This window comes from Centruroides sculpturatus, unplaced genomic scaffold (genome assembly GCF_000671375.1).
Source record: "Centruroides sculpturatus isolate CEXI.00-Female unplaced genomic scaffold, Cexi_2.0 scaffold1324, whole genome shotgun sequence".
Classification (NCBI taxonomy): Eukaryota; Metazoa; Arthropoda; class Arachnida; order Scorpiones; family Buthidae; genus Centruroides; species Centruroides sculpturatus.
In genome coordinates this window covers 78,236-222,414 of record NW_019385467.1, presented here as the reverse complement: position 1 = coordinate 222,414, position 144,179 = coordinate 78,236, and the positions used below count along the sequence as shown (strand labels likewise).

Below are 144,179 nucleotides of genomic sequence, written 5' to 3'. Positions count from 1 at the left end.
CCCCAGATATTTGGCCTCATTGGCTATTTGCAATAAAGTATTTTCATGATAAATTTTCGAGTCTTTTTCAGATAATTTTTTATTTTTACAGAAAATGACAATATTAGTTTTCTTAGGGTTTATTTCAAGGTAAATTGTTTTAAGATAGTGATTGAGTTGATTAATTTTATGTTGTAAAGATATTTTATTTGGGGCTATAATGACAAGATCGTCAACAAAAAGGATGTAGTGGAAAGAGCTATTATTAATTTCAATGCCATCAGAAAGATTGTTAAATAATTGGTCGATACACAGTAGATAGAAATTAAATAAATACAGTGACAGTGGGTCTCCCTGGAGTATTCAACGTGAAAGGCTTAAAGGAGTAAGGGTATTACCTTGCTTAATTTTGACAGTATAATTTATATATAGCTGGTTTATTGTAGACATAAATCTGTGACTAGCCCCATTAACTTTTAATTTGTTTATTAGTAAAGGAGTATAAACTGAATCGAAAGCCTTTTTAATATCAATAAATGTGGCGTAAACTTTCCTTTGTTTTCATTCCATTATCATTAATAAAATAAAAATGACAGTTTCTGTTCCTTTATTTTTTGTGAAGGCATATTGAAATTTAGCTTCTAAGTCATTGATTTTAGTGCATTGCTGGAATTTGCCATCATAGAAGTAAAGCATTTTCTTAATGTTGATAACAGAGCAATAGGTCTATAGTTATGTAGAGAGGACTTGTCGCCCTTTTTGTACAGCATTGTTAGAATAACTGTGTTCCAGCAGTCGGGAAAAGAGGTTATTTTATACATAATATTGAAGATATTGAGTAATTTTAATTTAGAGCTATTAGACAACATTTTTAAGAATTTTGTAGGTATGTTATCATGACTTGGGGTTGAATTGCTTTTTGTTTTTTGGATAACTTTGTTTAATTCATCAATTGTGAAGTCAGCATCCAGGTATTCATCGTAGACTATTGCATTATTTATTATTGAAGGATTTAANGGAAGAATACAATTTCACAATAACAATTATTATTTTGGTTTACATGATTATTATACATATTGCATATAAGTGTATTAATTATAAAGTAACATGGTATAGCAAGACTACTTAAATAACAATAACATTATTTGGTGAATTTAGACAATACAAACATAAAGTAACTTAATGATACATTATTAAGGATTTAAAACAATGATGTAAATCAAACAATTAAATATTACAGAGTATTTTTTCAGTGTATTTAACAAAAAAATTATAAATTCTATAAGCATCTTTTCTATTGATATTATTTAAGTTATTTTTGAAGTCTAGAGATGAACTACCGTTACATATATTTACTAAATTGTATTGTTTACACAGATTATTTAGAGATTGGCAATTTTGGAGAAGATGGAGTACAGAAAAATCTTCAGATTGACATAATTGGCAACGAGTGTTTCAGAGATTTATGTAAGTTTTATTAACGAACAGCAAATATTTATTGAGTCGTAACTGAATAATTAATCATTTAACATTTAGATCTATTGGTAACCACATATAAGGTTTGAAAAGAGGGAATGTTAAGAATATTAAAATATACCAGGTATGACAGTTGCTTTGATTTAGAGAAAACTGATCTTTGTTAATTGATTGCGATATTGCAGAGCTTATTAAAAAAGAATATCCGCATTTCCAGTCTTGAATTGAGTTTATAAAAAATAGTTCTGATACTCTGAATGTATTTAATAGTCTAGAAATTTTATATTGCCATAATTGCTTATTATTGTCATTTTTGCTGTGCTTTATCATTTCTTGATGTAAAAATCTAATATTATCATCACTTTTATATTTGAGTCTGTAATAGAATTTTATAATTCGTTTAAGTAAATGAGGAAAGATCCAAGTACGGCTTGTTTCGTGTCTGATGGCGTATCCAGGAATTGTATTTTCTAACTGAAATAATTTACAAAGTAGATATGGAGAGTTTCAAGCTTGTATAAATAATCCAAGCCCCAAATTGGGCTTGCATAATAGATGATAGGGTTTACTATAGTATTATAGAGTTAAATTTGAAGTTTTCATAGTTAAACATTGAAATATGAAATTATCAATTGCCTTTTTAACTTTGATATTTCATTTTGTCATATGAGTTTTGAAAGTTAAATTCCAATCGAATTAGATCCCCAGATATTTGACCTCATTGGCTATTTGCAATAAAGTATTTTCATGATAAATTTTTGAGTCTTTTTTAGATACATTTTTATTTTTACAGAAAATGACAATATTAGTTTTCTCAGGGTTTGTTTCAAGGTAAATTGTTTTAAGATAGTGGTTGAGTTGATTAATTTTATGTTGTAAAGATATTTTATTTCGGGCTATAATGACAAGATCGTCAGCAAAAATGATGTAGTGGAAAGAGCTATTATTAATTTCAATGCCATCAGAAGGATTGTTAAATAATTGGTCGATACCCAGTAGATAGAAATTAAATAAATACAATGACAGTGGGTCTCCCTGGAGTATTCAACGTGAAAGGCTTAAAGAAGGAGTAAGGGTGTAATAAATTATACTGTCAAAATTAAGCAAGGGTAACCTTGCTTAATTTTGACAGTATAATTTATATATAGCTGGTTTATTGTAGACATAAATCTGTGAATAGCCCCATTAACTTTTAATTTGTTTATTAGTAAAGGAGTATAAATTGAATCGAAAGCCTTTTTAATATCAATAAATGTGGCGTAAACTTTCTTTTGTTTTCATTCCATTATCATTAATAAAATAAAAATGGCAGTTTCTGTTCCTTTATTTTTTGTGAAGGTATATTGAAATTTAGCTTCTAAGTCATTGATTTTAGTCCATTGCTGGAATCTGTTTGCCATCATAGAAGTAAAGCATTTTCTTAATGTTCATAACAGAGCAATAGGTCTATAGTTATGTGGAGAGGACTTGTTGCCCTTTTTGTACAGCATTGTTAGAATAACTGTGTTCCAGGAGTCGGGAAAAAAGTTGACTTGTACATGTTATTGAAGATATTAAGTAATTTTAATTTAGAGCAATTAGACAACATTTTTAAGAATTTTGTAGGTATGTTATCATGACTTGGGGTTGAATTGCTTTTTGTTTTTTGGATAACTTTGTTTAATTCATCGATGGTGAAGTCAGCATCCAGGTATTCATTGTAGACTATTGCATTATTTATTATTGAAGGATTTAAATAAATTCTTGAGTAACTTTAGTAGGTTTCCAGATATCAAAGTTAATAAGTGGTGAGTTTTCATTACTGCAATATGTAGGTCAATATCTTCTAACGGTAGACCAAAATAGTTTGTTGCTGTTGTTATAATTAATTAGATTTAATTCAAGCTTAATAAAGAAAAAAAAATTACTTTAGAAAGTTATTGCAGACTCTTTTAGCTACTTTGTTTTAGCTACAGGCATTGAAATTGGTATCATTAGAATTTGATCTGAATATTTTTAGTTTAGCTTGTTTTTCTCTTTTCATTTTATAGCAATCAAAGTCAAACCATCTTTGTCCAGGATCATTGTGAAGCCTCCTTCTGCCGTTATTCATGTATATGTAATCGTTCATTAAATTTATCATTAAATTTTATATTTCTTCACTATTGTTTTCTATAACTTCTGGAATGTCGTCGAATCAATTTCCAAATTCATTAGCATATCTATTTATTTTGTATTGTATTCTTTGTTTTTTATATGATGAGTTATCAGAATTTTTTTCCAAAAAGAGTAAAAAAGTTGTCTTTGTGGGAAAATGATCAGAGGTATCAAAATTAATAACGGTAAAATCCAGGCAGTAATCTAATAATAATTCTGAGCATATCGTAAAGTCAATAGATGATTTTCCAGTATGAATTAAGCAAGTAAATTCTGCGGGTATATCAGATTTAATTCGACCATTGATTATATACATTTTGAAATTAATTATTGCATCGATTAATTTTTGTCCAAGTCTGTTTAAATGCTTATTCTTCGGGAGATGGTTGTTTTGTATTAGAAAATTAGTACCTTTATATTTAGTGTCTATATTATCTGCAATTCTTGCATTAAAATTGCCCAATATTATGGAGTAAGGAGTCATATTTTGCCAAATCTCCATTTGTTTAGTTATTTCATTCAAAGTTATTATGTCGTCAGGTGGAATATAAGTAAGTGTTAAAGTTCTTAGATTATTCGTAATACTGTATTAGCAAGAGTAGGTTTAATGATTTGAATGAGGAGCAGAATGAAATTATTAGATTTTTTTATTTGTAAAATTTTACAAAGACCTTTTTTCATTAATATGCAAAGGCCTTCACTTGGGTGGCCTGGACCTATTGGTTTTTTTCCAAAGCTGACTCTATTGTAAATTTTTCAAAGAAGGTAGAATTATAGACTATTTCAGAAGCTATCCAGGTTTCAGTGATGGCAATAATATATGGATCATGTTTAGAAATAAAGGCATCTATTTGAGGTATTTTGTATTTAAGTCCTTGACTGTTCCAATTTATAATTGAGAGGCATTGATTATTAGAGTAGAGTTTGCGGAATCAAGTTTTATCTTGCTTGTTAATATGTCATTTAGTTAAATTTGCTATTCTTGATGATGGAAGAAAAGGAGTAACAAAAATCTTCTATCTACATGCACCAGTTTCCCCATGCTTAAACTATAAGTTAGCTTTTCACAATCAATTATTAAGATGTCATTTCACAATTTAACCTGAGGATTTTGTTTATGTAATTCATAAAAATTTGGTAATAAATGTTGTCTTCTATTTCTTAAGTTGTTAGTCAAATCCGGAGAATTTGTATGTTTTGCCATTCCTCTAGTAGATTTTGTTGTTTTTTTCGTATGAGGGCAGAAAAAAATAAGATTTCTGGTTTTTTATGAAATGTGATTCTTATTGTTAAATTTGGCATTTTCAATAGTTGAACTATCTCTAGTATATTGGGTATTATAGTTGAACTATATCTAGTATATCTTGTCTTGAGTTATATTATTTATATTTAATACAGTGGGTGATCAGTTAACGAACAGATTAGATAACGAACACTTCACTGAACAAACATGAAAAGAAGCAACGGAAATAGCAAATACCGATTGATTTTCCTTTGTCTTCAGATAAGTTTTTGGAGCGCGGGAGATGTCAACATCGACTCTCAACTTGATATATATACTGATCAGATAGTATTCCTCGAACTTTGAAATACTACCTTGTAATTCCAGCCTTTTATTTTTCTGACAAATGATTCTTTTATAGTATTCGTGAGACTGTCAGCCAGGCACTCGTTAAGTTTTGCATTGGTTTTTATTTTCGAAAGGTGAGAGTATAATAGCAAAGGTAGAGAGTGGGCAGAAGATGTCTGATGTTGCTGGGCAGTATGGCTTGAACAAATCTACAGTAGGGCACAGTTCAATCTTATCTAAGAAAGATACAGTATAATCAAGAAGACTCAAGCAGCTAAAGGAGTAACAAAAATTACATTGAAGAGCTCATAGCAGAATGCCTGACATCTGAAATGGATCTGATGACAGAAGAATGCCAAGAACTCTTGAATGAAGAACATCAAGAAACTCAGTGAGATATGTTTTATTATGAAAAAGAGAATTAATGCCGATATCTGCTATTAATTAAAGATCTTTTGAATAAGTGGGGGATGTCAGATCAACGGTCTTAGAACGGCATACATAGGTTGAGGTTAATAGGCTTGGGGATCTCTACAATTACAATGCTATTAATTCTGAAAATCCTGAAGAGAGAAAAGCAATCAACATTTAGACAGATTCTTTAACCCCACAAACAAAAAAACATGAGTAATAAAAATGCAAGTCTGTGTATATATGTATTTTTATTATTACATATAAATAAACGTAGTAAGAAAGTATATATTTGTTTATTTTTGTGGGTCTCCAGAACGAATTAATCAAATTCCCATACAAACCTATGGTAAATTGATAATCGATTAACGAACAATTCAGATAGCGAACAGAGTCTTGAAACGGATTATGTTCGTTAACTGATCACCCACTGTACAGTACATTAGTAATAAGTTTTAGTATTTCTGCTCTTGAAGTGGTTTTGTAGTTTTGGGTAATTGTACATTATTATATTGTTATAGCAATGTTCGTTTATTAGCATGTCCATTTTAAATTGGACGGAATCTTTGTCCGTTTGTAATTTCTCTACTTGATGTTTCAAACTATCAATCTGCTCTTCCATTTTTTTCTGATTTTTCCTTTGTTTCTCGAATATTTTCCTGAATAATATCAAGTTCTTGTTTAATAACAACCATTTGATTAAAAAGTTTGTCATAAGTGGTGTTAATCAAGTCCGATATTTTATTCCAAAGCACTGAAGTATAAGTGTCTGGGAGTTTATCCATTATATTAATCGAGATTTGGTCAGAAAGTCATCGAGATTTTAATCTGACCAAATCGAGATTTGGTCAGATTAGGTCAAACTCACCAGGGGTGTCGTTTGACCTAATCTGCAATGAATTTAAATTGTAATTCTTATTGTTAATGGATTCTTCAAGGAGATTTTTTTGGAAGTGAAGTTAAAGTCCATTATCATCCTAGGATTTGATGATGATGATTGATTCTTCTTAGTATCCGGTTTGGCACGATTCAATGGAGATCTTCCCCGCTTGGTTGGAGAACGTTGCATGATTATTATTATTGTTATTACTGATATAAATTGTATTAATTAATGACATAATTAGGCTTCTTGTAGCAGTAAATAATCAAAAAATAATTAATTCTTATTCTTAGTATGAGTAGCCAGATGCAAAGGAANTTATAATTGAGAGGCATTGATTATTAGAGTGGAGTTTGCGGAATCAAGTTTTATCTTGCTTGTTAATGTCATTTAGTTAAATTTGCTATTCTTGATGATGGAAGAAAAGTATCTACATGCACCAGTTTCCCCATACTTAAACTATGAGTTAGCTTTTCACAATCAATTATTAAGATGTCATTTCACAATTTAACCTGAGGATTTTGTTTATGTAATTCATAAAAATTTGGTAATAAATGATTCCTTCTATTTCTTAAGTTGTTAGTCAAATCTGGAGAATTTGTATGTTTTGCTCTAGTAGATTTTGTTGTTTTTTTTGTATGAGGACAGAAAAAATAAGATTTCTGGTTTATTATGAAATGTGATTATTATTGTTAAATTTGGCATTTTCGATAGTTGAACTATCTCTAGTATATTGTCTTGAGTTATATTATTTATATTTAATACAGTGGGTGATCAGTTAACAAACAGATTAGATAACGAACACTTCACTGAACAAACATGAAAAGAAGCAAAGGAAATAGCAAATACCAATTGATTTTCCTATGTCTTCAGATAACTTTTTGGAGCGCAGGAGACGTCAACGTCAACACTCAACTTGATATATATACTGATCAGATAGTATTCCTCGAACTTTGAAATACTACCTTGTAATTCCAGCCTTTTATTTTTCTGACAAATGATTCTTTTATAGTATTCGTGAGACTGTCGGGCAGGCACGCATTAAGTTTTGCATTGGTTTTTATTTTCAAAAGGTGAGAGTATAATAGCAAAGGTAGAGAGTGGGCAGAAGATGTCTGATGTTGCTGGGCAGTATGGCTTGAACAAATCTACAGTAGGGCACAGTTCACTCTTATCTAAGAAAGATACAGTATAATCAAGAAAACTCAAGCAGCTAAAGGAGTAACAAAAATTACATTTGAGAAATAAAGAACATTGAAGAGCTCATAATGGAACCTGAAACGGATCTGACGACAGAAGAACGCTAAGAACTCTTGAATGAAGAACATCAAGAAACTCGGCGAGATATGTTTTATTATGAAAAAGAGGATTAATGCCGATATCTGCTAATAATTAAAGATCTTTTGAAGAAGTGGGGGATGTCAGATCGACTGTCTTAGAACGGCATACAAACCAGGTTGAGGTTTGTATGCCGTTTTGTTTGTTTAGGCTTGGGGATCTCCACAATTACATTGCTATTAATTCTGAAAATCCTGAAGAGAGAAAAGCAATCAACATTTACTTTAACCCCACAAACAAAAAAACATGAGTAATAAAAATGCAAGTCTGTGTATATATGTATTTTTATTATTACATATAAATAAATGTAGTAAGAAAGTATATATTTTTTATTTTTGTGGGTCTCCAGAACGAATTAATCAAATTCCCATACAAACCTATAGTAAATTGATAATCGGTTAACGAACAATTCGGATAGCAAACAAAGTCTTGGAATGGATTATGTTCGTTAACTGATCACACACTGTACAGTACATTAGTAATAAGTTTTAGTATTTCTGCTCTTGAAGTAGTTTTGTAGTTTGGGTAATTGTACATTATTATATTGTTATAGCAATGTTCGTTTATTAGCATGTCCATTTTAAATTGGATGGAATCTTTGTCCGTTTGTAATGTCTCTACTTGATGTTTTAAACTATCAATCTGCTCTTCCATTTTTTTCTGATTTTCCTTTGTTTCTCAAATATTTTTGTGAATAATATCAAGTTCTTGTTTAATAACAACCATTTGATTAAAAAGTTTGTCATTAGTGGTGTTAATCAAGTCTGATATTTTATTCCAAAGCACTGAAGTATAAGTGTCTGGGAGTTTATTCATTATATTAATCGAGATTTGGTCAGAAATGGTTGACTCACCTGGGGTGTCATTTGACCTAATCTGCAATGAATTTAAATTGTAATTCTTATTGCTAATGGATTCTTCAAGGAGATTTTTTTCGGAAGTGAAGTTAAAGTCCATTATCATCCTAGGATTTGATGAAGATGATTGATTCTTCTTAGTATCCGGTTGGCACGATTCAATGGAGATCTTCCCCGCTTGGTTGGAGAATGTTGCATGATTATTATTGTTATTACTGATATAAATTGTATTAATTAATGACATAATTAGGCTTCTTGTAGTAGTAAATAATCAAAAAACAATTAATTCTTATTCTTAGTATGAGTAGCCAGATGCAAAGGAACAGACACCAGCAGCCTCGACGGTTGAACACGCCCCCGTCATGATAAACAATTACTTGTTTAAATTAATGTTTGCTACATATTATTATATTGTTTTTTAGTGATGGAGTGGCATTAAGCTGTCATCTTTTCTAGAGCAGTAGTCATATAGCAATGGTGTGAATTTAATGATTGATCAACTTTGAAGACTTGTTTTCACCATAAAATCGATATGAATCAACTATCTTGTTAATATAATATCTACCATTTCTAGAAAATATCATATAGACTGTATTTATTTCAGAAAAATTCACAAAAAATAATTAGTATTAGAAACATTTAATTCAGAATTATGTACATTAAAAATTACATAATTTATTTTATTTACACATTCAAATGGAATGTTTACATTATTTAATTTTCAGTACATATTCATAAATATAAACTAGCAATAAAGTCCTGTTAAAAAGTTACTCAATGTTCTGTGTAAGTTATCATTTCAAACCATTGACGTAGAGCTTCACCTAAAACCACTGGCATTGAATTGATTTCTTTTAAAATTATATAAAATGGAAAAGGAAACATTTCCATGTATGAGAGTATTTCAATCTGAAATGAGAATGATAAGATTATTTAGAAAATTAATTCAAAATATTAATATAAGATATTTAATGAAGATGATGATTACCTTTTCTGCTTTAAAAATAGGAACTTTAATGTCAAGAATAGAATTCTGAAATTAAAAATTATTATATTCAATTAATTTTCTTCTAAGAAAAGATTATTAAAAACATAATAATTACTATATCTTACTTTATTTGCTGGATTATCTAATATAATAAATACTAAAAATATATTGTTGTTTCTTGCAAAACGCACAGCTTGCCTGACACATCCTTCTCCCTCACTAAAAATACCCCGACCATCAGAAAGAATTATAAGAAGCTAAGCAATTTCTTTTGACATTAATCTGGAGACAGGTCCATGTCGTGAATCTATCATCAAAGTAGTTGCATAATTCAAAAGTTCTGCTATTCTTGTTTTTTTCTGTTCAAAAGTAAACCTCTGAAATACTTTAATTCCTGCCTGATCTGTAAAAGGTTCTCCAAATGGATGTAGGAGTTGAACATCTTCACCAAACTTTACTACAGATAACTGACCAACTTCAAGTAAAGAGAGTGATTTTCCTAATAAAGTAACAGATTCCATAGCTAGTTGTCTTGATTTATTATCATCCATACTTGAAGAATCATCTACTGTGAGCATTATCTGATATTCCCTTATGCTAGGCTTAGTTCGTCTTAACCATATTTTATCTTTCCTAAATTGACTTGCAATATATGGTATTATCTGCAATAAAATATTTATAACAAAAACGTTATAAAGTAAATATAAATAAACAATTACAAAATTCGACTGTATATGTGCAAAATGTTAAAATAAAATAAAATAGTACCAGTATCCCTTGGTTAATATGGTTAATTCCTAAATGCTACCATGTATATCAAAATCGCATTAATCAAATATGGTATCTATGTTAAGTAAAGACAGCTGGTAAAGCTGCATTAACTAAAAGGATTGCCACAATTAATTTCACACATTAATCAAGGGATATCTGTAATATGATATAATATATATCATGTTATGAAATTCTAAGCTATAGTTATACTTTTCCTAAGTCATCAATCATTTAATCTGCAGAGCTTGAAAAAAAATCAGAGTTACGAAATCATTGACTAATGAATTATATGATAATTTCATCTAATTAGATCATTATTCCACATAAACTAAAGGTTGGTTTCATCAACCTTCATAAAAATAGCATTTAATGCGTTTAATTTTTGAATAACTTGTTAGAATTAATCTTTAATTAGTATATTCCATTTCATAAACATTCTTTAACTCAATTTAATGAGCTGCTTCTTAAAAAGTTTCACAGCTTTCTTTAACTTCAAATATTTTGTGTGAGTAGTTTAACATGTGCAGTGTGACAACTGAAATGTATAATTTAAAGTTCTTAATTTTAAATTGTAGAGAAGAATGCTTTAATTGATTTAACTCAAAATATAATTATATTTTGATTTGAATCAATTAAATGAATCAATTAATATATGAAATGAGTATTGCAATCAAATATATATACAGAATATTAAATTTTTGGATAAAGCAATCATCATCCAAAAATTTAAAGCCACCTTGTCTGAATGCCTAATAGTTTTTATATGATCCTTATTTTTCCAGTCTACTTAATATACAACAGCTCTACATTAAACTTATTATAATCTGTCAGAAACTTTTACATTCTAAAATCCTTATTTTAAAGATCCAAAAAGTTTAATGTTTATTAGCACTAACAAAAGTGTTAAACAAGTATAATGCAGGTTGATGAAACTGGTCACAAATCTAGTTCAAATTGCTTTTCTTTGAGTGAATTTTTAAAAAAGGATTTGTAAAAGTTTTATTGAGAAAACCACTTTAAACTAAATACATAATTAAGAACTAGTATTATTTATTTTTCATTTACTTTAATTCATGATGTAAGTTATATTAAAAAAAGTCATTAACATGTAACTAGTTACTAATCCTAACTTAATAGCTAATTGGATGTTTTTATTAACATCATATCATTCTACTAAAAACAGAAACTAGATATAAACACCATTAAATAAAGTTTATATAATAAAAAATAGACTTTTAATATTCTGTAAAACTTAAAATTAATTTCTAAAATAACATTTTTATAATAATTTTTCATATTTTAAAACAAAAGTGTCTTAAAACCTAATGTTTAAGCATAGGATACAATTATAATTGCATTAAACTATAAACCTATTAATTGTTAAATATTAATAATATGTTACCTTTCTCATATTTAATCTTTTACCAGTTCTATAATCACCCTTTAACTTTGAAACTTTAGTTGGTTCTAGAACAAGTCTTAATTGTTCACAAATTTCTTGCACAAAAGGTGAAATAACTTTTATATTTTGCTGCCATAGTTCTTTTGATAAATTATTTTTCTGAATTTCACTATCGGGTACTTCAATCCAAGAACCTATTTTATGTTCTAACTGTAATCTTAATTCTTCTAATTTTCTTTTTTCAGATAAAGAAATCCATAAATCGTACTGTGTGTGAAGAGATGAATTTGGACCTCTTGCTACACTACTAGTTGCAATAATGTCTGTTGATTTCTCTACAGGTAATTCATCCACTTCCATATCATTATCACTTTTTTGACTCATAATGTTTTGTTTTTCAGAAGTAGAAGAAATATTTTTTCCATATATATTTTCTTCTGCATCAATTTTAGTTTCATTTTCATTCTCTTCTAAATTAGTTTCTATTTCTTCTGATGTGTTTATGTCATCATTATTAATTAGATTTTCTTTATTAATTTGTTGTTCTGAAGCAGTATCAATAACATCAATATTATAGCCAGAATTGGGATCTTGAATATGCTCATACAGATCTGACTTATAACATTCTTCTGAATCTTTAGCTTCTTGTGATTGAGAACATTCTATTGTTTCAACTTCTAAAAGATTTTCTTTTAGTTGACCCAAAGTACGTGGATTTTGACTTGGTTTTTTCTTTCTTTTTGAAGACGATTGAATATCTTTTTCCATATTGCTATCTGATGTAATGTTTTTGGTTTCATGACCTAAAGCTAATAAAAATCAGAATAAATAAATAAACCCTTAAGACAAAAAATTTATGATATATAAAGAAGGAATACAAAGTGCAAAAAATATCACCCTCTTCAATACAAAAATATATTTTTTTATATATACAAGGATTGTCAACTAAATCATGGTAACAGAATTTTTTCAGAAAATAGAATTTTATTATACAAATTAGTCATGTATGAATTCCTTCCGTCTATTATTTAAACTTTTTGCCAAACCTTGGAAATTACCCTAGCCTAATGGCAGAATTATTTTTCTACACATATTGTTCTGACTGCTTCATCTCTCTGTCTGTAAAAGCAATTCCAAAAGAACAATTTATGACTTTACTCCATTGGTCTCCAGTGGTCGTCAATCTTTCTGACCTCAAGGACCCCTAAACTCACAATTTTGAATCCTGCAGACTACTATCATAAATTCTTTTAAATGATATGAACATCTATAGAATAATGATTACAAAAGTTCCATTTTACTTTATTAATATGAAATTCACTTGTTTAATTATAACAAATTACAGCAATGTTTGCTGCTGCTTGTTTGAAATAAGTTTATGGATTCTTGGCTCTTTCCCACAAAGGACAACAATCACACTCGCAGTATTTATTGCTAATTTTTTATTGATTTATTGAAATTATTATTTATTGATAACAGCCATTTTGAGTTTGGTTTTAGTTTCGAATAAAAAATCCCCAATGAGTGAGGAAAAGCAACCTAGCATTTTGTATTTCTTTTGTTATATTTCATNTATACAAGGATTGTCAACTAAATCATGGTAACAGAATTTTTTCAGAAAATAGAATTTTATTATAAAAATTAGTCATGTATGAATTCCTTCCAAGTAGTGTATTACTTAAACTTTTTGCCAAACCTTGGAAATTTCCCTAGCCTAATGGCAAAATTATTTTTCTAGATATATTGTTCTGATTGCTTCATCTCTCTGTATGTAAAAGCAATTCCAAAAGAACAATTTATGACTTTACTCCATTGGTCTTCTAAATCAGTGGTCGCCAATCTTTCTGACCTCAAAGACCCCTAAACTCACAATTTTGAATCCTGCAGACTACTATCATAAATTCTTTTAAATGATATAAACATCTATAGAATAATGATTATGGATAATGGATTCTTGGCTCTTTCCCACAAAGGACAACAATCACACTCGCAGTATTTATTGCTAATTTTTTATTGATTTATTGATAACAGCCATTTTCAGTTTGGTTTTAAATTTGAATAAAAAAACCCAATGAGTGAGGAAAAGCAACCTAGCATTTTGTATTTCTTTTGTTATATTTTGTGTAACCTTGAGTTGATCAATGTCCAAATTTCTCCATAAACCACCAGTTGGTGACCATTGTTCCAGATCACAGTCAATCAGATATGTTATCATGGGCATTTTGACACTGTTCCACCTATCTTGCAACAGTTCTGTAAGGCAGTGTCTGGTTTCTACATACCTCCAGCAGTTCCTCAAAACAACTATTAGCATATTTACTATGGGAAACCTGTGCTGTTCTTAGTCTTCTTTGTAAGCATTTTCTTACAGTAAAGAAAAGTCAAGTTTGTTTTCATTGTTTGGAAATAGAAGAATGATGTCTATTAATTTTTAGAATAACTACAGTTACAAATAGTTTATTATTTTTTTGAGAATTACAATGTTGCTATGGCTTAATTGACAGTTCTTGTATTTATATATGCTGCTTCTAATATAACATTATCATTATATTTGGAGGAACAGTTTTATCTGTTTTGCTCTATATCTAGAAGTATTTTTAAAGAGCTACTGAAAACGATTATTTTGACAACTTTTTACAATTATTATTTTAATCATTAAATTAATTTAAAAAATGAGTACTAATTATTGGTTTAAGTTTTAATAAAAGTAAAAAAACTATCATAGATTCTAGTCCCAATATTGATTTAAACGTAAGAAATGTGGACAAAATTCCAAATATCATTGGTTCTAATATCATATTTTGAAATTTAATAATAGCTTCAAAATTAAAACATGCTTAAAATATTTTAACAAAAATTGAGATTCTAGCATGAAACTCTCTATTCATGATTCCTTATTAGATTAAGAGATACAGTATTTGATTTTTTTAAATATCAAATATCTGTATATTTTAAAATATAGAAAGAATGAGAGACTATGAATTTAGTCAATGGAAATTAAAACACATGCCAGAAATTTTAACAAAATCTATTCTGTAATTATCTTTGTGTAAATAGATGAAGAAAATGGTAGTAGATATTTTTAGCTTACACCTTAAAGTGTATTAAATTGGTTTAAAAATCTAATATTTAGTTTAAATTATATTTTGGCAAATTAATTTACTTCATGAGAACTACCAATAAATAAAATATTCCTAACCTTTACTATATTTATCAATATCTGCAAATCCTGCACCATGTTGTTCTTGTTCAGATACATTTTGATTTCCTTCATTATAGTCACCTCTTGATTCTGGAACTGTTGTAACATTATCACACAAAGTACTGTTATTATTTTCAGATGGCAAAGCAGTTTCTGTTGTTGGGTCAGTTTTTGATGGTAATGATTTTTCTTTTTTAAAAAAAAATGTATTAAATTTAAATTCTATATCTCATTCATTATAAAGAAAATTTATAAAATTACCAGTCTCTTCATTTTCTTTATCTGGACATTCTTGATCATATTCTATATTTTCTTTATTATCTTCTACAGTTTCAGATTCCATATTTTCTGTTTCACTTCCATCTACTTTATCTTCATTTTCATTTGTGTTATCATCATCCTCTTCTTCATTAGAATTTTCTTCAACGTTATCTATATTATCTATAAGTATTGAAAAGTCACAAGTAATTTTTAAAATATAATATTCTATAATCTTTATTATTATTTTTTGGATTAAAAATTGGTTTTAATATTACTATAGGATTCTGATGTATAGGTCTATTATTCAAATAATAGTAAAACAAATAATTTATGGTTTAAACATATTTAATATTTAAAATGTCATAGTACTATATAAATAATACATTCAAAAATTCAACAGGTTGACATTGACATTCAAAAATCTGGTAACCTCCGGACCTGAGGAGTGCTGGATTTTTTATGGTTATATGTGCTGTATATATTTAACAGAAAATGACTACCTGTAAAATCCTTCAAAGAAAGAAAATTGAACACTAAATGAAAATCAAATAAAATTTTAATGTTTATCAATTGATTAAATAAAAAAAAAAAACAGCTCTACAGAATTTTAGTTAGGTGCCTCCAGAAAACAGTGGCATGCCAATGTGGTAAATTTAAAAATGAACTCCAAAATCCATGCCGGAAATCTGAAGGAATCGGATTATCAATGGCCGGATTTTTGAATGTCAACCAGTAATGCTAAATAAAAAGTGTAATTTAATTTAAAAATATAACCCATATTGTCATGGGGATCCACAGAAAATTTTCTGGGAAGCAAAGCATGGAGATAAATAATTAAATCAATAAATTTTTATATACTTTTCTGGGATTTTTCACTTGGCCGCTAGTAGGCAATAAGTGCCAACCAGTAGCTGAATAGATACAACTACTGAACACTGATAGTTGGTCATGAATTTGTACCTTGCCAACATGCTGGTTACAAGGAGTTATCTCAATTACTTTTACAATTATAATTTGGAGAATTTTTTACTCAATCCCAGAGAGGGGCAAATGCAGTGTCAGCCCTTCCCTGGGATTTTGGTCCCAAAAAATCTTAACCATCTAGCTCCAAGTAACTTGCATTCTTTTAAAGTCCCACAAATAAACACATTTTGCATTTTTGTGAAAATCTCTCACTTTTTAAATTCTCAAAACTGCTTGAGTTAATTAAATTGAAATTATTGTAAATGATATATTTATTAATTTAATAATGTCAAATTAAAAATTTTTCAAAATCTGTGTAAATATAACGTTTAATTAAATATGAAAGAAATAATTTCTTGTTATTACAGTAGCCAAACTTCTATTTATGAAGCATATGCAAAAAAGATTTTAGTATATCAAGTTTGGTTTAATCAATAATATCGATGAAACAACAGAAACTAATGTTGAATTTCTAAAAAAGTATGTACAGAATCCTAGACATTTAAAACATGAAAAAATTCTTTATTGTAATGTATGCCACAAATTGTTTCAACTGTTGAAACATCCTTAAACCAGTGCAATATGAAGTGTCAAGATGAACCAAAACAGCAGAGCAGCTTTAGTAGAGTTTATGATATCAGTTGGGAATGAAACCTATCACATCACTAGATATATACTTAATTAATAACTTGATAAAAAATGAGTAAATGCTCTTATTATTTGTACAGAGCTATAAACAAAAATATACAACCACTTTAGACCAGTGACAAAATGCAGGATGAGAGAAACATCTTGTAAACAATTGTGTATATNGGAGTTGTTCGGAAGATCGATGTTTCGGATAACCGATTATGTACGAAAAAATATATTAATTTATCCCATGTTGACATTTTTCTCCGTTGCGTGTCGCTTTGCGTTGAATTTTCATCGATGTTAAGCCTAATGAAGACTATTATGTCGTTAAAAATTATTTTTTTATTTTTTACGAACAAAATAAATATATTGAAAAATATAAAAACAACAAAAAATTATACTTCAGAAGTTAATTTAGTATCAAAACGTAAAATATTTGAGTAGCCCAAGACATGGCCAAAGATTACAGCGCCACTGCACTGGTGAAAATTTAAATTTGCCGACTGGAATTCTTTCAGATGATTGACGTTTCGGATGATTGACTTTCAGATAATCGAAGCTCTACTGTATTTATTAATTTAATAATGTCAAATTAAAAATTTTTCAAAATCTGTGTAAATATAACGTTTAATTAAATATAAAAGAAATAATTTCTTGTTATTACAGTAGCCAAACTTCTATTTATGAAGCATATGCAAAAAAGATTTTAGTATATCAAGTTTGGTTTAATCAATAATATCGATGAAACAACAGAAACTAATGTTGAATTTCTAAAAAAGTATGTACAGAATCCTAGACATTTAAAACATGAAAAAATTCTTTATTGTAATGTATGCCACAAATTGTTTCAACTGTTGAAACATCCTTACACCAGTGCAATATAAAGTGTCAAGATGAACCAAAACAGCAGCTTTAGAGTTCATGATATCAGTTGGAAATGAAACCTATCACATCAACACTAGATATACACTTAATTAATAACTTGATAAGAAATGAGTAAATGCACATTATTATTTGTACAGAGCTATAAACAAAAATATACAACCACTTTAGACCAGTGACAAAATGCAGGTTGAGAGAAACATCTTGTAAACAATTGTGTATATATATAATAAATTCAATAATAATTGATTAAATAGAATAGAAAGTTATCAAATTTTATTCAGCATGTAACCTATATATATATAAAAATGATGATGATTGACTGTTTGTTCACTATACACTGTTAATTGTTCAACCAATTGCTACAAAACTCTGCAGTTATGTTCAAACCAGTAGATGAGCCTAACATTGCACAGGCAAAAAAACAACAACAAAGATTAAGATTATTTTGTACTTCTAATCATTCTATTCTAGTAGCCCAGGAGCCCCTAGTGGGTGTTCTAGCAGCAGCAATGTCATTCCACAATGATAATAATAATAATAATATAATGAATTTCTCATGGCATACCCTACTAAAATGCAGCCAAAAATGCAAAAAACCTCATGAAATAATAATATACTAAATTTATTGTTAATTTAAATAATAGCTAGGTCTTCCTTACTGGCCATTTTTGGCACACAGTGACAGAAAGAAAGAATCCAGTTTTTCAGCTTTATATAGTAGATACTTTTAACTTAGATAATGTTGTACATCCCACCCCATATTATCAATTAATTTCTGTCTATGTTTGATTGCTGGCTTTAGATTTAGTGCTAGTTATTGGAAAAAAATTAGCAAAATAATTAACTAAATATAATTTTTTTAAAAATATATTACAGTATATTCACTGAACTACTCGACAGTGATATAGTGAGAAATAGACACACCATTATCTGGTTACTACAAGAAGTAGCACACAGCACTTGCCTGCGTAGAGTGTAGTAGTGTTTTGCCCCTGTACATCATACCTGTTAGCAATAGGGTTGTGCCAGTTATGATATCTAACTATTCAGTGAAAAATTTTTGAATTGAAATAACATGACTTATGATACAAATTTGAAGTTCATGTATAGTTAATCTGGTCCTCTTTCTCTTACGATTTCCATATCTGGTCTCAATTTTCATCTATCTAATTCCATTCTCAAGAGTAAGGAAGGAAGAGACAGACAGACAAACAACAATGAAAATTTATAGGTTTACAATTTTTTCAGTTATGGGTTTGCGCATGGCCAATGGACTGGTCACATGGAGTTTTCTGGGNTCATGGCATACCCTACTAAAATGCAGCCAAAAATGCAAAAAACCTCATGAAATAATAATATACTAAATTTATTGTTAATTTAAATAATAGCTAGGTCTTCCTTACTGGCCATTTTTGGCACACAGTGACAGAAAGAAAGAATCCAGTTTTTCAGCTTTATATAGTAGATACTTTTAACTTAGATAATGTTGTACATCCCACCCCATATTATCAATTAATTTCTGTCTATGTTTGATTGCTGGCTTTAGATTTAGTGCTAGTTATTGGAAAAAAATTAGCAAAATAATTAACTAAATATACTTCTAACTTAGATAATGTCGTACATCCCATCCCAAATTATCAATTAATTTCTGTCTATGTTTGATTGCTGGCTTTACATGTAGTGGTAGTTATTGGAAAAAATTAGCAAAATATAATTTTTAAAAATATATATTATATTCACTGAATTACTCGACAATGATATAGTGAGAAATAGACACACCATTATCTGGTTACTACAAGAAGTAGCACACAGCACTTACCTGCATAGAGTATAGTAGTATTTTGCCCCTGTACATCATACCTGTTAGCAATAGGGTTGTGCCAGTTATGGTATCTAACTGTTCAGGGAAATATTTTTGAATTGAAATAACATGACTTATGATACGAATTGAAAGTACATATATTGTTAATCTGGTCTCAAATTTCATCTATCTAATTCCGCTCTCAAGATTAAGGAAGGAACAGACGGACAGACAAACAACAATGAAAATTTATAGGTTTACAATTTTTTCAGTTATGGGTTTGCGCATGGCCAATGGACTGGTCACATGGAGTTTTCTGGGTTTTCTTCATGTTAGTAACACCTAAATAGGGTCCAGCTTTGCATAAAAGTCTTCCTGGGATGCATCCCCTCAGCAGATAGTAAGGGGAGATGAGATCAGGAAAGCGAACAAACTCATAAATCCATTGCCCCAAATGTCTTTCCCTGATACTGCTTAAGATGTTCTAATGTTCAGCCAAATTAATGTGCAGTATGTGCAGTGATATTAAGGCACAAAGTAGAGCTCAGTCATTTTCTGTGCCAATGTTTATTTTTCCCATTTATTATCATGGCAAAATTGCTTCATTCAAAATTTCCTGTAGTTGTAGTCTATGTAATGTGCACTTTATTCATATGTTGAGTCTTTCTGTCAAATCTACTTCCAGTATGCTTATGCCACAAGTTTCAAGTTTTCTTTACTCAGATGCTTTTGTTAAGCTTTACTTTCTCAACCTGGATTCACCAGTTTTTTACAGGATCACATAAATCAATTATTCTCACATTTTTACAAGATTTTTTTATGTAAACAAATCTTTTGGACATTAAAGTTAGTAACTTTGATCATGTGTGGGATCATCACAACCTATCCAACACTGGATAGGTTGTGATGGTCAAATTAACTTCAACCTCCATCTGCAATAGCCCCTTCTTCCTATTAGACCCACTGGTATGATGGTGTTCAAATAGTAAAATTACATAATACAAGGTTACCAGTCTGCACAAAATACGATTTAAGTGGTTTTTCAAGGGTGCCAAATTTAAATATTTGGTCCATTTTTTGAGAAATTTGATTCATTGGCAGATTACCGTTTGATACTTGGCTGTGAATGGTCCAGTTTCCTAGAGTTAACATTAGGAAAAAATATGATATCGTAAATTTTTTATAAGATATTATATTTTCAATTGGTGTCTACTTGACTGATGAAATTGTGCCATTCTGTACCACCCAAGTATTGCGATAAACATAACAATGATAGGCTGAAATAACCAAACTGCTTATATGATTTTCATTTTAATATTTGATTTATGTAACTACAAAGGTTATCTTAAGTAAAGGTTTATCACTCCCAGTGACCAATCTAACAAATTATAAAAATTCTTTAAACTGTGTATAGTAGAAGAATAAAAAGTTTTTTTAAAAGGTGTTATAAACCCGTACTTAAGATTACTTTTTTAGTTATATAAATCAAATAATCTAATAATCTTAATGTTTGTACTTATATTTTTTGCCCAGGTAACACTGAGCTTACCTGCTAGCTTATTCATATTTAACTTGATTGCACACTTACATAAAATGATATTCTNTATATAGCAGGGGTGGCCAACCTGCGGCTCACGAGCCACATGTGGCTCTTTGAACGATTATTTGTGGCTCTCGATAAATGTACCTGAGTTCCCTTTTCATTTTTGTGTTGTTATATTTTAAAACATTATCATCATTCCGTATGTGTTTCAAAATGTCTTTTAAATTATTAACAACAAATATAAAAGACTAAGTGCAACGTTGTAACAAATTTCATTTCCGTCCAAGTTAAGAATGATATGACTCATCGAAAACTGTGCGAACGAACATAAACAGTGGCGTAATCGTCCGTTATCGACCGACTCCAGACCGATTTTGCATTTGTAAACTGTCATTGCAATGGACAGTTGACATTGTGCTCTGGAGGAAACAATTTGTATTACTCTTGCTACGGATATAATTTGTAATCTGGAATTTTTTGCATACCTTTTTAATACGTATTTAATTGCGGCTCGCGAAAAATTTCAAATTTTGAAAAATGGCTCGGACTATCAAGGAGCTTGGCCACCCTGGGTATATAGTCACAACTAAACATATTGCTACTTTGGAAGAAAACCAGCACAACTCAAAATTACTAGTTTTGAGAAAATCCCATGCAAAGATTTAACCAAAGTTTAACTGAATATCACTTATCTTCCACATAACTGCTCCCTAGTGGCCGAATATGCAAGTTACTTTTGTGACACTCTTCCACATAAAAATTTACTACATTTTTGTTTTGATTATGACATAATCAAAAAATCACACTTTTTTGAGTTATGCCGGTTTTTTTCCAAAGTAGCGATATGTAGTTTTTGAACCTGCTAGATGTTCCATTTAGTGGACTTCCTTTTGTTTTTCTTAGGATATATCAGTGCTTTTTCTTGGGTTTTTTCCAAGAAGTTCCAAAATGATATTAAGTGAAGAATTGCTGTATCATTTAAAATTATTGATGAACTATTTTTGAAGCTAACACAAACATGTAGTATATTTTTAAACAATCTTTCTGAATGAAAATGGCTATATATTGGATTGTGTTTTTGAAACTTTATATAGATTGTATCAGGTGAGAAGATGGGAGATGATTTCTTACAACAAGAAGAGTAAAAACGTTTATGAGGACTGGTGTCCAGAAGTGAACAGTTTCTGAGAGAAATGCACAAATGTCAGTAGACATATTGAGATCTTTTCACAGATCCTGCTCTCCACAGAATACATCAAGCTGTGTATGGAGCTGGCAGAAGTGGCAAGAGTGTCTGATCTGCAGCTGTCAGTTTCTTCCATCTCTGTTTTATACTCTTTAATAGAGGATCAGAATCAATAGAAATTATAATGAGATGGTAAGAATTGCCTTAGCAGCTCACTCTGTCAATACCAATGACACATTCAAAGACATGAGAGAAGCAGGATCAACAAAGTCCTCTGAAAGAGATGGAAATCTCGTCCATCATAAGTCTATACTGCTGTCCTAAGCAAAAAGGCGTTATCTCATTAATAATCTCATTAATTGTTTGGAATTGAGGATTTTATAATATTTGGCAATCACAGACAAGTGTCAAACATCCAAAGAAAAATAAACATAATTTTTCTTTGGATGTTTAACACTTGCTATGGTTATGATATCAGGTGGATGCATGAGTTAAAAATATATATATGTTTTTAAGATGACATATTGTCCATTTTGCTGAGATATATTTAATTTTATGTGTATGATGATATGAGACAATAATTTTTCTTATGAACTGTTAAGTCATATGAAGTCAAAGGGAATAAAATCTTTAAATGTGAAACAATTTAGTTATAGGTATTTTGCTTAGGATAGTAATATATTACAGTAATAGAATTCAAGCACAAATATGGACTCAGAAGAAAAATTGTTGAAGATTTATGATATCTGTTGAATTGTCTGTCTACCTTTCATCTTGGCATGCTAGTCACTGTTGGAAGGTGTTCCTCTCAGCCCAGATATAGTCATCTTGAATGAGGAAAACGTCTGCTGAGATACTGCAGCACAGATTAATCATTTCCATTATGAGCAGGGATACTGCAGGAGTAGCATGCTTTAATTATCAAATTTAATACCTTTGATGCTGTTAAACTTTTTAAAAATTTGTCATCTTCTTCACTTTTGTGTTTTCCAACATTTTATTGATTATTATTGATTACTTTTATCATTAATCTGTAATCTTTTAGTTATGTTTTTCTTCATATTCTGTACTATGTTTCCTTTTTTTCTGTATAGTGCATCTTCATTGTATATCTTACATTGGAATAAGTGTATACAAAGATACATAAATAAAAAAACTTGATTATATTGATAGAGTCAAAAGGAAACAATGACGAAATTCATCGACACTACAAANTAAGATATTATATTTTCAATTGGTGTCTACTTGACTGATGAAATTGTGCCATTCTGTACCACCCAAGTATTGCGATAAACATAACAATGATAGGCTGAAATAACCAAACTGCTTATATGATTTTCATTTTAATATTTGATTTATGTAACTACAAAGGTTATCTTAAGTAAAGGTTTATCACTCCCAGTGACCAATCTAACAAATTATAAAAATTCTTTAAACTGTGTATAGTAGAAGAATAAAAAGTTTTTTTAAAAGGTGTTATAAACCCGTACTTAAGATTACTTTTTTAGTTATATAAATCAAATAATCTAATAATCTTAATGTTTGTACTTATATTTTTTGCCCAGGTAACACTGAGCTTACCTGCTAGCTTATTCATATTTAACTTGATTGCACACTTACATAAAATGATATTCTAATAAATCATACTATATTTTTGCAGAATGACCAGGAAATCAGATATGGTAAAAACTGGCATGCTGGTTTAAGTGAGATTATACATCCCTCAAAAGAAGGGATGGCCAACACGTAGACCGTGGTCGACCGCAAATGTTTTGAAAGTAGCCTGCGAAGCTAAAGTTGAACAATTTGCTTTCACTTAAATTAATGTTTAAAAATGTTAATTCAATAATTTATTCTTACAATAATAGACTGTCTGTGCAACATACCCATACTGTTTGTATTTATCCTGATGAAAAATGCAAATGAATGTTAATGCATGTAGATATAAAATCCTAAAATTGTTTGCCCATATTCATAGTTGCCCGCAGACTATATTTTACCAAAAAAGTAGCCCCTAAGGGATAAAAGTTTGGCCACACCTGCTCTAGAGATGCATTAAAAAACAAACAACTTTTTATTTTATAACTATGAAACTGTCAGCATTACATCAAAAACTATATTATATGTTTAATTTCTTCATTTTGTCTTCTTTCAAATGATGTAAAATACTCCTGAATTCTGAAAGTTCTTTTTTGTTTTTATGGTAATTCCATTCAAAAATGCAAAAATAAACATATTAAATTTAACAAACTCACTGTAAATTATCTCAACTTACATGGACTAACATGGGCTTTGTGTGAAATTTGAGAGGGTGTTATTTTTAAGGTTGGGGTGGGATGGTCAGTGTAGCTACACTATTACTACTATTAATGTCAATAGGTTGCTAATTGTTTTATTGTCTTGTAAACAAAAACTTTCTTCCTGATGTTGTCAATCAAATTACAATGATATACCATGTATTATTGTACTGGAAAAAATGATTTTTTTAAAATGTTTGTTAACAACTAGTTTTGTTATATCTGATTAATTTTATATTTTAGTGGTAGTTTAACTGGCATGCTGGTCTCTCCTGTTTATAAGTGGCATGCTGGTCAATCTGCAGAAATACAGTAAATTCCAAATCCATTGTGTCATCTATTGTTGCATGTTTATCCTCTCTCACTTTAAACGAGTATTGTAATAGACATTACTTCTGTCTTTGTGCAAATCTTACTAATGTATGCATACATGCACGCACTTCAACCTGCAGATTTTATTGTGTATTAATGGTGCTTTTAACATAGATAACATATATTTCAGACATTTTAAACATGCATATAGCAGTGTATATAAATCTGGCCCTTAGTTATAAGTGAAAAATGTTAATACAAAGTGATAATTTTTTCAAGACAATTTCTATTTATGTATTTTATTTTATGACAGTTTGTTTCATGACGATTCTCTGTAATGATGCTTTCTTTCTTCATATATGAACAAGATATTGTAAACTTTAATCTGATGAACAAATATTTGTCTTTTTTTCTGTAGGATTTAAAAGTGGAACCAACATTGATTTTTAAATCTCAAGAAAATGATCCTGAGAATTAATCAGAGAAAATCATATTTTATCTTATAAATCAATAATGAAATTGTATCGTTAATAGGTTCCAGAACTACCCATATTTATGCATGAACCCGATACTGATGAATATATCGAAGAGAAAGAGCTGAGAAATGTGGAAGTAATCTATTTTCATACATTCTTTATCTTAACAACAAGCAAGATGTATGGCGGCTCCTTGTTATATTGCTCATTTAGATATATATATATATATATATTGCTTTATTTTTTTGTTTACCAAATATAAAAGCACTTTAGTCAGTAACTGGATAGCTACATTGGTTATATTGCACATCTGATACGTCATTCATTTTGGTTTGTGTAACTAAATGAGCAATATAATGAGGAACCACTGTATAATTCTTATGTCTGATAATTGCAAACATATTACATATTGAAATTTTTATTTTAACGTTCCTCTGGTGACAATTATATTTAAAACTTCATACATGTGGTTATCGTGTGTTCAAAATCTTCAAATGTAGACAGTTTATTGAAATTATCACTGGTCATAATAATGTGCCGATTTTAATTGTATGATCAAGCATTACATTTCTAGATATTTTAATTGAATGTAGTGCAAGTAAGAATGATTAGTGGATGGCAAAAAGGGCTGGCAAGCCACTCACTAATGATTCTTACTTGCATATGGGGATGCAAGTTAGTCAGGCTTCTATTATAGGAAAGTGTATTGTAGCTATAGTAATATGTGCATTATTTCCCATTAAAAATTTGATTCCTTACTATGAATATAGATTCAATATTTTTATCTTTATATAATTTAAGTACAATGTATTGCCAGAGTTATGTAGAATCTGTCAAATAATTAAAAAATTTTAAACTATAAATGGTATTTTCAGAGAGATTTTTATGCCATTAGTGTATAAATTTCTAATATTTTATTATTCAATACTTTCAATAGGTTCCTGTTGTAATGAAAAGTGATTCATGCAAGTACTTAAAACAAAGTTAAACCAATTTTCAATGTATTTATGCTTAATAGAAATATTCTGATACATCAGATTCTATTAAGGAATGCTTTAGATCTAAGTGTAGATTCAGATTACTTTCATTTCAATAATATCTTTTAAATTATAACAAAAAAAAAATGTGCATATTGGAATATAAGAGAAAATGAATGAGATGTCAAAGTTGTGGAGGATAAATAGGAAAATAGGTTTGCATTAAAAGTATAGGAAATTTTGACTTATCGAGACTGTATTGTTTTATGGAAAACTGTATATACTGTACCAAGGGCCTGTAGACAGTGAGTTAATGCAGTTTTCTTGGTGAGGCATTTTATCGTATATTGAAAATTTTAATTGACATTACTTATCTTTGCACTCTTTTATTATATGTTTGTCCCTAAGCAGTTAGTATATCTTTTAATAATGTTTACTATAGTAAAGATGGCTGAAGCAGTTAAGGCAAAGCAGTTAAATTTAATCCCAGATCTCCCAGACTACCTGTTCTTGGAGATCTGGGATTGAATTTGGGTATATAAACCATCCAGGAATTTTTTCATGTATCAGGCTTGCTCCCTTACCATCTGGGTGTGCCATGGTGGGCCTGGCCAAATTCACTATAACTATTTGAAGAACTGGCTGTTTTAGTACCCACACGATGGAAGAGTTTTTAAAAAAAAATTAAAAGTTTAAATTATTTTTTATTAGTTTATTTATTATAAAAATATGAACTTTTGTTTTTTTATATTGACATTTATAATAATTCTAATTGTTGTTGTGCATTAATTAAATTAAAAAGATTATAAAGATTGTAATGTGTATAATCGTTTAATTATATTTCTTAGGATGAAAGTGAAATGACGTCCATTTCATTTGCAAGATTAAGAAAAGATTCTTACATTAAAGCAATTTTAAGTGATCTTCGTGCTGGTTTACAGAATACACTTCAAGTTTTTATCATTAATGCTGCAAATGTGTTTTTGTTAGAGATATCACCGGAAAAAGATTTACTTTTAGATGAACAGGTACTTATTACAAATAATTTTTATTAATGTAGTTATAAATTAGTTGTCAATTTTAATATGTTTTTGTTTCTTTTCAAATATATAGACTAGTTTTTTGTACATATTTAATTGAAAGGCTAAGTCTAACAGTGGTCTAACCTCCCTTTATTTAAAGTTGAGATATTTTACTTTAAAGCAAAATATCTCAACTTTCTGTCAGTACTTAATCGGAACCCTAGGAATCTTTTGTTCTGTTTAGTAACAGTTTATTTTATACATGAAAGTATGGCACCGTTAACTCAGTTTTAATATCCAGGGTTAGACCATTTAATTGTTAACTAATATTAATTGAGATTGGGAAAATATAACATTTAGAAGTTATTTTTAATAATTAAATAACTATTGAATTAAAATAAAGCAGTCTATTCTCATTAACAAATGTAAGTTTTTATTTTAGGTTGATATGTGTAAAAGAGTTTTGAATATCTATCGCTTTATGGTAATGAATGTTCAAATGGAGAAAAAGACATGGTAAGTTTTTTGAATGTCAATATTTGTTAATGCTATGATAACTTTTTTATTAAAAAAATGAAAAATAATTATAGTAATGACATATTTTAATTTATTGATAACTATTGTTTTGGTATTATATTTATTTGTTATTTTCCTCATATTCAGCCAAATTTGTGTTTTGTGTAGTATCTAAAATTGTTGATCTGTTGTTAAATGGCATGAAATAATTTCTATCAAGTGAAATTTTTACAAGTTATTTTATTTTCTATAAAAATACATGTAAAAATTTTGTTTAAGAACATGATTTATTGTTAATATCCTTTTTCTTCTTACAGGGAACAATTACTATTAGTTTTGTTGCAGATAACTTCTCTCGTTTTGAAAGAAAGACCTCCTATTAGAAAAGACAGTTTGGGTGGAAGACTGGCTCCAGCACTTTTTCAAGTATGTAATAAACATGAACCATATTACTTTCAACATGTATATAAACACACGCAGAGTGTTTACTTTAACATTTATTTAGGAACACGAGATTTTTCCAGCATTGCACAGTTATACGTGATACTTGTACAGTTGTGACACTGTAATCATTTCATAATAGTGCTTTTGAGTATAAGACATTGTCATATTATTTTATTGATTAGCAGATTGCATGAGGATGGCTCTTTTATAAGGACATTGGCGTTATGTGTTGCCACATTATCAAGATTACATTTTTAATTGTCATGTTCTTACATTTGGAATATATATGCATATATTTCTGTGGAAATACTGTGTAGTTTAATATATCCCTTTTTGAACGATTACTATAATTTATTTTATTGTAAGCATTGCACTGGAACTAATGCATGATATTCATATATTTATGCAACCCTGGAAACTTCTCTTTTATATCTGGATAAATGTTAAAGTGAACACCTTGTATATATGTATACGTATACAAACACATGGTTTGTATATGTATGTATGTAGAGTATGTATACAATGTTTATTTATTTATTATTATATAAATTTCTCTAATATGTGATTTAGAATTTATGAAGTATTAAGTTGTTGCAAATAAATGGCCAATTTTTATTTATGACTTTAAACATTTATTTAATTTAAAACTAACATATTCAATCAGAATATGTTAGTTTTCATAGTGAAGTGAATAATCTCCACCAATGTTTATTCACTTCTCCTAATGCAATAGAAATCACGAGATCAAGATTCCAAAAATCATTAAAGTCACTTTTTATTGCATTCTCATCTTTGAAGACTTTCCCTACCAAAAACTACCCAAATGCTAAAAAATTAATTTGTTGTCAAAAGGGTTTAGAGAATAAGGTGGACAAGGAAGAATTTCATTTGAATACTTTCATTTTTGTGACAAATAATTAAAGAACTGCAGACCCCAAACAATGCTCTTTGCCTCTCTCACCGAGTTTGTGTGTTATCTATTTGCTGAGCTTGACTTTCACTAATGCATCTGGATGTCAAGAAATGGTTGAATAATATACATTTAACCTTTCTGCAATTTCCTGAACAGTTGGGTGAAGTTCTGATTCAACAGTGTTCTTCAAAATGTTGATGATAGATATACATATCTTTGAGGCAAATTTTCGATATTTGTATTCCTGGAATAAAATTTTTTGAGCCAATGCTGGGTGATATGCTTACAGAACATTCACCATAAGCTTTATTAGCATTTCAGATTGCCTTGGCTGCATTTTGTTCTATCTTATACTTGTACAAAGAAAATTATTCTATTTTATTTTGTTTCCATGCCATTAGAAAAACTACTATTAAACATGTGGAACTCATAATATAAATGAGATGATATTGGTAAATTCACATATGATATATGTATGATTCCAATTGCACACCTATGGTGCTGTTCATGTGGAAACAAGTTGAACTACAAGGATGGGAAGTTTAAATTTTAAGAAACAGCCATTTCATTTGCATTTAAATTTATATTCAAACTTACTTCAATTTAGACATGTGGTAAATTTTTTCAATATAGTGACAAATTTTTATTTTACAGACATTGATTGTTACTTGGATAAAAGCTAATCTTAATGTTATCATTTCGTCGGATCTTTGGGATCAGTTTCTATCTGTTTTGTCGTCATTAACACAGTGGGAAGAATTAATTAAAGAGTGGGCAGTAAGTTGATATTGAATTAATTATATTAATCAAATAATTTATGTATTTTTTTTTGGATTATTGATGAATATAAAATTCTGTACTATGTACTTTACATAACAGTTTGACTAAATTANAGGTCTCAAATACACATTACTACTATTCAACTCCCTTCAATCAAAATTTAAATCAGATATAATCAGTATAACTGAAATGTGGATAACATCTGACCTGTTTTATAAATCAAATTTTTTCAATGAATTTATACCAGAAACCCTATTGGCAAGCAAGTCACTGGGTCTAGGACATCCAAGTGGTGGTCTATGTATTTTAATTAAAAAGGATCCCGGTAAAATAATCCAAGTTAAAAAATCTGATAACTTCATACTACTATTAATCTCTACTAATAATACTCATACTTGGAAATATAAACAACAAATTAATCACAGTGATGAATACCTACATTCCCCCCAAATGCTTAGCAAAATTACACGAAACTTTTAAAATAATAGAATCATGGCAACATATCACTCCATATATCCTATTAACCTATTCTATGTTGAAATTTTTATTTTTAGCCTGTGACACCATGTTGAATTTTTGTGGATGTTAAACCTAAAATTTTTTTTTTAAATAATAATCGTATTTACTGTATCGTAAAAAATTATTTTTTTATGTTTCACAAACAAAATAAATATATTGAATAATATAGAAACAAAAAAATTATATTTTAAAAGTTCGTTTTAATATAAAAATTGTGACACATAGCGACATCTAGTATCAAAAATGCTCCGATGTAAACACGAAAATATTCAGGATCGCCCACATAGGTCAATGAGGTAAACACAAATATTTTTGGGACAACGTAGGACAGGTTAATGATTAAATACTTTTAATTTCAGAAAACCATGGAAACTCTAACTCGTGTGCTAGCTAGACATGTGTATAACCTTGATTTAAATGATCTTCCTCTGCAAAGATTAAGCGAACAAAAGCAAAAGAAGAGAAGAGGAATTAAAAATGTACCAACTTCAGCAAGTGGGAAGAGATCTACTTTCAATAAATTGGAATCAAGTAAAGCTTCGAATAACGTTGTCACTAAAAAAGAAGAAAAGCTGACTACTCCATTACCTTCTACTGCACTTGATGATGCTTCCAGCTCCGATATTCAGGGTAAATTCTTTTTAATAAATGTTCATTATACTGAATTTATGACAATTGTTATTATTCAAAATTGAATAAAATCATGAAGTTTTATTTTTAGAAAATTTTAGTTCATCTGGAGTAACAAGAACAAGATCTGGAAGTGGAGACATCAGAAAATGTAGTACTTCACCTTCTGATCGAACAACAATTTCTAGGAGTGCAAGTGATAGTCATTTAGCATATAGAAAAAGTGTGTTATATAATCCTTATATTTTTTAAAATTTAGTTAATGTAATTGTGTACATTGTGTTATAATTAAATTACGAAAAGTTTCTAATCTAGTATTATGATGAAGGATAAAAATTATTACTTAAGTGGACTGAAAACCATTTATGTCATTAAAAATTTGTTAAATTTCACAAAAATAGTATCTAAAAATATTTTAAAAAATTAGTTAAATTAAAAGAAGGGTTATTATTTTTTTTCTTATAGAAAAACGTCATTATTCATCTCATGATTCTTCATCAGCTTCACAAAATCAACTTCGTACATATTTTGTTCCATGTAAGTGGATTTTCTGTTTTTAATCATTAGATTCATGTATGCATTTTGTATAAATGATTATTTTTATATAAAAAATAATAAGAATTATCTTCGTTAATGTTAAATTATAAGAATTTAATTTTAAATTGAAATTTCTGTATAATAGCAATAACAGGAATTCCAGCTGGTATGGAAGATGAAGTTTTTAGAATACTTGCTTCGGCAGAAGATTATATTCAAGAACATTGCTCACCAAAGGGTATTTACCATTGTACAAAAAGCAAGTCGCTTGATTATTTATCGCAGAGAGGTAAATAAAATTTGCTATTAAATATTTTATATGCAGTTAAACATGTAACAAAACAAATTGTTTTATAGCCGAATCACCATGTCTGTCCGAATCATCAGAATTTAGAAGTAGATCTCCATCTCCGACTCCGTCCAGCGGATTAGAAAATACAAGCATTAAAGATTCCCCAATGCAAATTGAAGTGATGGTTAACAGTTCAGAGAATTCCTGTAATACTTCTGGTAATGCTGCAAAATGATATACTACATTTTTAATTTAAAATTTGAAAATTACAAATTTCCTAAATTTCTAATGTGTGTTTGTGACTTTAATTTTAATTAATATTGTAATTCATTGTCACATTGTAGATAGGATTAGAATAAAATAATATGTTTTCATTAGGTCTATCTGAAAAGAGGAAGAAAGGTAGGTTAACATACTTTTAGGTTTAATATTTTGTGACATTTTTCAAATTCAAAAACATTTAAAATAATTATATACCATATTTACTTGCATATAAGACGAGGTGGGACTTTAAAGATCAAAATACAGAAAATTAGATTTATTAACACAATTCTAATTTTATTTTGTTTAATCACAAGTAAAATATCATATGAATGTAAATTCACATATTGTCTTGCAAAAATTACTGGCATTTTAAACTTTAAGGAAAAATCTGGTAAAATTGACAACTTTATTTGTTAATGTGAAGCTGGACAATCTGGAACCTTCTTTTGCCAATTCTTAACAGTCAAATCCACTCTCCATTGATCAGGCTCATGAGTTTCTCCAAATAATCATCTGTTTTCATGTGGGAATGGATAAAACTTATATTGTGCTCTTATGTGATTTTGAAATTTCAATCTGGAATTCAATTCAAAAGCTTTGCTTTTCCTATTGCTATTCATCTTTACTCCTGACAGTATACAAGAACGATTCAAATGACTCAGATAAAATACTTATGTTTTTAAACACCAGAGGGTGGGCATCCGGTAAAAAATGTGAATACACGGTTCACAAAAATTATTTGCAAAAAATGCAAAGAATCTTTTGCTTGCGCATATAGGACAATCTAGGAATTTGAAGCTGTGATAAATGAATAAAAACTTCGCCTTATATGCGAGTAAATATTATACCATATTATATGTGTATATATGCGAGTAAATATTATACCATATTTACTCGCATATAAGACGAAGTTTTTATTTTTATCATTTATAAAAATTTACGCAAAATGAATATGTAACACTAAATTAATTTCATTCTCTGTAGTGAGTATACTACAACTATTAAGTTACTGTATTTGCTGATGTATATGATGCACCAGTGTATAAGACACTTTATTTTCCAAAGGCATTTTTGAAAAAAATATTATATATATTATATAGTGTCCAAAGAGTAGCAGGAGAAAATGTAGTTTGTCATAAACATTTTTTGAAAGTGTTATCAATATTTCAAATAATCTAAATTTTCAAATGGGTCTGTTTAATTTGTTGAGATAGTGCAGATAGTTTTTATGTACATTTGATATATTATAAAAGGTGCATGAGATCTCAACTTGAATGAATGGAATAATAATTTTTCTTGTTTTCATGTATTTTAGTAAATCTTTTCTGGTATTTAGTTTTTATATTGGTTAATGTTGAGAAACTGAGCTCATACAAATACGATGTTGAAAACTGTAACAAAATTTTCAATGCTCTTGTGGAGAGAGATGAATATTTGACCTGGACAAACATCTAGAATTCCTCAAGAGTTATTTCAGAGATTTTCCATTTTAAAGTACTATTGACAAAATAACGAATTGTTCTTCTTGTATAATTCACAATTTGGTGTACTAACTGCAAATTTTGTATCCAGTTGTGATTTTCTAAACTTTAGGTAAGGAAGTAACTTGTAAGCCTTTTTTCTAATAATATTAAATGTTCTATTATAATGGTATTATTCCTATTTAATATGCCGTTTCCTGATATATTAAATTTTTCAAAATATGACATAGTAGTTGAAAATATCTTATTCTGCCATACATTTGGTAAGTTCTCTGTGGCATAGAAATTAATTCCTACTTTGTTTTCACTAATGAAATGAATGAATCCAAGTATATTAACTTTACTGCTAATGTCAATGGACTAGTCAATTTGTAAAGCAAAATGTTTGGAAAGTTAACTGTTTTCACAATATAATTTGACACACTTTTTTATTATATTGTTTGAATAAAGAATTTTCATAATTTTTTATTTTGCTTCATTGCCAAATATAATTCTTACTATTTCACAACATACAGGTAAAATAAGAGATCCTGTGCTAGAACTGTACATGGTTTTAACTTTATAGTAATTAATTCAGTTACTTTATATAATTTGAGTTGATTGCCTTATTGAAAATTTTAACAGTTTTTTAAAATATTTTACTTGTTTAGCTTGCATGTCCAACAATCTTTTGAAATAATCTTTAGTTTTGAAGCAAAATTGGAATTGCAGTAAGATGAAGTTTCAACTTAGCAAGAACTGTTGCATTACTGGACAGTTTTTCTCCACATACAAGACATTGTGGAATGCGACATTCTTCCTCATTGGTTCATGTAAAATTGAAACTTAAATATTAATAAAATAAGAAAAATTAATAGACAATATTTGCAGAAGTATAATTTTGTCTTCTGTATGAGACGTATTTGCTGCGATTTCATTGTACTGCTTCCACTTATACTTGCTCTATTTATATTTTGCCTAGAATCATATTCTCGTTTACTAATAAGTTTATCCATTGTGTGCTTTTATGGTTTTAATTTTTTTTCTAAAATAATTTTAACTAAAAAATGAACATTATAATTATTAAAGTTAACTATTAATAAAAAAAATGTATTACCTTATGTTATATGTAAGAGATTGAGTTAGAGATGTTAGCTATAATATTTATACACAACACAAACTAAATACACATGAAAAATGGACTCTGTCAAACAAAACATAATGAATGAATAAATGAAAATGAATGTAAATTTTATATTTTAATGTTTTAAATTAATAAATAAATCGATAATTGTTAGAAAAATTTGTATAATTTGTAAATGTGTTGATTTGTAACTACATCAGAAATAATTGTCAAAATTTTAAAACAGTAAAATCTATTTTAGAGGTTGGAAACATTTTGGAACCGAAGAGCGTGATGGCCGGAGGAACGGGACGCGGTTGGTTACCAGACGTTGCCGTCGTACTGTGGAGGCGCATGCTCGGTGCCTTAGGAGATATAAATAAAATTATTGATCCTGTTATCCATGCTCAAGTTATGGAATATCTTGTTGAATTATCTGATTTGTTAATAAAGGTATATAATTAATTTCAGACAGTTTTTAGTTTATTTTTCTAATTTAAATAGCAAAATGTTTATATTATTTTAGATAAGAAATAATCTCGGAGTGACTGTTGATAATCAGAGTAGCCCTCCGCCGTCTGAATTTGTTCCTCCTCTACATATTATTACATCCTGGTTGTTTCAGGTAAAGTAAGATCTGTTACTTTTATTATATTAGGTGATTGATTGTACTCGTTTACAATTATGATTAAATTTTTTTTATTTAAATTAGCAAATCTACATAAATAAATCTTAATGCAAATGTATTCCAGATGCTATTTCTTTTTTATTTAACTGAAAATATTTCATTTATTTATAATTCATTGGGTTTACCAATACATACATTAAATCTTATTGCATTTTATAGTTAATAAATACAATAATTAAATCCAGATGGTAAAGAAAATTACATTTATTACAGGCAATTAATTTACCGGATGAATATCATCAAGGTAAAATTCTTGCTTACAAATTGTTGTGCATTTTAACTTTACAACGACAAGATATACCCTTCTCCAGAGATTACCTCATTCAGTTCTATAAGACACTTCACTATGGCTTGGTTGGAACTAATCAGGTAAATTAATGACACGTTTATAATATATATAAAATAAAATATAATTTTAGTTATTTAAATAATAAATTAAGTTTTAAAATATGCATATCTCTTTATTCTTTATAATTATATATTTTGTAAAGATTCTTATTGCTAAAACATTAAAAGAAAAGAGAAACTTTTCCATATTTATATCTAATTAATCATTTTCTACCTCAGGTTTTGTTTAATTTGGTCTTTAAGTATTTTAAGTATAAGTAAAATATACACTCATTTTGCTAATTCAGAATTATTCAATTATGTTACATATTACAGAAAATTTTCCTTAGTTTAATTTTATTGGCATACTGAACAATATAATCATAAATAAATAGTTAAGCTTAATTAAAGCCTTTTGATCACATTGAGTCGGTGCTTCTTAGATTCATTAGATGCAGTAAATAAATATAAAAGAATCATTTTAAAAATATATTACCTACATAGTTTATATTACAGACTGATAGTTATTAATATTCAAAAAAAGTATAAATATATTGGCATATCACAAATGTCTTAAGGTGTTAATGTTATTACAGTAGAGCATCAATTATCCGAAACAATTCAGGACGGGTTGTTCAGATAACTGATCATGTACGAAAAAATATATTAACCTATCCCATGTTGAAAGTTTTCTTCGTTGCGTGTTGCTTTGCGTTGAGTTTTCATTTATGTTAAGCCTAATAAAAATTTTAAAAAATAATAATTGTGGCTATTGTATCATTAAACTATTTCTTTATTTTGCACAAACAAAATAAATATATTGAAAAATATAAAAACAAAAAAAATTATATTTCAGAAGTTAATCTAGTATCAAAAACGTTCCAATTCGGCACTACATACAATCCTCAGAAAAACACCACACAAAACAAGCAAAACTCACCAATTACAATGGGGGGAGAAAAAGCCTTGTTCAAATACTGGCACATCCTTAAGTACTGTACCCTCTCATGGTCATGCCATTGCTGCCAGCTAAAACATGCACACTAACAAAAATAATATTGGAGTAGCCCAAGACATAGCCAAATATTGCAGTGCCACAACACTAGCGGAAATTTGAATTTGCCAACTGGAACGTATTCAGTTAACTGATGTTTCAGTTGATCAGTATTCGGATAATTGGTGCTCTACTGTACTGTACGTAACACTGCATTCAGCACGTTTAAGATTGCAATGTATTTGCATAATTGTGATTGTTACCGTTAGATTTTCTCATAATTGGAGACTTGACTAGTTAAAAATGATTGGAAAAATATGCAATAGTGATAAATTAGACAAGTATTTAACAAACAAAACAATAGTTGTTGATAAAACTTGAATTTTTAACTTGTTTTCCAGAAGTTTGAATAATTACATTATGTGTAAAATGGGAAGTGTTTGGTTTCCCATTATGTGTAACAAGAAGTGTTAACTAATTTTGCATTGATTAAAGTTGCCTGTATATTAATAATAATAATCTTTAATAATATTTCACTACACTTCAATATTCCATTATTATTAACATAATATGACAATAATTATAAAACGTATGATAAATATGAAAGTAAAAAGAAATTAATTTGTTGTACAAATGCAATATGAGAAATTATTCTATTATTAAACTTAATATTCTAGAAAAATGATTAATTAACATCAATCTTTTGAAAGTATTGTAATTAAAATATTATTTTAAAATGTTTTGTTTCAGGAAATTATAAACACTATTGTAAAATATTGCGGTCCAAAAATATTTGCAGTAGGATTGCCGGGATGTACGTTACTATTATTAGATTTAATATTTGCGGCTAATACGATTGCATCTTCTAACGAAGTGAAAGGAGTGAGTATAATTTTTTTAAGTTGTTCTTGTTTTGTTTTGCATTAATCTGAATAATTTCCTTACTTGTTTAGGTTCCACGTACTGAAGCTTTATCAATTTTAGGTTCACTCTTGTGTTTTCCTAATGCATTCGGTGATATGCCCGTTCTTCAGCCTTCTCCGACAGATCTAGTTTGCATGAATTGTACAGATGTAAAAGTAAGTTTTAAATAAACAAACAGAATTAATTTTGAATGGAATTTATAGTTTTAATAATAATACTGAATGTTATCTTCATATTTATATATTAAGTATATATGAACATTAAATCGGCCCAATTTATAGTTAAAGCTAAATAAATTGCCAAATTATTAGACTATAATATATGATATTTGAGTATATTTGTTAAAAATAAGTAACTAAGGAATATACTTTTGCAATTGGAATTTTTATATTAATTTAACTGTAAATATTCTTAAATTAAGTTCTTAAGATGTGTGTTTATAAGTATAAATATTAATCTGATATAATTTTATTTCTTAGGAACATGTTATAAGTATTTTGCTTAGATCAGGAAAACGAGAACCGGCAGGTCTCGCAAGGTAATTCTTACATAGTATATATGCATTTAATTTATATAAAAAAATAATTGGCATTATGACTTACCTTTATAAAACTCAATACTTTAATTTTAGAAAACATTTATTAATAAAACGTATTCTGTTATTTTAGATGCATAGCTATTAGTTCATTAGGTATTTTCATATATGAAGAACTGTTGCACAAGACTTCCCATCCACGCATCAAAGAAGCTATAAATATACTTTTAACTGCCATTAGGGTGAGTAATTTCATCATTTTTATAGAGAAAAATTGTAAATGTTTGAACGAATTAATTTGTTTCTAGTAAATGCAGTTTATTTTTTATTATATTTTAAATTATCTTTCAATACTTATATATTTTGGAGTTTGGTTTTTATTTTTCTTTTTTTTTTATTTACTCTCACTATTATTAATTTATTTATTTTCATCTTTTTTTTTACCTTGCTTGTTGCTTCTTTATTTGCATGGTTTATTTCTGCTGACTATGCATGGGTACATTTTTTTCTTACACTAACCACATTGAAGCTTCCAGTGACCAATGGTTTTAGAAAAGGATTAAATAAATCACTCAAGGTATAGAGTTATTTAGTAAAATATTTTAAAAATCTTTTATTTAATATTATTAAAACATGTTTCTTATTTAACATAATGTAACATAGTTGATTAATATACTCATAATTTTAACTAAATAATGATTTAATTTGACTAATCTTTGTAGTTACATTTATTTAAATTCGGAAATGAAAATCTCACATAAATAAAGGTTAAATTAAATAAAAATATTAACAATTATTTGTGCTTTTTTTATCAAGAGAGGAGGTTTTTTTATGAATAAATCAAGCTATCATGTGCACTTGCAATTATTAAAAATTATCTGATTAACATAGCTTAACATGCAATAAAAATAATACAATTAAATAATAAATTTTCTCAACATTAATACAGCAGAAAAAAAAAAGAAATTATTGATTTGATGGCTGTGTGGCAAGATACTGTCCCATTATTGTGAAGAATTTGAATCCAAATCTAATCTAGATTCTTATGATTTGTTTTTATGGGTAATTTTATTAACATCTTTCACGCATATTAGTTAGATTGATTGTCATATCTACCACAATGGTGCAAAATTAAAACTGGGCAACCCTTAGGATGTCAGTGCCATACATTGACATATCAAATCAAGCAAAGAATTTATGAAAAACAGTGTATTATTTTAACTATTATATGAAGAAAGTAATTTAAAATCAACTCCAGAAGGAATAAAAATAAATGAATTCGATTTAGTTCTACAATGAAATNAATCAATTCATATTTATTATAACAAGATTAGTTTTGTTTTCTAAACTGTTTGATAGAAGTAATTGTCAAGCAATTTTTATTTTAGATACTAAAACTCGAATATAAGATAACAATTTATTATTTAAATCGTTTGTTTTTATTAATAAATTCTTTAATCAAGTTTATAGGAATATTGTATAATATATTCGAAAATTTATCATTCATTCGTGTTAAAGATTGGTATTAAATGAACGAAAACATGGCATAAGGCTGTCTACAAAATTTGCAACACTACTACCTTTGCATATATAATATATTAAAATAACTCCATGAAATTTTTATGTTCGTATTGCATGAATTTTAATGTCTTCGGAGAATTTACGATTTACATTAATTGTAAATTTTTCCATTTTCATATTTGCAGCGTGTCATATCCAATGTGTTTCTAAAATATTATATTATATTAGAAACTCATTTATATTGTTGTATTGTTGTTTGTATTTGTGCCTGAATTGTATGCATGGTATATGGTTTCATCCCTGTGTTGAGCCTCGCTTGCAAAAACTAGATGCAAAAAAGCCTAAGAAAAAAAAACTGGTCATCAATAAATATGAATGCGTTCTATTCCTTTATGCAGATTGAGATGATGTATGTTGGTAATTTATTTGGGTGTGCTCCGTTTAGCGATGATATGTCCCATTGAATTCAGTTTCGCAGCGTTGAGCTTCTATTATACTTGTTATAGCAACATAGTGTCGTGAAATCAGTCTGCTGTATTAAATAATATGCCTGGCTTCAACTTTCGTGCTTGAATTGTAGAGTTTACATCTTGCTTTGGTTCGATTATAGCATGCCCTTTTTTTTTGCTCACTTTTTTTTGTACTGTACATTCTAGGAGTACATTTACAGAGTAATTATCGTTAACACACGATGATTATTAAAGTAATCTTAATTAAAATATTATTTTAAAATGTTTTGTTTCAGGAAATTATAAACACTATTGTAAAATATTGCGGTCCAAAAATATTTGCAGTAGGATTGCCGGGATGTACGTTACTATTATTAGATTTAATATTTGCGGCTAATACGATTGCATCTTCTAACGAAGTGAAAGGAGTGAGTATAATTTTTTTAAGTTGTTCTTGTTTTGTTTTGCATTAATCTGAATAATTTCCTTACTTGTTTAGGTTCCACGTACTGAAGCTTTATCAATTTTAGGTTCACTCTTGTGTTTTCCTAATGCATTCGGTGATATGCCCGTTCTTCAGCCTTCTCCGACAGATCTAGTTTGCATGAATTGTACAGATGTAAAAGTAAGTTTTAAATAAACAAACAGAATTAATTTTGAATGGAATTTATAGTTTTAATAATAATACTGAATGTTATCTTCATATTTATATATTAAGTATATATGAACATTAAATCGGCCCAATTTATAGTTAAAGCTAAATAAATTGCCAAATTATTAGACTATAATATATGATATTTGAGTATATTTGTTAAAAATAAGTAACTAAGGAATATACTTTTGCAATTGGAATTTTTATATTAATTTAACTGTAAATATTCTTAAATTAAGTTCTTAAGATGTGTGTTTATAAGTATAAATATTAATCTGATATAATTTTATTTCTTAGGAACATGTTATAAGTATTTTGCTTAGATCAGGAAAACGAGAACCGGCAGGTCTCGCAAGGTAATTCTTACATAGTATATATGCATTTAATTTATATAAAAAAATAATTGGCATTATGACTTACCTTTATAAAACTCAATACTTTAATTTTAGAAAACATTTATTAATAAAACGTATTCTGTTATTTTAGATGCATAGCTATTAGTTCATTAGGTATTTTCATATATGAAGAACTGTTGCACAAGACTTCCCATCCACGCATCAAAGAAGCTATAAATATACTTTTAACTGCCATTAGGGTGAGTAATTTCATCATTTTTATAGAGAAAAATTGTAAATGTTTGAACGAATTAATTTGTTTCTAGTAAATGCAGTTTATTTTTTATTATATTTTAAATTATCTTTCAATACTTATATATTTTGGAGTTTGGTTTTTATTTTTCTTTTTTTTTTATTTACTCTCACTATTATTAATTTATTTATTTTCATCTTTTTTTTTACCTTGCTTGTTGCTTCTTTATTTGCATGGTTTATTTCTGCTGACTATGCATGGGTACATTTTTTTCTTACACTAACCACATTGAAGCTTNAGTATTTTCTTCGAAAAAAAAATAAGATTTCTTGAAACTAATACCTCAAGAAATTACTTCTATTTCTATTTATATAACTGCTTATTATTTACTTTACATTTTATTAAATAAATGCAAAATCCTTAGTTTAGAGAAAAATAAATAAATAAATATCTTTGAATTATTTCAATGAAGTGTTCTCAAAACTTGCTTATTCATATTTATTTTTTTTTTAATTTACCTGAAAATCAATTCTGTTATAAAATTTTCAAAAGTAATTTGATATTCTGAAGTTATTCTGAGGAGAGACTTACAAAACCAAGTTTCATTGTACATTTGAATTTTTTCTCAATTATAGATGAGTGTGTTCTTTTGAATATAACGGCATTAGAAGATATTTTGAATGAAATATTTTGAAAATTCTATTCATTAATTCTATTTTGCATATTTGTTATGACTATAAAATGCTTTTTTTTGGTATAAATTCTTACATCTTCCTTTAAGTAGGGTTCCTACTTTGCAATTTTTTATNTTTTTTTTTTATTTACTCTCACTATTATTAATTTATTTATTTTCATCTTTTTTTTTACCTTGCTTGTTGCTTCTTTATTTGCATGGTTTATTTCTGCTGACTATGCATGGGTACATTTTTTTCTTACACTAACCACATTGAAGCTTCCAGTGACCAATGGTTTTAGAAAAGGATTAAATAAATCACTCAAGGTATAGAGTTATTTAGTAAAATATTTTAAAAATCTTTTATTTAATATTATTAAAACATGTTTCTTATTTAACATAATGTAACATAGTTGATTAATATACTCATAATTTTAACTAAATAATGATTTAATTTGACTAATCTTTGTAGTTACATTTATTTAAATTCGGAAATGAAAATCTCACATAAATAAAGGTTAAATTAAATAAAAATATTAACAATTATTTGTGCTTTTTTTATCAAGAGAGGAGGTTTTTTTATGAATAAATCAAGCTATCATGTGCACTTGCAATTATTAAAAATTATCTGATTAACATAGCTTAACATGCAATAAAAATAATACAATTAAATAATAAATTTTCTCAACATTAATACAGCAGAAAAAAAAAAGAAATTATTGATTTGATGGCTGTGTGGCAAGATACTGTCCCATTATTGTGAAGAATTTGAATCCAAATCTAATCTAGATTCTTATGATTTGTTTTTATGGGTAATTTTATTAACATCTTTCACGCATATTAGTTAGATTGATTGTCATATCTACCACAATGGTGCAAAATTAAAACTGGGCAACCCTTAGGATGTCAGTGCCATACATTGACATATCAAATCAAGCAAAGAATTTATGAAAAACAGTGTATTATTTTAACTATTATATGAAGAAAGTAATTTAAAATCAACTCCAGAAGGAATAAAAATAAATGAATTCGATTTAGTTCTACAATGAAATAATAAATAAACTATAAGAAAGATACTTTGTCATAGACTGAAAATTAGTGTATTAATATGATACTATTAATTTAAATAAAAATTTAAGATTAAAATTATAATAAATTAAACTAATTTGTTTGATTCAGAATAGAAGAATACTAAATGCAGATAAATTAAACTCTGTAAAATAACTGAAAAGTGAAATAATTCATAATATATAAATACAAAATATAATTGAAACTTAAATTACTTTATTTGTAATTCTTTTATTTCCAATTTTTAAATATGTAAGCTACTTTATTAAAACATGCAAAAATACTTATGAAAGATTCAAGTGCCAGATTTCTGTTGTTTCCATGTACTTGTCATAAAAATTCTACTAAATCTAGTTTAAATTCTTAATTGAAGGATTAAAATCAGAATTTTTGGAGAGAGCATTATAAAACATCAAAAATAATACAAATTAAATTAATAAAATTTAGTTAAAATCAAAGTAGAATAATACACTGAAACTAAACATTTATTAATTTTCAGTCATAGTTATAAATATGTAAATAAAATATCCTAATGGCTTAAAATATAAAATAAACAAAGTAATATAATAACTAAACTAATTAGAGAAATTGAGAAATTTTCTAACACTAATCTTTCTCTTCTGAGCTAAACGTTTAATGAAGTGACGAGGTGATCTGAATTTATTGTTATTTTTGTTCTGAGGGTTTGCTAGAAGCTTTAGTGACCTTTCCCTGTTTTCTAGTGGTTTTGGTGGCAAAACCTACTCTAGCAATTTTGCTTTTTTTCTATACATCATCTCTCAAAGATTTTTTTTTTTCAATTATGGAAAATATATTTCATCCTGACTTATGTATGCAAGTGTTCCAGGAAAACGACTTTCTTTGTTGACAATTCTTTAAAGAAGTAAAGAATACTCGATATTTAGTATTGTTCTCAAAATCTCGAAAATTTCGATGGTGGACCTTTCTGAAGGATTGCGCAATTTGTATACATCAACAACTCTAAACCAAACAATCTCTCAAGTTGTTGGGCTATTATATGGTTGATTTAGTGATTAGAAAGTAATTTGGCAGATTGTTTGTTTGGAAACTTACTAGCAACCTTCCATTTATTTGCTTTTGTATCTAGAAGATTGCAGTTCAGTAGAATAATTTATTAAATTCTTCAATTAGTGTATGTCTTGACAAATTACTTGATGTCTTATTGGGCTGCAGTTTTCAAATTGCAGACCTATATGTTTCCACTATCATCTCTCTGTCCTTTGTTAATCTCGAGAATGGGATTAGATAGATGAAAATTGAGACCACTTATGAAAAGCTTAGAGGTTGGAGACTCCGATTAACTATATTCAAACTTGGATTTGTTTCTACTGATTTGCCATCAGAAATTTGAATTTAAATAACATTGTGCAAATTCTTCTAAATATATGCTTAGCTATAATATCCTTGTTTCTTTGGTTGTTTTGATATGCATAATTTTTCATGCATATAATGGCTTTGTAAGAAAACGGTATCAATTAGAAATTGGCTTTGCTTACAAAATGGTTGTTGCAGCCGACTGCATACACTCAATCTAATATTGAAAGCTTTGGTACTATGCTGTTCAGTCTAATGTAAATCAATGCTGTTATTTATGCTTTCTTTTTTCACTCAATGTATCAAAGATTTTTTAATATTTCTGACAGAAAACGATAGTATACATATGTATGCATATTTTCAAATTTTTTTGTGGTCAATGTCCAAAATAAACAGTTTTGGAATTTGTATTTTATACTCTGTATTTAATTTAAAAACATAATAAAATTGAACAACAATCGATTGCTTTTAAATCTGTTATACCACTCATAAATCTTTGAATGTGTTACAACATATTCTTTAAAGTTTTCTCAACCATTTCAACAGTCTCTGTGCCTGTTATCCCCAATTTAAAAGCAAAATTTCATGCGTTTATGATGCTGCTTGAAATTGTCCATTTTGTGCAATCACAGTACAGTACACTGATTATGACTCTTAATTAAGAATTCTGTAATAGGCTGCAACACCTAATAGAAGAAACAAAATTTGGCTGTCAGGAGAAGGTTTGTTTTTAGTTCCTTGTAGTTTTTAAGTCTGTTGTTCAAATACATGACAGTCTATAAGATAAGTCCCCATATACAATTTGTAATTTATAAAGACAGTTATCAATTTTCTTTATAATTGATGATACATCCAAGCATCTGTTAGAAGCCTATCCAAGGAAGAATTTTTGGCTTCAATCTTGCTTCAGCAAATGCTAGAACATTAGAAATTATTAAACAACGCATCTTACATCTTGGATGTGTTGAAAAGTTTGCAATTTCTAGAGCAAATCTACTAATAAAAATTATACATTTCAGTTTGTCGATTAATAAGGTGATTTGACAAAATGTGTTTCGTGAATACCGATTTCTGCGAGATTGAGAAAGAATTCTGCAGAAAGTTTTATATAAAAATAGTTTTTTCTTATTTTTAATTGCCAAGACTGTGTGTATTACTCTATAAATAGTAAAGATGATTTACCAGCCACTGTAATAACTTTGCCCAACTAATTACTGCACTTTTAACAGTAGGATTTTTAAAGAACGTACCATTTGTTAGCATTCTTTTAAAAATTCCATTGTTAAAGGTACACTGATTAGTCCATTTAAAAATAGCTACAGTATATTTACTACTAGTTTCATATTTTTTGAATCTTTTGTATAGATGTTACATTATCTTTGGCCATTGATTCTTTTATGCTTTGAAACGGTACAACATACTGATACATACATACATAAATACATATATATGTCAGTCAGCCATACATATATAATTACATATAAAATGGATAAAAATTTTCATTAAGTTTAGTACATATTGAAAAATTAATTACCGTAGCATTTTTAACAACCAGTATGAAAAATATAAGTATAAAACAAACATGAAAAATTATAGTCTCTAGTTTTTTAATGCAACAATAATAAGCATTTTGCCCAAGAGACAACATGAATCAAAGACATTCACTGAATTGTCTGTGTGTGTTATATGATGATAAATGATGTGGAAGACATTATAATCATGTTAATTATTATCCGAGAAATATCTAACATACACCAATTGATAGAATAACTGTCAAAGTTTTGTCTATTGTCTGTGTACAAACATCATCTTTGTCTGTTTCCTGTAGGAAGTGCCTTGAACTAAAATGGTGACTCTGCAACAGATAAAGCATTTTGTGTTCCACAGTTCACAAAGTTGAAACCATTCATTATTGTTTAACATGATTCTCAATGATTTTTTTTAGCTTCGCAGACAATATGAAAGTGATCCAGTGATTGTGCAACAGGAATGTTTCACCTTATGTAAGGCAAAACATTCCTGTTACACAATGACAACCTTTGTGGACTTCAGAATGCAAAATGCTTCAGAGTCACCTTTTTTGTTTAAGGTGTTCTATACTAGGATGCAACTCCCCGAAATAACCTGCTACTTTGTTTTTAAAAGAGAAAATGCCTGACTTTCCTGGGTTCCCTAAGATAGTTGCCAATGAGACGTTTGAATGCAGACAGGAGACGAAACTTGGATGGTTACTCTATCAATGCATAATTCTTGGATAATAATTAACATAGTTATGATAATTTAAAATGGTAACTTTCTTTTTGAAAGATCCCATGTAATTCATTATAAAATTTATCTAATAGTTCATCTGCTAAACTATGAAAAAAATGATGAATACAGAGATAAATAACAAAATGTGTCATATAAGAAGAATTTTTGCATTTCCATTTGTTAGAGGAGTGCATAAAATTGTAGAAACTCTTGTCGAACCTTATACAGAATGCATTGTTAGATGAATGTATGATCAGTTTGTAGGATACTTGAAGCAATATTCTCATCAAATAGATAAAATTATGCATTATATTTGAGATTGAGATGTTGATACATAAAGGATGGAATAGAACATTGATTTACTTTATTTTAGTTTACTTTATTGCTTCCTTTAATTTTAGTTTTGGGATATTTTGTTTAGTTAGGGAGAAAGTCTAAACTTTTTTCAAAAATAAGTTAAAATTTAACTATCATAACATAATAGAATTTGCCATTGTTTGGAGAGTAATGACCAATTGAGAGAGTTTTCATAGTGCATACAGGCTTTGTGTTCTCTAATCAAAGTTTCTCTGAACGGGACAAATGAACAATGGAAGAATGAAAGTGAATTTAGAAGTGGATTCTCATTGAAGGTCGTTCTTTTGTATCAAACCGAGGAAGCTATTTAGAATTTAATTGAATTTAAAGCTATTGAATTTAATAATTAGTAATAATTTTCATCATCGTTAAAATTATAATAAATATATTTACCAAATAAGTACATTTATTAAATAAATTAATGCTAATTAAAAATTAAAATTTTATGTCTTAATTTAGTTTAATAATAAATCTGTGGCTCAAGTTTCTTCGGACATGTTGTTGTTATTGACCGATCATGCGGATTATTTCGTGAAGCAGTATCCTGATATTCCTCCAAAAATAATAGAGGTAGGTTTTTAGATAAATGTTAAGCAGTGATTATTTAAAATCTGTTTAATTAATTAGAAAAGTTAATAGTATGAGGGCAGGCTGAAAAATAATGCACACATACTTGTAGAACACGAACAAAAACAAATAGCAAGATCGGGCAAAAAGTACATTAAAGTACAATTCTTAAGCTTCAAAATAATATATTTATTTTTCAACATAGCCTTAATGATGACTAACACATTTCTCCCAACGTGTAACAAGTTTTTTGATTCTGTCACTGAAAAATTCTTCAAACATTGCTAAACCCAATATATAATATATAGCTAAACACCAATCGTATGCCGAAAATCTATTGGGCTAGTTTAAGTCTAATTACTAAATGAATTACGTAACCAATTTGGCTCTAGAGGTAAGCGTTAGGCGCCATCTCTTATTAACATTAATAATTATAAATAAATTAATTAATTTAAATAATTTAGAACCGCTGGGAGAAAAAATCGGCCCAGAGCGGGACTTGAACCCACAACTCCTGCTTACTGTGCAGATGCCAGTTACACTAAAAATTCTTCCACGTTTTCTCAAATCCAGGACTTGAAATCTGCCTTCACCTCATCGTTTGAGGTGTAATGATTACCCTTGAGGTTTCTCTTAAGTAGAGGAAACAAATAAAAATCACAAGGCGCAAGATCGGGGGAATAAGGAGGGTGTGGAATCAGTTCAAACTTCAGGTTTCACAGAGCCTCTCCAGTTGCGCGCGAGGTGTGTGGACGAGCATTGTCATGTTGCAAGATTATTGGTGTCAGGCTGCCTCTAACATGTCAAACTCAACGTCAGAGGTGTTTTAGAGTCTGTATATACTGAGAAGAATTAAACATTGCAACAAGGTGTAACGGTAATTGTATGTGGCAGTGATTGGTCTTCCACTGCATGTTTCATCAATAATTATGGATTTTCCAGGCTCGCAACCACGAAATTTTATTATCCATCAATTTACAATAGACCTATCAACAGCGTCGTCACCATAAACAGCCTTTAAACGTAATTTTTTCAGCAGTTAAAAATTCGATAACAGCATGCTGTTTAACTTGCATTGACATAGCACCAGAACATGTCTCCATATTTCCGCTTCTCAAAATATACTGAATGACCGCAACAAGCCCACCAGTGGCCGAGTGGTCTTCGTACCCTAAACACTGGGAGTTCGGTCGTGGGTTCGCGCCGCGATCGGACAGGCTGGCTGCTTGGAGTTTTCCGGGTTTTCTCCTTGCCAATAACGACTAAATAGGAGGCCAGTTCCCCATAAAAGTCCTCCCGGAAGGCATTAGTTCCCCTCGCGTAACATCGCGCCCCAGAGAAGGCAACGGGAAACCACTCTGGGTAGTAACTTTCCCTAGTATACACCTTGGCGGATTACAAACCTACCCCAGGTGTCGCCGACGTCAGGAATCTGATATGGCACCAAGAAGAAGAAGACCGCAACAACCTCAAACTGTGCATGCACATAGAGGGGGAATGTTACTTCCATATGCCATCTGACACGCTTCTGAAAATCATTTCATTTGTGCTCTACAAGCACAAACAAAATGATTTGTTTGTCTGCCCTCGTATAATCCATGGNAAAATATACTGAAAGACCGCAACAACCTCAAACTGTGCATGCACATAGAGGGGGAATGTTACTTCCATATGCCATCTGACACGCTTCTGAAAATCATTTCATTTGTGCTCTACAAGCACAAACAAAATGATTTGTTTGTCTGCCCTCGTATAATCCATGGCGGCAAAACTGTGTCTGTGAGCTGCACATGGCTGTTCTAGACTCTTGTGGTGACTACCATATAATTATACAATTTCTTTTTATAAACTTGAGACATACTACTTATGAATATGTTATATTTTATGACCATGGGAGCCACAATAAGGGTGTAGAAGAGTCGCATGTGGCTCACAAGCCACACTTTCGCCACTGAAGATATATAGAGAAAGGAACAATAATTTTCTACTTCTGTAAGAAATAGTTGATAATATTCTAAGTTATAAATTATTTAAAACTACTTACATAATTTGTTTCACTTTATTTTTTTTTACCATAGATTATAGCATCGACTCTTGCATCTTTATTACCGTGTTTGGAAAACTCGCCTTCGGATGACGACAAAAAGGTAACCATGTCAAATTTAGTTAATCATTGGTTTACAATGATATTTTAATTTACTGGTAATGCATTTGTGCATTAAAATTGAATAATTGTTAAAGGTATATATTGTGTAGTTTATACGTAATGATGAATGATATGTGTTTTATATGTATATATTATTGGATAATTAAAAAACAAAACTTAAGATTGGGGGAGCAAAAATGTTCAAATCTTAACCAGCAAGTTTGTTTAATCCGTCAAACATTTCAGTCAGTCAGATCGATTCTTACAATTAGCAGATACATTAGGAACAGATCTCCCACAAAAATTCTTGGAGTTTTCTGCCCAGATTTGATCCCCAGTTTCCAGAGTGGCGGGCCGATGTCTGTACCACCTCAGCCATCTAGATTATTAAATTGAACTACATTAAATAATTTCTCGGCTTTATCTTTTGTAATGTAAAAATTGAATTTCTAGTAACTGACAATAGTATAATAAAGAACCAAGGATTTTGTTTATTTTTCTTTTGATATTAGATTAAATAATGTGAAATCCCTTCAGTTGCATCAGAAATTACATAAAAAATCCCAAAATTATATATAAATGCTTATAATTTGTGTATGGTAGACTCTACTTTTATGAACCTGGAAGAGTTGCTAAAAAATGAAACATCATAAAGTAAGTCATTGTATTTTTCATAAGCTCAACATTAAATATTAAGATTATGTTTCTCAGAATACTCTTAACTACACAAAAAAAGACAATCAATGTAGAAATATGACATTCTGTACAGTCGTAATAGAAAATTTATAATAGTTATGAAAGTTGAGAATGTAAAGTTGTTAATTGTAAAATGGGAGATTTTTTATGAATATCTTATTTAAATTGTTAGATATTTTATATATTCATAAACATTTTTGAGATATACTATGAAACATTCTGTTATTTAATATTTAAGTAACAGAATGTTGGTCGGATGTCTATGCAATAAGTTATTGCAAGTGATCCGCGTTTGAACCTCATCGATTGACATTTGTTTTCTTATATACTGCTGCATCATTTCCTGTTGTGTATTGGTCGAGTCTATAAAATTCCAACAGAAGCTGGAACAAAATTAAAGCACTAGAGCAAAATTATGCTTATAACACCATTTTCATTGAATACATTTGAATATATCGGATAAAGGAAGTTTGGTTGACTAATACATCTTTTTTGTTCTAATACCGAATTGGGCCTCCAAAGAGACAGAAAATGTTTTTATTTTTGAGAAATGAAGGTACCATAAATACAAGTTTTGCTCTTAGTCGAGTCCTTCAAATGTCTTGTAATAGAATTGAAGCTGATTGTGTTAGCCTATAATGGGTGGGAACCTTTGTTATGCAAATGAATTTATTCTGGTATGAAACCCAAGACTTGCCTTAAAAAGTAAATATCCAACATCTTCATCAAGCTATATGTTTTGACTTGTATTGATAGAAAACATCAATAACAAATTAATGAAAACATTCGGCGTTTTCGTTATTTTGTTACTGGTAATTAATGGTTTTGTTTCATGTGATTACCTCCAGTAATTCAGAAAGTTTTAATATAAATACAATTTTATCAAGCATAGCAACACTAAATAAAAATGCAATGAAGAAACAAACACTATTAATTGTTTTAGTAGTAGTAATTAATAAGAAAATGAAAGAAACAACCTATTTCCAAGACATTTATCTCTGCAATATACCAACTTCAAGTTTTGCCTTATTTGATTGTTGCATCGTTTGCCTGATAGCCAGACGTGGAACAATTTCTTCGCCATTGTCTTGTTTTATATATTTTTTTCACATTTTGTCAAATTTATTGGATTTCTAAAGTATGTATATATATCAAAAGTAAAAATCTGCATATATGTATGCAGACTTTTGATTATCTGAAAATGCTCTCTTGATTCTTAAAAGGGACCAAATAATAATATACTCTCAAAAATTTTGGTTGACGTGTAAGAAAATTTTGCATCGGATTTGACAATTTTGGGATGCGCACTTAAAGAGGTTGCCCACCCCTGCTCCAAAATATGCCAATATTATGTTAATTTCCTTTCTAAATAAATAGTATTATTAAATTTGAAAATACAGTAATGAACAATCATCAAACATTAAATTATATGAAAAGTAATTCTGTGTTGACATATAACTTTAAACAAATTAATTTTTTAAAAATTTTGATCTATTGTAATGTATAAACATATATATTGTATGATATATTATTTAGTGAATAGATAAATATATAAAATTTATGCAAATTAACCATGCATTTTATACTTTTATTCTTATAAAATAAGAATAAAATAAAATATAAAATAAAAACATTTTATTTTTCAGTTACTGTTATCGTTGATATTCTGTTTAGGAGAATGGTGCTTGCATTTACCACAAAATATTTTAACCCAACTGGGAAAAAATAATAATTCACTTTTGTTATCAGTCTTCAAAGTATGTATTTTATAATTTATCATCATAAATTCTTTACTTACTAGTAAATAATTATATATTCAATAACAGTAATTTAATATTTCAAGCAGGTAACTCTACATTTACTTTCTATGTTTAACAATCCAATTTAATGCTAGATTGGGACTTCTTAAAGTGTGGAACTGAATGTAGTGGTAGCAAAAAATTTGACAACCGTACTATGCATCTGTGCGAAGCGGCATTTTTGGTATAGACTATTATAAAATCAAAATGTAGGTCGAATCTGAAAAAATGTCAAAGATGCCCGTGTCCCCAGTATAAAATATTTGACTTATATTTAATTCTTTATGTAAAAATAAACAAGCATGTCCATCTCATTAGTATGCAAATTTGCTTTCATTTTAAATAAAGTGTAAAATAATATTTGTATCAAAGAACTGTTTGGAATGATATATTATCAACAAGTGATTTTATATACCTATATACCAAGGATTGTGTAAAATTATCTCAAACATAAGAGGGTGTCAAATGGAAAAAGTTTACAAAGCCTTACACTGGATTATAAAGTTCTCTGATTGAGAAGGAAATGATGTTAGAGGCTGTGGTTTGTTCAAATACATAACTTTCATTCAAACAATTCACGCTGCTATGTTGTCGTGAATTTGAATACATTTATTTTGTTTTATGAATCTAATAAATGCACATTTTAACCCCACTATATGAGAATTAAAGCACTACTATCATTAAATTAAGTTACAATTAAAATTTTAAAAGTTAAATGTAGAATTGACATGCAACAAATAGGGATTTTTAATTTGATGTATGATTTAATTTTGATTCTAAATTTAACCTTAAATGTTGAATATGACTATGACTTTTTAAAAAATTTAAATTTAATTGATATATAAAATTATAATAATTTTCTTCTAAATTTAAAAAAATTATATTTTCCTAATTGTATTTAATAAATATTTTAGGTACTGAATACTGCAGTCTCAGGGAAAAGTGACATACAAAAAGCTGCACCGATAACGAGTATGACGGACTTGGTCGGACCGGACGTGGATCCCAACATTCATTATGATAACTTGAAAGAGCACGTTGGCATTGCCAATTCGCCTAAGTTGTCATCTGCAAATAATATGGAAAAGTCGTCCATGGAGAGTTTTATTAAAACTTGTACGCTTCCGATGGACATGAAAAGAAACTCTAATATAATAAAATTGGCCGCTAAAGTCGTATGTTATTTTTTTATAAATTATTTATCTTTTTAGTGTATATTAATTTGTTTCACAAATAATTTAATAGGCAAATTTAAGTCTAGTTATATACTATCATTTATAAAATATAAGAAACAGATTTATAACAATTTAAATAAATGTTACAGGTGATGTCGCATTTAGTTAATCACTTGGGACACTTTCCAATGGGAGTTGGTGCCGCTCGTCTGACAAGTCTGGTCAACGAGGCTGACGACGTTCCCTTGTTGACAAGAGACGAGCTGTCAACAGAAGTTTTCCATGCTCCGAATATTCAGTTCTTTGTTTTAAACAGCTCCATAATATCATTTGTCGAAATTCCCTGTGTGGTAAGCTTTATAATATTACTGATTAAATAAAATTAATTGTTAGAAGAATTTATTACAGAACAAATTATATGTACATAAGAACGACACTTCTTTTACTTGGTATTTTTAAGTTATTTTAAAGATCAACCTGGAGTTGGATTCTGACCCATAACTCCTGCTTGCTGTGCAGATGCATCGCTAGTTATGCTGCGTGGAAGAGAAGATCAGACAGAATTCCAGGCGGTGTAACTGGCAATGTGTCTACACTGTAAGCAAGAGTTTGGATTTGAGTCCCACTCGGGACCAATCTTCTCTTCCAGAATTAAGCATTCGTACTGAATAAAGTTTGTACTCATTAAATCACTGAATATAAAGTAATTATACTAAAAAATTAAAATAAAATATTGGATCATTAGATGTAAACAGGAATAACTAATAATATAAAATACAAATACAGTAGACCCCACTTTTATTACTATATTAGTTTATTACAGTACAGTACTGTGTATATTTATAATATTTAGTTAGATTTTCTAAAATATTAATTGCTTACTAATTTTTGATACTTTTCATAATTGAGTTATATTGTCTTTCTAATTATTTATAAAATTTAATTATTTTATTTGTAGGAAGTGCCTGGAGGTGGTCCAACTTCCGATCTAATTACTGGAAGATCCCAGGTGAGAATTATAGTTCGAGATCTCAGTGGGAAATTTTCTTGGGATTGTTCTGTTTTGTACGGTCCACCTGATTGTCAAGCTGCTTCCGTTTTACCAGGCTAGTTAATATATAAATTATAATTAATAATAAAAATTTTCTTTGTAATTTAATAATAATCACTTTAAATTTAGTTGGGTTAATTTTGATTATTTTTAAAATTTAGATCAGTCTGTTAGTATATCTGTGAATAATTTCTTAAATCCCCGTGCTGGACTGCCCTATCACAGTCTGTCATCTTCTTCGTTGAGCCTGACAGGGATGTCTGCCTCACCGTCTTGCGATACTCTGAGACACCGTTCTCCGCATGAGCTGCCCACAGTGGAAAACAGTGCCGATGACCTGGATAACTTGGATGATGTGAGCAGTTTAAATTACTTAGATTTTAAAGACAAAAATCCTATTTAAATTTAACTTTTATTTATTAATTTTTTTTCCTCCCCAGTTGTTGCAGTATATCGATCATTCTAGTCCGGAATGTGTCTTGCGGCCAGGACAGCCACTGAATACACCTGCTCCACTTTTTGGAGAGGGCACCACTGAAAAAGAAGTTGACACCATGACGGTCGTATTAAATCAGAGAAATTTTGAAATGACTCACAATCAGAAGCATTCCATAGATTCAAGGTCAGATACTGAAAATTATACAGTTAATAAATTAATTTTAAATTTTATAGATAATGCCATATTATTTTATTATTATACAGTACTATGGCAAAACCAGCAATTCCACCAGGACAATGCAAAAACATCTCTCCATTTCAACATTGCAGGTTGTTGTTAGAGCAGTTAGGATTTATATCGTGGGAAAAAAGGCAAGTAGATGAATTATTTTCCTCTGAGTACAAAGCATACAGCAAAAAGAAGACAAATTCATATATCAAATGAAAAATTGGCTACAGCTTTTTAAATTGTTTTGTTATGGATTGCTTTACTAAGAATTGCTTTCTTCTTTGTTTTTTTATATATGTATTAGAAGTTATTTAAGAGACAGAGAAAATTTATTTACTAACTTATTATTTATGGGTGATGATGCTAGGACAATCAATTGCAGTTCCAGTACAACAAACACACAACCTTTAAAATATGTACAAAAATATGTAAAAACAAATATACATGTAAAACAAGAATAACTTTTATGAATATTTGTGTAAAATATCACAAAACAAATCTATGCAAAAACACATAAACAAACAAAATTTATTATATTAAGAGTAGATTAAAAGCTAAACAGAAAATTTGTCAATGCCATAACAAAAGCAAATATTCAACATATATAGTTGCCGACTAACGAGCACATATAGTTTCTGAATCCATTTGATGTTTTTGTAAGATGACCCGAGCATTTCCGGATACATTGGCTAGCAGTACATAATAAATACCTAAATTTTGTGTAATAATTAATGTTAACAATGATTGTGTAATAAAAAAAAATGTGTTTTTTATAAAATTTTCATGTAAAGGTTAAAAGTGTATTTAATTGATATAATATTCTATCCTCTGTGTACATAAAAATGAGCCAAATCTAAGCGTATATTAATTACGAAATTTTACATATATTTACCATAGTTAACAATAGTTTTAAATAAAATATTAAAAATAAAATTTATTTTATTAGGCCGCATTTCGATCTGTTAAAAAAGAACGAGAAGCTGTTGAGAGAATTGAGAAATTTGGATAATCAGAAATGGTACAAAATTTTTTTTTATAAATAACTTATAAAAATTTAAATAGTATTTTAATAACTCTTAATTTAAAATATATTTAATACAAATTTTATTTACAGAAATACAAAAAGCATAAATAAATTACAAAATTTCACTTTAATTCAAAGTGATTAAATTACTTTACAAACAAAATAAAGCATGTATGGATGTATGCTTACACTATTGCAGTTTCAAATTCCTTAAACAGTTAATTGTATAATATTTCTATTAATTTTTGTTTACTAGAATATAGTTTACATTATCACATTCTATTGGACCAATTATTTAAGTGCATTGATAATTAGAAGTGATTACAGATATTCTAGATAAAAAATAATAATAATAATAATAACTTGGAACAGAAGTCCTGTGGTGTGTTTGATTTTTGAATGGACAAAAACTTGAAATTTGTAATTTTTTTATGCAAACCTTTTGTATTTTGAATAGTTGATTTTGTAAAGAACTAATTACATAAATTGAATTGATCTTAGGAATTGTAAATAGTAGCTTTCTATTTTTATGTGTACAACTTTTATAAATTTTTCATTATTACTGGACCTCTATGGACTTGTCATAATGGTTAAAATTCTCAAATGATTCATGGGTTTGTGCCTGACTGGCCATGTGGAATTTCTTGTGCATCTAACATTTCAACTGGTCTGTTTTGCATAAAAAATTTTCTGTAGGGTTTATGTTTGTGTTTAAAATGGTGAATAATGGGGATGTGCAGCTTTGAGGGGGTTGTGCTTGCACAAGAACACTGAAAATAGGGACACTACATGGCGTTTGGGCTGGTATAACTTTGGATTGAGAAGAGACGGAATGTTGAAATTGATATCAATTTGTACAGAATGACAGGATCTACAATATTACTTAGCAAGAGTAATTGATAAAATAGAATTTGTAAAGTTATAAGTTGATAAGGCTTGTAACTATAAATTCTATAAGTGTGTGAGTTGTAGAAAATTTTCATAATGTTGAAGAAATTGCAAAGGAAATGTGAACAGAAATGTAAGAAATATATATCACTGGAAAGAAAAATTTAAAAGGAATCAGAAAAGTCCAAAATAACTAATGCCTAATGATGCAGATTGTATAGAGAGCTTAAAAAAACTGTGCATGTTAACTCTGATGTGAATACTTTGAGTGCACCACCGCTTGAACCGATAGATATTGACATCTATTGATATATTTACCTCTTATCCTTCCTCTAATAACACAAAGACAGATTCATGCCTTAACCTATTCCCTAGTATTCTCGACATATCTTGGGTTGAAACATAATGTCTGTCAACTGTGGACTTGAGATATCTCATTTCTGCATTGTGATGTTATTGACACTAGACATCGCTAGTCAGCAAAATTTTTATATTAAAACAAGCTTCTGAAATATAATTTTTTTTTTTTGTTTTTACATTTATTATTAATATGTCTATTTTGTTTGTGCAAAATAAAAAATAATTTTGGACGATACAATAGTCATGATTATTTTTTTCTAAAACATGGAATTTTTGTTAGGCTTAACATCGACAAACATTCAATGTGGAGTGACACGCAACAGGAAAAATTTTAACATGGGATAACATTTTAACCATTTTAACATTTTAACCATTGCAATTGTGTCCTGTTCACAACTGACCCAATTTTTTTGACCTGCACAACATCTGATTAGCCCTTTGCAGTCAGTTGATGTTATGGGGATAGGCAAAGAACAATATTGTGTATGGGACATTTTGGACTGCATGGCGGACTTATGCAATTTATGTATTTTTTTTTGTTTGTTTTATTCCTTACTGTTGGCCACATATAGTATGTGGAGATAATAATCCTGCCAATTTTGACAGACTAATGATCTGTGATATGTCTTCTCTCTAATTGCAAATTTTCATTTTCAGATGGCCTGCAGAATTTTGGAAGTATACCAAAATGTCACAATAGAGTTAAAATCAGGTTTTCAAAAAATTCATCAACAATGATTCACTTTTCCGTCAAAACTCTGTTGCTCCCATTATATAAGGCATGATCAAAAAGTTTCTGTTTGAAGGCTGTACAGTCCAGATTTGGTATGCCAGTCATTCAAAAGTGTCATGACCATTTAGGCAAGCATCCCACTGCTTCACCAGGTTGAATATACCCTGTTGGTAAAACTCCTGTTTCTGCTGCTTGAAGAAGTCCGAAACTGTCTGCTGCACTTCTACATCTGACTGGAACCGTCAACCTTTTAAGGACTTCTTTAAGGGACCGAAGGCATGAAAATCACATGGGGAGAGATCAGGACTGTAAGGCGAGTGCTCGAGTGTCTCCCACTTTACTGTGCGTAACTTCTGCATTATGACATTTGTGGTGTGGGGGTGTGTGTTATCATGAAGCAGAATCACCCCATTTTGTAGTTTTCCTGGATGTTTTGCCTTAATTGCACATTGTAATCTCTCCAGAATTTCACAGTACTATGCCCCAGTGATGGAGACTTGGTTCCTTGAAATCAATAAGCAATGGGCCCTGGTGATCGAAGAACAGGGTAAGTGTCACTTTTCCAGCAGATGACTGGCTCTTGAACTTCTTGGAACGAAGGGATGAAGGATGACCACTGCATGGTCGCCACTTTCGACTCAGGTTCCCAGTGGTGGCACCAGCTTTCGTTGCCAGCAACAATGCACTCAAGGAATGTGCTGCCTTCAACATTGAAACGCATCAGGTGCCATATCCTTAAACAGAAACTTTTTGATCACCCCTTATAAGTGTCAGAGAGGGATGGAAAGTAATGTAATGACTTTAAATGGATTCATGCTGGATCAAAAATAACACACAATAAACAATTTTTCCCTGTCATAGAGTGCACAATTTCTTCTGTTTAAATTATTTTGAATTTACTGCCTCCTCACTTTAAAAAAATTTGATTTTATGATGCGACACAAGTCTTTTTGTTATTCAAATAAAATTTATGAATTAATTTAAGTAAAATTATGCAATTTTTTTATATGATGTAGCTAATTATGTAATCAATTTCATGTGAAGTTTTTTAAGAAGTGAATAAAGTGCTTTTTTTAATAAAAAATTTATATACTTGTGTGCAAAAGGACTTGGCTGAATATTACATAATGAAAAGAGGAAATGCAAAGACTGTAATAGGTCATAATTGATCAGAGAATCACAGATAGAATTACCAGTATGGACCCTGCAGTTAGATTATAAAAATGGAAATTTACTGTATATGATTTATGAATTTATTCACAAATCTGAATTATGTGTTGATTCCAAATTTTTAATTGAAGCAATGTGCAATCTGCCCAACTTTAGGGAATTGCAGAGTTGAATTCCACTCTGTATTGCATTTCTTTTAAGTTATGTCAGCTTTGCTGACTTCCAATTCAGAATATATTTGTTATGACCTTTTCTATTTTTTAAATTTCTTATTTAATGATAAATTTTAAATATATTACAGTCGCGAAACACACAAAATAGCTGTGATATATGTTGCCGAAGGTCAGGAAGACAAAAACTCTCTTCTTCTGAACAGTGGAGGAAGTCAGGCATTTGAAGAATTTGTGGCTGGCTTAGGTTGGGAGGTCAGAAATCTTTTGTACCAGAGACGATTTCTTGTTTATATTAATAAATTTTTAAAATTTTAATTTGATTCTTTCGTAGGTTGACTTGGAAACCCATACTGGTTTTATGGGTGGTTTACAGAGAAACAAAAGTACAGGCGACAGCGCTCCTTACTATGCAACTTCTTTTCTGGAAGTGATCTTTCATGTATCGACTCGAATGCCAACGTCGATGGATGAAACCTTGATCACAAGAAAGGTATTTGTATGAATTTTTGCCGTCTCTTCAAATCCTAAGATGTTTCTTAAATTATTTTCTAAATTTAGTTGTGTCATCTCGGTAATGATGAAGTGCACATTGTCTGGTCGGAACACACGAGAGATTACAGACGTGGCATCATAGCCACTGAATTTTGTGACGTTCTGATTGTCATCTATCCGTTACCAAATCAACTATATAGAATTCAGATATCCAGAAAACCAGAAGTAAGACTTGTTAAATGTTTCTTATAAATAATTTTAAGAAAATTGAAATTAATATAAATATTTTATTTTAGATTCCTTATTTTGGACCTCTTTTCAATGGTGCTATAATTGATCAAAAAGTACTCTCCGGTCTGGTACGTGCAACCGCTATTAATGCTAGTAGAGCAAAACGTGCATTAATACCACTATATCAAAATTTGTATCCTTTGAAAAAATTGTAATTAGTTTTCTAACTTCTGGTCATTTTTCTTTGTGATAAGAATTTTAAGGCGGCTGCAAATATTTGGCCAGTGCCAAGTAGCGCAGACGATTTACTCTTAGTTAATACAGGGTGATTTTTAATTCATGCAAAACTTTAAACTTTAACAGCTTTTCAACTATCTGATATAAAAAGTAAATCCAAAAAACATATTATACAGAATTTATTTCCATTTAATGAATTAAGTTTTCAAAATGATATCTTTGCTTGCAATAATAGTTTTTAACTAATTTTTGAAACATTCAATAACAGTAATAAAGGTTATATAGGTAAATGTCTCTTCAATCCGAACAAAATTTCGGTAGACTTTCTCACAGCTCTACAGGTTAAAAATCTCCTTTATTGTTTTTCACATATGCATTTCGGGCAAGTTTAATTTTCCTGCCCCTCTTCAGTGCTTAAGATTAAGAAAAAATCTTAAGCACTGAAGAGGGGCAGGAAAATTAAACTTGCCCGAAATGCATATGTGAAAAACAATAAAGGAGATTTTTAACCTGTAGAGCTGTGAGAAAGTCTACCGAAATTTTGTTCGGATTGAAGAGACATTTACCTATATAATACGTAATACAGCTACCATTTAAAATTCAACAAGTAATAAAGGTCTTTCTTGGAATCACCAGTATTTGTTTTTTTTATCATATCTATCAACTCTTCAATAGTTGTAGTAGCATTGTGATATACTCTGTCTTTAAGACAACTGCTGGTTTAAGTTGGGGTTATAAGGCAGTCACTCCATGCCACCACCAGCATATTTTTTATAATCTAATCCAATTATACATTTCTCAAACATGCTGTAAAGACTTTTGAACACTTGCTTAGTGCAATGGGGTCTCACACCATCTTGTATAAACCAAGCACAACAATGTTTATGCCCAACAAGCATTTTGGGATAAAACTTCTTTTCCAATAATTCAATATATGCAGAAGTAACATTCTTTTTGAAGAAGAGTGGTCCAATACCCCACTAACACAGATAGCACACCAATTGGAGAATTAGAATTTTGATGATAATTCTCTACAGTAAATACATGTTGTTCTAAAGTGAGTGTTACCTTTTGAAAATGACTGTTAACATTAATCAAACATGACATCAAAAATGTAAACATTGTACTATATATTACTTTTTGAATTTTATTTTTATCTCATTTTGTTGAAAAGTTATTAAAGTTTAAAGTTTGCATAAATTAAAAATCACCCTGTATTTGGTATTTGTCATGTCCCACGCCTCATTGGTTTATCATGCCAAATCAAAGGGGACGAATAGGCAATTATTTGGCAAATGCCAAATGTAGAATACTAGATTTTTCAGTTGTCTACTTTGATTGATTATTTATTGATCAAATTATAACCAAGTTATGGCTTGACAAATCCATTTATCATCTATCCATATATTTAATTCAGCAGTCTGGTCTAAAGAAAAAATAGGCAATTGAGTTACCATCTTGTATTAAGTTTATTAGTTTAGAATAGTCGGGGAGAAGAGATTGATTCAGAATGAGTTTAGTTTACTCTGTAACAAAGGCAACTGCAAAATTTCTAAAAATTTAATATTCTGGATTTTTTATAAGTTTTTATAAAATAATTTACAAAGTAAGTAACAATACACAAGCACACTTTTGAAGTTGGTCAAAAGCTCTAAATGTCGGCATACTGTGGTTGAGGGTGGATTTAATAAAAGCATATGCCATTAGGTGTGTGTTTAAATAATTTGTTAGGATACTTAATAAAATTCTTGGGCTGCTTTATGCTAATTGACACAATCGAATGCTTGGCAGAACAATTTGACTAAAAGCAGATGTTATGCTAGGGCTAATATTATCATCTTAGACTTCAGTAGATAAGATATTTGATTGCTTTTAATATCTGGCAGATGCCATTATGTTGCAATCACAATGCTGAATTCTTTCAAGCCATTCAAATAAATACTGCAGTGTGTCATGCATTAAATAGAATGGTAGTTTTATTGAATTTGGTATTACATGTTTACCTATGGATTCTAAAGCCATTTTGTTAACATACATCCTACACTAATGCAAAATGCGAGGAAAACTTACTATTTCTAAGCACAAAAAGTTTTTTTTTATTTTTGTTAAATTGGATCACTTGATCAATGGTCCATGTTCTAAAATAAGTTATTCCCATTTAAAATTAAAAAGCAATTTAATTATTTGTTTGGGACTTTTTTTTTTTGACAATTTGACAAAGTTATGAAGAAAGATCCAGATCATTAGAAACGATTGTGCAGAACCATAAAGATCCAACAACTTTCGAGCAGTTTGCTTCTTGCGTGTACTGTCCCGCTCCCATCAAGATGCATTTACGCAATAGAGAAATGGGTATCATTATAATTATTTTACTTTTATGTTTTTATCCATATTTATGAATAAAAAATCTTAAAATATCTTTACAGATAATTCCATTCATGGAGCAGATTACTTTGCTCATGGCACTTCAAACTTGGCAGCAGCCCTTCTTGACTCTCATGGGAAAAGTTCCAGTTACAGTCCAAACATAAGAAACAGACCCATGAGTCTTTCTTCTGGTAATTATATACATAATTTTTATATTAAAATTTATGATGCAAGCCAGATTAATACTAAGACCTAACGAAAAGATATTTTGGGTTTAGAGAGACCTCTTTCTGGTTCGCACTCCGATTCTTCGCCGACATTCCCTTCGGACAAAGTGACGCATTAGTCCACTGTTTCCTCGTATACAAAAAGAAATTTTAGTTAACATAAATGCTATTTTTTGACGACAAGTGCAATTGTTAAAAACAAAACTGTTCGTACCAGAGAGAAATAATCAAGTTATTGAAGTTGAAAATTATGATAGAAGATATCTATCGGGTACAAATTAATAATATTAATCTCGACGAAACATAAGTGGTCTTCGTAAGTGTTTCAACTCTCGCATCGTCTGGCAACGTACTTACCGAGGTTGTTATTTGAATGTTTTATGAATTTTTACGCTTCCATTCTGAATATATGTATATAAATCAGTTACAAATTTACAAAATTATTTGTACATAATGTAGTTAAAAGAATGAGGTATTTGTAAAATCACAAACGTTTTCATTCAAAAGGAAATTATATCGATCATCCATATTATTAAATTACAGTTCATCTTTCTTCCCCATTAATAAATTGCACAAAACAGAGTTACCTGTACGAAAATCAAATCCCCATAAATTAGAATGCGGACGTAAGGTTTCGTAATCGACATTTGATTCTTTTTTAATTTAATAATTTATCCAAAAAGAATTAGTTTTTTAGTTTTGAGAAAAGCAAGTCTGAAATAAGTCAATTTTTTTTTTTCTCTTTTCCCTTTTCCTCCACGGACGACAAAAGCTGTACATAAATATTTTTCTTAAATCTTGCACTGAATCCCAAATCCCGCCAACTATAAAATAAGCTTAATCCTGTTGAAAGGTTGTTGTGTTGCTTATTTACAAAAAAAAAAAAAGAAAAGAAAAGACCTTTATGATTGTGATATATAGTTTTTATAAAAACTTGAAAATGTGAAACTTGTTACTGGTTTTGTTAAGTATTATGAATAACTAATCAATTTACAAAGAATCCATTGAATTATTATTTGATTTGTTTATAAAAATTGTCTATGCAGAATAAATGATTTTTGCTGCTTTATCGAGTATTTAATGTGTTATGCAAATGGTCCTGCCATTAATGGCTTTGCTCTGTAAATTAGCATAAAGTTTTACTCGTACTACAGAACAATATTATTCATATTTTAGTCATATAATAAGTTCTTGATTGTACTTTTACGCACAGAATAGAGTATAATAACCAAATTACGAACTGAAGTTTTATTCGGAGAAATACAAATAGGATCTTTTAAGGCAAGTTTTTTGAAATTTATGGCATAAACTTAATTAAATTTCATGGATTAAGTTTATCCCGGATCCTGAAACCACAGAACCCACCCATGAGAGAAATTATTGGTGTGCCGCACACCCCTTCACTTAAAGTTTACTGTTGCTCTTGCAATAAAAGGGTTGGATGTGTGTTTGATTTAGTCACTTGTTACAGACATTTCACAACTGAGTTTGATAACAGGCATCAAAATTGGATCATACATCTTGGTTCAAAGTATTTTTTTTATTTGCTGTTAACTTTCATATACAATGCTGTTATTAATCCAAATTCTCTGGTAGCTTCTCAAAGTATTCCTGGTATTTTCTTTTGTAGCTGTTGCAATTTTCATTCACGTGGCCTCTTCAATTATTACTAGAAAAGACTTAGTAGATCCAGATTCTTTGCTGCACTTGTTCATATTGAATTTGCAGAAATAACTAACCTTACATGGTTCTGTTGCCCAATTCAGAATGATCACAGTATTCATATTTAAATTTCACTTTTTGACACACTGTACAAGAGTAAAGTATGGTGTGTCAAAGTACCTAATGTAATTCCTAGTTCTAAAGTATCTAATTCTTTGTAATTTTGTTACCTAATGTAGTCGTATGCCCTTTTTTTTATTTTTCCAAAAAAATCTAGATTTTGGCTTGTAGTAAGTGTATTTGATGACATCTTTCGAAGATGGGTGATTTTTCAAAACTGATCATTTTGAAGTCCGCTTACATTCTGTGATACTATTTACAGAAATGACATCTGCATCTGTCAATTCTTTTCCAACCCAGTAATTGATTTTAATTTTGTAAATCTGTAGGAAGATCTGTCACTTATCTACCTAAAACTCATTAAAAACATTTGAGCCTGATGCATAATTAGGGACATAAGCCTAGAAATGTCCCATTAACCCTGTAAAACACCAAGTATTGTCTATATAGATCAAATGGTTTTTGTAATGAATATTTGACTTTAATTAATAATGATAAATACAATCATTAATCAAAATATATCTGGAACACTTGGATTGTAAAACTATTGGACATTAAACACAAACTGAATATTTATACATAACATTAATAAGAAACAAATTATTAGAGAACACCTAAAACCAACCATTGCTTGTTGAATAAACTAAAAACAGAAAATAGTATATGCTGGAAAAAATTTGATTGACTTAAACTATTAATACATTTTAAATTACTGATTGTTATATACCATAATAACCACTACCCTACAGTCTTAACTTAGCTATTGGTCTGTACAACCATGATAAAGATTTCTTATTTTTTTATGAATGTACAGGGTGTTTTTAAATAACTTCTGCGACTAAATACCTCTAATGAGAGAGTAAAGAACTCTTATTTCATCGTGAAGACAACGGGCAGTCTCCCGGCGTTGGTGCGTTTAATTTCCACTACAGTTCTGTATTGACAAACTTGCTTCTAACCTTGTGGAGAGTGTGATGTACTGTGTCAACAACTACAGAAATTATTCTGGGATAACTTGTATAATAGTGAATCTGAATTATGTGTCACAATCAATTCTATATCATTCTTCCAATTATTGCAAGCCACTTTACAATTCAAATTTTCTAACACAACCAAAAAATAATGACAATTTAGTATTTAAAATTATATTTTTGCACATAATTCTATCATTTCTTAGTATCCTATTCTTATTTTTTGAAATTAATATAAGATCAAGAATCTACACAAGTCCAAATATAGTTTTAAAATTACATTAATATCTTCATTATAATTAACTAAAATAATTTAAAATAAAACACCGAATTTCTGGGCATTCTCTTCTTAGCTACGGCATACCTTAATTTCTGCCAAAAATACTTCTTGCCCCACGGTAAATAAGTAGTGGATTCTAAGTGAACCTCAACGGCTCAATTGTACTCTTCCACAAGAGGAAGATCTCCATATTTGATTACAATTAACCTGTTTAACTTTATCCTGAAGAAGTGGATGATGCATATCACGAAATTCTAGTTTACACCATTCGCTCTTCAAGAAATTCCTATAATGTAGCATTGTCAAAAAATAAATAAATTCACGCCATTTAATTAAATAAAGATTAATTTTAAGAAGGTAACCTGGACAAGATTATGATCACTCTGCAACTGCATTCCTTGGCATCGAGGATATCATTTCGAATGAATTCTCTGGGAGCGAAGCTACGGTAATGAAGACTACTAATTTTAAGTAATGAAGAAACTAAATTTCAGTTCCACCTCTAGACCTAAAAAATGTTAGAATTTATGTATTAAGTTAAACATATTTTAACAATACTGAGAAGCTTTGAGTACAAACAATGAATATTCCACTATCCATTACCTATTCTTTGGCTGTATCAGAGTTGTCATAAATGAATAAGTGCCTATGCACAAAGAATTACTTATTATTCCTTCACTTACAAAGAAATTTGTCAGTTTTTGTTTATCCAAAGTTACGAACAAAATTATTACAATTCCCTCCAAGTAAAATGCCTGAAATCAACACTACCACATGGGATCCTCTAATTCAAATTTGCCTGTGCCCCATGAAGCTATATTGTACCACTGGTGATGAGAAATCTTAATGGGTTCTGTTCATTTCACAATAGTTTTTTTTATCCGAGAATAATTAGAGGCTTTTCGCGGAAATTTTTAGGACCCCACTTTCAGATAGATCTAATTGGCGAGTCCTCCGTGGTAAACAATCAAGAATGGATGTTAAATTAAGATTGTTCAATTCACATCAATTGTTCTAGTCTGACAGGGTTGAGATGCAACTACATTTACACGAATTAGGACAATTGGTGGGCCAATCGATTAGTTCATTTAACTTTGAAATTTGGCCAATTTGCTTTAATTTAGTCATATTAAAAAACAAAGAATGCAAGTTGTAGAGGGTCTTCAGCTGCTCTTCATCGAAACTCCTGGATTTCCATCCAACATCAGGATCTCCAATTTTTTCAAATGGCGCAAAGAGTGGTTTAAATTAGAAATTCGGTTAGAAGAAAGGTGGTGTCTTTTTAATTCGGACAAATCCTTGAAAGATTCAGCATATAATTTGCGAATTTTATTACTTTTTAACATTAATTCTTCTAAAACTTCGACTTTTACGAAATGGTCGCCATCGATAGACGTAATGGCGTTGTGGTTCGTGAACATTTTTGCGGAATTTAAGTTGTTCAATAAAATTATCTAAAAGTTAAAATAAATGGAGAAATATTATCATTTTTAATATTAGTGTAATATTTAGAAAGGTTTAGAAGAGTGAAATATACAGAAATAAAGGTAAACTTCATTTATATGATGAAATTCAGCATTTTTAATGATGGCTATTACAGTAGATTTATGAAAATCATTGATCAATACAGATTTAAGTGGAAGAATTGGCACAGAGCTTTCCTCTTTTCACTAAAATAACTGAAATTAATATTTGAGTTCTGAAGCAATTATTTAATTAAAAGGCCTTAGAAGGAAGGACCTTTAAAGCCTAAATTTAAATACATTTATGTCTTTTGTTCCTGTCGTATCGGGTGATCGTAATTAAACTACCCGTATTTGTGTTTTGATTTTTATGGACACTTAAACGGTGTGGTTTGTTGAGAACATGTTACAAATTTGGCAGCCTCGACACAGTATCGCATTGCATGTGAGAACCATTAAGAGAATCAATTATGGTTGGCCCTTGAACTCTTAATCCAATGTGGCCCCATTCCGTAGGTTTTACACGTACGGAATGGGGGCCACATTGAGCGATACCCGCTGCATTACTTCAATAGTAGCACGAATATCTTATACAAATAAAATTCTTAGGGCTTGCAGCGCCAAAAGTGTCACAATGGCGCGTTTTGGTACTGTTTTTTATTATTATATAAATTTATGAATGGAAATGTAAAATTTTGGTTTGGTTGATTATGCGACACATGGGCCATCTGCCGAGGGGATGCCTCCCGTGAGAAATTTATCCCCTATTTTGGTGTTCCAAACGTGAAAGCCTGGAAAACTCCACGTGGCCAGGCGCGAACCTACGACCAACTAACTACCAATGTTCGAAGGCTTTATCCACTCTGCCACATGGGCACTGTTAAGATCTTGGTAACATAAAAACATGTAATAATTATTTTTAATATCTGTTTTATTTTTACAAAAAATTAAGTGATTATTCAGAGTGATATTGCACAAAGGTTTAAAATTCTCATTTAATACATAGAAAATTAGGTCATTTAATAGAGAAAAATAAAACGTTTGTACATTGAACAATACGGACGAAAGTTTTCATAATATTTAGAAATTTTAATTATCACGTTACACATCTTGCACAATATAATCATATAAAAATGCTGAAGTAACACCTATAAGTATTATTTTATTATATAATACTATCAACTCGGTTATTAATAAAGTTCTGCCATCATATTTAAGGGTAGGTTTTCAAACACTATAATTAAATATAACTATTATAATTAGCATATAATTTAAAATACTAAGTAATCAGTCAAATTTTGACGTAACGTTGTTTTGCTAACAAAACAAAATCTTTAAGACTGATAAAAGGGACTTGTTAAGAAACAAACTGGGGCAATCTACCTCCATATGCTCGTAGACCATGCTTAAAGATCCTAATTAATAGTCCATGTAGGATTGTTTTCAAACGTAGTTGAGTTTCGACGCTGTTGCGGATTTTTTCTTCCAGTCAGTCTCTCGCTTTTCCTTGTCCTTCGATGGAGCAGCCTGGGTGAATGCACGGTTAAAGAAAGGAAAATCAATAAAGGTGAGTCGAGCTCCTCTCGGTATCAGCAGGGGAAAAAGTGAACAATAGTGGAGGAATCTCTCGAACGGGTAGATTAAACTCCTGGATCGATGGGTTGATCGAACGGGCGGATCTCCGTCATCAGAGGTTTTATACCTCTCTTCCCCCTTATTCATCATCTCATTTATCGGGTTTTCCCCTCCTGCTCCCCTATTGGTCTCTTGCCTGTCGACAGATAGAATTCGAGATCAGTTCGGGTCGCAAGAAAGGTCTGCCGGGATGGTTTATCCGACATCCTCCGTTCGACTCTAATCGCGACTTACCACTGACTAAGACACCCGCGATCATATTCTGTCTCGTCGCTTCCTTTTTCCTTATTGCGTTTTAAACAATTCCCTATTTCATTTTCATCAAATTACCACCTTTACTCATCAAATACGAACTATTCCCGGGCCTCACAAAAGTGTATTTTCATATATCAGCTTATCTTCATCAAATATTTATATGATGATAAAATATTTAAATTATATCTAAGAACGATATAAGCTTATCTTCATCAAATGTTTTTATGCCACGCAGGATTCCAAGATAGATTAGCTATGAAGATGTCAAGCTTTCAAGATGGGCCTTAAAACATGCCCGCTACGAGTTCGTCCAGTCCCAAAATGGCGTCGACTGGATCCCACATATCTGAAATTTTCCGCCCATGTAAAATTTCAATGACTGCTGCTCGGGATTTGATTCCGGATCCCCAGAGAGATAGACTGAGGCCTTAACTGCTTCAGCATTACAATGGTCTTGAAAAATACTTTTTTAAAATTAATTTATAAAAAAAATCTTTAGCATTATACTATTCAGCCCATTAAAGATAAAAGACTTAAACGTTTGCAACGTACAACAATGGTTTTATCTAATAGATATAGGTAAATACACAAAGATTCGACTGTTATTTTTATCACATAGTCCATCCTTATCGAATAGGGTTTATATAACGTACAGTACAGCAGATAACATTGAAAAAGTAAAATGTATAAATTTTAGGGGCCATTTTTTGACCGATTTCCATACTCCAGACACATTTAAGGCCCTCGTAAAAACAAGGAACGGTCCAAATGACGATGCTGAGAGGGTCTAGACATAAAATACTCAGATTTTTAACCGTAAACATGAATATGAGTTTGAAAATTGGAAGTTTGTATAAGAAGATAATTTTTAACCTTTAGATATTTAGAATTTCTTATGTAAAATAATTTCGAGGGTCGCTTTTATATCATTTACAAACTGATAATTTAATCAGATTAAGTGTTAAATATAAAACTAACTTCTTTGAAATAGGTACTGTACACTTTGCAACAAAAAGAATTGGCAGTAAACCTTTAAAGGTTAGTAAAATTATAATATATATACTGTATATGTGTATATCAATTGAAAAAAATAAATTTAAATATAATTTTGCTTAGAATTTTGAAAACTTCTTTACCATTTTGTTTTAAATTAAATTAACTTTGATTCTATTTTTCTTTTTCAAATTATAACGTATAAATTCAAAGTTTATACTAAAATATTTTATTAATTTTCATATTAAAATTTATTTATTGCAAAGTTAATAGTAGTTATTATGAATAGTTAAATTATTATAATGATAATATTAAAACCTCCTCGGCCGTGCCGCCGCTTATTTAAAACGTAATTCACTACGACTCTTGCTAATCCCGCCATTCCTTGTGGAGAGGGATGCATTTATTGCACCCCTCTGCTCGATACATGGTGTTACCCGTTGCCCTTCGGTAATGATTCTTTTTGGAGTTTCAAACTCTATGATTCAATGTCGAATCCATGTTTGCACTCGGGAGGCTAACTTGGCCTCGAAAACAAGGAATAGTGGTTTTGGTCAACATACGATGAAATTGCATGGGTCATTGGACAAATATCGTTCATTAGTTTCTTTTATATTTGCAGAATAGGCTAGAAGGCACATATTTTCTGTTGTTTAGGTCCCTCTTGAGGATTAGGAAAAGGGCAACTGAGAAAAAAAGGGAGGGCACGTGCCTCAAGTGGCCCAATGTACGAGCACCCCGAAACCAAGTATTACATACAAGTAGTCCGAAAGTCCAGAATGGGCTGTATGATCGAACAAATTTCTATTTAAATTTAATTGTATTTTATATTTAATCATTAAATAGTTATAGTTATAATTAAAACTCTTTATTCTTTATATATTTGTAAATACATTAATCTTGTGTTAAAATAATTTTGAAAATTTAATCAATTTTAGTCTCAAAATGGAAGGAGATCCTGAAGAATACGAAAAATATTATCCTAATTTTTATGTCGAGCTCATTGCCAAAACATTAGAATGTCATCTACCTTTAATGCAATGGTCCAACGAAGATATTTTATTGGACATCGGATGCGGTTCAGGAAAAGTTACAAAGCAAATATTACTGCCAAAATGTCCAAAAATTAAAAAAATCGTAGCTACCGATGCAGTTGCTAAAGCTATAGATTTCGCCAAAATTAAATATCCCCATGATAAAATTGAATACAAAAATCAAAATATTATGGAAAGGTGAGGATAATCTTAGTGATTTATTTATTTATTTATAAACAAGAGGCACCAATATGTTAAGGTTATATAGCGGTTACAATTACGCCCATTACGGTGGGTAAGGCAGAATCACACGTTATGCCCATAATGTGTGATTCTGCTTGAAATAAATTATAGATTTAATTTTATCAAAACAATTGTATACATTCAATACATAAAAAATTTATGTTAATTTTATATATATATTTTTCAGAATTGATGTACAGGACGAAAAGAAATACGATAAAATATTTTCATCATATGCCTTTCACTACTTCAAAGATTACGATAAATTATTCTCCAATATTTCATCACTTTTAAAACCAGGAGGATATTTTACATTCTTGACAATTGCAAAAGGTCCACAGATATCCACTAGAAAAGTATTAGCAGAGGCGAGCCATTTAAGACCATACTTAAAGGTAAATAATTCTTTTTAAATAAAATGAATAATTTCACATTAAATACATGTATTTTAATTTTAACTTTTAGTCCGAAGAGATTCTCGAATCCATTCCACCAACTCACGATTGGGAGGATGTGGAATATGAATTAACAAAACTTATTTCCAAATACGATTTGAATGCCATAAAATGTGTTTACGAAGAATTTGATGTACCTTTTCCAAGCAGAGATCATTTCATGAGTAAGAAAAATATCATTTTTAAGGTTTTTTCCCCTCTGTTGGATCGAAATATAATTTGTACATTTTAAATATTTGTACAGAATTTATGGAGATAGTGATTCCAGAACAATTTTTCAAAGAGATTCCACCAGAAACTAAAAAGGAATTATGGAATCAAATGGAAACTCTTTTCTTTAAGAATGGTGTTCGAGAAGAAGGTGATAAGATTATATTTCCGAATGGAATCTTGAGTGTTTTTGGACAAAAACGAAATTAAATTATTGTAATTTTCGTGCTATTGTCTATAACATTTTAAAATTATGTTTTTCACTATTTAAAATAAAAGCTGGCTCAAAAATATACCTACCAAGTTTAATGCTTTATTACAACTGAACAAGAGCAAAGCTCTTGATCAGTGCTCTGGCTATGGTTCTGTTCCTGAAGAATCTCCTAGTTATGGCTCCAACTATAGTCAAAAGTTTAATTTTTTTAATTATAAGTTTTAAAGATAAAAAAAAAAGACATGTGGTAATAATACGTGACTTTTAAATTATTCTCAGATAAACTGGACCGAGTGGATAAAGCCACTGAACGGTGGTCGCGGGTTCGTGTCTAGCTAATGGACCAGTTTCTCATGGAAAGACCTTTCGGGAGGAATCCGTCCTTCGGCAGATCGTTGCCGTATACAAATAGAACAAACTCAGATAAACCAAACCAGAAATAACACATAACATATCACCCTAGAATTAATAAAATATTAAGAATTTTATTCACTCTGGAATGTTATATATAGATTGTATACACATATCACCCTTCTGTAACTACATCTCTTCTATCTCAATAATTAAATAGCTAGTCGAAATACTTCATCAACCTGCAGCACTTTAGTACCCGGGTTCGAATCCTTACGAAGAACTTCAGGAATGTTTCATAAGTGATCTATCTCGGATATGTTTTTCTTCAATTTCGATATTCCTCAATGTTAATCTGAATATTGCAATATTACAGAAGGCTCTTTTAGTGCTCATAGGGCAAAAAGTCGACAGAAAGTCCACCCGGGAGGTGTTCCCTCTTGGCATATCTCTCATATTATATTGCGTTATCGTATCCTATCAATCCAATTCAATGTATCGATGCTTTTGATATAAGCCTTATATTTAAGAAAAATAGATTATTTATAAAAATATTGACCAAGAAGAATATTTTCTAAGTAAAGATGGCACCCTCTGAAAAGTAACTTATAATCCGGAATTGACATTTAATTAATTCTTTCAGCCCTGTGAACGCTAACCATAATGGGCTTTTTTAGCAAGTCCATTATGGGTTCGGCCAGGTTCACAATGGGACAGTCGGGTGGTGAAGGACGGGCCCAATATATCCAGGAGGATCATCCTGAAAAGTTCCTAGGTTATTCGACCAGTACGGATTCCATTCTTAATCCTCCAAGAGCTCCAAAGGTCCGTGATTTTCATTTTGGCAGGTTTCCGTCTTGAACAGGTGTTTTTAAAAAAAAAAAAAAAAACAGAAATTCTGCTTAAATTCTTCGGAATTTAAGCAGATTTCTATTTTATTCGGGTTCCGTTTTAGACAGGTTTTTACTGTATAACAGATTCATTTAATTGAAAATAAGTGAATTTAGAGCATAACGTCTCATTAAAAATTTACTTGAAACCTGTTGCCATTTCCGCTGAAATGTTATAAATAATAATGAAGGGTGTAACGTTACATCATTGAGTAAGCAAAATACAACTAACACACATTTATTGGAAAGTATTATAAAGGTCATTGATTGTATTTAATTTTCTTTTATAGAAAAATTAACACTTAAATTATTGATCGTCATTTATATAAATTTTCCTATTCTGCGGGGGAAGAGATTATTAAATAATATATAAATTTTGTTGTGTGAAAATAGGATTTTAAATGCCATTGAACTGTAATGCAAATTTCTATACGAAAACGGAAGTAATGCATTAGTGAAAGGATATTTTTTTAAATTATTAAACTTATTAATAATGTATTGTAAAATCATAAATTTCATTAAAATTAATTAATTCTGACAAAATTGCAAATTATTAAATTAATAACAAGAAGAAGAATTAATTAATATTATTAAGATATTAAAATTAAAAAAAAATACCGAGTAAAAATTTATACTGAAAAATTTCGTATGTATTATAATGAATCCATTACTTTATACTTATGGACGCATTTAATGTAAGATCAGTCATTTAAAATCCTTAATTTACTTCAAAATTTAAATTACAGATCATCGTGTAATTCAAGATTTTTCAATGGAAATTATTGTTCTTTTACAAACTTGTTTGATTTTTCATTAATTCTTTCACTTAAAGTAAAACAAAGTTTGAAAAAGAACTAATTCCATTGAAGAATCTTGCTTTTTTTCTGATTAATTCTCTCCTTTATTAAATACTTGGGTATGGATTTCATACAAAAAGATCTTTATCTATCTATTTCTTAGAACCAATGTAGAATAGAAGTTCTATTCTATGGTTCTACGTGGAATAGAACTACTATCTGAGTGGTTAAGATGAAAGTTGGTATGAATTTTCTTTAATTTTAAAAATCTCCATAACACATTTTCTACTGTGACGCGGAGGCAATATTCTGTTCTAAATAATTGACCCCTGATATATATATCTTTATTAAAACGTTTCAACTTTACAAAGAGATCGCTTGGGATTATTTGTCAAATAGACTTGTTTCATTGACACATTCAATCAAATTCTTGTCGTTCAACTGTACTGTGACGAGGTAAACGAACGCTACCCAAATGGCTGACCCAAATAACAGGAAGAGAGATTTTTGTCCTCTTTTATTTATTGCTTGTTTATATATAAAGAGTAGTCAAATTTGTATATTTAGGTTTCGTGATGGAACATATACTTTTCCAAATATATGTTGCAATAATTACTATTACGACAAGTGCAGGTGAGCCACAATATGATTTTCTTTTTTTTTCCTAGTGATTTTTTTTAAATTGGTCATGCCCCCAATGATTAGAAAGTTAATATTTGTTATGCATAATTAGGTTATTATTAGAAAATTATAAATAGACATAATTTTTTAGCATTGCAAGTTACTTGTGGAAGGCAGATAATTAGAAGTAGCCGAATCATTGGTGGTCAAGATACTTATGATGGTGAACACCCCTGGATGGTAAATTGAAAAGAATTATATTTTATCGTAAAATATTCAAGAGATGATTATTTAAAATCCATTTGGAGTTTGATTAAATTGTATTTTTTAGGTTTCTCTTAGAAAAACGGGCGAGCATTTCTGTGGAGGTGCCATTATCCATTCTCAATGGGTTTTAACAGCGGCTCATTGCGTCGGAACGTAAGGATTACGTAGTTTTTACGTTTAATTTATTTCTTTTTGAATATAATCATCTTACCAATTTATTTCCAGTTCTCTAAATACTGCAATATTTGCAAGAATCGGCGAATATAAATTACGAAAAAAGGAATCTCACCCTTCCTTTGATATCTTAGTGAAACAAGTTATTATTCATGAAAATTTCATGACGCCAAATTTTTATAATAATGATATTGCACTTTTAAAACTATCGAAAAATATCACCTTTGATAAATATGCAATTCCAATTTGTTTACCAATGATGGATGATTACACGGGAAGGAAGGCCATTATTTTAGGATGGGGATTGCTTAAAGATGCTAAACAAGGTGAATTTAATTTTTAATTTCTTAAAAATATTATTTTCATACGTTAGTTTTGTATATTTTTTTAAAATTTTTAATAGGAGTACAACGTGGAGAAACATTACGAAAAGGTACAGTTTCCGTATTGAAGAACAGTGTTTGCAAAGAATGGTATAATAAAGCTGGGAAGACTTTAAACATTCAACAACAACAATTTTGTGCTGGATATAAAAATGGCGGAGTAGATTCTTGTTTGGTATGAGAATTATTAAACAAATTTTAAAAATTGAATATAAAAGTTATGAACTGTAACATTTAATTGAGTTATTTTCAAACAGGGTGATTCGGGTGGTCCACTCGTGATAAGTAATGGAGGTAAATTTGCAATAATTGGAATAATATCTGCAGGAATTGGTTGTGGAAAACCACTTTTGCCTGGATTATATACGAAAGTTTCATCGTTTATTCCGTGGATTTTAAATAACATGAATGTTTAAAACGGTATCTATTCTACAGTAATTTAAATACAGTATAGTGAAATTTACAACGTGTTAATAATATGAAATTTCGTTAAATGCGCCGAAACAAAGAGTCGTGAGTTGCAATTTTGACAGAAATGAATTTGTTATGAATGCTTACTTATTACCCATTAATTATATTCTCATAGAATAAAAAAAAGTAACTCTGTTTCGATTCTATTCGCCAATGTTAATGGCATTACGTTGTATAGAATAATGTTTTCAATGCCTCGAGGGTGCCACAGCAATTTGGAACAACTAAATTTAAGTTAAACACTTTTATAGTTGAATAATATTGCATAGAGCATACCGAAGTCAATTCGTAGTGAGTGTATTGAATATGGTGCTAGAAAGGTCTGTTGTCAGGACCTTCATAGGTTTGACCTGGCCCACGATGAAGACGGATGAGTTTTGAGGAATAGTTCCCAATATATCCGAGAAAAACCACCTCCGAAAAATTCCTGGGGGTTTTCGACACCCGGATTCAATCCCGGGTCCTCAAAGCTGATGGTTGATACGTTAACAGCCTCAACGATCCAGCTGGCATGTACTGTACTATGTACAGAACATATATATATATATATTAATTTTTTGTATTCCTTATGTATTATAAATATTAAAATTGAAAAACTTATTATAAATATAATAAATAATTTATATTGTATTAATAAATATAATCTAATTTATAAATTTTGTATCATAAAAATTGCGATATTTTCAACAATTTCTTAATGAAATTAAACATCATAAATTATAAATAAAAAAATCTAGCAACGAGTTACTTAACTTTCCCCGCAACATTTCAAACTGAGTGTGTAACGTCACCTGTTACGATATTTTATCATTAAAAACTTTTATATTTTTAATTATTATAAAATTGCAAAAAAAAACTTAATTTTGAGAGTAGGGATGGGTTTTATAAACGAAATTGTAAATGCTAATAACGAGTGAAAACATCATTAAGTCCGACCCCACTCGAGATATGACATGTGACTCTCCCCACCCCTGGATCTTTCATCACCAAAATTTCATAGTATAAATCCCTAATAAACAAACCAAACCTCCCTGCAAAATTTCAGAAATTTTAGACAGAAAGCTACATGAGTTAAAAGCTTCAAACAGAATGAACAAAATCGTGTCCTCCACACACACACAAATTACCCCCGAATTTCTTTGCATTTCTCGACGTTTCAAGGTGTCCTGAGTTCAAAAATATAAAAATCTGGGTATAATTTTTTGCCAGATTGCCATACTTTCCCTCTGTTATACATAACAACCGGGAATATAAAAATGGCGACTCCGCAACAGACAAGGCGTTGTGTTCTGCATTATGCAAACTCGAGATCAGTCATCATTACGTAACAAGAATCACGTGATGAATAACTTTGAAATTGTCCGCGAAATTCATGTTGCACGTAATGACTAATTCCGAATTTGAGGACTTCAGAACACGAAATGCTTTCTCTATTGTAAGTAGCCATTTTTGTTTACTACATTTCTTAGACAAGTTGCCAACCTTCCGTCGTGAGAACCATCTAAAGCTATTAGAATTCCCCTATAAACTGAAACAAGTTTCTCTAGACAATCTTGTTCCACATGCAATGCGTATCTAAAACATATTACTCTTTTGATAATCCAAAGAAACAAGTTTTCACAACTGTTCACATCACCTTGGTCTTCAGAAACCAAAAAAATAGACCTTTGTAAACTTATTGATAAAAACATGATTAATTTAACTTTTGAAGTGAAATATTTTAAATCGATTAATCTTTTGACGTAACGCGTGACGTGTTTATTCGAATGTCGAACGTTCGAAACGAACTAATTGTTCGAATTTTCTATTGTTGGTCGCCATCTTCAAATGGAAATTTTCTCATTTTTTCTTGCTGTTTACGAGATTTCCCGAAAGAATTTTCATTATAAATGAACTTCAGTAAGTAAATAAATTGATATTTATGATTTACAGCAAATCAAAATGGAATTATTGGCGATAAAATATTAAATCGAAATATATTTATAGTTTAAGATTTCAAACGTGAGATTTTTCGAGATTAATTTATCAAATTACTTATAAAATTTGATTGGGAATAGCCATACATCAGTTTAAATGTTATAATAAATAGGTTCATTACGTTGTTGTATGTATGTTGAAGTAGTCACCTGCTTCCTTTTAATGTAGTTTTTATGTACAGTAAAACCTGGCTAAGACGAACTGCGTTAAGTCGAAGCTGTCTACAGCTTCTTGTTACACAATATAAAGTTTTTCCATGCTATCTCTTGTCAGTAATTTTAATTCGGACCTATTTTCCCTCGCGTCCTCCGCTCTTTCGTAGCTTTATAATCTTCAATTTCTCGTATATTCCGTGTAAATGCAAACGTATAAATCTCTATATCTCGAAACCTGTTTATCTCAGATTTACTTTCCTTTCTCGCAAGATTTCGGATAGACAAGTTCAACTGTACATAGTCTTTTATTTTATTTATTTATTATTTAATCAAAAAATAGTTCTTCTTCTTGACTACATATAAAAATAAAATGTAGGACTATGAAAGGGAAAGGAGATAGAGGGAAGGTCATGTGTCATATCTCGAGTGAGGCCAGACTTAACGAAGACCACCACCCTGAAAATTAAGCTTTTGGCCATTCTACAATAATTAAAAATATAAAAAGTTTTTATAACAAAATCGCATAACAGATGGCGCCACACACAATTCTGTTTATTACATTGCATTTAAAAATATAAAAGTTATTTTCTGAATAAAATCTCACAACAGCCGGGAAAGTTACGCAACTCGTTGCCGAATTTTTTTGATTATAAAAAGAAAATCAAATCGTTGGTTTCCAGCACTTTTCTCCATTTCAGTATAGGAACAACTATATTATTTGATTCCTTGGTGTAAATTACATACACGATATTTTCTTTGGTGTAGGTAAATTCACAAAACTCGCTTATTTTATATATAAATCACTTTATATTAACGTTTACGTAACTCAGGTAACCGCTTTTAAAATGGCGTCAGATTAACGAAATTTTACGAAATTTAGTAAAAATTGCGCTGTCAGTCAATCGGAAAATTCGTTGGAAAATACTCGACGAACGAGAGGAAGGATTTTTTCTAGTTTTGGGGGTGGCGTGGTAAAGATGACGTTGGATTATAGAAAATCTCGCTTCTAATCCCATGTGGAGGTGGTAGGGAATCTGTCGATCTCAATCCGTCCTCACTCGGGGGATAGAAACGTAAAAAAAATGCATATACAGTCGACCCCCCTATAACGTACGTTCCTATAACGACAATTCCTATAACGTAGCGAAAAAATTGTAGCAACTTTCGTATAAAGTACCTCCTATAACGTCGTTTCGCGACAAGATTGATAGAGTCTGGACCAATAGTGGATGAGCAGCCGAACTACTTACCTCCGACCCTGCGCCACCCTACGGAGCGGCTAAATTGAGTTTGCTATCGTCTGTTTAGTATTATATATAAATTATATATAAATTAGGTACTGTACATATAATTATATATTAATTATATATAAATTAGGTACTGTATATATAATTATATATTAACTTAATTTATTGTAACTTTATTATAATTATATATATGCTTTCTGCCGCCTGGCAACACGCTACGGAGATTTTAGGCTAGTAAGTTGAGTTTATTATCGTCTGCACAGTACAGTCGACCCCCCTATAACGTACGTTCCTATAACGACAATTCCTATAACGTAGCGAAAAAATTGTAGCAACTTTCGTATAACGTACCTCCTATAACGTCGTTTCGCGACAAGATTGATAGAGTCTGGACCAATAGTGGATGAGCAGCCGAACTACTTTCCTCCGACCCTGCGCCACGCTACGGAGCGGCTAAATTGAGTTTGCTATCGTCTGTTTAGTATTATATATAAATTATATATAAATTAGGTACTGTACATATAATTATATATTAATTATATATAAATTAGGTACTGTATATATAATTATATATTAACTTAATTTATTGTAACTTTATTATAATTATATATATGCTTTCTGCCGCCTGGCAACACGCTACGGAGATTTTAGGCTAGTAAGTTGAGTTTATTATCGTCTGTACAGTATGTAAATTAGGTACCGTAAGTCTAATACAGCACTAATTTTATACATTTCTTGTGAAAGAAACACTTCTTATTCAACGTCCATAAAAATTATTTATATTAATGATGTCTCCAAAGGTCAAGTTATTTTTATGCGAAAAATTCGTTATTAGAAATCGCGGCCGCCGTTTAATGTGCTGTTCCGCGATGAAAACCAGCTTTAAGCAACGGCGTAGTCGAACGGTACACACTCGGTAAGTAATCCTATAATTTTTTGTGTATAGCATAGTTTATACAGATTATTCCCAAAAAATTATACGTATTTTGGAAATGTTGAGTGGAATTAGTCTAGAATCGGTTAATTTTATAGAAGAAAACCTTTCGAACAGCCTTAGTCCGTAAAGTTCCCACCTATCGGGCTGCGATTGGCTCATGTATTTAATCGTTCCTACAACGTAAAATTCGATTAGCGTGGAACGTATCTAAGCGTTATAGGGGGTCTACTGTATTTAGCCTTAAAATTCAAAAAGAATCTATGACGTCAATCGCATTCGAATTCGTTATGCGCTTTCTAATCTCCGTTTCTATGGAAACGCGTATTGTTGCATCACGATTTTGCGTCACTTTGGACGTTTTTCGCTTGCGGAACGGACGTGTGCGCTTTGCTCTGGTTTCTGCTGTGTTTTTTTTGCCTTTTTTCAATGTTCTTTGCTACCCGAACGTGGTTTTAAGAAGACTTTTGGACTCCGACATTACACCAAGTAAGATTTTAATTAAAATTTAGCTACCTGTAAGATTTTATTTTCGTTTCGTTTAGTCCAGATTTCGGAGACGATATCGGCCGACTCGGACTTTCCATATATTTTAAATCTGCCGTCGCTTGTGTTTTTCGTTTAAATTGCCATCCGAAACGCACCTCTTTCGACTTTTGAACGAGCCGCCACATTGGAAAGCGACCGAAGCGCCAAAAATGACGGACACAGAGGATTAAGTATTTGCTCATTGGTTTATTTTCGTAATTACTTAATTTAGGTAATATTTAATCGATTTACATTTTATAAACACGGTCAAAGAATAAGGATTATTTGAAAATATCTTATTTATAAAATTTCAATTAAAACTTATTTAATACTAACTTAAAATACGAATTCCACCGTACGCGTATTGTAATTTTAACTAAAATATACTCTGGTAACATTGTCTGATGGACGGAGACCGTATTCTGAAGCATGGGATGTTCTTTGACAGGTCAAAAATTTCGCCCTTTGACCTCCGACTTCTCCATTGAATTTATGTATTACAGTAGTTACAACGGCTTATTTTGCGAGAATTTAATTGTCTGCAAACACATTTAATACTAATAAACTTAACAATTATCTATACAGGATGGACACAAAGAATTATTTTCCTTAGACTGTTTGTCTCTTACCACAAGGTGGTCGATCTTCTACACTTACGTAACTCTCTGCGAATGCTTTGTGTCACTTAAACGTTCATGTCCCGAATGGCGAGTTCGGCTGTCGCTTCTTCGTACGTTTTTGTGTTTTCGTCGATTCGTTCGGAATTTCTTTGCACGAAACTCTTTTAAATGCCGTCGTTGCGTTTACGTGACGTACCGTTTGTACGAACGTTAGGGTAAATTGCTCTAGAACGAAACACTTGTTACGACTTGGGCTCAAGATCGAGTACGAGTGCCTTTTCCGCGTGGCTACTTGCGGCGTGTCTTTAATTTTCTGTCGTACAAATACAAATTACACGTAAGTGAGTTTCTTCGTTCCGGGTCAATCGTCTCTACTGCAAACGCAGTTCGAACGTTCTAGCAATTTCCGGTAGGATCTAACGCGAGCTATCCGAATTCCGATCCGTCGTGAGTATAATCTCGTACTTTTTCTGCATTAAGTATATCCGAATCCCATTAATTTAATATATATATATTGTTTCTTTGCAGAATGAAGAGCTGGCGGTTTTGGCGTTGGCTCCGCCCAAGAAGATGATGTGTGAAGGGCGTTCTCCTTCCGCAATCGATAAACTGAGGGGCCTTTTCACCCTTTCAGCGGGGAGAGGAACTCTCTTCCATCGATCGCGGAAGGGGTTCTTCCTTCACGGGATCGCCTTCAGGAATAGCAGATGTCCACAGCATTCTCTGTTCCGCGTTGAACGGAGAGGAGGCATTTCACCATTCGGACGTGTTCCTAAAAGTGAAATGTCTCCATGTTGACGACATTATCTTTGCCGCACTGGGAGGGAAGGAATGCTTCGATCATTTCTCCCTTTTCCAACGAGTGGAATCCTCTCGTTCGGTGTGGGCAAGGATGCAAAGGAAAACTCGTCACTTCGCAAGAGATGTGAACGACTTTTTCCTTTGCTATTTCTGAAGTTACATTTAAATTTAAGGTTTTAGTTTAATTTACTAACCTAGTGTAAGAAGGCAAGAGGTTTTTTTATTTATTTTTTCCTTTTGTCGTACTTACGTTAGTTTAGTAATTCACATCCACGCACAGAAACAACAACATCCCTCACACTAAAACACACAGTTCAAACAACGATACGTTCGTCGCATCCAATCACCAACGATTCTATTCACGTGCACTATAAAGAACACGCTTCACAACACGAACACGCTTCCCAAAATCCAACCTCTGGGTCCACGTCCCGGGAAGCGGTAACATCAGTCGCAATAGCTGATGGCCAAAGAGGCTCTGGTAACAATTTACTTTTAATATTAATTTCGCTGGTAGACGGCCAGCGAAATTAATACCCGCCTTCATCCGCATAATTGTCTTTTGTCTTCGACCTGCGTGGGTTTTGTATAAAGGGCTAGACGGCTGCATAGGTTCGCGTCATAATCGAGTAAGCACGTGACATAACATTACATTGAAGTATCGTTTAATTATTTTATTATTTTCGAGATTTAGTAAAAGCTTCGTATATTTTATAATTTGAATCCGGTAAAGGAAATTGTTTATGAAATTTTCCGAAAATTTTTTGCATAAATCGAGCAATACTTTCTCTGGGTGTAAAAGACAACAACGATACAACAAAACCATATACTACAAAAGATATTTCACCATTTAGAAGAAATACGGAAATGGAATGCATCCAAGGACCAAACCGTAAAACACCCGGATCAATCGATCGAAAGTTTCTGTAGCCATCTTGAAAACAACAAGAACCACGTGACAACTAGCGGGAATACAATTGGTACGAAATTTTTTCACGCCAATTTCTCTGTTTTTCGCTTTCGCCAGCGAATCGCGCTCAGTGTGAACTAAGCTTAACCCAGTGTTACGCGCTGTGTGTTACTCTCGCGAAGTTAAGCGCGCGGGAACTATAGAACCCCTGTTTCAAAATTCAATTTTTCAAAACTCATAGTTTTTTTCGCGATTTTTTTCATTTTGGATGTTTGTGGGCATGTGTTTTTGATGTATTAGTGAAGAAAACTACTTCAAATATATCGTTTTTATTTATTTGTAACGAAAAACAGAAAGTCTCCCGTTTTTAGAAATTTTTCAAATAAAATTGGTCAACTTCAAGAGTGTATTTTACAAACTGTAAACAAGTCTGATGCTATCTAAGTTGTCAGTCGTCTTCCTGTATGTGTTTTCTAACTATTACAACAATTAAATTCTTTGTACCAAACCCCGGGCCAAAAATATTTCAATATTTCCAAAAATACACCATCTAAAATCATACAGCAAATAGAGGTAAAAATGGAGATTATTGGCAGATAACGTCGATAGTAAACTTCTTTTACACTGTAATTGGTTAATTTATATGTCTGTTATTAGATCGACCTATAAAAACAATTGCTGGAAATATTCCCGCGAAATGCCACGCCCCCGAAGGCTACCACATGGAAGTATGTAAACAATCGCTATAAAATAGCGTGTTTTAATTTTTTTTTTACACTTCTAATTTGCTAATAATAAGTCGCTTGACAGTATTTAAACGAATAAACATGTTTTCAACACCATTTAGCAATAAATATCGCCAAAAAACGCCCCCTTTCAAGCTGTCAATGTTAAGTCTATGGGAAACTTTTTTGCCGTTTATTGGCTTTAAAAATCCTGTTTTTACGCCTTTTATGCTGTCATTGGTCATTTCTATCATGACTGACTCGATATCAACCAATAAGCGTTTTCTGGAAACTGCAAAACAATTCCACCCACCTCCGTTAGTCGCGCTAATAAAAGTTATTCCGTTAGGCGCGCGGGGTACTATAGTACCCCACTGATTTCCATTATAACTTTATAAGTCTATGCAAAAAATTTTTTTCGTGCAAATTTGAAATTTTTTCGGTGCGATCTTCACACCATGGAAGGAAGGTACTGAGGGCATCATTTTTAAGCACTAAAAATATTAAAAAATACACGCGTTTAAACACTCCGGGGGTTCTATATCACCCCGCGCGCCTAACCGTGGGGACGTCAGGCAAGACGTCATTTCCGGCGAATTTTACCATTTCGCGAATCGCTTCGAAGTTCGGAACTGTCGAGCTTTTGCGCTACCGAAAAAATTTTGCACCAATCGTATTCCCGCTAGTTGTCACGTGGTTCTTGTTTTCAAGATGGCTACAGAAACTTTGTTACGCAATAGAGTACATGTTATAATTATGGATATTAATATTTCTCTCACCCAGCATCGTTTTCTTTTTGACTTATTTTTCTTTCTCAATAAATAAACAAAATAAAGTGATTAACGACGAAACATCGGAAGCGGCGATTTTGTTTTTCGACATGACGTTTAGCTTGCTTGCAAATGAGTGGGTACTTAAAATTCGCAATTGCTTTTTGCTTTTGGTTGTATTAGGCCCACCTTACTTTATCAAACTAATCGGACAGCCCTGGTCACGATCAAACTCCTGATCTTGACAATCCAGTTTTCTGTAAAATAAGGAGTCTAAAAGCGAGCCTGACGGCATTTGGAAAAACGAAATCGGATCATATTTACTGGCAAATTTGGTTTTATTCGTATGTAGCAACGCGACACACGGCCATCTGTCAAGGGGGAGGTCTTTTGTGGGAAATTGGCCCTTATTTAGATGAAAATGTGAAGAAAACCTGGAAAACTTTATGTGACCAAACCGTTGGAGAGTGGCGAATCCACTACCAGTGTTCAGTGGTTGTATCCACTTGGCCACTGGTGGGCATGGCAGAATTTATTTCTGTTGTTTGGCTTTGATCTTTCTTATACAAATCGTTTCATACTGTGTCTTACAGCGCAATGCGCGAGGCTCTGTTGGGTTCTAGAAATTTAAAAGTTCGAGAGTCCCTTTTTGGAAATACACAGTGATTTTGTCAACAATCTATTCGCTTTACTAATTAGACTTGTGTCTGCTATCACACATTTTTACAACCCGGACAACATGACGACGGATGGCAGAGCGGTTAAGGCGGATCCTCCTAGAACCTGTTGCTCCGGATTCGATCTGACGGACTCTGGATCATTTCCGGACTGATCGAAAAATTACAAGAATTTGTCGGGCCACATCTCTCACCACCCGAGCCCCTAATGGGATTGCTAAAAAGGCCTTCTTAGTGTCCACAGGGCGAAAAAGTTAAAAATAAAATAAAGCCTGGCCAAAAATCACGAAACAAGCTGTAAAGTATGATTTTTGATCATTACAGTCATATCTGAGTGGTAGCGCAATATAAGAAATGGAACAATAGCCTACCTCGAATTGCACTTAAAACTCTTAAATTAAAAAAACAAATAGTCTTATCGCTTTCTCTAGAAAACAGATGGAATTCGAACCCAAATCCTCCACGAAGAATCTCTCAATATATAATTATAATTGTGCTGTTATAAATATAATAGTACTGTAATGCATTTTAACTTGAAACGTATATACTGTAGTATATTTATAATATTTATACATAATAGTAATATAATAAATATATATTTATTATATATATATTTTTTTAAAAAATGTTTTCATTTTTAAATATGGATTTTCTCTGGCAACACTGAAATTCACGATGGTAGAATTAGCAGACCGCAATTTTGCTTGTCTTGTCACTGTACGAGGTTTATGATTGTAAACAGTGACTCGTTTAAGCAATTACTGTGATTTTAAGCCGATTTAACGCGTTTAGAAACGTTATCAAAATGGCATCATCGGGAGAAAGATCGACGAAACGAGTAGCTTTATGTTCTGCTTTAGCCGCTGGCTTTGCCTATGTTGGCTATTCTATTATGAAAAATGCGTTTTGTAGACGACCCAAAAGCAAGGGTATGGATATTCATTTCATTTATATACGGACCAATATTGTCTATGTCTATGTAAACAGATTAGTACAATTACACTCTTAAATGAGACTGTTGGGGCTTTATATGAGCTGTAGAGCATGCTCTACATCTGGCATGCTCCTACATTAGTTCTACCTGGACCTTTCGTGAGATACAGTCTCCAAAATCAGCTTAATTCCAGATTGCATATAACTATTTAGCTTGTGTGACTGTGCTGGCTTTGAGTAGCTCACTTGACTCTTTGTGGGGTGCTTGTTATATAGTTTTAGGGGATGTGGGCAAGTCCTGGTGCCCTTTAAAACTATATAACAACAAGCACCCCACGGGTACTGAGGTGCGAGCTACTGTGTGGAGTATTGGTTGAGGTAAGTGATGGACTGATGTGGAATGTGGAGGATAGATAGTGTGTTGGTTTGCGTAAAAGCACCTTTGTAGGCAAATATCTCACAAAGGGTTGCAGGTACTAGTATGGCTTCGTTGACTTTTTTTGCTCATACAGGGAGTCTGTAACTCTGAGGGGTGGCAAATCCCTCTTTCGGATTATTGTCTGTCGATTATTTCTTTACAAACAATTAATTTTTGATGAAATGATTTGTAATTGTAGTAACTGATATATACAAAGCCATTTAATATAGCTGTAAGATTGAAAAATTACTAATAGACTATATTTTTATCAATTACTAGGCTATATTGACCTTTTATGATTATTATAAACACAGTAAATGTAAAATAAACACTATTGAAAAGACCAAAAAATCTAGCTAACGAGAAAACTTTAATGACTGACTCACATTTTCACGTTATCAGATTTACATATCGTCAACCTAGTTCACAAACTTCATATCTCAATATTCCACCTATTTGAGATTATATTACAACTATAATCAAAATGGTGTGATGCATCTGTATGGTCACAAACTTTGTGTTTCTGATGTGTTTGATTTTAAAGAGGTAAAAATATATTATTACAAATGCAGTACTTCTTTCGAAACCAGATTTGATGCCTCTTGTCAAGTAGATATTTCAGAGGTATGAGGTTTGTGACATAGGTTGATGATATTCTCTTATATGTAAATCTGATGATGATCATTGAATATGGTTGTAAACACGAGTTAGTCATTAAAGTTTTCTTGTTTTCTGGATTTTTTGGTGTGTTGTAAGTGTTTATTTTATACTTATATCCAATTTTTGAAAGATTGCAATGTTTTTACAGCAAATGTACAAACGATTAACTAATCTTAAGATATTTAAGTATTGTTTACATCACTGGTTATATAGCAGTGAAATGATACTTGATAAGTCAAAAAATTAAATAATTTTTTAAAGTTATTCACAGTGTCTTTGTATTCAGTTAATTATCCATAAAATATCATTAATTATTAATTAATTTTAGTAATTAATTACCAGGTTATGTTGAATTTTATGATTGTTATTCATAAATATATCAAAATATACAATTGATTAAGTGATTCCATGATGTTTAATTGCCAGTTACATAAATAATTAAATGCAATGAAGTGATACTTGAGAATGCCAACTAATTATAATAATATTACAATATTTTAAATTATTCACAGTATTTATTGATCACTGAATTAAATTTATCACAGATACATTTGTTATATAATTAATCAAACTTGATAAGGTGTTTCTCTATATAGATTTCTTTATTCATGTTTAACTTCTTTTACTCTAGAGACATTTTACAAATATAGTTGGAAAGATGGATTCTTCTTTTTATTTACAGAATATAATGCAAATTTTAGGAATTTTATATGTCAGTTTTCATATTAAATCATAACATATAATGAAAAAATGTGGTTTAAATGTTAAATATAGAGAATTTAAATAAAGAAGTTGAATAATTTAGCATTGTTATGAATTGTAAATATAACTTTTAGAAGTAATATTTATTTATTCCTAACAAACTGACAGTCTTATTTATATTCGAAAAGTGGTAAATAATTTGATAATTAGGTGAAGTTAATAAATAATAATAAATAAGCATTTTGTCAAATATAATCTGAGTAGTTTCATAAATTAATCTGTGTTATAAGTTTTGCTTTTTTAAAAAAAGTTTAAAAATACAGAATATATTTGGTATTAAAGTATAAAACTCAAAAAAAAAAAAACCTTTGAAATATTTTAGGAGTTAAAAGCATGTACAAATGAAAAAATAATTTTTCATTTTTGTCTAATAATTTTTGTCTTAGTTTCTGATTTATAACTATAGTCTGCTCTGAAAGCAGAAGTGAGCAAACCTGTCTTACTTTTTGCATGAGATTAATACTTGATGAGGGTTGAGGTAAATTGTATTTATATTGAAAAATGTTTCATTCATACATACATTCCTCTTTTAAGTGTTTTTTTTTTTTTTTATTGTTACATTGTCTATATTCTCACAACATACATATAAATGTACAAATGAAGTCCAAAGATGCTTAGTTAAAAATATAATAAACGGAATTCAATTAAGTGATTTTTGATGTGTACATTTATTCCGATGGAGTTTAATAAATCATATAAACACTTTTATTATATTTTGTGTTCTTGCTTATTTGATTAACTTGTATTTTAATATTACTATTGAAAACTGTTATTGAAAATGATGTATTCTAAACTTTCTATAAATATTTAAATTTATGAAAAATTATTTTTAACATTTTATATTTATTTACTGTAATCTGTAACATATATTTTAATCAATCACTCTGGATCCTATTTTGTTTTGACATATGACATTTTATTAAAATTCAAAAGATCCTAACAAAAATTTTAATTCAAAGCAAATTGGTTAGAATAACTAATAAGACAAACCCATTTCACTGCCAAACTGATTGTGACTTTGCTGGGAAATTTCCATCACAGCAAATGTTTCTTTACATTTATCAGTAATTATAATGGATACCACTTTTATTATTAATATTATATTATATTCAACTACTTTCTTATTGGGATGCAATTTTCAAATTGCAGACCTGTGTCCAGTGTCTGTCCATCCATCTTTACTATGTTAATTTTGAGAATGGGGTTAAATAGATGAATACAGAGCCAGATGGAAACCTTAGTGACAGGATTTAACTACAGTCGACCCCCGTATAAGATCATTGATTATTCCGTTTTATATGAATTCCATGTTGTAAAAGTCACTTAAATTTTACAAATACGTGAGCCGTTCACAGCCTGGTACACGTATTTGTAAAATCTAAGTGACTCGTATAACATGGAATTCATATAAAACGGAATAATCAATGATCTTATACGGGGGTCGACTTATATACAAACATCTGGTGCAAACCAAAGTCAGGTTATTTCAATTCAAACATTTTCCCCCGAAAGGTGTTAGATAGATGCTTGGCACAACTCTATTGCTAAAGGAAAAGTATGATGTACAGAGGCAAGCCACTACTAATTTGAGGTAGAGAGCATATCTTTTAAATTAAATAAATTAAAAATATTAAAAATTGCAACCCAGCATTGTGACAATGTTACAATAAAAGAATTGCTCATTTAATATTAATTTTCTCTACTATTGACTTCTCAATTTATTCAATATTGGCTTAATAAATTTGTTTGTATAATTTTTTTTACTTTGCTATTAAATTACAGTGCCATCAGACAAATTTATATGATAGATTGTAACAACCTATCATATATATGTGTGCTTAACTAAGTCAACCTATGTACTTTTCCAGCACTGAAGTAGCTCATAAATCAGCTGTGAAAACATTCATAAATCATCTAGATTTATTGACGTTTTTGACTACATTCATTACTAAATCATCTACTTCACTGCTGATTTGGATGAACATAGATATAACTTCCAGCTTTTAGAAAGTACAATATAAATATGTGTACTATAATAAATAAAAGCAGATATTTTTTTAACTTGGATCTTCTCTTGTCTCTGTTGCCATTTCTTTTCTTCTATCTCCTCTTTCTTCTTGACTTGCTGTGTTTTGACTGATGTCCTTCAAATGAACATTTATGTTCTGATCCAGGAAACCTCATTAGGAAGAAATTTGGAGGAATTTACTCTAATATTGAGTGATCAAAATTTTTTCATTCCCTTCTTGACTTTTTTAATAGTCAATTGATAAAATGTGCCAAAAAAACTATTTCTATTTCTGTAATTCTGTTATTAATATTTTACTTTTCATCTGTATCCCCTATATTATACAGTTTACAAGATCTATAGAAAGAGATGAATCACACTTTGGTTATTGACATATTTATATTATCACTAAGCCAGAATGCATTTCTACTCTTCAGTTGGTTACAATATATAAGTATAATTATTGCCAAAATAATAGACCTAACATATATCAAAACATAGTAATTAATAACTTTAACATAAATAGAGTGCTCTGGATGTATAGAATACATATTTAAATTACTTTAAAAAAATTAATCGCATATAAACAACTTAAAATTACTCACGAGTACACCGATGTACATTTCTCCATTCGTTAATATGTAGGCTTTTTGCTGCATTTCTTTGGCTTTCAGACTTTCCTGCTATGTTACCTATTAACATTTTATTTACATTTCTTAACTTTAAACTTTAATTTTCTTAACATTAAACCATACAAATTCAGTACAATTACTTAGATATTATTCATAGATGTAATTCGTATAATGTAACCATTATTACAGATCATATTACAAATCATGTTTCTCACAGCTTCTACTGAGACTCAACCAATGGTGTGCTGTCATTGGAAGCGGTGGATGCGCTGCTTCCCTTGTATTTTCTAAAAAATAAATACTTATTAATTTTTATTATATGAAAATAATCACACAATATTTTATTATAACCACATTATGTATCTTATTACAAATTTTTATACAGTACTACACATGAAAAAAAAGATAAGATTGCTATTGTATATTCGAATATTAGTGGTGGAGTGGAAGCGCTGTATTGTCAGCATCCAAAAAGCCAGATTTGCACATGCGCTTTACAGAGCACCAACTTCACCCAGTTTAGCCAGTGGAAGCCTAGGACCTTGGGTGGATGCTACACGTATACCACATCAAATTCTATCCAGGACAAGTTCTGGGCTGTTGGCTGCCTGCCTGCTAGATATTTGGCCTCCTTTGCCCGATTATGTGAATCATGAGTAGATTTATAACTTAACCCAACCGATAAGAATTTACTGGTATGTTTTTATGATAGTTCTGTATAGTTGACAGGAATTTAAAAAATCCATTAAAATATTTGATATTTTTATTCCTCTCTCTGATTTTATATTACTCACGGATTTCAATGTTAAACCAGTGATATTACGATTTCATATGTCCCATCATTAAGGGGATGTAAGAAAAAACATGTACAATTCTTGTACAATATTAAAAAATTAACTGTTACTTTGATAGCATTGTTTACAACTAAATTTAATGAATGAGAGAGATGCACCAGGTACAGAAAAAGCTCTAGAATTTATTTTCCTTAAATTTACGATTTATGTATCCATTGTCATAAGAATTTCTCTTTCCACTTTTTTCCCGAGATTTTACAAATATTCAAATACAAAGTAACCAGTTTCGACTAATTTCTATTTAAGAAATAGTTAAATAATTAAGCGATTAGGGAAGTGGGGACACAAATAAAACCCTGCTGAAAGAGCCGGAATATTACTTAAACAAAAGCTTAACTGAGTACAGTGGGGACTGATTTCTTGGTAATGTTAGATGTAATAAAGAAAGAAATTTTTCCAGTTCAATGAGAGTGACCGAAAAGTAAATTTTGGAAATTTCCGTGGACACCATCTAGTCCTAAAATGAATTAGTTAGAAAACTAACGACTTTTAACAAATTTAGATTTTTACAGCTATGGTGAGAAACGTTTAAAATTTACAACAACCTTGTCGCGTCGTTTGAGATATACTAGTGATGCAACTAAACAGGCATTTGACATTGACCAGTATCGGCACCCTCGGGATTTGGCAGCCCGTGTGCATGCATACACTGCAGGACCATCTCTGATCCCAATCATTAGCCACTGGTAGGGAGCTATTTGACTAAGTGGATTGTTTAAGATTTAAAAAGTAAAGAATATTTTATGTTATTTTTATGTACGTTTCTTTATAAAGCTATATTTAATCATAATATTCTTTAAAAGTATATTCGTACAATTGAAGAATATTTTGTACCAGGTATGTACTGTACATCCACTGCTTCATTACGCAATATAGGAAAACTGAGAAATTCCACCTGGTTAGCTCGTTGGTCAGGCTCGAATCATGGTAAAATATGGAATGTTGTACGATATAGGAAGATACCAGACAAGTTGAAGAAGAAAGTGTACAAGGCAGTTGTATGATCAACCATAACTTATGGTGCAGGGACCTTAATTAACACTAAAGAATACAAATAGCAATAATAAAAATGCTTAAATTGATTCGTGGAGTTACGAAAACTGATTGATGGTATGGGCATGCACATTTTATTTCACCAAGTAAGTTTTTTTTAATTATATTTTTAATTTTAGCCCTTATATCGTGGCTAGCGATTCAGAATGCAATTGTGATATTAAAAATACATTTGAGAAGTCTACGGTTTTTACTGGCTTATTGAACAAATGAATACAAATGGGACCCTAGACCATTACTGACTGATTGCCCCTGAAAGTCGGCTTCCAGAAACAGAAACACTGCTTCACTATCGTCAAATGTCATGGCACGCCACTGGACTCAATGAAACTGCTGTCTTTGTGTTACATCATTTCTACTTACATGTAATTTAAGTAATAATTATACCATGATTTGTCTAACTCATCCTAAATTATCATTAATTTTATTGTCTGCTTTATATAGGTCACATAACCTGTCTTATATATTTTTAGTTTTTAAAATTTATGAACTTAGTTATTAAATAAATCATTAAGCTAACTTTTGTCATAAAACATTGGTTATCTATTGGGATTAAGTGTATGCCCAGTACAGAGTTGTGATCATATGGGACCTTATTGTTTTCTTAAAATTTTGAAAAAAACTGATGTTACCTGACTATTTTCAAAATTTTAAGAAATGTTAAGGTTTCTTACAATCATAACTCTTCACTAAGCTAGCAATAGCGTTGATAATTTAGAACAGCAATGGCAAATCTGTGACCTGCAGGTCACTACATAACCTGCGTAATGACTTCAAGGCATTGAAGTATTAGGTTTTTAAAAATTATACAAAAAAATATTTTAAAACTTTGCATAAGTAGTGCAAAGGCAGGTTGTAAAGCTTGATTTTTGTATAATTTTGCCGAAATACAAAAAGGCAGATACGACCAAAGGCTAGAATCAATATAAATATTAAGCTAACTGACTTTTTTCATTAAATTGTTTAAAAAATTATTATTATAACATCTTATTTTTATGAAGAATTATTCTAAATCTCAGGGAAAGTAATTATTAAAAATTAAAATAAATTTTAAATAATATATAATTATAATTTTTGTTTTGAAATTTCATAAGTACATTTTTGTCTTTAGAATCTCATGTAGATGGAATGTATGCTATGATTTTATTCTCATGGAAATTTATACTTTACTAAAAGTATTTCATATTCTTAAACTAAATTTTTAATCATATTTTTAATTAATTTAATTTGAAATATATGCTCTTGATCTCAAATTAAATGTCTTGTCCCTCTACAGTACAAAAAGCCTTTATTTATAGACACTAATTAATTTACAGTAGAATATTTAAAACAATGCTAAGAGTTATATTCGCAACATGGGCCTTAATTTGCCGACTTTGGTAGTACAAGAGTGTTTGGAGATAATAAGTAGACATGGGCTCATATGCCAGCCACAGTAATACAAGAATGTTGGGATATGTTCGTGACATGGGCTTGACAGCCGATATTGAAGTATGTACAGCAAAATACCGAGTACATGGGCACAAATGCCTGCCAATAATAACATAGTTATACAGGGATATAGAACCACGGACATGGGCTCATATTCATACAGTTCTTGATAACGACAGAGTCATCTCGGTCATCTATGTAATTCTGTTCTAGGGAAAATTTTTCATTTGAAATCACATGACTTTTGGTCTAGACCAGAAGTTCGTGTACAGTTAATTCCTGCCACCAAGCTTTCCATATCTGGTCTTGGCTTTCGTCTATCTAATGTCGTCCTCGAAACTAAGGAAGGACAGATGGACAGATAATGGTGAGAATTTATAGGTCCAAAAGTTTTTCAAATTGCAGCCCAACTAAAAAACTGTTTTCTTTATAAATGTATACATTTATATTGTAGCAATTATAGTATTTCCCAAATTTTTTGTGTCTCCATCTGTATTTTTTCCCTATTTATTGTAAGTTTTATTTATTTACTGAATGAAGTCCTTTTAGTAAACATGTTTTTATCTCTCCATTTAAAATATCATCATTAGTGTTTTTCTGTACCTTATTTCTTGATACAAATGTATTGGGGCAGACAATTACCAGACTGTATTGGTTCATTCTGACAAAAAGGAGGAGTCCCTGCTCTGTTTGCCTTTTATGTCAGTTCCAATCAGCTCATGGCACTCATTGTGGCCAATACAGATTTTGTTTTTTTTTTTATCTTGGCAATTACCAGACTTCTCACCTGAAGATATATAGAATTTATCATACTGAGCAACTGCTGGTACTACATACCATTTGTCAATACTTTTTATGCTCTCTACCGGTATGGCATAATGAGTTGTTCTAAATTTAGCCCTGGTTACATTTGAGCACAATGCTGAGGATGACTCAAAAAGGCTTTAAAGTGCTAGTATAAGAAGACACTAATACTTAACACACTTTTCCAGCAACTAAATTTAATTGAAACAAACATTTTTGGCCTGATTGATAAGCCTTCGTCAAGCTATGGAATGAAATTTAACTAGATATTTAAATTTTATTATGATTTAAAAGACATAATTGCATCAAAGAATACTTTATTCTAATATAGAATCTATATTTATATTTTGTTCTGTAACCTTACAGAGGCTGTCAAGCTAAAAAGATTTATTTCGACTAAATTTAGTTGCTGAAAAAATGTGTAAGGAGTGTCTAGTGTCTTCTTACACTGGAGATGTTCCAGCTTAGAATGTTATTGTTAGGGATTTTTTTAGAAATTTTATGCTTTAATGAAACAGTAACTATAGATAAGTGTTAAAAGACAACTTTATATTTTTAGAAAATATACAAGAACAATTAATGTACAGTTTTTATTTGTAGTTTCAAATATATTGTTAGTTTCACTATGATTTTCATTAAAAGCAAATTTGAAAATTAAGTACCATTCCTAACTTATTAATTATTAAGTCAATATAATTTTTGAATACTTTAAAGCAGATGTTCTTTATTTAATGTAATATAATGTTGAATATTTTTTTTCCTAGGAAATCAATATGCACTTGAAAAGAGAATAAACCAAGCTATCCAAACTGATTTGCCTCTATACACTGCAGAAACTTTAGCATTATTACCTGAATTATATGGTTCTCATAAATCGGTCAAAGAAAGAGTTAAGATATTAAATGTTTATGCTCAACAACACGGAAATTTTCCTTTTGCTCCTCCTAATTTCAAAACCAGAAGTTTGCAAAATACTCCGTGGAGTTCGCCTCGAATTCTTGGCACCACTAATTCAAGAAAGTTTATAAGTTATTCTGCAGAGAACGTCAGTACAATTTCACCTCCTGGCTCGCCACAGAAAAATAACAAAGACAAATTGTCACCAAACAAAGATGAAGTTACCAAAGATGATAATGAAGAAGAAATCGAAACTTCTTCCGATAATGATAATAATTTGTCGATTAAAGAAGAATCCGAGGTGATCGTGTTAAGAAGACTTGATAACTTATTTAATAGAGCGAGAGTCGTAACGCCGTACGAAGCAAAAAGTTTAGTATCTCTTCTAAATAAAAAAGATGATGATATCATTGTCAGAACATTATCAACAATATCTAATTGTTCTGCCTTTACAATCAATCAGGTATTAATATTTTATGAAACTTAATAATTTCAATTAGTTTGTTTTATAAAATTAATAGAGTACGATAACTATAAACCTTTGAGAATAAGAGAGTCTTTTTTTCAAGTCCATTACAAGTTTGGCCAGGTCCACAATGGGATAGCTGGCAGTAAGGGATGGGGCATGACATATCTGGGACAAATCCTCCTGAATTCTCCATTTTTGACTCCCCGAATTTAATCCTGAGTCACCAAAAGTGGTAGGCCAGCATCTTAACTGTCTTGGCCATTTGGCCACCTTAATATGTTAAAATTTTCATATTATGAAAATTTTAAGATATATTATGATGAATGCATGAAAACTACAATTTATCATTTACCGTTTATTCTTTATGTTATATTTTATCAGTAATTTGATGTGTTTAAAATCAAAATTTGTTACATTGCAGTCGATTTTGTATTGAGTTAATCATTAAAGATTAATCCATTAATAATTTTTTAAGTTACAGAATCAAGTATTTTAAGTATTAAATATTGACTAAATGAATTTTTTGTATTATTTAACATGGAGTTAAATCGAACAATGTAATTATTGGAATTTTTGTTTTTATAAAAAAGATTTAAAGAGATAATGTTTTAATTTATAAAAAAAGAGACATTTTCCAATTAGAATAATCTGTTTTAATTACAAAAAGTTTTTTTGATTAAAACAGATTGTTCTTTCTATTGATTTCACTCTAATGAAGTGAAATTCTATCCAAGAAAAAAAAAACAAAAGAAAAATAGTTAGAAGTTAATTAAATTTAAATTTAATTAATTAAAAGTTAAATTTAATTTGACAGTCAAAATTATGACTCAGTGCAGTTCTTAATCTAATGATTATATTTTATGTTTATAATATAGAATATAGAGTATATAGAGATACTTCCTCTTTATAAAAATTATTCTCTCTATATACAAAATTTTATTGGTAAAGGCCCATTCATATAAGAGATATGGATAATGAAAAATCTTGAAATATGCATAGTAAATAGTTATGTAGAAATTATTTACAAATAAATATAATTTATTATGTAAAATTATTACAGTAGAGTGTCTCACCAAAAAATGAATGAAACATAGATAAATTTTACAAACAATTTGCAATAACCTGATGTATCGAGTTTTTGTAGAGTTATTTGTAAAATTTACGAAAACCCGATGTTTATGGTTATTATAGAGTTGTTTGTTTATATATATGCCTGGCAGGGGTATATGATGGCCGGTTGTGTGCCTTATATGGGAGTTTACAGGACAAGAGTACTTGATGTGCCTCTAGCTGGCACCATAGTAACCAATGATGGTTATAGCATAATGTTATATATACCTGAAGATGAGATTGGACTAGAGGTCCTGGTAACATAATTGGCAATGCATCCACATAATAAGTAGCAGTTGCGGGTTCATGTCCCGCTCCAGGTCGATTCTTTTCTTCCAGTTTAATCTAAATTATTTAATTAAAATTATAATTATTAAATTTATAATGAGATGGCACCTAACACCTCCCTCTAGGGTCAAATTGTTTGGTAATTTATTATTAATGTAGCTGTTATATTTCCTGATGGCATGTGGCAATGGTCGGCTTTATTATGATAAATTTTACACCAGGAGCATCTAATGAATACATAATTGGAGTAGTTATTACAAGTAATTTGCTCACTTTCAAGTTTGAAACAAAAAGCAAGCAGACTAACGGGCTCATTTATGTCTTTATCAAAATAACTAGATTTTACCATGCATACAAAATAAAATCGTTATACAGCAGCGAGTAGAATTGATTATGAATAAATGAATGGGACATTAGGATAAAGTTTCTACTAATATCTCCTGTATGAATAGGCCTTTACCAATGAAATTTTGCATATAGAGAAAAGAATATCTCTTTTATAAAAAATAAAATACAATCAGTAGATTAGGATCTACACCGGGTTGTGGTTTTGATTGTAAGAATATATTTTATTATTAAAAATTATAGAATTGTTTTGTTTAACTTATTTAACTGTTTTTAATATAATTTATATTTAAAAAACTTTTACTGAATGGAATAAAGAATATTTTAATAGCCTAAAAATTAGAATATTCAATCATATGAGCCATTGGTATTTTATATAAAGCAAAGTAATTTTTTTTGTTTACTTTTTAAACTCTTTCCTATGAGCACTAAGGGAGGGGGCCTATTTTTTTAGCAAGCCCATTATGAGTTTGGCCATACTCACAATTGAGTGGCCAGGTGGTGAGTGATGGGGTTGACATATTGGATGAATCACCCTCCAAAAAATTCCTGGGATTTTTTGACCTGTCCATGCAAAGAATTTCATTTACAAACTGTTTTTCTTTTCTAATATTACAACAAATAGCATAATTTGACTCTTTACTTTATTGTATAACAAAATTATTATTATTATGTATAAAATATATATTCGTGAAGTGATTTCTCTATTTAATTTTCAATTTAAATTGTATATAGAGTAATGGTATAATCAAATCTTTTAATAAAATATAATCTAAAAAGTAGAAAAAAATTGACAGAGAAGTAAAATAAAATATCAATAATCATGTATATTCTTTATATTTCTGTATTTACATTCATTGTATAAGTTTTCTTATTTTTTTTTATGAAATTAAAGAAGACAAGCAAACAACTTTTTATATATATAATTTATAATTTATTTTATAATTTTCTAGGGATACTTCTATGATGCTAATTGTCATTTGTCTCTGAGAGACTTACTTACCCATCCAGAATTAACAGTACAAATAGCTGCAACACAGACGATATCAAATCTTGCAGTTAATGAGAGAGCTGAGTCAACATTCCAGGTAATAAAATTATTAATAATTTTTTTTTCTTTAGTATTATATTCACTTATTAATTACATTGTTATAGGAAAGATAAATACACCAACACCAAAAATCTAGCAAAATATAAAACACTACTAGACAAATAAACATTTTCAATTGTCTTAAACAGTCATTATCATCATCCAACTTGCTTGTCATCATATTTACGACGATGACAAGCAAGTTACAAGACTCAAAACAAAACATTCCACATGCAACATGATACAGTTTAAAACTTACAAAAGTATAAGTGATTAATACAAAAGTAGACAAAATTACTATGTACAAAGATTAAAACATTACTAAGTAAACATAAATATTAAAAGTACAATAGGAACAGAACTAAGACAGTTTAAAATGAAAGTATGAATCAATGGTGCATTGTCGTGCTTGTATGCTATCAATATTAGTATACTCTCCTTTGGGAGTAGCTTTATACATTTCTATGGCTTTAGTAGTACTTAGTATATTACAGCATCCTGTCAACAAGGGTACACGTTAGGCTCAGAGGCGAATTGGACCAGTTTTGTGACCTTTGGAGATGTCATATCAATGTAGCCAATGTATGAGAAGAGTCAATGTAGGCCAGATGTCTGCTGAACCTCAAATCAATCAATGGGATCAGGAAAACAAATTTTGTTTAATGCATCTTTTCCATGCTACATTTATAAATGAGATCTAAATTCAAATTTTTAGCTATTTTGGTATAAAATTCACCAGAGGTCAATTTGATGATGATAGGAATCCTGGTGGCATTGCTATATACCAGTATATCTGAACATGAATCCTGTGTACACAGCTGTAGTGTTGTCTGGATGATGTCAGAGATGACCCTTTATGCAACTGACCAAGTTTGAAAGAGGCTGGTTTAATGGCCTAGCGAAGGCTGGATAGTCAACAAGAAGAATTGCTGTCCATTTATCATAAGATGCTTTGATTGTGGTATATGTTAGGAGATGATGGCAAGAGGAGGCACTACAGAATCTGGGCCCAGCAGATTATCTCAGACCATGGTGACAGACAGATTGTGAGGACTATTAGTCCTGTAGTATGGTTCACTGCAGGACTAGTAGCCCTTGCAATCATAGTAGCCACACTACAGGACTGCCATGTGATATATCAATCACATGGCAGCAGTTACAGAATGATTTGGCAAGTACTGATGGTGTTCCAGTGTCCATGAGAACAAGATTATGTTGGTTATGTGAAGCTAGGCTCTACTCCAGGTGCCCATTAGCATGCCTCCTGCCTTTGACTACTGTGCATTGTCAGGAATGTTGCGCATGGTATTGCAACAGATTGGCTTAGCATCTGGAATGGCAAAGTGTGGTACTCAGCAACAAGTTACACTTCTGTCCAAGTAACAATGATATATGAGGAAGGGTATGATGTAGACTTCTGGAGTGAACCAGTCCTCATTAATACGAATTCATCTTACCCTTGTATTCACCAACACGCGTTAGAGTTAGGGTTGAATCTAGAGTTAACCAAACACAGTTTGCTCTACTTTTAGTACATGAACACTCATTGGTTAACTTTTAACTCTAACTTGTGTTGGTGAATACAGGGGTTAGTGGTCCAACTCCCGGAATTATTGTTTAGGGAGCCATCATCTATGATTCAGGACACTCTTGGTGGTCATCCAAAGTTCTTTGGATGACCACCAAGAGTGTCCTGACCACCACTCACAGTAAATCCCAAGAGTGACCACCACTCACAGTAAATCTCAGACATGTTACAACCTGTATTGCTTTCTTTATGTAAGAGATGCCTGGAGCCATTTATCATCAGGATAATGCTAGATTGCATATGGCACACGCTTTTGTACACTGTCACAAAGCTGTCCAGATTTATCATCCATTGAGCATATATGAGACATAATTGGACATTGCTTCAACACACCTGAGAATCTTCAAGATCTGACTGCTCAGGTTCAGCAAGTATGACTGTATATCCCTCTGGATGACAATGGTTTACATTACCTCTTGAACAGTGTGTTCTTGCTAGAGATGGGTCCACAGCATATTGATCACACCCTATTTTGGGGTGCCTGTATAAACCATGTTTCTATATTTGTTAAAATGGATTCAATTAGTCTTGAAAATTTTAATCCAATTGAATCATTCCTTCTGAGTACTTCTTAGTGTATATTAACTTCCACATACCAAATATATAAATTAAGATTCTGTAATTATTCTTATATTTTGTGTATTTTATTTGAAATATAATTGTATTGTCACTTTTCTGTAATTTTGTTAAATTTTACTAATAATTATTAACTTAAATACACTTTCAAACTAATTTAATAATAATAAGCATTCATTAATTTCCTTTTTTTTAGAACTGTATTCCTATATTACTTCATCATGCAACAGGTAAAGATGTAGAACTATTAAGGACAATATCATTAACAGCTCTTAGTAATCTTGCTTTGTTTGAAAGCAATCATAGTTTAATGGAAGGAAGCATCCAAAAGTTAATGGACATTTTGGAAAATGGCAGCAGTGAAGCTCAATTACAAATCATGAAATTGCTAGTGAATTTATCCACTAATGCCTCCATTGTTCCTTCTATTTTAGCTTCAAAGGTTTGTTTTTAAATTATTCTTAAACTAATTGAAAATCTAGTTTTAAAACAAAATTTGATTCTTTTTCTTCTGAAAAGTATGATTTAAATTTTATTGTAAGATTAATTTCTAAAATTATAAAAATTTCTTTACTATTTGATTGCCATTTGTGTACTTTATTTACAGTTAAAATAATAATAAAAGCCTCGTATTTTAACTGTAAATAAAATAATATTTACAGTTAAAATACAAGGGCTATTTTTTAAATAAGATCTGTGTGTGAATAAGAGTGAGAATGACGCGCGATCACGGCAGTGCGTATGTGTGTCTGCTCTGAGCATGCTTTGTGCACATTTAGACACCATTTGCAGCCGTATCGTCTGTCTGTATGCTGAGCTGTAAAAGTTTATAATGTTTAAGAAAATTGAGCCACCCGCCGACTGTGAGATACAATCTGTTATTCAATTCTTGAGTGCAAGAAACTTGGCAACAGCAGAAATTCACCATCAGATTTGTGAAGTTTACGGTGATAATGCTGAGTGATAGCAAAGTTTGAAAATGGGTGAGAATGTTCAAGGACCAGTGGGTTAATATGCATGATGAGCCATGCCCTGGCCGACCTTCTCTGATTTCTGAAGATTTGGTTTGTGATGTGGATAACAAAATTCAAGAGGACTGACGATTCATGATGTCAATGTTATCAATTGAATTTCCACAGGTTTCAAGATCAGTTTTGTATACCATTGTTTCGGAGAAACTGAATTATTGAAAATTGTGTTCTCAGTGGGTTCCAAGACTGCTTTCTGACAATCACTAAACAAAAAGATTGGACAGTGCTTTATCATTTTTGACTCGATACGATCAGGAAGGAAATGAATTGTTGGACCACATTGTTACAGATGAGACTTTGGTGTCTCACATGACTCCTGAGTCCGAGCAACAGTCAATGGAATGGCGACACATATCTTCAACCAAAGTGAAAGTCAAACAGTCCATTTTAGCACGAAAAATTGTGGCAACTGTTTTTTGGGACAGGAAAGGGATTTTGTTAGTGGATTTTATGCCAAGAGGCACAATAATCAATTCTGATGCATATTGTGTGATCTTGAGAAAATTCCGGCGTGCCATACAAAACAAATGGCATGGTCTATGTCTTCCTGTGTGATGTTGCTCCATGACAATGCAAGGCCACATGTTTCTGCACAAACACAAGGTCTAATCAGTTCTGTTGGATAGGAATAACTGGATCCATCCACCTTACAGTCCAGACATTGCACCCAGTGATTTTCACTTGTTTTGATACTTAAAGGAGTTTTTTGGTGGTTAACAGTTCAATGATGATGAAGAAGTGAAAACTGCAGTCATGGATTGGGCTTTTTCACAGACAGCAGATTTCTTTGAAGTTGGAATTCAAAAAATTGTTGATCAGTATAACAAATGTTTGAACAAAAATGGAAATTATGTAGAAAAGTAGAAAAAAGTATGTAGAATATGGGAAAAAATATATTTTAATGATATTTACAGTATTTTTCTTCTTATTAAAAAATGGACCTTATTTAAAAAATAGCCTTCGTAATTAATATCTCACATTTACTATTGTTAAAATAGATGGATCATTATTTTTTCAGTTGAATCTTCAGCACATTTACAGTATTACACAAGGTCCTCTAAAATGAATTCTACCATTTTTTTTATTACTGTAATTATGTTAGTTATTATCCAAGAAATATGCAGCATATACCAGTCAATAGAGTAACTATTTAAGTTTCATCTTATTGTCTACTACCTCTGGGTAGTGCTGTAAATAAAAATGGCAACTCTATAACAGAGAAGATGATCTGTGTTTTGTGAGGGTGAAAACTTCTCCTAGAAAGTTGGTATTATTAATTATCGTGCAACATGTGTAATCTGCAGGAGCTGTAGAATTGTGGCCACTTTCAGAGGAGTGAAAATGGATATGCTGTAGCAAACATATGAAGAATTTGAATATCTGTTGAATGTGTGTCATGTGATACAAGGTGCATATGTTGAGAAATTGTGATGGGAAAATGTGAAATTTGGACAGTTTTGAAAGTTTTAATTATGTTACAGTGTTCTCAGATAATAAATAACATAATTACAATAATTTAAAATCATAGCATGACTTTGGAAGTTTGTTTTTTGTTTTTATCTTCCTGATGATGAAGTTATCAGTCCAAAAGTATTACAAAAACATATATTTTTTTTATAATTTTAATGAAGCAATATTTTACATATCATCAGAATGCAATTAAAAGAACTAAAATGATTAATTCTTTGAAAACGCATCATACTTCCAATGACGAAGTTAAAAGTATTTAAAGAATTTTATTTTCTATCATCAGTTCATTATAAAAAAAAAACAAAATATAATAATTGAATATAATCAAATTATAAAATATAAGTTTTTTGCTATCATCTTTTGTATTATATAACAATCTGATTATAATAAATAAGAATAAATGTTAAAATTTTCTTGAAAAAGGAAGAATGTAAAGATTCTAGAACAAATATTATGTTCTAGAATCTAGAAAAGAGAAGACAGTTATGCAAACATAATATGTTTGCATAACTGTCTTCTCTTTTTTTATTTTTTTCCTTTAAATTACCAGATTGACAGTTAATTATAACACATGTAGAAGAAACATTAAATTAAAAATAAAAGTGTCTTTATATTTCATTGTTCTTCACACATACAGGATCCAACTGATGAGGGCTTGCATGATTGTTTGCATATCAAGATGGACGAGACTCTTGATAAAATATCGAAGCCCTCATCAGACTATTTTTGGATTCCAAATGTGTGAAGAAATTTTTATTTTTAAGTGTGATAATGTAAATTTCATGTAATTTTATCTAATTTGAATGTGTGCTATTTAGTATTCTAATCAGAAAATTGAAATTATTTATCTTCTCCAGTTATATTTGATTTAAATAATAATTTAATATTTTTTCTTGATCAAAAATTCAGTAGTAGTGAAATTAAATAGTAAAAATTTTAAGTGATGAAGTTTACATAAAACTAAATGAATGATAAATCAATATTGACCTAGTTAAAGTCTGCATCATCTATAATTATCACTCACATTATAAATTTTAAAGTATCATTATCGTTCTAGTAATGATATCGCATATAATAATAGCCATTTAAATTTACTCTATTATCTTAATGAATTTCTTTTCTAAGTTAAAAATTACTTAAAATTTACAATCTATTCTTGAATTAATTTTTGTTTATTTTAATTTCTTTCAGGCACCAGTTAAACTATACAATTTTCTGGATGAGAAAAGTAACTTTGACATTTGCTTGCGTTTGCTAACACTTCTAGCCAATGTTATGACTGTTGCTTCTGAGCTTAATCTTCAGATAAGTGACCTTCCTATGGAACATAAGGCACCATGTCCGGAAACATTATTCGTTCTTGTTTTTGGCTATTTTGGTAGAGAAGTCTTATTAAAAAAAGTCACTCTATTAAAAAATAGCAAAGATCAAGATATATATCAGCAGTCATCTAAAATTTACGATATAATTATCAAGTTATCATGAGAATAACATTCTTATAGGTTGCACTTTTTATAAATTATTGTACAGTATTATTAATTTTTAAATATTATCAGAATAATTACTTTATTTTAAGGTAAAAAAAAACAATGGAATATAAATTTATTTTTAAGTAAATCCTTATTTGCAAATGATTATCAATTATATCTCTTGTTCAAGCAAAAAGTGAGTTTAAAATAATAACATTTAATATGGAATTACAATAACAATGTGCAAATTGCTATTGTATAATTACAAAAGCTTTGTAATGACTGCAATAGCAACATAACAATTGATAAAATTCATTAATAGTGATGCTCGTATTAATACCTAGCTAGTGATTTTTACAATTTACTGCCCTACAATTTTTTAATTGTTATCTTGATAGAATTAATTGCTTCAAGAGCAGCTATGACAATATACTATAGTAACTTGCAGTCGTCTTCTTATAAAAGCTTTTGCAAATTTAAAGAAAGTTGAAAAATGAAATGTTTAATGAATATTTTTATTCCTGGCACTCTCATAAAAAGTTGAAGTAAACACAATGTGGAAATTGTTGTAGCTATTCTAGTTGTTACAATGAAAATTAGACAATAGTTTACAATAGAAAAAATTATTTCTTCATTCTTTGCAAAGAATTTTAAACTAAAATTTTACCAATATTTTGATTTTTTGGTATTCAAATTAGTAGGAATTTGTGAATATGGCACATTAGAGATAGGTTTTATTTCATGCTACATGTAGGTTTCTATAAAAGTTGGTATTTCAAACAAATGAAAGTTAATTATATTTCATTTTTAGAAAAAATATGAGTAAATTGATAGGATTATTATTAAATTAATAGGTTAACTTTGGTTTTAATTACAGATTTGAATAAGGTTTTCATTCTCATATTTTTATTTGAAGATTTTCTAAATTTATGTTCCATAAAATAAATTTTATTTTGATTTTACTAACGTTTTTATTAAATTGTAAGTTAATTTAAAATTCATTAACTGTTACCACAGTTTAAATATGTTACTAAATTCATCTTGTTTCAATTGTTATTACACTGTTATAGCTTAAGTAGTTTGAATGTAGACCATTGATAAAATTTTAAATAGCTGTTGACACAAATTATTAAAATTTGTTTTATAATTAAATTCTATGCTGTTTTGTTGTGTCAGTGCTTTTCAAATCTATAAATAGATTAAAGTATAGTTAAGAATATCATATCTTCTAGATGTAGGAGTATGTACAATAGTTCCGATTCAGTTCCTTCAAATGAAATATAGACTTAGGCATTCAATGCATGTATGTGATGATGTATACATGAGGATTTAGAGTACGCTCATTCAGAGGTATGCTCTCTCCACCTGTATGGCAGCACCCTGCTCTTCCTCAGTATTGTCAGAGTTGTTGCTACAGTCTATGTTTCATTCAAAGGAACCAAATATTTGCCTTGAAATGTTCTGTGCTTTATATTGATCGTAACAAATAGGTAAAAACAAATAGTACTTTTAACAAATGATAAATAAAAAACAAAAAAAAAATGAAAAATGCATAAAAAAGTAAACTATATTTTTTCACTGTATATCAGTTATTAATTTTTTATAATATATGATTTTTAAGGAGGTTTCATTGGTGATAAATAGTCATGATTAGCAAAAAAATGTTTACATTTTATTTCCATTTAGTTTTAAATATTTTTAAGTTTTATATGTTCTTTTCTTCTTAAACACAAATGTGTGTATATACTTAATTTTTGATTAAGGTTACAAGGATAAGAAAATGTTTGTTGAAAATTATTTAAACTTTTTACTTCAATAATTCAATCCAAGTTGTGATTATCATTGGATGGGACTTGAGTTTTTTATCATAGACTTTAAATAGGGAAATGTATTTAAATGATTACAACAAATATTAAAATTAGAAATAATCACAAACAGGGCCATGGAAAGGCAAGGGCAATGGGGGATGTGCCCATTGTTATTGAAATATAATATGCATTATATTTATGAAGTGTTTGGTGTCATATTTAAGTTTCCCCCAGTGCCAATTGCTCTAGCCATGGCTCTGATCATATTATCATAAAATAAAATCAGAAATGCATTTTATGAAACATTTATTTTCTAAGCCATTTCAAGCAGTTCTTGTAGTAATTAAACTTAATGTGGGTAAAGTGATTCTTCTAAAAAATGTAATGTTTAGGCCTATTTCAAATAATAATAATTTACTTTTGAAAGATGAAAGTTAATTTACCACTGCTTATCTGAACTCATTATAGAATTTTTTGGAATTAAATACATTATGACTCCTGCAATAATACTTTTAAAAATTTTCTCATATTGAGAGAGATTGGCTTGTTAATCAAATTACGAAAATCCATAAGATAGCAATTAGTAAGAAATAATTAAATTCATTTAAAAACTCGATAGAATTTTCAGTTTGATGGCTAAGAAATGATACCTCATATCTGCAAACTTGCAAGTTTACAGGAGAAGCAAAAAAAAACTTTTAAAAATTGAATTTTCTCAAAATAGACAAACTTTTTATTTATTTTTCTGCCCTTTGAGGACAATGTATTGGTGACTGTCCCATTTTTTAACATAATAATATAATAGTTACGAGTTCTTGCTGCGTTATTTTTTTAATAAACTACAGTAGCATTTTGCAGATACAGGATATCGCTTCTTAGCCTCGAGTTGCTCTTTATTATGAATTTAATTTTATCAAAAAGTTAATCTCTTTGTAATTATTTTCCTTAAATGTAAAGCATGAATCTTTTTTTTATATATTAGTTTAATGTTTTATGAATATTTAAATGAAAAAAATACTTATAAATTTTACAAGTAAATATTTAAGTATTTTACTGAACAGTATTTAATTTTGAAAAGATATGGGACCATTCCTTAAACAATTGTAATATTGATATATTTAAAATATTGAAGATATAAAAAAAATATAACAAAAAATTGTTAAATTTCATAAAATTAGTAACACTTTATGAAATATCCATTTAGATTATAACATGATAAAATTTACTAGATTGTGGACTTCATTTTATCATAATTCAGATTAAAATTATTGAAATGAAATATGAAAATTAAATTTATAGAAGAATTGAATATGTTAGTGATGATGATTCTTTGTGATATCATAATAAATACATATTTCTGTAATATTTAAGAAACATTTTATACATATTTTCTCTACAAATAACTCCCTTATTAGTGATGGATAGTTTTCTCAGATTATGTCTAAAAAAGATTATCAAATAATTGCTGTATAATTTAATTATTTCTTATTTAACAAAATGAAATATACAAATTTTTTTTTTCAAGGAATTTGTAGCATTTCCATTGTCTAGTATGGTGTTTTTTCTCACATTCTCTATTTACTACTTGTGTCTGACACTGTACAGGGCGATTCAAAAGGTCATAGACGAAATTTAAAGGTATATAGAATCAAATTATTTTTACCTAGGAACATAGCTGTATACACTGCCCAGAGTTGCTAGAAGTACAGGAAATCATGCAGAAGGGAATAAATGTAAGGTATACGACGTGTTTATTAGAACACTCAGGTGGCATTTGTGTCTATAAGTCTCTAAGTAAAAATGGTTTGTTTTTGTATTCCTGGTCAAACAATTGCTGAACTTTATCAGGCTATATTATTACTATTATTATTAAATGCTAAGTAAATTGGCTCTAGAGGTAGATGTTAGATTCCATCTCTTGCATAATTTAATAATTATAATAAAATTAATATTGTAATAATTAATTTAAAAAGTTTCAGAAGAAAAGAATCGACCTGAAGTGGGACTCAAACCCACACAATCCCAGTAGTGTAACTGGCAATGCAGTAAGCAGAAGTTGTGGATTCGAGTACCTCTTTGAGGTGTTTCTTTTCTTCTGGAATGAAATCTGGAGTGCCTAATGCCTACCTCTTGTCCCAAATTCCTTAGCATTTAATTAATAATAGTAGTAATAATGTAGCCTGATATAATTTGGCAATTGTTTGGCTTTAATATGTAACTATCAGGTTTGTGATGTTTATATTTCCTGATCTATCTTTACAGTTTGTCTAAGACTTTTTGAATTACCCTGTTTAGTGAAATGCATTTATACATCTTTATCATTTATATGTTGTTTTACATTTTTCTGAAGCATTCCTATTCCTTTCAATAGTGAAATATTCTGTTTGTGTTACTAAATTCATTAAAGAATTTCATTTCTTCCTAAATGTTATGATATAAATAGATATCACAACATTCAAAAATGTATTCAGAATTTCCAGAACACATTCTTTGTTCTTTTCTCATACCTCTCTCTCTTCATATTTTGAGAATTAAATGGCATAAAACTCACCTCATTAAGAGCATATTTCTTGGAGAGGATGAATGAATTGCAGATTATTGGTTAATGGTCACAAAGTGATCACAATGTAAAGTTGATGTTTTGCATAGCCTGTAGCAGGAAAAGTAGTGGACAGTATACCATATGTTACTGGTTGTATTTAAGTCTTGAATAGACAAAAATCACTTTGGAATTTGTTGCTGTTAATCAGATAAATGAATTATGTCTGTTGACTACTCATTACAACTTCAAAAAAAGACACACAATAAATTAGTATTGTATTTTTTATAATAAAAATATAAAATGAATTTAGAATCCAAGCAGGAATAACATTTAAATATTTGAGAAAAACACACCTTTGAATATAATTCTGGTCTTGATAATCTTCTGAAAAATGCTTTCGATTCCTTTGATAAGCCTGCTTCAGGTCTATCAAAGATTTTAAGTGACTTGAAGCCAAAAATGTTTATTGGAAAGATAAACAAGACCAGAATTATACTCAAAAGTGTATTTTTTCAAGTATATAAAATGAAAGATAAACTTTTATTTTCAATTTTAGGAATTTAAAGACTATATTTTTTTGAGTCTAATAATAAATATTTGTGTGGTTATTTGGAGACAATTGGCTCACATGAAATGTCTCCTTACTACACCAAATGGTATAGACTTATACTTTAGTGATTGCCGGATTTTTTAGTACAACAGTCTTTATAGGTCATTATGCCAAAAAACAATAAATAATGTCATTGTCAAGTAAATTTTAATGGGTAAAGGCAGTCAAGGTTGGTGTTTAGCCACACTATTCCCATCTTTTTATGTTGTGAATCAATTAAGATTATATACATTTTCTGTCCTGAAACATTCTTATAGCATATATCGGTGGTGCCCAAACTGTATTATTAACTTACTGTTATAAGTAACTTCATTGAAAAATTAATACCGTAAAAATAAAATAAGTATTAATTGTGCTTTTAAATAGACAAAATTTTAGTTAATTTTTGGCAAGCAATATGCTATCATCTTTGTGTTTATCGTTTAATTCTTTAAAGTGATAACTATACTTATTAACTTGAATTAATATAAAGAAAATTTTCTTATCTGTAACAAGTTGTCATTATGACAAATGAGAACTAATTTACACTTGTCACACAACTTCCAATGTGCTGAGTTTTCAAACAGCTCCTGGCTTTGGCCTTTGGTACATGTTAATCCAGTCCACAAATATATTTGACACATCACTTATAAATGATAGAAATGAGCCTACTTTTTGTATATTTGGAATATATATAAAATAGAACATACTTAGAACATATAGAAGCCCAGTAGAAATATAATTCTATCTTGTTGTTTCACCTGAAAGGTCCTTCAAACAAAGCTGAAAACATTTATGTTTGAAAATTCATTTGCAGATGTTGGAAGTTATGTGGTAAGTATAATTAGTTGGTATGTAAAGTTCTAGCTTCTGTGATGTTTCTATGATGAATGCCGCAGGACAATTTTAGTCTGGGAGCCACAGTTTGAGCACCATTAGCTTATATCATAAGGATGTGATTACTTTTATATTTGTGATTATTTAAATACAATGCAATTTTCATTTCCTAATGTAGAAATCATGAGGCAACATTGCTGCTGTTGGCAAAAATAAATGAAATTTGTTCTCAGAAAATTCTTGCAGATTTTTAATATAATTAAATAATAGTTATTAATCAATTTAACCTAATATTTATAATTAGATTTTTAATTACATCTCATCTGAAAAGTAAAAACTTCTGTTTACACAATTTTATTCCAAGTGTGATAAGATTAATGACAATGTATTATATTCTTGCATTATAAAAAACTCAGAAGATAAAAACTGTATTGTAACTAGCTTTTAATTCAGTGAAGAATACACTTTACCTGGAAAAAATTTAATTATGAGACATAAGTAATTTAAGATTTATAATTAGAAGTTAACATTAATATATGAAACATAATGGACATAAATCATCCTTTTTTATGTAGCCAAGGATTGGCTACATTAAGAAGGCTAATTTTACAGACTTATCATACCAAGATGTGATAAGTTTGTAAAATTAGTCAACCTCAGGCTACGTTAAGAAGAATTACTTCAGGCTAGAAACAAGAGTCTTTACAAGGACATAAATCAGAATACACATTTCAAGAAATCAGTTGATTGTGAAGATCAGTGTTGTTTATACAGTTTATTATCATCATCATACAGTTGTTTACAAAATTAAAAAGTTATAAAATACTAACACAGTTAAATCTACCCTCTAGTATCATCTGATACTTTCATTTGCAGATGTTTATTCCCTTGAACTCTCGGAAAGGTTGCAGGTAAAAATAACAAAAGTCTCGGAGTTTAACATACATTTATTCTATTTTTTGTATTTGTACAATATCTGGTACTACTGAATAATATTCTCTTTTGTTAGTCTTTGTTCAGAATTTAAAATCCAAATTATCTTGTTTAATAAAAGTAAATTTTCTTTTCCGTTGGGTTATTTCATTGATGAATGCGTAGAAATTAATTCTGACGGTATATGAGGGCATTCAGATAGTTCCCAGAAAATGTAAATAAAAAGGCAGCAAATTGAATTTAGTGTTTTATTTTTCAACGTTAAGTTAGAACATTTTTGTGTATGATGTAACCCTCCTTCTAAGCCCTTCCAGTAGAAATCAGTGTTCTTTGATTCTTGCCGCTGCACTACAAAACACTTCTCTAAATCTATCAACCACCAGTAAATGTCTTTAACATTTTATTTTTAAATTTGGTAGTAAAAAAGTCTGATGGGGCTAGAATTGAATATCTGATAAAACAAGTCTCGATGAGTTTATGCTTGCATCAGTTATAAATACAGCATTGTGTTTATGAATAATAACTGCTTTCCAGGAACTTTTTGAATGCTTCACATATTGCTAAATATTCCTAAACCATCAAAATCTTAATAAAGGCAGACCAGTGCACAAGAGGCTGCTATTGATTTATTTCTTAAATTTTTCATAAAGAAACAATTATATTTTCTTTGATAGTTGTATTGAATTTTCATTATTTTTTGAATTATTGTTGTATTGAGTTTTTGCAGTAAATATCAAATCAGAAACTCAAATTATTGTAAATAATAAAGTCATCGAAGCTGCGTAAGATTTAAATTATTAGAGATACTACCAGCGTGTTTCTTCGGCTTCAAAATTAAATTGCTGATGAACTTTATAAGCTAATTATATATAATAAAACATAAGCAAACCTTTCTATGCAGTTGTGATATTCAGTTCTCAATTAAGAATCAAAACTTAAAACATTTATTAATATTTCCTATTATATTTGTATTGACAGATTTATTTTCATATATAATTTACTACTAGAATGAACTGAAAATTAAAACTGTTTTAAATTTACCTTCATAGTTATAACTGTAAATTATGATTGTGAAGGTAAATTTAAAACAGTGAAGAAACTTATTCAGTTAAAGACAATGCTATTCATGAATATATTTTAAATTCCACAGACAAATAAAAACCAAAAAAAAGGTAATATTCCTACTTTAATGAAGGAAATTTAACAAAAATTACAAAAAAATCAGAAAGCATTTAGCCTTCTAGCACTTTCAAGTTAGGACAAATTGCTTTGGGCTTGTTCAGATTAGTCAAATTACTTGAAGTCAAGTAACCCACTCGACCAATACGAACCTGTTATTTACTTGGCTTGAAACATTCCTTCAAGTTTCAAGTTACAGTTGAGGTTCTTTCAATTTTTCACTTGCCTCAAATAACAGCTTGAATATGATTTCTAGTTTCATTCTTGCTGATATTGGTTCTTTAAAACATGTTGATTTTTTCTATATCTTTGTTGGCAGCAAACTGCTCTATAGACATTATTAGGTTTTTTTTTTAATGCTTCCCAATCTTCTGAAGCCAGCCAGCACTTTTAACAGAGTTGCAAATGCACCAAGGCAATTTCTTCTGCCAATTCTCTTTCTCAACCGTATTGACCATTTCAGTTTACCACAATTTTCTAAGAGTTTATTATCGAAATTCCAACCTGCACTAATTTACTTGATGCTATTTTAACATCTGTTTGATTCGAGTTGCTTGTGGGATGAACACAAGCTCAAATTCAAGTAACACGACTAACGACTAATATGAATGAGTCCTTTGGGAATGCCAAATGACAGTAGAATGCTTAGTACTTTCCTGATATTTTGTAGTTTGTGTTTCTTACCTGTATTCATGAATTTAATTAATTAAAATACTATTGTTAAATATCTACCTCACGTTTACCAGAGTTTTATTTTTACAATAAATGCACTTCATAAAAAAAAAAGATGCTTTATTGTTATTTTTCATAATTATGCCTAATAAAACACTGCCCAATGACGTCTGTTTATACAGCACTTAATGATAGTTAAAATATTTTCTAAATGAAAAGAGGCAAATTTTCTATTTCATAAGGAAAGTGAATTTCACTTGTGTTAATATAATACAGGGCACTTCAAAAAGTGTTAATGCTAATATGGAAGTAACTTACACTGGATCTGTAGTGGTAGGTTGTCCTCCATCACATCCGAAGTCACAATCTGGTTGAGGATTTCTTTAAAAAGTATGACCCTGCCATCCACAGAGGGGGCAAATGGGACACTTGTCCCCCCTGGAATCAAGTAAAATCCAAAAATTATAATCGTAAAAGTGATTAGATATATGTAACCTTTACCCTCGACCTTGTATTGCACCGATACAAAAAAGACATCTTTGTCTGTCTTTTTGTATTGATGCAATAATGTATACAGTATAATCTACTTGTGAAAAACTCCTAAAAAATTAGATAAAATAATTATTTGTCTCCAAGATTATCCTCCCTAAGAAATTTTTCATGGATGCTCATGCCTGCCACTGCGACTGTTCACCTTCTCCATATGTATTAACATTATTTTTGAAGTATCCTGTATTTTAATTTATATAAATAATATGTATTATTACCATTCATGAATACTGAACATCATAGAAATATAAAATGCAGATAATAACCATTTTATGGTGGTATTACTACACAGGAAGAATTAACATATAAATAATAATTAGATTTATTTCTTAAGTGCTTGCTAACTTCATTGTTTTTTAGAATAGAATGGCATTGTTTATTTGTACATGTAACTTTTTTCTGTATAGTAGTAGCACCATGAAATGATTATTATGCACATTTTAATACACATTGCTATAAATAACAACAATATATATATATACACATACACAAACATAAAGTTTAATACATTAATGTTAAATTTCAGAGTGCCTATAATACTTTAAATTGAGAAACAAGATTATCTTTATAATGTATAAAAATTTTAAATGCTCAACAACATAATTGAATATTAAACATGTATTAATTCATTTCTTTAAATAAAAAAACATAATTTTATTTATTTACAAGTTGATTTTATATACAATTTATACACTTTCAAATCTTTCTAGTCTTCAGATAGCACTGATGGTTGATTAGAAAGTACTTAAGCGATACATAAAATTGATTTCTATACACAACTATTTTTCTCAATAAAATTTAATTATGTGATATTGTCAGTTTTATGGGGGTTTACCCTTCTGAGGAAAGGAAAATGTTGGATCGATTGTTATTGCTTGAGAATATTTTTAAATGTTTCCCGTATGAGAGAATTCTACACGATTTAGTTAAATCATGGAAAGATTTTATTTGTTAATAAAAGCATTATAGAGAGTTTATATAAGTGTAAGGAATTGAATTTTAGCATTTTCATTAGAGTCATTGAGAATATGATCAAAGCATCATAAAATACTTTGACTTAAAATATTTTCATACATTATGCTAATTCGTTCAAGACTACTCGACTATTAAAATATGTGATGTTTTAATATTCGTTATCCTTTCTTAGACAGTTGCCATTGAATCTTTTATTTTTTTGCTATTGTTATAGATGGTGGTGCTCAAACTTTTTGATGGTTGAGAAAATCTAATACAAGTCATAGATAAACTACAAGTGTTTTGTATATTCCATAAAGTAGGTCTGTTTCTATCACTTATAAGTGGTGTTAAATATGTTTGCAGGCTAGGTTTGACTTGGGCTTCAGTTTGAGTATCACTGTTGTAGAGTATGTAGTTCTTATAAAAATGGCATGTAACTTTGTTAAAAAATAAAAGAATATGGCATTTTATTTGTCTTTGGATCATTAGTAAAGATTTTCTGGATTATAATTTGAGAGTAACTGTTAGAAAATTTGTTTTAATATCAGATTAATGTCGCCAAATTTTAAATTTATAAACTTTATAACAAATAATTTAAATATTTAATTCCTACAATGAAAATAAACAATTTTCACTTTGTAGAATTTCAATTTTTTAACTTTTAAAAAGATTTAAATTAAGATCATAAAACTGATTTACATTTAATTTTTATGTTAAAAGCCGGTTTAGAAAGAGTAGTAATTTAAAGACTGGTTACATAAAAGTACAAATGGTTGATAAAGTTTTAGAGGTGTCATTTGTAAGGACGGTCACATGGATCGGGCGATTAAGGCATTGGCCTACCACTCCAAAGGACTCAGAATTGAATCCGGTCAACCGATTCCCCAGAAATTTTTCATGGGCAGTAGATATGACAGGTTCTGATCCTCACCACCTGGCCATCCCTACCAAGATTCTTGCTGAAACCACAACTGATATGGAAAAAAAGGCTCTTCTAGTGCCCACAGGGTAAAAAGTTGTAAATATGATTCAAATTTAAATTGCATCTTTTCTCAGTAAGGTACTGTATTGTAGTGTAACTCAAAGAACTGAAAACACATGGAACGTATTGAATCATCAATAAACAGACTGTTGCCTGTATAACTTTATCAATCAGTAAAACTTTATGCAGCCATCTTTAAAACTATGTTTTTAATTTCTTATTGACTTTAAAAATTATTTTTAATGTATATAAAAACATACATATATATATACATAATTATATTCCATGCCCGATAGAGGTAGTAATTTCTAGGCAAAGAGTTACTATAAAATAGTCATCAAAATAAATGCTATAATAGGAACACTTTAGAAATTAATTATATAGTGTACTGTAATAATATATATACACGAAAATTAGAATATAAAAAAATGACCTATGTTTGACATTTGATTACATATTTTGCATACAAGCACATTTGATACATTCCCATAATCCTTATAGATTGTTGATTTAAACATTTAAAATATATAAAATTTATAATATTCACTAAGCTTGTAGTATTTAATTTAAAAAGTAATCAAAAACTAGATTCAGATTTATAAAATATGGTGGCAATTAGATCAAAGAAAATAGAATAAAATTATATCAATTTTAGGAAAGAGTATTGGGAATTTTTTTTTTTTTATTATTAATCTTTCATCAAACATTAGGAATTTTAAGAAAAATTTAAATAATATTACATTATAAAGTGTAAATATGATGAATGAATGAATGAATTTTATCATAATTTCCCTATAAATTCTTAATTTGTCACTTGGCATCTTCAAAACAATATTTGAATGAACAATCACTCAAATGTAATTAATGTTATACTGTATATATTTATAAAATGACAATTGTTTAATGGTTTTTTTTAATGGTTTAAATGATCACAACATTGAAAGTGTTTTGGAAGGATAGAGCAAGAAAATTATACCTCAAGTTGGCATTTTATTGCCGCAAAATGTTTTCGGATTTAAATGTTTTTGTTGGTTTTTAATGGACCTGAATGTATTTAAATAAAAGTCAGTACCTTGTCTGCATTGCTTAAACCAAACTGTTGAACAAATAATACCAGCAAACTTCATGCAAATTCTCATGTTGACCATTGAGACTTACACTGTAATTTTCTTGTAATATTTTCACCTATAACAGATCATTTAGTATCATAAATTAGCTTGTTTAAGCTTCAAATGTGTGTAATATAAACTGTAAAAGGTTTATTTTTTCAAAGAAAAAGAGTTTGTGGAGAATAGAAACACAGAAAAAGTGAAATGACTCACATAGTTTACGGTGTGTATTTTATTTTAACCTTTAGATATGTAAATACTTTGTATAATGTAATATGTAATAAGCGCACAGATTTAATTTTTTTATTACAAACATCAATTTCTCATATTTCTTTATGATATTGTATGGAAAACATATTTCAAATTGATTATAAACAATCAGAATGAGCACTAATTTGTGTATAAAATCATGTTTGTTTAATTTATTTTTAAAATAAATATATGGATAAATGAAGAGGTAGGTACAATTTGCACATTAGAGAAAAAATGTTTAAAAAAAATAAATAAATTGTTTGCTTTTATAGATTTTAAATATAGTAATTAATGGCTGTTAAATACTAGAGCATTTTTATAAGGATATTATAATTAAATAACTCATATTAATGCTGAGAGGTAATGCTGTAGATATTTTATTTTCAATAAAATATGTATAATGCTGTTGCTATAATGTTTGGATTTTGTTTTATTACTGTATTTAAAAATTATTGCCAGTTTATAAATACAGTGGAATTCGGTTTTTATAATCACTTATAATGTTATCACTAGGCTATTATCATCATCAAAATCAATCATTCCCAAAATTAAATAAAATTAGTTAAAAAATAATCCGCCTGTTATAATCAACCTTCGGTTATTGTTATCATTTGTGTTCATTATACAGCTGTAATTTCTAAAGTTTAATTTCGTGATCTATTGAGTTAACAGTTGTTTATAAGAAATGTAGCATATATAAATGTGTAATGTTGTATTTTAAGTATACAGCCGGTTATTGTTATCAAAAGTTGCAAGTCACAAAGTGATCGTAATACCACTTCCACTGTATTTATTACACATATACAGGTTCTGTTAAGAGGGCTATTTAGCCTGTGAGGACTTTAAAAGCATTTGGACACAAATTAAATTATTCATTCTATTTGCATATTTCGTGTATTGTATGTAACACGAGCCTCACTTGATCCTTGAGATACCCTCTACATACACAGGGTGATCATAATTAGAGTAAGTGTACCTAGCTCTCTGTTGAAAGAACTATTGGGCAAATATCAACGAAATTTGTTATTTCTTTTTACACCCAAAATATGTTAGAAAACGTGCACTTCACTAAAGCGACAGTGCCAAATTTCGCTCTTGCGGCAGAATTTTCGAGTGAAATTTTTTTATTACTCCAATAACTTCTATTTAAAAAAAAAAAATACATTATAACGGTAAAAATCTGTCTGATCCCACTTCAGTGGATAAAACCACTAAACACTGGTATTTGGTCGCGGGTTCGTATCCCACTAAAAGGCTGGCCATGTGGAATTTTCCGGGTTTTCTTTACGTGTCTAACACTTTAATTGAATTCATATAGAAAGATCAGTATATCAGTTCTATTAATGGAGATTTTACTCGTTGTGATTAATAATGTAAGTTTTATTTTAATAAAATCTTGTAACAGATGGCACCACACGCAATTTTAAATGCTTCTGCCGGGAAAGTTATGCAATTCGCTGCTGGATTGTTTGTATAGTTTCTACACATTTATTNAGAAAACGTGCACTTCACTAAAGCGACAGTGCCAAATTTCGCTCTTGCGGCAGAATTTTCGAGTGAAATTTTTTTATTACTCCAATAACTTCTATTTAAAAAAAAAAAAAAACATTATAACGGTAAAAATCTGTCTGATCCCACTTGAGTGGATAAAACCACTAAACACTGGTATTTGGTCGCGCGTTCGTATCCCACTAAAAGGCTGGCCATGTGGAGTTTTCCGGGTTTTCTTTACTTGTCTAACACTTTAATTGAATCCATGTAGAAAAATCAGTATATCAGTTCTATTAATGGAAATTTTACTCGTAATTAATAATGTAGTTTTATTGTAATAAAATCTCGTAACAGATGGCACCACACGCAATTTTAAATGCTTCTGCCGGGAAAGTTATGCAATTCTCTGCTGGATTGTTTGTATAGTTTCTACACATTTATTTGAATCGGGTATTTATGTTATAACAACTGTTATCGCAGAATGACCATTCTGGATACACCTGTTATCGAGTTACGCAAATAACAGCAAAATTATTCATTAACCACGTTACACCTTAACTTATACGTGACGTCGTATCACGAATATGTTGAGACGTAACGTGATGTCACTCATATATCAATAATTCGAGACCATACACTGTGTAGGCCTATGTCTTTATTTTAAACGTTGTATGCGAGAGAGAAATCTGTCCTCGTATTTTCAAAATTATTTTATAACATTGCTATTTCTATATTCATATTTATTGATTTTTTTTGCTATTTTATCCACTTTAAAAAATCGCATTCATTGTTATTATTATTATAATGCTGACTGGATGCTTTACTTTTTTTTAATTTTATGGAATTTATCCAAGATTCTAGAAAATCATGTTGCTAATTTTATTCCAGTTTAATAACACTAAAAACAAATTAATACTTTTAAAAGTCCCCTGTATATCATACTTTTCCTGTTAGCAATAGAGTCATGCCAGTTATCTATCTAACACCTTTTTGAATTAAAATAACGTACGTAACTTTCTGTCCATACCGGAAGTTCCTATCTAATTAATAGGGGCCTCCTGCTCCTATCTTTCCATATCTTGTCTCGAATTTTATCTATTTAACTTCGTTCTAAAGAAGGACAGAAGTGGGAATTTATAGGTCTACAATTTTTAAACTGATTAAATTAGTACCTAATTAACAGTATTTAGTGCCTTTATTACATCTGTAATGTCTCCATCATACAGTTTGTCTCTAAAACAATAGATTCTGTTTATAGGATCAGTCTTGAAGATTCATATTTCATAACCAGGAAGCCTTTATTGACCTCATCTCAGTTATAATCCTAGNACTATTATTATTAAATGCTAAGTAAATTGGCTCTAGAGGTAGATGTTAGATTCCATCTCTTGCATAATTTAATAATTATAATAAAATTAATATTGTAATAATTAATTTAAAAAGTTTCAGAAGAAAAGAATCGACCTGAAGTGGGACTCAAACCCACACAATCCCAGTAGTGTAACTGGCAATGCAGTAAGCAGAAGTTGTGGATTCGAGTACCTCTTTGAGGTGTTTCTTTTCTTCTGGAATGAAATCTGGAGTGCCTAATGCCTACCTCTTGTCCCAAATTCCTTAGCATTTAATTAATAATAGTAGTAATAATGTAGCCTGATATAATTTGGCAATTGTTTGGCTTTAATATGTAACTATCAGGTTTGTGATGTTTATATTTCCTGATCTATCTTTACAGTTTGTCTAAGACTTTTTGAATTACCCTGTTTAGTGAAATGCATTTATACATCTTTATCATTTATATGTTGTTTTACATTTTTCTGAAGCATTCCTATTCCTTTCAATAGTGAAATATTCTGTTTGTGTTACTAAATTCATTAAAGAATTTCATTTCTTCCTAAATGTTATGATATAAATAGATATCACAACATTCAAAAATGTATTCAGAATTTCCAGAACACATTCTTTGTTCTTTTCTCATACCTCTCTCTCTTCATATTTTGAGAATTAAATGGCATAAAACTCACCTCATTAAGAGCATATTTCTTGGAGAGGATGAATGAATTGCAGATTATTGGTTAATGGTCACAAAGTGATCACAATGTAAAGTTGATGTTTTGCATAGCCTGTAGCAGGAAAAGTAGTGGACAGTATACCATATGTTACTGGTTGTATTTAAGTCTTGAATAGACAAAAATCACTTTGGAATTTGTTGCTGTTAATCAGATAAATGAATTATGTCTGTTGACTACTCATTACAACTTCAAAAAAAGACACACAATAAATTAGTATTGTATTTTTTATAATAAAAATATAAAATGAATTTAGAATCCAAGCAGGAATAACATTTAAATATTTGAGAAAAACACACCTTTGAATATAATTCTGGTCTTGATAATCTTCTGAAAAATGCTTTCGATTCCTTTGATAAGCCTGCTTCAGGTCTATCAAAGATTTTAAGTGACTTGAAGCCAAAAATGTTTATTGGAAAGATAAACAAGACCAGAATTATACTCAAAAGTGTATTTTTTCAAGTATATAAAATGAAAGATAAACTTTTATTTTCAATTTTAGGAATTTAAAGACTATATTTTTTTGAGTCTAATAATAAATATTTGTGTGGTTATTTGGAGACAATTGGCTCACATGAAATGTCTCCTTACTACACCAAATGGTATAGACTTATACTTTAGTGATTGCCGGATTTTTTAGTACAACAGTCTTTATAGGTCATTATGCCAAAAAACAATAAATAATGTCATTGTCAAGTAAATTTTAATGGGTAAAGGCAGTCAAGGTTGGTGTTTAGCCACACTATTCCCATCTTTTTATGTTGTGAATCAATTAAGATTATATACATTTTCTGTCCTGAAACATTCTTATAGCATATATCGGTGGTGCCCAAACTGTATTATTAACTTACTGTTATAAGTAACTTCATTGAAAAATTAATACCGTAAAAATAAAATAAGTATTAATTGTGCTTTTAAATAGACAAAATTTTAGTTAATTTTTGGCAAGCAATATGCTATCATCTTTGTGTTTATCGTTTAATTCTTTAAAGTGATAACTATACTTATTAACTTGAATTAATATAAAGAAAATTTTCTTATCTGTAACAAGTTGTCATTATGACAAATGAGAACTAATTTACACTTGTCACACAACTTCCAATGTGCTGAGTTTTCAAACAGCTCCTGGCTTTGGCCTTTGGTACATGTTAATCCAGTCCACAAATATATTTGACACATCACTTATAAATGATAGAAATGAGCCTACTTTTTGTATATTTGGAATATATATAAAATAGAACATACTTAGAACATATAGAAGCCCAGTAGAAATATAATTCTATCTTGTTGTTTCACCTGAAAGGTCCTTCAAACAAAGCTGAAAACATTTATGTTTGAAAATTCATTTGCAGATGTTGGAAGTTATGTGGTAAGTATAATTAGTTGGTATGTAAAGTTCTAGCTTCTGTGATGTTTCTATGATGAATGCCGCAGGACAATTTTAGTCTGGGAGCCACAGTTTGAGCACCATTAGCTTATATCATAAGGATGTGATTACTTTTATATTTGTGATTATTTAAATACAATGCAATTTTCATTTCCTAATGTAGAAATCATGAGGCAACATTGCTGCTGTTGGCAAAAATAAATGAAATTTGTTCTCAGAAAATTCTTGCAGATTTTTAATATAATTAAATAATAGTTATTAATCAATTTAACCTAATATTTATAATTAGATTTTTAATTACATCTCATCTGAAAAGTAAAAACTTCTGTTTACACAATTTTATTCCAAGTGTGATAAGATTAATGACAATGTATTATATTCTTGCATTATAAAAAACTCAGAAGATAAAAACTGTATTGTAACTAGCTTTTAATTCAGTGAAGAATACACTTTACCTGGAAAAAATTTAATTATGAGACATAAGTAATTTAAGATTTATAATTAGAAGTTAACATTAATATATGAAACATAATGGACATAAATCATCCTTTTTTATGTAGCCAAGGATTGGCTACATTAAGAAGGCTAATTTTACAGACTTATCATACCAAGATGTGATAAGTTTGTAAAATTAGTCAACCTCAGGCTACGTTAAGAAGAATTACTTCAGGCTAGAAACAAGAGTCTTTACAAGGACATAAATCAGAATACACATTTCAAGAAATCAGTTGATTGTGAAGATCAGTGTTGTTTATACAGTTTATTATCATCATCATACAGTTGTTTACAAAATTAAAAAGTTATAAAATACTAACACAGTTAAATCTACCCTCTAGTATCATCTGATACTTTCATTTGCAGATGTTTATTCCCTTGAACTCTCGGAAAGGTTGCAGGTAAAAATAACAAAAGTCTCGGAGTTTAACATACATTTATTCTATTTTTTGTATTTGTACAATATCTGGTACTACTGAATAATATTCTCTTTTGTTAGTCTTTGTTCAGAATTTAAAATCCAAATTATCTTGTTTAATAAAAGTAAATTTTCTTTTCCGTTGGGTTATTTCATTGATGAATGCGTAGAAATTAATTCTGACGGTATATGAGGGCATTCAGATAGTTCCCAGAAAATGTAAATAAAAAGGCAGCAAATTGAATTTAGTGTTTTATTTTTCAACGTTAAGTTAGAACATTTTTGTGTATGATGTAACCCCCCTTCTAAGCCCTTCCAGTAGAAATCAGTGTTCTTTGATTCTTGCCGCTGCACTACAAAACACTTCTCTAAATCTATCAACCACCAGTAAATGTCTTTAACATTTTATTTTTAAATTTGGTAATAAAAAAGTCTGATGGGGCTAGAATTGAATATCTGATAAAACAAGTCTCGATGAGTTTATGCTTGCATCAGTTATAAATACAGCATTGTGTTTATGAATAATAACTGCTTTCCAGGAACTTTTTGAATGCTTCACATATTGCTAAATATTCCTAAACCATCAAAATCTTAATAAAGGCAGACCAGTGCACAAGAGGCTGCTATTGATTTATTTCTTAAATTTTTCATAAAGAAACAATTATATTTTCTTTGATAGTTGTATTGAATTTTCATTATTTTTTGAATTATTGTTGTATTGAGTTTTTGCAGTAAATATCAAATCAGAAACTCAAATTATTGTAAATAATAAAGTCATCGAAGCTGCGTAAGATTTAAATTATTAGAGATACTACCAGCGTGTTTCTTCGGCTTCAAAATTAAATTGCTGATGAACTTTATAAGCTAATTATATATAATAAAACATAAGCAAACCTTTCTATGCAGTTGTGATATTCAGTTCTCAATTAAGAATCAAAACTTAAAACATTTATTAATATTTCCTATTATATTTGTATTGACAGATTTATTTTCATATATAATTTACTACTAGAATGAACTGAAAATTAAAACTGTTTTAAATTTACCTTCATAGTTATAACTGTAAATTATGATTGTGAAGGTAAATTTAAAACAGTGAAGAAACTTATTCAGTTAAAGACAATGCTATTCATGAATATATTTTAAATTCCACAGACAAATAAAAACCAAAAAAAAGGTAATATTCCTACTTTAATGAAGGAAATTTAACAAAAATTACAAAAAAATCAGAAAGCATTTAGCCTTCTAGCACTTTCAAGTTAGGACAAATTGCTTTGGGCTTGTTCAGATTAGTCAAATTACTTGAAGTCAAGTAACCCACTCGACCAATACGAACCTGTTATTTACTTGGCTTGAAACATTCCTTCAAGTTTCAAGTTACAGTTGAGGTTCTTTCAATTTTTCACTTGCCTCAAATAACAGCTTGAATATGATTTCTAGTTTCATTCTTGCTGATATTGGTTCTTTAAAACATGTTGATTTTTTCTATATCTTTGTTGGCAGCAAACTGCTCTATAGACATTATTAGGTTTTTTTTTTAATGCTTCCCAATCTTCTGAAGCCAGCCAGCACTTTTAACAGAGTTGCAAATGCACCAAGGCAATTTCTTCTGCCAATTCTCTTTCTCAACCGTATTGACCATTTCAGTTTACCACAATTTTCTAAGAGTTTATTATCGAAATTCCAACCTGCACTAATTTACTTGATGCTATTTTAACATCTGTTTGATTCGAGTTGCTTGTGGGATGAACACAAGCTCAAATTCAAGTAACACGACTAACGACTAATATGAATGAGTCCTTTGGGAATGCCAAATGACAGTAGAATGCTTAGTACTTTCCTGATATTTTGTAGTTTGTGTTTCTTACCTGTATTCATGAATTTAATTAATTAAAATACTATTGTTAAATATCTACCTCACGTTTACCAGAGTTTTATTTTTACAATAAATGCACTTCATAAAAAAAAAAGATGCTTTATTGTTATTTTTCATAATTATGCCTAATAAAACACTGCCCAATGACGTCTGTTTATACAGCACTTAATGATAGTTAAAATATTTTCTAAATGAAAAGAGGCAAATTTTCTATTTCATAAGGAAAGTGAATTTCACTTGTGTTAATATAATACAGGGCACTTCAAAAAGTGTTAATGCTAATATGGAAGTAACTTACACTGGATCTGTAGTGGTAGGTTGTCCTCCATCACATCCGAAGTCACAATCTGGTTGAGGATTTCTTTAAAAAGTATGACCCTGCCATCCACAGAGGGGGCAAATGGGACACTTGTCCCCCCTGGAATCAAGTAAAATCCAAAAATTATAATCGTAAAAGTGATTAGATATATGTAACCTTTACCCTCGACCTTGTATTGCACCGATACAAAAAAGACATCTTTGTCTGTCTTTTTGTATTGATGCAATAATGTATACAGTATAATCTACTTGTGAAAAACTCCTAAAAAATTAGATAAAATAATTATTTGTCTCCAAGATTATCCTCCCTAAGAAATTTTTCATGGATGCTCATGCCTGCCACTGCGACTGTTCACCTTCTCCATATGTATTAACATTATTTTTGAAGTATCCTGTATTTTAATTTATATAAATAATATGTATTATTACCATTCATGAATACTGAACATCATAGAAATATAAAATGCAGATAATAACCATTTTATGGTGGTATTACTACACAGGAAGAATTAACATATAAATAATAATTAGATTTATTTCTTAAGTGCTTGCTAACTTCATTGTTTTTTAGAATAGAATGGCATTGTTTATTTGTACATGTAACTTTTTTCTGTATAGTAGTAGCACCATGAAATGATTATTATGCACATTTTAATACACATTGCTATAAATAACAACAATATATATATATACACATACACAAACATAAAGTTTAATACATTAATGTTAAATTTCAGAGTGCCTATAATACTTTAAATTGAGAAACAAGATTATCTTTATAATGTATAAAAATTTTAAATGCTCAACAACATAATTGAATATTAAACATGTATTAATTCATTTCTTTAAATAAAAAAACATAATTTTATTTATTTACAAGTTGATTTTATATACAATTTATACACTTTCAAATCTTTCTAGTCTTCAGATAGCACTGATGGTTGATTAGAAAGTACTTAAGCGATACATAAAATTGATTTCTATACACAACTATTTTTCTCAATAAAATTTAATTATGTGATATTGTCAGTTTTATGGGGGTTTACCCTTCTGAGGAAAGGAAAATGTTGGATCGATTGTTATTGCTTGAGAATATTTTTAAATGTTTCCCGTATGAGAGAATTCTACACGATTTAGTTAAATCATGGAAAGATTTTATTTGTTAATAAAAGCATTATAGAGAGTTTATATAAGTGTAAGGAATTGAATTTTAGCATTTTCATTAGAGTCATTGAGAATATGATCAAAGCATCATAAAATACTTTGACTTAAAATATTTTCATACATTATGCTAATTCGTTCAAGACTACTCGACTATTAAAATATGTGATGTTTTAATATTCGTTATCCTTTCTTAGACAGTTGCCATTGAATCTTTTATTTTTTTGCTATTGTTATAGATGGTGGTGCTCAAACTTTTTGATGGTTGAGAAAATCTAATACAAGTCATAGATAAACTACAAGTGTTTTGTATATTCCATAAAGTAGGTCTGTTTCTATCACTTATAAGTGGTGTTAAATATGTTTGCAGGCTAGGTTTGACTTGGGCTTCAGTTTGAGTATCACTGTTGTAGAGTATGTAGTTCTTATAAAAATGGCATGTAACTTTGTTAAAAAATAAAAGAATATGGCATTTTATTTGTCTTTGGATCATTAGTAAAGATTTTCTGGATTATAATTTGAGAGTAACTGTTAGAAAATTTGTTTTAATATCAGATTAATGTCGCCAAATTTTAAATTTATAAACTTTATAACAAATAATTTAAATATTTAATTCCTACAATGAAAATAAACAATTTTCACTTTGTAGAATTTCAATTTTTTAACTTTTAAAAAGATTTAAATTAAGATCATAAAACTGATTTACATTTAATTTTTATGTTAAAAGCCGGTTTAGAAAGAGTAGTAATTTAAAGACTGGTTACATAAAAGTACAAATGGTTGATAAAGTTTTAGAGGTGTCATTTGTAAGGACGGTCACATGGATCGGGCGATTAAGGCATTGGCCTACCACTCCAAAGGACTCAGAATTGAATCCGGTCAACCGATTCCCCAGAAATTTTTCATGGGCAGTAGATATGACAGGTTCTGATCCTCACCACCTGGCCATCCCTACCAAGATTCTTGCTGAAACCACAACTGATATGGAAAAAAAGGCTCTTCTAGTGCCCACAGGGTAAAAAGTTGTAAATATGATTCAAATTTAAATTGCATCTTTTCTCAGTAAGGTACTGTATTGTAGTGTAACTCAAAGAACTGAAAACACATGGAACGTATTGAATCATCAATAAACAGACTGTTGCCTGTATAACTTTATCAATCAGTAAAACTTTATGCAGCCATCTTTAAAACTATGTTTTTAATTTCTTATTGACTTTAAAAATTATTTTTAATGTATATAAAAACATACATATATATATACATAATTATATTCCATGCCCGATAGAGGTAGTAATTTCTAGGCAAAGAGTTACTATAAAATAGTCATCAAAATAAATGCTATAATAGGAACACTTTAGAAATTAATTATATAGTGTACTGTAATAATATATATACACGAAAATTAGAATATAAAAAAATGACCTATGTTTGACATTTGATTACATATTTTGCATACAAGCACATTTGATACATTCCCATAATCCTTATAGATTGTTGATTTAAACATTTAAAATATATAAAATTTATAATATTCACTAAGCTTGTAGTATTTAATTTAAAAAGTAATCAAAAACTAGATTCAGATTTATAAAATATGGTGGCAATTAGATCAAAGAAAATAGAATAAAATTATATCAATTTTAGGAAAGAGTATTGGGAATTTTTTTTTTTTTATTATTAATCTTTCATCAAACATTAGGAATTTTAAGAAAAATTTAAATAATATTACATTATAAAGTGTAAATATGATGAATGAATGAATGAATTTTATCATAATTTCCCTATAAATTCTTAATTTGTCACTTGGCATCTTCAAAACAATATTTGAATGAACAATCACTCAAATGTAATTAATGTTATACTGTATATATTTATAAAATGACAATTGTTTAATGGTTTTTTTTAATGGTTTAAATGATCACAACATTGAAAGTGTTTTGGAAGGATAGAGCAAGAAAATTATACCTCAAGTTGGCATTTTATTGCCGCAAAATGTTTTCGGATTTAAATGTTTTTGTTGGTTTTTAATGGACCTGAATGTATTTAAATAAAAGTCAGTACCTTGTCTGCATTGCTTAAACCAAACTGTTGAACAAATAATACCAGCAAACTTCATGCAAATTCTCATGTTGACCATTGAGACTTACACTGTAATTTTCTTGTAATATTTTCACCTATAACAGATCATTTAGTATCATAAATTAGCTTGTTTAAGCTTCAAATGTGTGTAATATAAACTGTAAAAGGTTTATTTTTTCAAAGAAAAAGAGTTTGTGGAGAATAGAAACACAGAAAAAGTGAAATGACTCACATAGTTTACGGTGTGTATTTTATTTTAACCTTTAGATATGTAAATACTTTGTATAATGTAATATGTAATAAGCGCACAGATTTAATTTTTTTATTACAAACATCAATTTCTCATATTTCTTTATGATATTGTATGGAAAACATATTTCAAATTGATTATAAACAATCAGAATGAGCACTAATTTGTGTATAAAATCATGTTTGTTTAATTTATTTTTAAAATAAATATATGGATAAATGAAGAGGTAGGTACAATTTGCACATTAGAGAAAAAATGTTTAAAAAAAATAAATAAATTGTTTGCTTTTATAGATTTTAAATATAGTAATTAATGGCTGTTAAATACTAGAGCATTTTTATAAGGATATTATAATTAAATAACTCATGTTAATGCTGAGAGGTAATGCTGTAGATATTTTATTTTCAATAAAATATGTATAATGCTGTTGCTATAATGTTTGGATTTTGTTTTATTACTGTATTTAAAAATTATTGCCAGTTTATAAATACAGTGGAATTCGGTTTTTATAATCACTTATAATGTTATCACTAGGCTATTATCATCATCAAAATCAATCATTCCCAAAATTAAATAAAATTAGTTAAAAAATAATCCGCCTGTTATAATCAACCTTCGGTTATTGTTATCATTTGTGTTCATTATACAGCTGTAATTTCTAAAGTTTAATTTCGTGATCTATTGAGTTAACAGTTGTTTATAAGAAATGTAGCATATATAAATGTGTAATGTTGTATTTTAAGTATACAGCCGGTTATTGTTATCAAAAGTTGCAAGTCACAAAGTGATCGTAATACCACTTCCACTGTATTTATTACACATATACAGGTTCTGTTAAGAGGGCTATTTAGCCTGTGAGGACTTTAAAAGCATTTGGACACAAATTAAATTATTCATTCTATTTGCATATTTCGTGTATTGTATGTAACACGAGCCTCACTTGATCCTTGAGATACCCTCTACATACACAGGGTGATCATAATTAGAGTAAGTGTACCTAGCTCTCTGTTGAAAGAACTATTGGGCAAATATCAACGAAATTTGTTATTTCTTTTTACACCCAAAATATGTTAGAAAACGTGCACTTCACTAAAGCGACAGTGCCAAATTTCGCTCTTGCGGCAGAATTTTCGAGTGAAATTTTTTTATTACTCCAATAACTTCTATTTAAAAAAAAAAAAAAACATTATAACGGTAAAAATCTGTCTGATCCCACTTGAGTGGATAAAACCACTAAACACTGGTATTTGGTCGCGCGTTCGTATCCCACTAAAAGGCTGGCCATGTGGAGTTTTCCGGGTTTTCTTTACTTGTCTAACACTTTAATTGAATCCATGTAGAAAAATCAGTATATCAGTTCTATTAATGGAAATTTTACTCGTAATTAATAATGTAGTTTTATTGTAATAAAATCTCGTAACAGATGGCACCACACGCAATTTTAAATGCTTCTGCCGGGAAAGTTATGCAATTCTCTGCTGGATTGTTTGTATAGTTTCTACACATTTATTTGAATCGGGTATTTATGTTATAACAACTGTTATCGCAGAATGACCATTCTGGATACACCTGTTATCGAGTTACGCAAATAACAGCAAAATTATTCATTAACCACGTTACACCTTAACTTATACGTGACGTCGTATCACGAATATGTTGAGACGTAACGTGATGTCACTCATATATCAATAATTCGAGACCATACACTGTGTAGGCCTATGTCTTTATTTTAAACGTTGTATGCGAGAGAGAAATCTGTCCTCGTATTTTCAAAATTATTTTATAACATTGCTATTTCTATATTCATATTTATTGATTTTTTTTGCTATTTTATCCACTTTAAAAAATCGCATTCATTGTTATTATTATTATAATGCTGACTGGATGCTTTACTTTTTTTTAATTTTATGGAATTTATCCAAGATTCTAGAAAATCATGTTGCTAATTTTATTCCAGTTTAATAACACTAAAAACAAATTAATACTTTTAAAAGTCCCCTGTATATCATACTTTTCCTGTTAGCAATAGAGTCATGCCAGTTATCTATCTAACACCTTTTTGAATTAAAATAACGTACGTAACTTTCTGTCCATACCGGAAGTTCCTATCTAATTAATAGGGGCCTCCTGCTCCTATCTTTCCATATCTTGTCTCGAATTTTATCTATTTAACTTCGTTCTAAAGAAGGACAGAAGTGGGAATTTATAGGTCTACAATTTTTAAACTGATTAAATTAGTACCTAATTAACAGTATTTAGTGCCTTTATTACATCTGTAATGTCTCCATCATACAGTTTGTCTCTAAAACAATAGATTCTGTTTATAGGATCAGTCTTGAAGATTCATATTTCATAACCAGGAAGCCTTTATTGACCTCATCTCAGTTATAATCCTAGTACTTAGAAAAGGATCTTTTACACAAGCAATTAAACTAATGGGATTCTAAACTAATTTAGATTCAAACCCTCTATTTTAATCATTATCTTGTTTTATATTTTATAAACTTAATAATAAATTGTTAATTAAAAAAAATAATTTATTTAAATATCTTCCATGCTTAAAATGTATCTATGAAAAACAAAATAATAATCAATGTAGAGTCACTAGTCTATATTTATTGTGTAATCAATAATAAACATGTATTATTTTCTATTTTTATAAATATAAATTCAATAAAACTTGTGAATAAATTAATTTTAATGTTAATTTTTTTATAGAAATTATTATAAAATTTCCCTAATTTAAATTATAAAAATTATTTTATGACTTTTTTCTTACAATTGTTTTTGTACTGTACAGTACATACATACAAGCTTTTTTTTAAATATAAGAATATATATTTAATTATAAATTTGCTTTTAAATTACTAATTAACAATATTGAATTATTATTATTATTAGTATAAAGTATGCCTTTATTGGCTCTGTAAACACTTTCATCATATAATTTCGATTGTCTCCAAAACAATAGATTCTGTACATTGCTACTCCACGTGACTGAGTAGTGTTTGTGTTACGGATAATTTGTTATAGTTTCGTTACTATAGCGACCCGGTGATGTATACAATATCAAGCACAGCATAGCATTCCTATCGTCGCTTCTACTAGCATCAAATATGTCTGACGAAGAGTATGACTGGGTATTCGAATCCTTAGTTGGATTCCTTAAAGGACCCGTTTGGAATGCACCAATAATGACTTTTATTGAAGAAAAGTCTGTAGGTGAGTACATTTTATGCAAATAATTAACATAAATTTCAAAAAAAATCTTTATTTCTCATCATGTAAATTATCGTCTCCTACGATTTCAATGTATTATTATTAACACAAATAATTTTTAAATCGTTAAATTTACCGAGGAAATCGATTTAATTGTACTTCAGAAAATCGATTAATTCCTCTTTAAATTTTCATGTCCATAACTCGAATTTTAAGTATAAATTTAGTAATAATAGGCTTATAAATTCTTCATTATTAATGATGTTTATAGTTACTATTTGGCAATTTTATAAACTATACTCCAATTAAAGTATATTTGTTGTGATGATTTGTTATAATTGTTGTTAAAAAAATGAATTTTGAGCATTTATTAAGTGTAACTGGCTATAAAACTTAAAAACTTGAACAGGATCTCTTAGACTTCTGCGTTACAACATGAGAGAAGCCTTTCCTCTTCTATCAAATAATAATGGGAAATATGTATAAACTGTCTTTAGAATGGAACGAGGTCCCTCCTAATGTGAGGCCCCCTAAGCTGTGAATTGCTTAGCTTAATAGGCCTATATAAATCCATATACGGTCGTTTTTATTGTTATTTCAACAAAAATTTACTCGGAGTCGTTCATAAGTTATGTAACGCTATTTTTATGCTTTATACAACGCTCCGTAGCTTCCGAAATTACGTAACGCATCTCCTCGATTATCTTAGATGTGCGAAGGAGTAACACACAACACGGAGTGTCGAACGTTACATTATTTTGCTAATTACAGTACAAAGAGTAATATAAACAGTACGGTTCGCTATACAACACTCCAGAAACACAAGTGAATCATTTTGTTACCCGTGTTTCAGAAGTAAGTAACGTTTTTGTAAACACCCCATCCCGTTGTAACGCATCGTAACGATTACCTACGTGCCCACTCTCTCATATCTACGTTACGTAACTTATGGAAATCTTCCCAATAGAAAATAATGTCTACTGTTTAACGTGCATTTAACTTTATTCCTCTGTTACACAGTTACGTAATGGTTAATAACAATCGGAATTTTATAAATATTTTAATCTAAAGTAGTAATTATACGTCAAGGATTATTTAAATTAATTAAAATGGAAGGGAGAAAAGTAAAAACGATCTTCTCTGAAGTATATTTCAACCCACCTGTGGCTGGGTGGATAAAATCACTGAAGAGTGGTCGTGGGTTCGCACCTGACTAACATGAAGTTTTCCACATTTTCTTTACGTATCTAACATCTGAATAGGGGTCAGTTTTCATAGATTTTCCAAGCTTTTTTCACGTGTATAACACCTGAATAAGAGCTATTTTCTATAGACTTTTTCGGGTTTTCTTCATGTTCCTAATACGTAAATAGGGGTCAATTCTTATCGATTTTTCAGCTTTTTTCACGTGTCTAACACCTGATTAGAGGTCAATTCCCATAGAAATTCCTCCCAGGAGGCACCTATCCTTGGCAGATCGCCCATGCGTTGCATTGTTTCCCATCAATTCAATCCAACTATACCCCATGTTGGAATAAAATCTTAACGACGATATCATTTTTTTTTCATTTGTCACCATTTTAAGGTAATTTTAATAATTTCGACCATTTAGTTTAGTGTTTTTAAACATTTTTTCATCGTTAATATATTAAAGGAACCGTTTAGAATTCATTTACAATATTCTGTTATAGAGTAATCGATAATGTAGATGAGAAATGAGCAGTTAATAGAAGATATTAATTAATTGTATAGAGGATATTAATTAACCCATGTTAATTTCCGTTAATGGATAGAAAATGTTTAACACTCATTCTTTTTCCTTACAGTTTTCGAACCTGACATGGATATTCCAGAAGAGTATCCGAAAATCTACGAAGAATATAAAAATATGGTAAATTTCTTANATTCGAAAACTTCAGGGAATTTTTTGCGGGTGGTCCATTCCCAGACATGTTGGACTCTGTCCCCGGTTGTCCGGCCAACTGCAACAGGTACGATAAAAAAACCCTCTTAGTGTCTACAGCAGCACAGAGTCAAAAATAATAAATCTTCTGTTCTATTTCAAAAAAATATAGAAGACTTTTAAATTAAATTAATTTTTATTCATTTAATGTGCAGAAGGTTAAATGCTTTTATTTAACCTGCTTTGCATCATGTCCTCAAATTTCATTCTTCTAATTAAGATAGTTATCCTCTTAGTGTCTACAGCAGCACAGAGTCAAAAATAATAAATCTTCTGTTCTATTTCAAAAAAATATAGAAGACTTTTAAGTTAAATTAATTTTTATTCATTAAAAAAAATTAAATTTTAGGTAGATTTCATGTTGGGTAGCCACATGGAAGACCTGGGCATAACTGCCGAACAATTCGATAATGCATGTGGAAAATCAAATAAAAATATCCATTCGCAGTTTCATCAGGTAAGTAACTGCAATAATAATTTAACCAGTTTGAATTATAAGCAATTTTTAAAATAATTTATCAAGAATTGGGCTGATTATATTACGTTTGAACTTCTTAAGCACTTGGAGTTTTCCGGGTTTTCTTCACATGTCTAAGCATCTAAATAGTGGCCGAGTGGATTAAAACAATTGAACACTTGTGAAGAAAACTCCCGGCCGTGTGGAGTTTTCTTCATAAGGAGACTATATATTGGTTAATTAAAATAATATAAACCCACAAAAAATGATAGTGTATATTATTTTAACGCCATCAGCGGCTGGAGTGTGTCAGCCTTTAATATGATAGCAGCGGCGTAATTAGGGGGGGGGACGAAGGAGGGCACGTGCCCGATCTCTGGGCACCAAAATGAACCTGTAGAAATTTATTTGTAGTTAACGTTGAAACGGGCTCCAGGTATGGGTTTTGTCTCGGATGCAAAAACTGTTCGGTATGATACAAGTGCTTTTGTAGTGTTTCTGCGATTGACAATTGAATTCTTCTAACTGAATCGTATCATATAAATGGAACGTTGGCATTATGTTTTAGTGCTTCTCTGGATCTTGTACACGAGTCGAATGATTTTGTTGACCTTTTCTAGCTGGGATTGGTAATTATTGAATTTAGTATTAATTCCAGTAAGTAATTTTTTAGTACGTTTTTTAAGGGGGAACAGAGAACAGTTATAGCTTTCTTCATATATAAAAATGTTACTTATTACTTTAATTATGTTACTCTGTTTGATTGAATATTTTTATGTCAAATCCAAATTGGGATAATGCCAAATAATTATATGATAAAACGACGATTGTCGAATTATAATAGGCAAGAATGCGTTTAACGATATTATTGATGTTTTGGATACTAATATACAGTAAAACCTGTGTAAGCCGGAATCGCACAGTACTGAATGGTTTGGCAGGTTTCCATTTTGAATAGTTTTATCTAAACATAGAAAATCGTTCCGTACCAAAGAATTTTTTCCGTTTAGGCAAGTTTCCGTTTTATTCGAATAGAATGGAAACCTGTTAAAACCGGAAACAAACATTAGGTACCGTGAGATTCCGAATTACGCAGGTTTTCCTGTATTGTTAAAGGACTCGTCAAAAATATCGTGGAAAATATATAGAAAATACAATAATCGAATTAATTTTTCTTAATTTTTTAGAGTCTGTTCGAACAAATTTGGGCAGCAAACGATTACGAAATATTCAAAAGAATGATGACTAAAAAGAATATCGAATTGCAATTGCAAGCTTTAGAGGTTTTGGCTCAGAAGTATGGATTGCTACCCGAATCTTTGTTACCACCAGAGGATCAACCATCTGATGAAGAAAAGGCCGTCATGAGAGAAGTCATTAAGTAAGATTATATTATTAAATTATATAATAAATATTTTTTGGGGTATATATATATATATATATATTTTACAAATTGGCCATGGCAGGAAAACTGTAAGAGATGCGGAAAATGAAAAGGAAATCGAAGAAAGAGAAAATATGGAATTGGAATTGGCAATTCAAGCAACGATGGCCGAAAAAGCGCGACTCGAAGCAGAAGCTCAAAAAGAGAAAGAATTATTAGAGAAGGTGCGAATTTAATTTATATATATATGGCTGTAAGTTCGGAGTTAGATAGATAACCGGAAAAGTATGTTGTAAAGAGACTAATAAAATCGAGAGCATATATTTTATATTAAATAAATTAAAAATATGATTAAAAATTACAGCCTGATGNTTGCAAGTTTACAGGAGAAGCAAAAAAAAACTTTTAAAAATTGACAATTTGAAGTAGCATTTTAATGCAAAAAAAAGCGTTTCTACGTGTTTAAAATCAAAATTTAAGTCCACTGAATTTTGTCGAAATACCTACATGTAAAATTATAGTTTCTAAATTTTTTTTTATTATTAATCTTTCATCAAACATTAGGAATTTTAAGAAAAATTTAAATAATATTACATTATAAAGTGTAAATATGATGAATGAATGAATGAATTTTATCATAATTTCCCTATAAATTCTTAATTTGTCACTTGGCATCTTCAAAACAATATTTGAATGAACAATCACTCAAATGTAATTAATGTTATACTGTATATATTTATAAAATGACAATTGTTTAATGGTTTTTTTTAATGGTTTAAATGATCACAACATTGAAAGTGTTTTGGAAGGATAGAGCAAGAAAATTATACCTCAAGTTGGCATTTTATTGCCGCAAAATGTTTTCGGATTTAAATGTTTTTGTTGGTTTTTAATGGACCTGAATGTATTTAAATAAAAGTCAGTACCTTGTCTGCATTGCTTAAACCAAACTGTTGAACAAATAATACCAGCAAACTTCATGCAAATTCTCATGTTGACCATTGAGACTTACACTGTAATTTTCTTGTAATATTTTCACCTATAACAGATCATTTAGTATCATAAATTAGCTTGTTTAAGCTTCAAATGTGTGTAATATAAACTGTAAAAGGTTTATTTTTTCAAAGAAAAAGAGTTTGTGGAGAATAGAAACACAGAAAAAGTGAAATGACTCACATAGTTTACGGTGTGTATTTTATTTTAACCTTTAGATATGTAAATACTTTGTATAATGTAATATGTAATAAGCGCACAGATTTAATTTTTTTATTACAAACATCAATTTCTCATATTTCTTTATGATATTGTATGGAAAACATATTTCAAATTGATTATAAACAATCAGAATGAGCACTAATTTGTGTATAAAATCATGTTTGTTTAATTTATTTTTAAAATAAATATATGGATAAATGAAGAGGTAGGTACAATTTGCACATTAGAGAAAAAATGTTTAAAAAAAATAAATAAATTGTTTGCTTTTATAGATTTTAAATATAGTAATTAATGGCTGTTAAATACTAGAGCATTTTTATAAGGATATTATAATTAAATAACTCATGTTAATGCTGAGAGGTAATGCTGTAGATATTTTATTTTCAATAAAATATGTATAATGCTGTTGCTATAATGTTTGGATTTTGTTTTATTACTGTATTTAAAAATTATTGCCAGTTTATAAATACAGTGGAATTCGGTTTTTATAATCACTTATAATGTTATCACTAGGCTATTATCATCATCAAAATCAATCATTCCCAAAATTAAATAAAATTAGTTAAAAAATAATCCGCCTGTTATAATCAACCTTCGGTTATTGTTATCATTTGTGTTCATTATACAGCTGTAATTTCTAAAGTTTAATTTCGTGATCTATTGAGTTAACAGTTGTTTATAAGAAATGTAGCATATATAAATGTGTAATGTTGTATTTTAAGTATACAGCCGGTTATTGTTATCAAAAGTTGCAAGTCACAAAGTGATCGTAATACCACTTCCACTGTATTTATTACACATATACAGGTTCTGTTAAGAGGGCTATTTAGCCTGTGAGGACTTTAAAAGCATTTGGACACAAATTAAATTATTCATTCTATTTGCATATTTCGTGTATTGTATGTAACACGAGCCTCACTTGATCCTTGAGATACCCTCTACATACACAGGGTGATCATAATTAGAGTAAGTGTACCTAGCTCTCTGTTGAAAGAACTATTGGGCAAATATCAACGAAATTTGTTATTTCTTTTTACACCCAAAATATGTTAGAAAACGTGCACTTCACTAAAGCGACAGTGCCAAATTTCGCTCTTGCGGCAGAATTTTCGAGTGAAATTTTTTTATTACTCCAATAACTTCTATTTAAAAAAAAAAAAAAACATTATAACGGTAAAAATCTGTCTGATCCCACTTGAGTGGATAAAACCACTAAACACTGGTATTTGGTCGCGCGTTCGTATCCCACTAAAAGGCTGGCCATGTGGAGTTTTCCGGGTTTTCTTTACTTGTCTAACACTTTAATTGAATCCATGTAGAAAAATCAGTATATCAGTTCTATTAATGGAAATTTTACTCGTAATTAATAATGTAGTTTTATTGTAATAAAATCTCGTAACAGATGGCACCACACGCAATTTTAAATGCTTCTGCCGGGAAAGTTATGCAATTCTCTGCTGGATTGTTTGTATAGTTTCTACACATTTATTTGAATCGGGTATTTATGTTATAACAACTGTTATCGCAGAATGACCATTCTGGATACACCTGTTATCGAGTTACGCAAATAACAGCAAAATTATTCATTAACCACGTTACACCTTAACTTATACGTGACGTCGTATCACGAATATGTTGAGACGTAACGTGATGTCACTCATATATCAATAATTCGAGACCATACACTGTGTAGGCCTATGTCTTTATTTTAAACGTTGTATGCGAGAGAGAAATCTGTCCTCGTATTTTCAAAATTATTTTATAACATTGCTATTTCTATATTCATATTTATTGATTTTTTTTGCTATTTTATCCACTTTAAAAAATCGCATTCATTGTTATTATTATTATAATGCTGACTGGATGCTTTACTTTTTTTTAATTTTATGGAATTTATCCAAGATTCTAGAAAATCATGTTGCTAATTTTATTCCAGTTTAATAACACTAAAAACAAATTAATACTTTTAAAAGTCCCCTGTATATCATACTTTTCCTGTTAGCAATAGAGTCATGCCAGTTATCTATCTAACACCTTTTTGAATTAAAATAACGTACGTAACTTTCTGTCCATACCGGAAGTTCCTATCTAATTAATAGGGGCCTCCTGCTCCTATCTTTCCATATCTTGTCTCGAATTTTATCTATTTAACTTCGTTCTAAAGAAGGACAGAAGTGGGAATTTATAGGTCTACAATTTTTAAACTGATTAAATTAGTACCTAATTAACAGTATTTAGTGCCTTTATTACATCTGTAATGTCTCCATCATACAGTTTGTCTCTAAAACAATAGATTCTGTTTATAGGATCAGTCTTGAAGATTCATATTTCATAACCAGGAAGCCTTTATTGACCTCATCTCAGTTATAATCCTAGTACTTAGAAAAGGATCTTTTACACAAGCAATTAAACTAATGGGATTCTAAACTAATTTAGATTCAAACCCTCTATTTTAATCATTATCTTGTTTTATATTTTATAAACTTAATAATAAATTGTTAATTAAAAAAAATAATTTATTTAAATATCTTCCATGCTTAAAATGTATCTATGAAAAACAAAATAATAATCAATGTAGAGTCACTAGTCTATATTTATTGTGTAATCAATAATAAACATGTATTATTTTCTATTTTTATAAATATAAATTCAATAAAACTTGTGAATAAATTAATTTTAATGTTAATTTTTTTATAGAAATTATTATAAAATTTCCCTAATTTAAATTATAAAAATTATTTTATGACTTTTTTCTTACAATTGTTTTTGTACTGTACAGTACATACATACAAGCTTTTTTTTAAATATAAGAATATATATTTAATTATAAATTTGCTTTTAAATTACTAATTAACAATATTGAATTATTATTATTATTAGTATAAAGTATGCCTTTATTGGCTCTGTAAACACTTTCATCATATAATTTCGATTGTCTCCAAAACAATAGATTCTGTACATTGCTACTCCACGTGACTGAGTAGTGTTTGTGTTACGGATAATTTGTTATAGTTTCGTTACTATAGCGACCCGGTGATGTATACAATATCAAGCACAGCATAGCATTCCTATCGTCGCTTCTACTAGCATCAAATATGTCTGACGAAGAGTATGACTGGGTATTCGAATCCTTAGTTGGATTCCTTAAAGGACCCGTTTGGAATGCACCAATAATGACTTTTATTGAAGAAAAGTCTGTAGGTGAGTACATTTTATGCAAATAATTAACATAAATTTCAAAAAAAATCTTTATTTCTCATCATGTAAATTATCGTCTCCTACGATTTCAATGTATTATTATTAACACAAATAATTTTTAAATCGTTAAATTTACCGAGGAAATCGATTTAATTGTACTTCAGAAAATCGATTAATTCCTCTTTAAATTTTCATGTCCATAACTCGAATTTTAAGTATAAATTTAGTAATAATAGGCTTATAAATTCTTCATTATTAATGATGTTTATAGTTACTATTTGGCAATTTTATAAACTATACTCCAATTAAAGTATATTTGTTGTGATGATTTGTTATAATTGTTGTTAAAAAAAATGAATTTTGAGCATTTATTAAGTGTAACTGGCTATAAAACTTAAAAACTTGAACAGGATCTCTTAGACTTCTGCGTTACAACATGAGAGAAGCCTTTCCTCTTCTATCAAATAATAATGAGAAATATGTATAAACTGTCTTTAGAATGGAACGAGGTCCCTCCTAATGTGAGGCCCCCTAAGCTGTGAATTGCTTAGCTTAATAGGCCTATATAAATCCATATCCGGTCGTTTTTATTGTTATTTCAACAAAAATTTACTCGGAGTCGTTCATAAGTTATGTAACGCTATTTTTATGCTTTATACAACGCTCCATAGCTTCCGAAATTACGTAACGCATCTCCTCGATTATCTTAGATGTGCGAAGGAGTAACACACAACACGGAGTGTCGAACGTTACATTATTTTGCTAATTACAGTACAAAGAGTAATATAAACAGTACGGTTCGCTATACAACACTCCAGAAACACAAGTGAATCATTCTGTTACCCGTGTTTCAGAAGTAAGTAACGTTTTTGTAAACACCCCATCCCGTTGTAACGCATCGTAACGATTACCTACGTGCCCACTCTCTCATATCTACGTTACGTAACTTATGGAAATCTTCCCAATAGAAAATAATGTCTACTGTTTAACGTGCATTTAACTTTATTCCTCTGTTACACAGTTACGTAATGGTTAATAACAATCGGAATTTTATAAATATTTTAATCTAAAGTAGTAATTATACGTCAAGGATTATTTAAATTAATTAAAATGGAAGGGAGAAAAGTAAAAACGATCTTCTCTGAAGTATATTTCAACCCACATGTGGCTGGGTGGATAAAATCACTGAAGAGTGGTCGTGGGTTCGCACCTGACTAACATGAAGTTTTCCACATTTTCTTTACGTATCTAACATCTGAATAGGGGTCAGTTTTCATAGATTTTCCAAGCTTTTTTCACGTGTATAACACCTGAATAAGAGCTATTTTCTATAGACTTTTTCGGGTTTTCTTCATGTTCCTAATACGTAAATAGGGGTCAATTCTTATCGATTTTTCAGCTTTTTTCACGTGTCTAACACCTGATTAGAGGTCAATTCCCATAGAAATTCCTCCCAGGAGGCACCTATCCTTGGCAGATCGCCCATGCGTTGCATTGTTTCCCATCAATTCAATCCAACTATACCCCATGTTGGAATAAAATCTTAACGACGATATCATTTTTTTTTCATTTGTCACCATTTTAAGGTAATTTTAATAATTTCGACCATTTAGTTTAGTGTTTTTAAACATTTTTTCATCGTTAATATATTAAAGGAACCGTTTAGAATTCATTTACAATATTCTGTTATAGAGTAATCGATAATGTAGATGAGAAATGAGCAGTTAATAGAAGATATTAATTAATTGTATAGAGGATATTAATTAACCCATGTTAATTTCCGTTAATGGATAGAAAATGTTTAACACTCATTCTTTTTCCTTACAGTTTTCGAACCTGACATGGATATTCCAGAAGAGTATCCGAAAATCTACGAAGAATATAAAAATATGGTAAATTTCTTATAAATTAATTTTAAAAAATTAATAATACGAAGTCGGATTTTATATCAGTTTTAAAATTATGTTAAATTAATTTTTATTCATTAAAAAAAATTAAATTTTAGGTAGATTTCATGTTGGGTAGCCACATGGAAGACCTGGGCATAACTGCCGAACAATTCGATAATGCATGTGGAAAATCAAATAAAAATATCCATTCGCAGTTTCATCAGGTAAGTAACTGCAATAATAATTTAACCAGTTTGAATTATAAGCAATTTTTAAAATAATTTATCAAGAATTGGGCTGATTATATTACGTTTGAACTTCTTAAGCACTTGGAGTTTTCCGGGTTTTCTTCACATGTCTAAGCATCTAAATAGTGGCCGAGTGGATTAAAACAATTGAACACTTGTGAAGAAAACTCCCGGCCGTGTGGAGTTTTCTTCATAAGGAGACTATATATTGGTTAATTAAAATAATATAAACCCACAAAAAATGATAGTGTATATTATTTTAACGCCATCAGCGGCTGGAGTGTGTCAGCCTTTAATATGATAGCAGCGGCGTAATTAGGGGGGGGACGAAGGAGGGCACGTGCCCGATCTCTGGGCACCAAAATGAACCTGTAGAAATTTATTTGTAGTTAACGTTGAAACGGGCTCCAGGTATGGGTTTTGTCTCGGATGCAAAAACTGTTCGGTATGATACAAGTGCTTTTGTAGTGTTTCTGCGATTGACAATTGAATTCTTCTAACTGAATCATATCATATAAATGGAACGTTGGCATTATGTTTTAGTGCTTCTCTGGATCTTGTACACGAGTCGAATGATTTTGTTGACCTTTTCTAGCTGGGATTGGTAATTATTGAATTTAGTATTAATTCCAGTAAGTAATTTTTTAGTACGTTTTTTAAGGGGGAACAGAGAACAGTTATAGCTTTCTTCATATATAAAAATGTTACTTATTACTTTAATTATGTT

The 144,179-nt window shown here is 29.8% G+C and overlaps 6 protein-coding genes and 1 long non-coding RNA gene across 15 annotated transcripts in view; 5 read left to right on the top strand and 2 right to left on the bottom strand.

Moving 5' to 3' along the window:
* Positions 1–9,253: 9,253 nt before the first annotated feature.
* On the bottom strand, positions 9,254–15,466 carry LOC111639270 (midasin-like). The gene is made up of 6 exons (XM_023385104.1): positions 15,272–15,466; positions 15,008–15,199; positions 11,809–12,617; positions 9,761–10,297; positions 9,636–9,680; positions 9,254–9,556 (listed from the first exon to the last, which is right to left on the bottom strand). Exons 1-4 carry the CDS (start codon positions 15,351–15,353, stop codon positions 9,893–9,895), a joined length of 1,488 nt encoding a protein of 495 aa, XP_023240872.1. The 5' UTR covers positions 15,354–15,466; the 3' UTR covers positions 9,254–9,556; positions 9,636–9,680; positions 9,761–9,892.
* A 9,960-nt stretch (positions 15,467–25,426) lies between these two features.
* LOC111639263 (ral GTPase-activating protein subunit alpha-1-like) lies at positions 25,427–64,141 on the top strand. Of its 6 annotated transcripts, none has more exons than XM_023385091.1 (36): positions 25,427–25,503; positions 27,193–27,372; positions 27,809–27,882; positions 28,200–28,308; positions 29,894–30,016; positions 30,898–31,168; positions 31,260–31,391; positions 31,634–31,705; positions 31,851–31,994; positions 32,063–32,215; positions 32,376–32,399; positions 35,107–35,297; positions 35,371–35,469; positions 35,746–35,901; positions 37,604–37,735; positions 37,807–37,932; positions 38,257–38,315; positions 38,446–38,554; positions 42,475–42,522; positions 47,665–47,775; positions 49,851–49,919; positions 52,261–52,371; positions 53,328–53,588; positions 53,738–53,938; positions 54,547–54,694; positions 54,801–54,994; positions 55,080–55,261; positions 55,342–55,449; positions 56,253–56,324; positions 59,783–59,906; positions 59,986–60,144; positions 60,213–60,371; positions 60,443–60,570; positions 62,836–62,966; positions 63,041–63,172; positions 63,260–64,141. In XM_023385091.1, exons 1-36 carry the CDS (start codon positions 25,447–25,449, stop codon positions 63,325–63,327), a joined length of 4,617 nt encoding a protein of 1,538 aa, XP_023240859.1. In that variant the 5' UTR covers positions 25,427–25,446; the 3' UTR covers positions 63,328–64,141. The 6 variants fall into 6 exon arrangements, with proteins under 6 accessions (XP_023240859.1, XP_023240857.1, XP_023240858.1 ...); XM_023385089.1 differs by having other exon boundaries at positions 31,248–31,391; XM_023385090.1 differs by lacking the exon at positions 42,475–42,522 and adding an exon at positions 38,842–38,889 and having other exon boundaries at positions 31,248–31,391.
* A 1,237-nt stretch (positions 64,142–65,378) lies between these two features.
* LOC111639264 lies at positions 65,379–67,467 on the bottom strand. The gene is made up of 3 exons (XR_002759034.1): positions 66,845–67,467; positions 66,604–66,749; positions 65,379–66,527 (listed from the first exon to the last, which is right to left on the bottom strand). It is a non-coding gene; the product is annotated as an uncharacterized LOC111639264 (long non-coding RNA).
* Positions 67,468–68,737: 1,270 nt separating this feature from the next.
* LOC111639268 (malonyl-[acyl-carrier protein] O-methyltransferase-like) lies at positions 68,738–72,824 on the top strand. Of its 4 annotated transcripts, none has more exons than XM_023385101.1 (6): positions 68,739–68,923; positions 70,586–70,632; positions 71,526–71,819; positions 72,052–72,259; positions 72,330–72,483; positions 72,564–72,824. In XM_023385101.1, exons 3-6 carry the CDS (start codon positions 71,533–71,535, stop codon positions 72,737–72,739), a joined length of 825 nt encoding a protein of 274 aa, XP_023240869.1. In that variant the 5' UTR covers positions 68,739–68,923; positions 70,586–70,632; positions 71,526–71,532; the 3' UTR covers positions 72,740–72,824. The 4 variants fall into 4 exon arrangements, with proteins under 4 accessions (XP_023240871.1, XP_023240869.1, XP_023240868.1 ...); XM_023385100.1 differs by lacking the exon at positions 68,739–68,923 and adding an exon at positions 69,824–70,045; XM_023385102.1 differs by lacking the exon at positions 68,739–68,923 and adding an exon at positions 70,149–70,173.
* A 933-nt stretch (positions 72,825–73,757) lies between these two features.
* On the top strand, positions 73,758–76,642 carry LOC111639265 (transmembrane protease serine 9-like). The gene is made up of 6 exons (XM_023385096.1): positions 73,758–73,942; positions 75,540–75,642; positions 75,734–75,822; positions 75,895–76,169; positions 76,247–76,401; positions 76,484–76,642. The coding sequence occupies exons 1-6, from the start codon at positions 73,758–73,760 to the stop codon at positions 76,640–76,642; spliced, it is 966 nt and encodes a 321-aa protein (XP_023240864.1).
* A 10,068-nt stretch (positions 76,643–86,710) lies between these two features.
* LOC111639266 lies at positions 86,711–106,812 on the top strand. Its single transcript, XM_023385097.1, has 5 exons — positions 86,711–86,970; positions 96,361–96,956; positions 99,659–99,793; positions 102,156–102,401; positions 105,652–106,812. The coding sequence occupies exons 1-5, from the start codon at positions 86,847–86,849 to the stop codon at positions 105,943–105,945; spliced, it is 1,395 nt and encodes a 464-aa protein (XP_023240865.1). The 5' UTR covers positions 86,711–86,846; the 3' UTR covers positions 105,946–106,812.
* A 26,153-nt stretch (positions 106,813–132,965) lies between these two features.
* LOC111639271 (cilia- and flagella-associated protein 36-like) overlaps positions 132,966–144,179 on the top strand; it is a 20,914-nt gene continuing 9,700 nt past the window's right edge. Inside the window, exons 1-5 of the mRNA XM_023385106.1 lie at positions 132,966–133,101; positions 134,925–134,989; positions 135,411–135,518; positions 136,706–136,899; positions 136,985–137,126. Of these exons, the coding sequence (XP_023240874.1) occupies positions 132,996–133,101; positions 134,925–134,989; positions 135,411–135,518; positions 136,706–136,899; positions 136,985–137,126 (615 nt within the window). The 5' untranslated portion in view covers positions 132,966–132,995. The remainder of the gene's footprint in view (positions 133,102–134,924; positions 134,990–135,410; positions 135,519–136,705; positions 136,900–136,984; positions 137,127–144,179) is intronic.

Bases quoted from the DNA above. Each gene is read 5' to 3' on its own strand.
- LOC111639270 (XM_023385104.1), bottom strand. From the start codon at position 15,353: ATGGAATCTGAAACTGTAGAAGATAATAAAGAAAATATAGAATATGAT. The intron at 15,200-15,271 runs GTAATTTTATAA...TTTTTAAAAAAG, and splicing joins TAAAGAAAATGAAGAGACTG to AAAAATCATTACCATCAAAA. The intron at 10,298-11,808 runs GTAACATATTAT...ATTTTATTGCAG, and splicing joins AAAGATTAAATATGAGAAAG to ATAATACCATATATTGCAAG.
- LOC111639263 (XM_023385089.1), top strand. From the start codon at position 25,447: ATGCATGAACCCGATACTGATGAATATATCGAAGAGAAAGAGCTGAGA. The intron at 31,995-32,062 runs GTAAATAAAATT...ATTGTTTTATAG, and splicing joins TGATTATTTATCGCAGAGAG to CCGAATCACCATGTCTGTCC. The intron at 37,736-37,806 runs GTGAGTATAATT...TTACTTGTTTAG, and splicing joins CTTCTAACGAAGTGAAAGGA to GTTCCACGTACTGAAGCTTT.
- LOC111639268 (XM_023385103.1), top strand. From the start codon at position 71,533: ATGGAAGGAGATCCTGAAGAATACGAAAAATATTATCCTAATTTTTAT. The intron at 71,820-72,051 runs GTGAGGATAATC...TATATTTTTCAG, and splicing joins AATCAAAATATTATGGAAAG to AATTGATGTACAGGACGAAA. The intron at 72,260-72,329 runs GTAAATAATTCT...TTTAACTTTTAG, and splicing joins ATTTAAGACCATACTTAAAG to TCCGAAGAGATTCTCGAATC.
- LOC111639265 (XM_023385096.1), top strand. From the start codon at position 73,758: ATGGGCTTTTTTAGCAAGTCCATTATGGGTTCGGCCAGGTTCACAATG. The intron at 73,943-75,539 runs GTTTCCGTCTTG...AATTATAAATAG, and splicing joins CGTGATTTTCATTTTGGCAG to ACATAATTTTTTAGCATTGC. The intron at 76,402-76,483 runs GTATGAGAATTA...ATTTTCAAACAG, and splicing joins GCGGAGTAGATTCTTGTTTG to GGTGATTCGGGTGGTCCACT.
- LOC111639266 (XM_023385097.1), top strand. From the start codon at position 86,847: ATGGCATCATCGGGAGAAAGATCGACGAAACGAGTAGCTTTATGTTCT. The intron at 96,957-99,658 runs GTATTAATATTT...ATAATTTTCTAG, and splicing joins CTGCCTTTACAATCAATCAG to GGATACTTCTATGATGCTAA. The intron at 102,402-105,651 runs GTTTGTTTTTAA...AATTTCTTTCAG, and splicing joins CTTCTATTTTAGCTTCAAAG to GCACCAGTTAAACTATACAA.